We start from the raw sequence: 144,179 nt of genomic DNA on the forward strand, positions 1-144,179 counted from the left end.
TGGGTTTGCGTACCGTCTTCACATTACAATTTATCATAGGTAGGCCCCTCTCCTCATAAACGCGCAAGTCGCCTGTATGGTGTCAACTTGAAAGAACAACACTAGGCCTATTCGGAGGCCACACACCACTTACTTATCTCCCGAATGAAAGCTTGTGGCTAAACGGGTTGCACCGCGCAGCTAACTAGCTCGGTATACAATCGTACTAGAGTAGATATCATGTTTATTGGAAGGAAGTGGACCCGCCTCTAACGATATCATCACTGGTAAAGTAAGTTGCTGATCATTTTATTTCCAGCACAATCCACCATAAATTAGTCCTTAAATGTTACGAAATTCTTCTTTTCAAAAACGGTCTATTATTATTATTATTATTATTATTATTATTATTATTATTATTATTATTATTATTATTATTATTATTATTATTATGTCTCTCTTGTTATTATTAAACGGTCTCCTTGAAGATGGCACTTGTATTCTATTGCAAGAAACAGATACATTACGTAAGTCAGCTGCAGGCCTTCAGACTCAATGACACGAATATGCCGACAATGTGAGCAGGAACGTCATAAAGAATGAAGAAACAAAAGACTGTAAAAACATAAAATACTACGGTGAGTGGCTAAGAATGCTGAGAAAAATGCAGCATCTCGCTTCATGACTTCGAGACTGAATCACCTGCATTAAGAATATCGTCAAAATTTTGTATGTGCAATCTAGCTCTCTATACTAGCAAGAGAAATCTCACTATTATTTGATTATATCTGAGAACGTAAAAATATCTTCCAGAATGCCACTGTCAATTTTGAATGTAAACTAAAAGAAGGCGGGGCTGACATCAGAATACCGGTATCATTAAACGCACAGGTACATATTGGTTCTGTCCAATTTTCTTTCACACCACAGCGACAAGTTCAGAATGCATAAATACATAATTGTAAGGAGGTAGTCAAATTGTTACACTGAAGGTATTTTTAATGCGTTTATTTTAATTTCTTACATATCACCACAGAACCCTTCAAACCTCACCACGTGATATTCTTTGAGGATGTGTTTACTTCAATTTCCTCAATATTTCTGGATATTTTCCAGGAACCTTTGAAAGTACATTACAAAACACCTAGTATCTTTTAGGATGCGTTTACCCTGTTGTATTTGTTCACTTGAGTCGACAACAATAGCCTCTAAAATGTTGAAATTCTTAAGGAAGAAATGTGTCTGTAATTCACAGATCGCCGTGAAGAGTTTTCTTTTTTCTAATAGAAACAAAATTAGTGTCCTCAGAAATGATACTGGCATTGTAAAAGCCCTTGCATGATGGAAGAAGTACTCAGAGGAATACATCAAAGAGATTCAATATTGCCGGGCTGAGTGACTCAGACGGTTGAGGCGCTGGCCTTCTGGCCCCAACTTGGCAGGTTCGATCCTGGCTCAGTCCGGTGGTATTTGAAGGTGCTCAAATACGTTCAGCCTCGTGTCGGTAGATTTACTGGCACGTAAAAGAACTCCTGCGGGACAAAATTCCGGCACCTCGGCGTCTCCGAAAACCGTAAAAGTAGTTAGTGGGACGTAAAGCAAATAGCATTATTATTAGATTCAACATTTATCAGAAATAGGAAATATGATGTGCGCGTGGTTTCCGAGCCAGACCAAATATAGGCCCTATAATCACGGTATACATTATCAGTCCAGATCAGTCTATAGGTCCGGTGGTCGGGGGAATGGTTTGAGAATGCGTAGGCATGTCACCAGATCAATTTCTTCTGGTCGGTAGAATCTTTCTACCGCCAGACTGCCAGACCCTTCTCCAGCCAGGTCGTTTAATGCGTATAGATGTCGTTCTCAGTCTCCAGGCTACGTGGCTACAGTGGCGTTCAGAAGTTACCAAGTGTTTCGTGCCTCAACCTGTTAATGAATAAGATGTGGTCGAAATGTTGGAACACTATCAAGAGTTTTTATGTTTGTGGGATATGAAAAGTGAGCCCTACTCCAATAGAGAAACTTGAAATGAAGCTTAAAATTCTTCGTTTTCATAACTAAAGAGGCATAATATGGTGCAAACGACCCTTGGCAGGATATGAACACAACTAACTGCAATGAATTCAGAGTCCACTAACCCCGTTTGGTCTGAAGCTGTGTAGCTTTTAACGAACTACAGACGATCTGCTGGTTTGTCGGTTTTGTCTAGTCTGGTGATCTGGTCTGATAGTGTGTACCGTGCTTACACGGTAAGCCTTAAATATTGTAGCTATTCAGTGGAAATGGATTACCTGGTACTACACACACTGAGCTAAATTTTAATGTGATCTGAGGATATCCACTGTTGTAGCGTGGATCAGAAAACACCTTTCAACAGAACACAACTGAAACCTGTTAAGAAGTAATGCTACCTTAAAAATGAGTCAGCCGTCAGTGGTCAATTCGCATTCCTCAAAACCTGTGAACTTTAACTGAAAGGTTTCCTGACATGAAAATTGCCATAAAGGGAGCAATGTTGATATTGCATAACAGTACAGATACGATATTCTTTGATGGTCTGTCAATTATTACATTTGATTCCAAAAACAAGTAAAACAATATGCTATTTGAAAGAAGATTACCTGGCTCCTAACTTTTAGAACCAGCACCTCCATACGAATATTTTTTTAACTGACACTGAATTAGGTTATTGATTGATTTTTTTATTTAGCTTATGGAAAAATATACAGAAATTTCCAAATTACATAACATACATAGGCCTACAAAGGAAAATGATGCAATAAATTTGGTACCATGCATTTTATTACGTAATGCAAGTAGAGTGGGATTCGAACCATGACCACCACAGTGAGCTAGTGATGATTTCACTCGACTATCCCTTTCTAGACTAACTTCACACCTGCGGTAAATCAACGAGGCTGTTGTCCGCGATTCTTCCGTCACTTGGTGAATGTACGACAGATATGAACTAAATATGAAAAACCTCATTCAACCGGGTCATGAATGGAATGAATGAAGCCCCTATCTAGCGGCGAGGGTAGGAATCGTGCCGGCTGTCGAAGCCTGTCGCACTCCTCTGGGGCAATGATTAATGAATGACAGATGAAATGAAATTATATTGGAGAGTGTTGCTGGAATGAAATATGACAGGGAAAACCGGAGTACCCGGAGAAAAACGTGTCTCGCATGGAGTGACAGGGATTTGAACCAGGGAACCCAGCGGTGAAAGGCCGGCGCGCTGCCGCCTGAGCCACAGAGGCTTCTTAACATAATCACCTCCATAACGTTGTAAAATTTATGGTGGCATACTTTTCCCTAACAGTAAAGTTTAACGTTGCAATAACTCATATAGGTTTTCATCGACTATGAAATGTTAAAGAAGTGGCCGTGGCCTTAGTTAACATAAAGCCTCAGTATTTGCGTGATGAGAAAAAGAATCCACTATTTCCCGAATGTAAGCATAGAGGTACAACAATGTGTAACACTTATGCAACTCGATCGGTAGCAGTAAATTCGTGTAACATCAAATATAATGTAGGTCACAAGATGGGATAAAATAATAATAATAATAATAATAATAATAATAATAATAATAATAATAATAATAATAATAATCGTATGGCCTCAGCTACCGTGTGCAGACATTTCGATTTGACGCCATCTGGCTGTCTGCTCGTCAATTTCGACGTTCCGTTTTACTCTAGGTCCGCTAGATGGCAGAGTAAACTCGATCTCTCTTAGGCGTCTATGGCTGAGATTTAATTAATTTTGTCAGGTAAATACCAAATGTATCACCAGAGATCTTTTACATGCCGACATCGTACGACATGGAGTGTCGAATGGACTTTTTTCCGCCCTTCAGAAATCCGACTACCTCTGCCGGGTTTGAACCCGCTATCTTGGGATTCGGAGGCCGACACTCTACCACGGATCCACAGAGGCAGCTAATAATAATAATAATAATAATAATAATAATAATAATAATAATAATAATAATAATAATGGCACATGGTCCCCTAGAGGAGCCTGGTGCAGGTCTTTTCCTCGTAGGCAGCCCATAGGCGACTTGCATGTCTGTGAGGATGGTACCCTACCTAAGATGACTTCTAATGTTGAAGGCATCACAAACACCTATCCTTCGAGGCAGACGAATTAACCAATTAATGTTATAATCCCCGACGCATCCTGGCATCGAACCTCGGATCTTTTGGATCCCGGAATGGTAACCAATTAGCCATGGAACTGGACACAAGTTGGGACAAATAACAAATTACAAATATTCTACACTAAGACTAATAACCAAGGAAAATCACGATATTAATGTGAAGAAATGATATGAGTAAAACAGATTACGATAGACAAATGCACTCATCAAGCCCTGATTCAGCAAGTATTACTGAAAAGAATTGCTAAATATTAATGTTTTGTATCATTTCCTCTTCAAAAGTGAACGTATACGGATCTGTAAATTAGTCTAATTCAAGGTTAAGTTTGTTGTAAGTCACTCATTTGAACTCTACACTTATAATGTCTCTTATTAAGCGTGATTTCCTACTTATCCGAGGGTGACGTGCGAACGTCAAGGCAATGCCCTTGTTCTTCACTCGGTGAGTAATATGAGCGGGCCTTTCTCTCTGGTCTGTAATTTAGGAAATAATTTATCACTCCTTAATCATTTAGAGAGAGTTACACACATTTCAATAATATTTCTCAGAGCGAAAATCTGCTGCAGCTGCGGCGCTTGTTGTGAAATCTCCCTCGTGTTACCTTGTATTCGATTCGTCGCGTGAGCGCTATTTCTGAAGTCAATTAGATTATTAAGTGAGGCAGGCATTTATAATAAGGTTACATTTTGCTCAAGTGCTGCATAAGAACGTTGAATGTAGGTAACAGAATTTGACATGGACTTAATAACATCGATTCCAGGCATAAAATGCAAAGCCAAAAGCTATCTCCATGTAATTCACGAAAGCCCTCGGTGGGGGGCGGGGGGGGGCCTGGGGGGGCGGGAGGGGGCTGCCGGATCCGTGACATCGGCGCTAAGTTGGATATCATCATCATCATCATCATCATCATCATCATCTGTTTACCCTCCAGATTCGGCTTTTCCCTCGGACTCAGCGAGGGATCCCACCTCTACCGCCTCAAGGGCAGTATCCTGGAGCTTCAGACTCTTGGTCGGGGGATACAACTGGGGAGTATGACCAGTACCTCGCCCAAGCGGCCTCACCTGCTATGCTGAACACGGGCCTTGTGGAGGAATGGGAAGATTGGAAGGGATAGGCAAGGAAGAGGGAAGGAAGCGGCCGTGGCCTTAAGTTAGGTACCATCCCGGCATTCGCCTGGAGGAGAAGTGGGGAAACCACGGAAAACCACTTCCTGGATGGCTGAGGTGGGAATCGAACCCACCTCTACTCAGTTGACTTCCCGAGGCTGAGTGAACCCCGTTCCAGCCCTCGTACCACTTTTCAAATTTCGTTGCAGAGCCGGGAATCGAACCCGGGCCTCCGGGGGTGGCAGCTAATCACGCTAACCACTACACCACAGAGGCGGACTAAGTTGGATATAATGGTTAGATATATACCTAGCCGCCTCAGCACCCAGGAATTAACCTGGTATTCTTCGACAAAAATACGTCTATGCTTTCGGTCGAAAGTGTGTGTGGCAGTATGAAAACGACACCCTAACAATTCTCGACACGCCGCAGTCAATCTTGATATCCTAGAAACCATACAACCTGTAGGTAAGTGGCATAAACCATCGTGAAAACGAGATAGCATAGCAATCACATTCGCTGATGAGAAGCGAAGGAAAACAAAATCGCCTATTGCAGCGCCGTTTTGCTTTGGTAGCTTTGGACTGAGTGGACGTATTTCGATGATCAAAGTGTTATTGGATATGGAATGAAGAATATAACTGCAGTTCAGTGACATATGAAACAAGTGAGTGGTGCGCGAGTACAATGAAATTTGGCGACAGAATTTCAAATAGTCGGAGATGGCCACACAAAAAGCCAAGATGGAATTGGTGACAGGGGATCACGATGATAGAACTCATTGAGACGAATAGATTTGTATGCCAGAGTAAATGTTTAACATTCTAGAGAGTACGGAATACGTCTTAAAGCCGGACATCAGAATGGTCGACGGCATGAGCGAGTGTAGGGTTTTTGCGTCTTTTGTGCCCGGTATCGACATTACGAGGTGTTCTGAGTACAAAAGCAAACTTACCTTATGATTCGAGTGCCTAATACACAATTCACAGCTTAAGTGTAAGAGAATTTAGGTGACTTATTTCATAATCACCGAGGATTTACTCTATCTTAAACAGTAGAATGGTAGTACCCATAATTGTTTTGAGTGACACTAGTGTGCTAGAATTTTGTTGCACGGGACACTTGGACGTGGGCGGAGATGATTATGCAGAACAACTCCGATACGGAAACGCAAAATAGGAAAAAGTGCTCTATGGTGGTCCCAAATATTCTGTAAGGGGACAGCATAAGAAGAAGAGGAAGAAGTTAATTAACGTGACGGAGGTTAACACCCTCACACGCTTCAGAGCAGAAGAAGAGTGACTAACAGACTGCGGCAGAATCAAAGGTCGGCGGTTGCAAAGTCGTCTTCAGCCTACAGGTGGCCACGGCTAGTCCATGGTTCGATAGCTCTGCACTCCGACCGCGCAGAGGAGGGGTGGGCGCGGCTCCGCCGTGACTCTACACCTCTGCATTCGGGAGACGGAGAGGGGAGGTTCCCTACCGTCGGCTGACCTGTAAATGGTTTTCCATGGTTGTCCTTTCTCCTGCACAAAGGCGAATACTGAGGCGGTTCCTAGTGTAGGCTACGGCCGTCAACCATCTCCGGGCGAGATGGCCGTGCGGTTAGGGCCGGGTAGCTGTGAGCTGCATCCGGTAGATGGTGGTTTGATCCCCACTATCAGTAGCCCTGAAGGGTTTTCCGTGGTTTCCCTTAATTAAGGCTACGTCCGCTTCCTTCCTACTCCTAGGCCTTTACTATCCCATCGTCGCCATAAGACCTATCCGTGCTGTGCGACGTAAAGCAAATTGTAAAAAATAATAGTAGAATCATAAAGGGCAGTCAGAAAGAGATACTCGCAAGTTTTAATAATTACTATTGAATGCTCACGTTTTTACTGAAAAGTTTACGTTGAAGGAGGTGGTTTACGTGTTCACCGTCTTACCAAGAAGACATTATTAACAACCGTTAACTGGGAGACATGAATCAACATGCAAAGTAGCACCATTATTATACTAGGAACAAGGTGTGAAGGGTGAGTGACGTAAACGAGTCCAATCATCAGTCTAATGATGGTATATTCGCCGCACTAAAGTAGTTCAGTTCTGTTTATGCATCCAAGTTTCTATCATGAAACATGTGGGATAAGTCACAGTGTGATGATAGTTCTTCCTCAGAATTGTGGCTTATCTAGTCCATGTAAAGGAAGTCAAGGATCAGTTTGAATATACATACTGAACAATCATAATGACGTACTATTTTATGAGGCAGTTTGCGGTATATAGTGAAAAAATTCAGCATCTATATGTATGTATGTATGTATGTATGTATGTATGTATGTAAGTGGGTCAAATTATATTTCGAGAACCATAGGACATGTTTTTATACAGTGTAGAGAATCTCCCGATGAAGGATTTTATGTATTAAATAACGAACTGTTACGAAAGGAAATCGAGCAGTAATGATTTCAGTTCAACAACTCAAAGAAAATAACGATAGGAGACAAATTGTTTGGCTTAAACTGCCTAAACTCTTAAAGGTACCCATAAAATGTATGGGTACGAATTACAGAGCACAAAAAGTTAGACAAAATTTAGTGAGACTATCTTTAATGCTCGATCGTAATAAGTCTTTTAACTATAGAAATTCTGCGCTAGGTATGCGAATAGATTCCATAGCAAGAGAACTGCTGGACAGATTTTTATGCGGGTTCCGCTTTGGCTAGAGGAATTCTTGAGAAAATTTCCATGCATTAAATATTGAACAGTGATTAAAAGCAAACAAGCAGAATTTATGTCTGCGAAACAATGGGAAGGAAATACCACACGCGAACAGTTTCTTCGTTTACACTCCCTAAATGATTAAAGGATCCACAATATATTTGCATTAGATTAATTATACAGTACAGAAAGCTTTAGGACTAGTCCCTGGGACTACTAACATTAGAAACCATCAGAAGGTACGGGAGGAGCATTCCTGAGGCTCAGCTTAACGCTGCCTAAACCGTTATATGTTTATACAGATTTCATTATTATCTAGAGTATCTCCCGAGATCTTTTTCTTTCTATTAAATATTGAACTATGAAATGGTGCAGGGCTTTTAGTGCCGCGACGGTCCGAGGACAAGTTCGGTTCGCCGGATGCAGGTCTTTCGATTTGACGCCCGTAGGCGATCTGCGCATCGTGATTAGGATGAAATGATGATGACGACAAATAAACCCAGCCCCTGTGTCAGCGAAATTAACCAATTACGGTTAAAATTCCTGACCTTGCCGGGAATCGAACCCGGGACCCCTGTGACCAAAGGCCAGCACGCTAACAATTTAGCCGTGGAATATTGAACTATGTTGAAGGTACATTCTTCAGTTCCACTTAGTGACTTTTGTTCTCACGTAACTCTATGGACATACCTATCTGGATTCATGAAATCTGGTTAAAGAGTAAAAGCCATTATAATTAGAGAATTCTACCATGGTGATAATCAAATGAATGAATCCTACTTTGAGTGGGTTATCTTTCAATTAATTTCTCAAATCATTTAAAACAATCTGTACACAATAAATGTTGCATTTACTTCATCCAGAAATATTTAGAATAATAAAACTTGAGAGGTTGAGTATGTCGATCACATAATACCGTATTAACATGTAATAATAATAATAATAATAATAATAATAATAATAATAATAATAATAATAATAATAATAATAATAATAATAATAATAATAATGGGAAAAAAATGAAATGTCGTATGGCTTTTAGTGCCGGGATATCCCAGGACGGGTTCGGCTCGCCATGTGCAGATATTTCTACTTGACACCCGTAGGTGACCTGCGCGTCGTGGTGACGATGAAATGATGATGAAGACAACACATACACCCAGCCCCCGTGCCATTGGAATTAACCAATTAAGGTTAAAATCCCCGACCCGGCCGGGAATCGAACCCGGGACCCTCTGAACCGAAGGCCAGTACGCTGACCGTTCAGCCAACGAGTCGGACATAATAATAATAATAATAATAATAATAATAATAATAATAATAATAATAATAATTCACCATTATAGAACGTCATGCCTTTCAACGTTCAGTCTGCAAGCCTCTGTGAATTTACTAAACGTCGAAAAATTCCTCTATTTGCAACTAGTGCTGTGGCCTCATTTAGTTTTATAACCCTTATCTTTAAATCGTTGGAAACTGAGTCTAACCATCGTCTTCTTGGTCTCCCTCTACTTCTCTTACCCACCATAACAGAGTCTATTATTCTCCTAGGGAACCTGTCTTCCTCAATTCGTCTCACATGACCCCACCACCGCAGCCGCATACAGCTTCATCTATCGAGTTCGTTCCTAAATTAGCCTTTATCCCTTCATTCCGGGTAGCCTCCTGTCATTGTTCCCACCTGTTTGTTCCAGAAAATGTTCTCGCTACTTTAATGTCTGTTACTTCTAACTTATGAACAAGATATCCTGAGTCCACCCAGCTTTCGCTCCCGTAAGGTAAAGTTGGTCTGAAAACAGATCGATGTAAATATAGTTTCGTCCGGTAGCTGACTTCCTTCTTACAGAATACTGTTGATCACAACTGCGAGCTCACTGCATTAGCTTTACTGCACCTTGATTCAATCTTATTTACTTTATTACCATCCCGGAAGAACATACATCCTGAATACATGAAATCATCTACCTGTTCCAGCTTTGTATCACCAATCTGACATTCAGTTCTGTTGAATTGCTTACCTATTGACATCAATTTAGTATTCGAAAGGATCATTTTCATACCATACTCATTGCACTTATTTTCAAGTTCCAAGATATTAGACTCCAGGCGTTCGGAACAATCTGCCATTAAGACAAAGTCGTTAGCATAGGCCAGACTGCTTACTACATTTCCACCTAACTGAATACCTCCCTGCCATTTTATAACTTTCAGCAGATGATCCATGTAAACTACGAACAACAAAGGTGAAAGATTACAGCCTTATCTAAACCCTGTAAGTACCCTGAACCAAAAACTCATTATACCATAAATTCTCACTGAATCCCAATTGTCAACATAAATAATACCCTTACTTCCATATTCTCCCAGTATAGTGAACATCTTTTCCCTCGGTACCCTGTTATAGGCTTTCTCTAGATCTACGAAACATAAACACAACTGTTTATTCCTCTCGTAGCTTTTTTCAATTACCTGGCGCATACTGAAAATCTGATCCTGACAGCCCCTCTGTGGTCTGAAACCACACTGGCTTTCAACCAACTTCCTCTCAACGACTGATCGCACCCTTCCTGTCAAGATGCCAGTGAATACTTTGCTTGGTATGCTAATCAATGTGATACCCCGATAGTTGTTGCAATTCTCTCTGTTCCGTTGCTTATAGATAGTTGCAGTTACTGCCTTTGTCCAATCTGAAGGTACCTTACCAACACTCCATGCTAGTCTTACTATTGTATGAAACCATCCCTGCCTTTCCACTGTACCGGGCGAGTTGGCCGTGCGGTCAGGGGCGCACAGATTTGAGCTCGCTTCAGGGAGATAGTGGGTTCGAACCCCACTGTCGGCAGCCCTGAAGATGGTTTTCCGTGGTTTCCCACTTTCACACCAGGCGAATGCTGGGGCTGTACCTTAATTAAGGCCACGGCCCTTTCCTTCCCATTCCTAGGCCTATCCCATCATCGCCATAAGACCTATCTGTGTCGGTGCGACGTAAAGCAATATAGCAACAAAATCTTACCACTATATTTCACCATTTCAGGTCTAATTTCATCTGTTGCTGCTGCATAATGACAATGGAGTTTATTTATAATTCTTTCCACTTCGTCAAGCGTAATTTCACCAACATCACTTTTCTCCTGCCCGTGAGTTCGGTTATCCGCGACACCACCATGAAGATTCCCGTCTACGTTGAGAAGACTTTCAAAATATTCCCTCCACCTGTCCAGCGATTCCCTGGGATCTATTATGAGTTGACCTGAATCACCCAAAACACGGTTCATTTCGTTTTTCCCTCCCTTCCTAAGGTTCTTTATTACTGTCCAGAAAGGTTTCCCTGCTGCTTGACCTAGCCTTTCCAGGTTATTACCAAAATCTCCCCACGACTCCTTTTTGAATTCAGTAACTATTTGTTTCGCTCTGTTTCTTTCACCTTTCATCATTCCTTTCTAGTCACACAATGCTTCATAAAACTTGTCAATTTCATTCTCATCAGCACCCTCACATGGTGAAATACACTGAGACAATTCTTACCCTAATTCCTCCAACTGCCAAATCTACCCACATCATTCGCTCATTTACGTGCCTGACAGAAACTATGTTGCGTGCAATAGTATTCCTGATGAACAGCCCTACCCCAGACTCTGCCCTTCCGTTTTTAACACCCGTCAAGTACTTCTGCCTGCTGTCATTTCTTGATGGATACAGTACTTTTGCATCCATCTCTTGGCACAGGCCAGAGTAAAGTGTAGCTTCCACCGAAGTCCCAGTCAACATCCATAGCTGTGACAATATGGAAGTTGCTGGGGTATGGGTAGTGCTGAGTAATGACATTCACAGAATGACTAGTGCATCTGAATGTTATGAAAGGTGCTGCTCATAGGGTCAGTCGTGCTGCAGTAGTACTTTTTGACCCAGTGAGGAAAGCAATGGCAAACTACCTCACTCCTCATCTTGCCCAGTACGCCTCATTTTGGTGCTGCCATTGGTTTTTGGGGTTTCCTTATAACCGCATAACCTTTGGTGGTGCTATTTGAGGATCCAACCAGCCTCTGGGCTGATGACCTAACAGACAAGTACACTTGATAATCTCCCCTTACCCGAATATAATTTATTCCTAGCACATACATATGCATCCTCTTTACTGACTCAGCCAGTTCTACTTTCTTTCTCCCATAAGCCCCATTATTATTGATAGCTCCCCATCGAATTCCATTTCGTTCGCCAATTTGTTTCCAAATAGTCCCTCGCCTGTCAAAAGGGAGTGGGACTCCGAGGCTTGCTTAAAATGTTTTGAGTTCGGTAAATTCATTAAGCAGTATGCTACCCTACTTACAGATAGTCCAAGAGTGGATCTCTCCTCTAACTGGTTAGGGACCATCGATGAATTGTCTAATCCTAGCCACCTGAGCTCAAAGAGGACCATGGTTCAGAATATGTCCGAGCTGCCCACTCCCATTCCATAGCAACTGGTATCCCGACTCTTAGGACCAATTTCTAGGCCACTCAGCCGTTGTCTATGGTTCACAAACTAGGACGTGACTACAGTAATCCACGCCATGAACAGTATAATAATAATAATAATAATAATAATAATAATAATGGGACCGAAAAATCACAACTGATGTCACGCTCAGCAACTATAGCAAAGCAAAGCAAAGCAAAGCAAAGTCACCTCCGTACAGGGCATGAAGGCCCCTGGAGGAGTGGAAGGTAAAGGCTTCCACCATTGTTAACCGCGGCACGTGATGGGGTAGAGTGGTTAGTTCTACGCCCGGCCGCCTTTGCCCCCAGGAATTAACATGGTACTCATTTTTGGTGTAGGCTGAGTGAACCTCAGGGCCATATGCACCTCCGGTAGTGAAAATCTCGTTTCTTAAATTCCACGACTTCCTGACGGTGACTCGAACCCACGTCCTTCCGGGCGAACCGAGCACGCTTTTACCGCCTCGGCCAGGCAGCCCCTTCAGCAACTACATGCCAGATATTATTCTAATCAACAAATCAAACAGAGACATTGTAGACATTGCTTGTCCAAACACCTCCAATCTGCAAAGAACAATAGCTACAAAGATATCAAAATACACAGAACTGGCAATAGAAATACAGCGCCTTTGGAAACTAGAATCAGTCATCACAGGTTTTTTTTTTTTTTTTTTTTAATTTTGCTATTGGCTTTACGTCACACCGACACAGATAGGTCTTATGGCGACGATCGAATAGGGAAAGTCTAAAGAGTGGGAAGGAAGCGACCGTGGCCTTCATTAAGGTACAGACCCAGCATTTGCCCGGTATGAAAATGGGAAACCACGGGAAACCATCTTCAGGGCTGCCGACAGTGGGGTTCGAACCCACTATCTCCCGGATTCAAGTTCACAGCTGCGCGCCCCTAACCGCACGGCCAACTCGCCCGGTCATCAGAGTTTCAATGGCAATATCATGTACTGGTGTTATTCCCAAAAGCTTGACAGCTCTTTGGCCGCATTAAACTGCATCGTCACACCTACGTTGAACTGCAGAATGCCACCCTCCTGAGCAGCTGCTACATTGTGATAAAGTTTCCAAGAACGACTATTTCTCTGAGTTACACCAAACAGCGTGATGTTCCAGGTCGCAGTTCCGGTGACACTGAATGATACAGTCGATTCCAAAAATGGGAAGATATAAAGTTTTTAGGGACATCATCTGTGCAATTTTTCTATGTGTTTTGTATGTTGTAATTATTTCTGTTGTAGATATTTGGTGATATCTGTATAGTTTCATATTTAAAAGGGTGACTCTTGTCCGCCTCTGTGGTGTAGTGGTTACCGTGATTAGCTGCCACCCCCGGAGGTCCGGGTTCGATTCCCGGCTATGCCACGAAATTTGAAAAGTGGTACGAGGGCTGGAACGGGGTCCACTCAGCCTCAGGAGGTCAACTGAGTAGAGGTGGGTTCGATTCCCACCTCAGCCATCCTGGAAGTGGTTTTCCGTGATTTCCCACTTCTCCTCCAGGCAAATGCCGGGATGGTACCTAACTTAAGGCCACGGCCGCTTCCTTCACTCTTCCTTGCCTGTCCCATCCAATCGCCCCATCCCTCCACAAGGCCCCTGTTCAGCATAGCAGGTGAGGCCGCCTGGGCGAGGTACTGGTCATTCTCCCCAGTTGTATCCCCCGACCCAAAGTCTGAAACTCCAGGACACTGCCCTTGAGGCGGTAGAGGTGGGATCCCTCGCTTAGTCCGAGGGAAAAACCGACCCTGGAGGATAAACAGATTAAGAAGGAGAAGAAGAAGAAGAAGACTTGCCTAGGGCAAGTTAGCACATTATGTTACCGGCACAAGCCGAGTCTTACTAAATGGATGTACAAGTAGTAATAATAATAATAATAATAATAATAATAATAATAATAATAATAATAATAATAATAATAATAATTGTTACGGAGTTACCGTGGTAGTTAGAGGTGAAAGAAGTTGCGGGCGGGAATAGGTCTCAACTACAAAATTAAAGTTAATTTAAAACTTTAACAAAGGTTATATTTTCTTTTCAAAATCAACAGATTATAACAGGTACCAAGTAGCAGATCAACAATTAACAAATTACAGCTCATTACAAAATTTGGGCTTCGAGCCCCAAGTTTACTTTCTGAGCTCTCAGCTCGCAATCACAATTGCTAAAGGGCAGAAAACCCCTAAGTACAAGGAGCACTTGCGCCTAATTACAATGTTAAGGAAAAGAGCAGACCCGCTCTCAATTTGACAAGTCTCTCAAAGGCCACAACTTTCACTTCAGACTGCCCTCAAAGCACACCAAGAAACAGGGGTATTAGATACCCAACCTACAGGGCCTTTACATGAGGAAAACAAACATCAAGTTAAGTTACTGGCCCATAGTGCAAAATAGAATGGAGGCGATAACTTGCACTCCAACACAACGTTCGTGTCAAAACCTATGTGGCGCTAGGCCGATAATACAGGGGCTAATCCCAATCTAGGGAGGTGACACGTATGAGAAAACTTACTATATTAAAGAAGAGAAGAACGGTTATGAAAACGTAGTCACCTCCTTTTTCAAAAATGAAGGGGAGTTCGAGAGGGTGAAGCACTCTCTATCCCCGCTTCACAGATTTGTAATTTATAGATAGACGGAAAAGAATTTACATTTTTAAAAGGTAGGTTACATACTAAAGGTTTCGAACCCTCCCAGAGAGTTAAACTGCTGAGCTAGCAAGAAATAAAGATGTTAACAGGCCATTACCTTGTAGATGAACTGCTACTTGAAGAAAGAGGCGCAACCCGCCCCCTGCTACATATTCACACACTAAGAGAGATGTTACTGAAGTGGCCCCGAGACAAGAAAATCAGCAGTTTATATACCCTCGTGGAACATTCGAGACCTTTCATGAATGATAACAACCCGCCCACCAACTTTTATTGGCCAACAGCAAAAACTAATACACAAGACGAGGAAGAAACACCTTATTGGTGGAAAATTAATTACGTAAATTCATGATTGGTTACATTCAAAACGGGCGGAAAGAAAGGATTAATATTGCCAACCCACAAACCACAGAACAAAATTTAGTAAAAATAAAACTTAGGAATACAATATTTCTTCAAGAAAGTTCATTCCATTGCACCAGAGTGTGTTACCATAGTTTTGGGTAGCGACATCTGTTAGAGAATGTTCAAACTTCTTGATACGGAGCAAACAAACACAAATCAAAATAGACACAGTTCAGAACACTTCAAAATTACCAAATTTACAGTGGTGATATCTTCCGAGAAAACGTTGAGTAAATACAGTTTGTTAAAGTTCAGGCTTTCTCCTGTAGAGAAGTTTCAACTGGCGCAATATTTGAATTAGCAGCGTGGAGGTGTACCACCCGGCACAATAATAATAATAATAATAATAATAATAATAATAATAATAATAATAATAATAATAATAATAATAATAATAATAATAATCGTTAAACCTATTTCGGAGACTATTTCTTCATTGTATTCACGGTTACGAACGTATGCATTCTCAAATTCTTACTTCATTCTGAAAAAAGCGGCATAATGAGGATCGAATTCGATGCTTCTGTATGGCAGACTCGTAACACCGACTATTCGATCAATGAGATAGTCCATTGATCATAGTTGAAAGTCAGACCTGTGGAAGTAGTGGTTGTGGTGGAAAACAGGAGTGGGGTATACAAATAAATTATCACATATCTTACCGTTAACTGAAAGGGAAAGAACAAGAATTCTAACTTCTCGAAGAATGAGAATCGAGTAAAGTACAATAACCAAAAGGGTGCAAAGGCTTAACATTTCCTAAGTCTCACAAGACTAATACTAAGACTAGTAAAGAAACAATATCCGGAAATGCAAATGCTGATAAGAAGAATTTCGTACAATTAAAATGAAGCACTTTCAGAGTTACCCGAGGCTACGTGATCATCATATACTCAAACATTAGCAACTCCTGAGAGGACTTAGAGCAATCACGTAATGAAATATCCATGATTTACAAAGTACACCATGACAGATGTTTCTGTGAACCCTGTGATAATCAGGTATATCATGTTTACTTAATACACTGGAGGAAAAAGTACTCAATAACCATGAAGTAAGGAATGTATAAAACGGAATTTTGGCAGTATATTTGTCGAGGTAACGTACATCATTAATTTAAGATACAAGACTATAGGTTAATACCCGAGGTGTGGGAAGCAGGGCCGATATCTCGTACAACAATATGCAGTAAGAGGGTGTGGACCGCAGGGCCGACGACTCGTACAACAATATGCTGTAGCAGGGTAAGGACAGTAGGGCCCCAGCTCGTGCAACAGTATGTAGTAAGATGTAAGGACAGTGGGGCCCACAGTTCGTACAACAATATGCAGTAGCAGGTTAAGGACAGTAGGGACCACAACTCGTACAACAATATTCAGTAGCAGGGTAAGGACAGTAGGGCCCACAGCTCGTACAACAATATTCAGTAGCAGGGTAAGGACAGTAGGGCCCACAGTTCGTACAACAATATGTAGTAAGAGGTTAAGGTCATTATGGCCCATAGCTCGTGCAAAAATATGTAGTAAGAGGGTGTGGACCGCAGAGCCGACGTCTCGTACAACAATATGCAGTAGCAGGGTAATGACAGTAGGGCCCACAGCTCGTGCAACAATATGTGGTAAGAGGTAAGGACAGTAGGGCCCACAGTTCGTACAGCAATATGCAGTAGCAAAGTAAGGACAGTAGGGCCCACAGTTCGTACAGCAATATGCAGTAGCAGGGTAAGGACAGTAGGGCCCACAGCTCGTACAACAATATGTAGTAAGAGGTAAGGACAGTAGGGCCCACAGCTCGTGCAACAATATGTGGTAAGAGGTAAGGACAGTAGGGCCCACAGTTCGTACAGCAATATGCAGTAGCAGGGTAAGGACAGTAGGGCCCACAGCTCGTACAACAATATGTAGTAAGAGGTATGGACAGTAGGGCCCACAGCTCGTACAACAATATTTAGTAAGAGGTATGGACAGTAGGGCGCACAGCTCGTACAACAATATGTTAGTAAGAGGTATGGACAGTAGGGCCCACAGTTCGTACAGCAATATGTAGTAAGAGGTATGGACAGTAGGGCCCACAGCTCGTACAACAATATTTAGTAAGAGGTATGGACAGTAGGGCGCACAGCTCGTACAACAATATGTTAGTAAGAGGTATGGACAGTAGGGCCCACAGTTCGTACAGCAATATGTAGTAAGAGGTATGGACAGTAGGGCCCACAGTTCGTACAGCAATATGCAGTAGCAGGGTAAGGACAGTAGGGCCCACAGCTCGTACAACAATATGTAGTAAGAGGTATGGACAGTAGGGCGCACAGCTCGTACAACAATATGTAGTAAGAGGTATGGACAGTAGGGCCCACAGTTCGTACAGCAATATGTAGTAAGAGGTATGGACAGTAGGGCCCACAGCTCGTACAACAATATTTAGTAAGAGGTATGGACAGTAGGGCGCACAGCTCGTACAACAATATTTAGTAAGAGGTATGGACAGTAGGGCGCACAGCTCGTACAACAATATGTTAGTAAGAGGTATGGACAGTAGGGCCCACAGTTCGTACAGCAATATGTAGTAAGAGGTATGGACAGTAGGGCCCACAGTTCGTACAGCAATATGCAGTAGCAGGGTAAGGACAGTAGGGCCCACAGCTCGTACAACAATATTTAGTAAGAGGTATGGACAGTAGGGCGCACAGCTCGTACAACAATATGTAGTAAGAGGTATGGACAGTAGGGCCCACAGTTCGTACAGCAATATGCAGTAGCAGGGTAAGGACAGTGGGGCCCACAGCTCGTACAACAATATGTAGTAAGAGGTATGGACAGTAGGGCCCACAGCTCGTACAACAGTATGTAGTAAGAGGTTAAGGACATCATGGCCCATAGCTCGTGCAACAATGTGTAATACGAGGTAAGGATAGTAGGGCCCGCAGCTCATACAACAATGTGTAATACGAGGTAAGGATAGTAGGGCCCACAGCTCATACAACAATGTGTAATACGAGGAAAGGATAGTAGGGCCCACAGCTCGTACAACAATGTGTAATACGAGGTAAGGATAGTAGGGCCCATAGCTCGTGAAACAATATCAAGTAAGAGGTTAAGGGCAACAGGACTCATAGCTCGTACAACAATATGTAGTAGCAGGGTAAAGACAGTAGGGCCCATAGCTCGTACAACAATATGTAGTAGGAGGGTAAGGGCAACAGGGCCCACAGGTCGCAAACAATATGCAGTAAGAGGTTAAGGGCAGCAGGACCTAGTGCTCGTACAACAATCTGTAGTAGGAGTGTAAGGACACTAGGGCCCACAGCGTTACAACAGTGGGTAGTAAGAGGATAAGGGCATCAGAGCCTGCAGTTTGTACAACATTATGTAGTAAGAGATGCAGGGCACCAGGGCCACAGGTTTGCAACAGTCTGAGTAATTGATAAATGCAGCATGGACCACAGTAGGAGAGTAAGGGTTGTAGGGTTCACAGTCCGTCCCAAGAGGCTCCCTTCCCCCGCCCCTTCTCTCCCGGTGTACTCTCACCTGTGCGCGGTTATAAAGCTTGCCCGGCCGCCACGGCCTCTGATTCTCCTACGGACGTGCAACACAGTCTCTGTTCAGTGAAGTTAGAAAGTGCGACTGGTTCTCATCGGTCATCATGAGGCAGCTCAACAAGGTACGTTCTGTGAGTGTTTATGCGTTGTGCCATCTGCTGTTCGCTTTACCTTTAAACAGTTTGGCTATTCTTTCTGCGACATAGCCTACCTTACTCCAACGGGATGAGATAGAATATTTTACAGGCTTGAATCTATCGTCTCTTACACGCTGCTTACATGAGAAAACGATTGAAGAACAGTTAGACCAACTTATACTATTTTTCAAATCACGTGTTTTCGTTGGTAGATTGAGACGGAATTCGTGATTACGTTGTGTTATTATTATTATTATTATTATTATTATTATTATTATTATTATTATTATTATTATTATTATTATGTTCGAAAAACATAATATTTGCAATAAATATACAATTACACTAAATGGCTTATTGAATGGCGGGTGCTATAGCTGAAAAAATATCTGATATTCACTCAGCTAGGTTCATGAATGTCACCCAGTGTGTTTTTGAGTACAGAACGGTTGATTAAAATTTGTTGGTTTATAGAAACGAATAGGGTTGAAAAGTTGATTTGGCATATGTATACTTGGTTAACCCGAACTTACCTGAGTATGTGTCCCCGTCAGGAAGTTGAGGAATTCATAAACGAGGTTTGTTCTGGCGAAGCAATTGGCCCTGTGGTTCACTAAGCCTAGACCAAAAATTAGCACCAAATTAATTCCTGGTGTGGAAAGCAGGCGGGAGCAGAAGTAACAATAATTATATCCCAATTTGTGCTGAGGTTACGAATAGTGGAAGTTTTTACCTTACACTCTTCTGAGCCTTCTGTTATAAAACTGAAGAGTTAAGAGTGATACTCCAAGTATAATGTGGGTATTAATGGATGTATACTCGTTTAAAAAAGAGGAATATGCGCATGGTATTGTACGTTACTAGCACTTAAAATTTTATTCGACTTACTTGTTATCAGAGGGGCTGCCTGGCCGAGGCGGTAAAGGTGTGCTCGGTGCCCGGAAGGACGTGGGTTCGAATCCCCGTCAGGAAATCGTAAAATTTTAAAAACGAGATTTCCAGTTCCAGAGGTGCATATGGCCCTGAGGTTCAATCAGCCTACAGCCAAAATGAGTACCAGGTCAATTCCTGGGGGCAATGGCGGCCGGGAGTAGAGCTACGAGGTTGGACGTACAGCCGAGGTTACGAATGGTGGAAACCTTTACCTTCCACTCCTCCGAAGGGCCTTGATGGCCTGTACGGAGATGACTTTGCTTTGCTTTACTTGTTATTACAATATAATTTACCTTCCATATGGATACAAACCCTGTGGATATCCACAACAAACATTATACCTGAAGGTTCAATTGTTTCTATGTAACGTGAATGTGCGAGAAACTTATTGAAAACTGTAAGTTATTCACATCTCTTTCACTTTCTTACGGGCTAAATGACGCATTAGAAGCTAATTTTCTTTTCTTGATTTGCAGAAAGTCCGCCTCTGTGGTGTAGTGGTTAGCGTGATTAGCTGCCACCCCCGGAGGCCCGGGTTCGATTCCCGGCTCTGCCACGAAATTTGAAAAGTGGTATGAGGGCTGGATCGGGGTCCACTCAGCCTCGGGAGGTCAACTGAGTAGAGGTGGGTTCGATTCCCACCTCAGCCATCCTGGAAGTGGTTTTCCGTGGTTTCCCACTTCTCCTCCAGGCGAATGCCGGGATGGTACCTACCATAAGGCCACGGCCGCTTCCTTCCCTCTTCCTTGCCTATCCCTTCCAATCTTCTCATCCCTCCACAAGGCCCCTGTTCAGCATAGCAGGTGAGGCCGCCTGGGCGAGGTACTGGTCATTCTCCCCAGTTGTATCCCCGACCAAGAGTCTGAAGCTCCAGGACACTGCCCTTGAGGCTGTAGAGGTGGGATCCCTCGCTGTGTCCGAGGGAAAAGCCGACCCTGGAGGGTAAACAGATGATGATGATGATGATGATGATGATTTGCAGAAATTTCTGACAAATTATTTAATTTCCAAACACTACAATTTTATACAGTGGCATACTTACCTATATATTTGTATGTTCGAAGCACATATGGGACCTACAGCGTAATTGGATTGTTTTTATTATTTAAGAAAAACTGATAACGTAGACAAAATGTGTTGGCGATGTTCTCACATGCAACACAATCTGCTTACTGTGTATTTATTTATCAGTTAAATCGTGATTAATTTGTTGAAAACTTAAAAGCATCACCTGATATTACCTGTTACACAGAGCGAGAGTAACCTTGCAGGGTTTTCATCATACCCCGAAGCTCCTGTGTATAGCGAGAATGGGTTTTTTTAAGCCTCTCCAATAGCTGTTGTTCATTCGTTGTCTGTAATACTATGTATCAGCATAGAGTAGGAGACAGCAAACTAAACATGAGTTAAGTTACTTTTCGAACATAAGTCTGCTGTGAGAGAGTAGGAAAGTGAACGAGCACTCAGGATATCCGTTGGAAGTCGGAAGTCTCCCTGCACCGGAATTGATCTCTCAACTTTGGCTTCCTACTACTCTCACGTTACACAGTGTTCAGAGATTTATTTGCAGGACTTACCATATGGAGTGACAATAAGGATGAAACTGTTAACAAAATGATTTCCAGTCATCTCTTTGTGCCTCGCAGTCTCCTTAGACAGAGCGACCATAACATGTCATAAACATTCGGACAACAAAACGCATTAATAATAACAACAATATAATAAAACACTTAGTTTTCCAAGATGACCAGTCCAACCAGACAACTTGCAGATGAAGGAATGACCCGTGGTCAACGTGACGGTATGTTCAGCCATATGGCCATATTTCATGACCAGATACACCTCTCTTATCAGACAACTCCTCAGCATATCTCATGAGGCTAAGTGGATCTCATGCCAGCCCTCAGTCCAGGATTGAAATACTAGGAATGACAGGGAATCGAACCCAGGGCCTTCGGGTAAGAGGCAGCCACACTAACCCCACGCTACTGGTATAATATTATTAATAATAATAATAATAATAATAATAATAATAATAATAATAATAATAATAATAAAAAGAATATTTGTATGGTTGTATGCCAAGTTGGGCTCAGAATGTCAGCGCTTTTCGTCTGAGGTTCTCAGCCCGGAGAGTGCCAGAAGTTCTTTCAATACTACTTTAACATCGCAATAATTCAGATAGATATTCGGCGATTGTGGGGTAGGAACGGACTAGGACTACGAAGTGGATGGCCGTAGACTTAATTAAGGTACAACATTCAAAAACCTAGTGTGCAAATGTGAAACCACGGAAGGAACTTTCGGACCGCCAATGATAGGGTTCGAACCTACCATTTCCTGAATGCAAACATACAGATAAATTGCTAATAACTCATTGTCAACTTGTCTGGTGACGTAATGTTTCCGTAAAAATGGTTCTTTATCGTGCCAGTAAATCTCCTGACAGGAATTTTCAAAAGACGAGTGTTTAAACTACGTTACACGGTTGCTATAATAAAATTAATGAAGAAATGCGATAAAGGTAGTTTTGAAGAAAATTAATAATATTAACTGGAGTAAACCCATACTCGAATAGAAGTTGAAGGCACATGAAGGAGTTGAAGTTCCCATAATACACAGAGTAATTATTTCCAAGCCCTTCCACTTTAGCCTGTATAGTGTAACTGAATGAGCCGTAAGGTTATGCGCATCTCTAAAAATGGTTGGAGGTTTAATTATACACAGTTCGTAAACTCTGTTCTGGTTGAGTTAGAGTAGGTATTTCTAACTCCAGCCGATTACTCCTCTATGGTGTAGGCTGAAATGAACAGCAAGGTAATTTGGTTCTCTAAAATGGACGTCTCCTTGAATTTCTCGACTTGCTAAAGGGAAGTCGAAACCACATCATTTCTGGTGCAAAGAACTCTCTATATGGAGGTGAGCTGCGTGTACCATTTTAACCTGAAAAAGAGTCCGGCTCAGTGGCTAAATGGTTAGCGTGCTGGCCTTTGGTCAGAGGGGTCCCGGGTTTGATTCTCGGCAGGTTCGGGAATTTTGACCACCATTGGTTAATTTCTCTGGCACGGGGGCGGGGTATATCTTTCGTCTTCATCATCATTTCATCCCCATCACGACGCGCAGCTCGCCTATGGGGGTCAAATCAAAAGACCTGCAGCTGGCGAGGCTAACATGTCCTCGGACACTCCCGGCACTAAAATCCATACGCCATTTCATTTTTTTTACCTGAAAAAGAGCTGCGCCACCTCTGAACAAGGACAGGAGTTTACTTTTACCATCGCTTTTAGGCAGCCCCCTGAAAATAATTACCAGAATGGCGTAAACTATTGAGATAGCTTGGAATCAAGTTTTAATAGGTCACGTATATTTACAACGTTTGTTACGCTAGTGCGTACAGCGTGAGAAGTACTGTTCCCGCGTTATGCTACTAAATTTTCTAGGGTGTAATTTTGCCTCTAACATTCGTACCTTCAGTTCTGTCGAGGGTTCACATCCTATTAACTTAATGAACGAATGATTTTGTCCCCCGTGTACCTTATCATGTTTGATTAATTGAAGATGTTTGTACATCTTGGACTGTTGCCATGTTGAACTACTAAATGTTCTGGAAGGCAGTTTTGTTTCCAATACTTTATGCACGAGTTTTTAAATACCCAGTATACATTATCACGTCCGTATAATTGAGTCTGAATGAAATGTAATCTGATTTTAAAATGTTCTATTTCAGCTACTAATCTCGATAATAATAATAATAATAATAATAATAATAATAATAATAATAATAATAATAATAATAATAATAATAATAATAATAATAATAATTGATATGGTTACATTTTAATTACCTTATCAATATGTCATCTGTAACTGGGATCACTATTGACTCTTAGCTGATAAATAAACAAATCAAGTCAAGTAAAAATAGTTTCCCAATCTAAAGTTTTCCCTTTTCAACTTATACTAAAGAAATGACGCCTGTGCATCCCTGTTAGTTTGCCTCTCAAGAGAGTATTCATCAGCGTAATAATCAGTTTCAGCAAGAATGATGAGGATAGCGTTATTAAGTGTGTTACGACATGCTTCTTGTCACTGTCGTATGGCTGCTAATGTCGGGAGTGTCTGAGGACCTGTTCGGCTCGCCTAGTGCACGTCTTTCCATTTGACACCAATGGGAAACCTTCGTATCTGAATGTAGAATGATGATGATGATGATGATGATGATGATGATGATGATGATGGTGATGATGATGATGATGTAGGGAGAGGGTGAAACCTGGTGTCGAAACGTAGCCTACTCATGTCGAATAACACCGAAGGATCTGCGCAAGACTTAATATCTCCATCCGACTGACGAATCACCATCAACAGCATCATATGTCCTCACCCCATTTGAACACTGGAAGTGGTTCGGAAATGAATCCAGGCTTTTGGCTTGCAATGTAGTTATTATAAATTGTTTACCACAATCTCTCCTCCTAGAGTAGTTATTTCTAAGTCCAACTAATTCTGACAGGGAAAATTGTTCCATTAACGGGAATCGAACAGACTAATCACAACGTCAGACCATATAGACTTGACGTTATAACGATCATGATCACAAGGTGAGATTGTAATAGAGTTTTAATTCACAAGGATGACCTTGCCAAAACTTAGATTCCTGTTTAGAAAACCAATGCATTATATTAGATTCAGTACGATTGTTATTAACTGCAAAAACATTTACCATATTGTGTCCAAAAGTGTGGCCACTGATAACAGTTATATCAGTCCATTTATCAGGAACTTCATTAAAGTTTCATAAGTATAAATATTCAACCATCAAACCTTAATCTCCAAGTGTATATTGAGCTATGTGCATGCCCCAACTAAGTCATTGACCGCACAAAATTAAATGTATTTTCAAACTTTAAGGGAGGTGGTTGTGGCTCTGATTCTTGTATTAAGTAGTAAACACCACTATGTATTAGGAGTGAGCACATCGCGCGCGCGCGAACACACACACATACACTTATAAACAGATTACTGCCAGGATTACACTCACAGTTGGTACACAATGGTGTTCTAATTACAAAATACAAGTACAATGACCAGAAGAACAATAATGATTTCCATCATAATATTCGTTCGTTGTGTGTAATCTTCTCTGTTGTAAGTTGCTACTTGCGGTTAGGATTTTATCGGAATAATTCACAGATGCCTCACTATTCCGCAGCCGAAGGTAAGCTTCAAAAGAAACCGAAATGTAATCTGATTTTAAAATGTTCTATTTCGGCTACTAATCTCGATAATAATAATAATAATAATAATAATAATAGTAATAATAATTGATATAGTTACATTTTAATTACCTTATCATTATGTCATCTGTAACTGGGACCACTATTGACTCTTAGCTGATAAATAAACAAATCAAATCAAGTAAAAATAGTTTCCCAATCTAAAGGTTTTCCTTTTCAACTTATACTAAAGAAATGACGCCTGTGCCTCCCCGTTAGTTTGACAGGCAATTACATCTTTCACTAAAACTGCACTTATCTTTTTTGTATTTATTTCAAACCAGTCCCAGGGTAGCCTGTCTCCTGGGGTCATCTGGATCAATTCCTGGCCAGTCGAAGTATTTTAACTCTGGACTGAATCATGGAACACGGGTCACTCAAACTCATGAGATTATAATGAGCTGCCGAAATTCGGTGGACACTCTTGCGAAAGCCAACAATATGACTGACGATTTATCACCTTTACCATCCAGGTCATCTGGTTGCGCAGCAGTCGCCTTGGCAGAACTAGACCGTCAATTGGCTCCTGAACCACAGGCGGTTTGTTTCTGATTGCGTTTCTGTCAAACTGGACGATTTCATGAAAAGGTTACTTTCCCTGATCTGAAGAAATCATCATGAGGTCTGCAAGTCATATTAATTGAAAGCAGGTTACATGCATACATTGTCCTTCACACGATTCCCTTTTTATGACGTCTGGATTGTCTTAACAATGCTTGGAAGGTATTCAGGAAACTTATAATAATAGTACTTCCTATTCTTTGTCTAAAACAATTATTTTAAAACGTGACCACCGAACAAGAATCACGTGACATGAAAAATGTGAGTAAAATTAAGAAGAAATATTTTTTTTATGAAGCTATCCAGTTCTTACAGTCTTTTCCTCTCCATGTTAGCTGCTTAACGTGCCATGGAGACTAGTGAGATTTTGATGATGCTGGGTTTGGGAAGGGTTAGGACAGATAAGATAGAAATCACGGCTTTAATTAAGTTTTAGCCACATAATTTTCCTGGCGTGAGAGTGGGAAACCTCAGAATGCAATTCAGAGGACTATGGAAAGACTTGACTCCGAACTCGCTTACTGCGTACCTTGTAACCAACTCGCTTTATCTTTTACAATGTACAAATGTATACTGAAAGTTTTATTAAAATAAACACTAGACTGGAAAGGTAACCTCGTCAGGTCGTCCGCTTGAATATAAAATAATACTTTCATTTTTTTCTGGTACTAGTTGTTACTCCAGGCTGTAGAGAAAAAACATACTTTTGCTGGAAGAAAGTGACTTTCCATCAACTTTCGAAATACTGAATAATGAAGAGATGTGATCTACCACCAGGCTGTATCTTCCCGACCGGTTTTCCAGAGTTCGATTCCTCCCTACGCCATTAATTTCAGATTTTATTTACGTACTAGAACGTCGTGTACATAGTTTCATAAATCGTAACTTAGTGTATAGACGAAGACCAGAATAGTAATTAGATACAGGCAATGATTTCTTCTTTCCGGATCCAAAGTTCCATTAATTACAGATAAACGCACACGTACAAGCACGACAGTGACAGAGTTCGTCAGACAGGATTGTACAGAGTACGAACATTGAGTCATAACTACAGTAAGATGTCCTAAGCACTGTACATGAAGCATCAACATAAAGTAGATGTGGCAGCATTTTCGTAAAAACAGATGGCGAATTACTGGTTCTTCATAGGATATTCCTACATAGGCTTCTTCTTCTTCTCTTCTTTCAGCTATATTCCTAATTATTTCGTGTGAGCACTAAATGTTGAATTGTCCCAGTTTTACGTCCGGAAGCCCTTCCCGATCCAGTCCTATTTGAAGCAATATTTTCACTTTTGCATGTTTATGTGGTGATTTTTAGTGTGATGTATAATACGTAAATAGAGGTATCTATTGAGGCAATCACAAACACACAACCCCCGAGTTAGACGAATAACCAACGTGGCTAAAATCCACAACCCGGCGGGAATTGAACCCGTGCTCCTCCGAAAAGAAAACCACTATGTTGACTATTAGGCCAAGGATTCTGGCATCCATATACTGTATAGGAAAATAATAATAATAATAATAATAATAATAATAATAATAATAATATAAAAAACTATTTTAAGCAACGTGATGAAAATTTGATCATCCTAGATCTTATAGTAATAATAATAATAATAATAATAATAATAATAATAATTTTAATACGTCCAACTAACAACTATTTCATGGTTTTTGAGGACACCGGGGTGCAATTTTCCCCACAAGAGTTCTCTCATATGGCTTTGAATCTACCATCACAAGGCTGGCGCATCTGAGCACCTTAAAATACCATCAGAATGAGCCGGAATCGATCCCGCCAAGATGAGCTCTGGAGGCCAGTGCTCTACCGTCCGAGATACTCAGCCTTGCGTTTATAATTATCAGTAAGAGTACTAGTAATAATATTATTTGTTTAGTCCGGCTACTTGGATGAATGGTCAGTTTCGTGGCCTTCGGTTCACTGGACCCCAAGTTCGATTCCCGAGCGCGTCGGGAATTTTGGCTGCATCTGGTTGAATCCCTTAGTTGGAGGGCTGGGGATTATGATCGTCTTAGTACAGATCTTAATTTACATACAATACACCACACTAGCAACCAACACAAACATATGCAGTAGTGAATTGTATCCCTTCTCTTCAGGTTGGAATGAGAAAAGCCAACTGGCCTCAAAACTGGGCATAATTCTCATTAGAGATGCCACTAGATAATATGAAAGGTCTATAACGATATTATTGGTTCCACCAACTATTTTTACGAGAATCTTTGTCGTCGAGTTTTCAAAATTTCGTTTCACGTGCTTGTAAATCTACCGATTCGAATCTGGTGTATTTGATCACCTCCAAATACATATTCCTAAACTGAACTTGTGCTCAAAAGAACAGCACTGGGCAATCTGGAGCGCAACAGCCCGGAATTTTGTTTAATTCTTTAGCCACATTGCCTTTCTTTTAAAATTCCAGCATAACGTTTCATCTTATCAACGCCGACGACAGTGTAAAGATATTTGAGTTCATAAGCTGGTAGTTGAATAACAGGTGATCGTGTGAAAGTTGCCAAATCATAATTTTCTCGGTCCAGGCAGTGAAAGTTAATGAATTTTGCGATGTGCAGACACCAGTGCAACATGCCCATTTCCCTATACTAAGAGAAGGGGACAAGTGTAAGTGTAAGGCAGAGTTTGTTCCTTCGGAGAAAAATGACTAGCTCATTCAATTATATTTAACATATTGTTCATTTATAGCCGTGGTCTAGTGCCTTCCCTCCTAATTGGCACCAAACCAAACCAAACCCCTTGACACTACAGCCCTTGAAGGGCCTTGGCCTACCAAGCGACCGCTGCTCAACCCGAAGGCCTGCAGATTACGAGGTGTCCTGTGGTCAGCACGACGAATCCTCTCGGCCGTTATGCTTGTCTTTCGAGACCGGGGTCGCTATCTCACCGTCAGATAGCTCCTAAATTCTAAATCACGTAGGCTGAGTGGACCTCAAATCAGCCCTCAGGTCCAGGTAAAAATCCCTGACCTGGCCGGGAATCGAACCCGGGGTCTCCGGGTGAGAGGCAGGCACTCTACCCCTACACCACGGGGCCGGCTCCTAATTGGCACAGGTTCGATTATTGTCTCTCTCACGACTTTACGACTGCTTTCTTGCGGACTAAAGAGGAGATTACTAAGCTCAGGTACATGTCATTCTGCACAGTACATTTCAGAAATGTGTGACCACGTTTAAATACCACGAATTGTCAACTTAGGACCTAAACGTATGGCCTAGAAATTCAGAGAATTTATTCTTAAAACACTTGCATATAATTGCGTACATACCGCAGGATTTCATTGAGTTTGGTCATGTTTTATCGGAGTTATGAATTTCTAAATATCACAGAACTCAGGAATATCTTCCCATCACACTCAGCACCGTTCAGACTTTTCAGACCAGCGCATAAATTGAGAGAAGTTCTGTTTACACAATAATTCATACCATCATTTCTGAACAACCTATATATATAAATAAATAAATAAATAAATAAATAAATAAATAAATTAATTAATTAAATAAACAGCTCTCGATCTCGGTAAGAAATCATAACAATTTTCAGTCTTGGCCTGGAACTGCAGGTCTCGGGAGACCTGCGTGGTCTTCTTAATATTAGCATTTTATTAATTCTTGTGTTTCGAACAGAATTTATTCACACTTCACCACTGTGTCGGCAGACCTGAAGATGGTTTTCCGTGGTTTCCCAGTTTCACACCAGGCAAATGCTGGTGCTGTACCTTAATTAAGGCCATGGCGCTTCCTTCCAACTCCTAGGCTTTTCCTATCCCATCGTCGCCATAAGACCTATCTGTGTCGCTGCGACGTAAAGCCTCTAGCAAGAAAAGACCACTGTGTTGCCCCTGCCTACGACTATTCAACTTCTTGGACCTTGTAATGAACTGAATCTTGATTATGACACACATTTTTCTGAAACGAACTAATGGGTTGTCGTTCTCTGTTGACAGCCGACTAAACCCAAGGCTAAGTCAAATTCTACAAAAGTTACTTTTATGTACAGTACTGTCTCAGGAGTAGAAATGTTAAGTACTCATGGAAAAAAAAAGAAGCCTCGAATAGTTCACTCAGTGACCTCATAGTCGATATGAAAAGTACGAGATAAGGCAGAACATTTCAGCCAAGTTTCAAAGCATATAAAAGCACAAAGGAAAACCGCTATAGAATTTAGTATTTTAATCACAGAGAGAGGATAATCTAACTCGGACTCCTTGGCTGAACGGTCAGCGTTAAGGCCTTCGGTTCAGAGGGCCCCGGGTTCGATTCTTGGCCAGGTCAGGGATTTTAAACACGTGTGATTGATTCTTATGGTCGGGGACTGGTTGTTTGCGTTTGACAAAACACTCCCCTATTCACATTCAGACAACACCCCACACTACCAACCACCACAGAAACACGCAATAATGATTACATTCCTCTACATAGGGTTGACGTGAGGAAGGACATCCGGCCGTAAAACAGGGCCAAATCCACATTTGTGACACAGTTCGCACCCGTGATCCCACAAGATGTGAGAAAAGCGGTAGAATAATAAGAAGAGAGACTAATCTAATTCCACATCTGACAAAAAATCTTCGTGGCTATACCTGCTGCGACTTGCAGCTCAAAATACATTATCATCTTCTAGGCCTTTTCTCAGTTACCGGTACCAATTAATGATGAGGATTTAGTACAGTCTAATGACCGAATGCCTTTCCTTTATGGATGGATGTTACTCACTACTCTAGTCTTCTGTGGTGTTTTCTTTTGCCATATTTTCAATGCAAATGAAGATGTGTATTAAGAGGAAAAGAAACACCCAGTCCCAGAGCTAGATAAATTAACGAGGCCAAATTAAAATCCACGATTCGCCCAGGAATCGCATCCCCCAGCCCAGTGAACCGAAGGTCACTACGATGAACATTTATCCAAGGAGCCGGGAACAGCTCATATTTTGGAGTGGTTTTCAAATAATTAGAAATGCATAACTTCTACATTACCTGGCCAAACTCAATGAAATCTGGCGAAATGTACGGAATTAGATGCAAGTGTTCAGAGAGAGAATTCACTGAGTTTCTTGGGAAGAAATTAGGTTCTACTCTCAGACGACCTTTCACGATATTCGACTACACCGGTGCTGCATGAGGTTGTGCATTGTCATGCAATAAGGAAATCTGTCCAGATGATATATCACACATTGGCTTACGTCAGTAATACCTGTAAAATATTCTCTAAATTCTGATGAGGTAAGGAGAGGAAGGTAGCCCTTTTCACCCAGATTCTGAAGTATATAAAAGCACAAAGAAAAAACGGTATAGAATTGTATTTCATTTTAATATCGGAGACAGACTCATCTAAATCCACATCTGACAAACATCCTTGGTGGCAATACGTGCAACGATTTACGGCGCAAAATTCATTCTTCTTCCTCCTGACATTTTTTCCCAGGGCATGGCTGAAAATATTCTATAGGCAGGAAAATGGCGTAACTCATTTTGAAATACAGTCAATAAACACAATCCTGGAACTATTATGGCAAGGAATTACAATAGAGTACCAGTAAATTAAATAATTAAATGTATTAAGTAAATAAATATATTAACAAGGTATAGCAGTTTGCCACTAGCATTGAGAGGATAGAAAGCTCTCCAGATACAGCAGTTAACATGAACATGATTTGTGGTCTGTTACTTTCACTCTCGTTTAGTTCTGCTGTTACCCTAACAGGTGTTCATGACACGTCTTTGACGCCTAATTTACTCAGTAACCGCGCCAGAAGCAGAGCACGTTTGGTCATGCATCGGACAGGCTTTGCCTACGCACTGGAACGAGTGTGAGTGCGTAGTAAGAGGCCCTCAACGATCCAGTTTCTACCTTTTGTGTGGCCTTCAGAACACCATCAGCAGCTAGCTGATAGGTACAAAGCAGACATACTCTTGACCCTACCTGTATAATAATGATCACAAAAATCTAGTTATTAATTTAATTTAATTTAATTGAAGGTACTCCAAGCAGTTGAGGTTTGGTTGGAATTTTTACATCTGCTATACTTTTCTATAAAACCTCTTCTTCTGGTGATGATGATGATGCTTGTTATTTGAAGGGGCCTAACATCTAAGGTCATCGGCTCATAAAACCTCTTCTTGTAACGAAACAAATTTGGAGCATATTGAAGAATATAACACTGACAATGAGAAGAAAATTGTGAATCAGAGAGAACACTATGGTCAACAGAGATACGCAATTATTATGCTAGTGTCTTTACGTCGCACCAACACAGATAGGTCTTATGGCGACGATGGGATAGGAAAGGCCTAGGAGTTGGAAGGAAGCGGCCGTGGCCTTAATTAAGGTACAGCCCCAGCATTTGCCTGATGTGAAAATGGGAAAACCATCTTCACGGCTGCCGACAGTGGGATTCGAACCTACTATCTCCCGGATGCAAGCTTACAGCCGCGCGCTCCTAACCGCACGGCCAACTCGCCCGGTCGCAATTATTATGAACGTCACTCTGAAGTCATCGATCTGAACGTGGCGTGTATGTGCTTAGCTATGTTCTTCTTTGTTATTAAATGGGACGTGGACTGGAAAGGTAGCTCTCTTGGCCAGTGGGCTTGGTATCAGACATAGGTCTGAAGTTAGAGTCGGTAACTTGTCGAGAAGCCAAGAGTAGGTTTCTGATCCACACCCCCATTTCAAAAGTTTTAACCATCCTATAAGAAAATTTCAAATTCGTGGAAAATTCAATATCGTAGTCGAAACAGACTTTCAACGTATTAGGTCGTGTTACGTACATGTAGTACGTGTTGAAGAGATGTCAAGTACAGAACAAAAATGGCCAGCCGGACACCAGTGGGATCCGAACCCTCAACCTCCCGATTTCGCGTCGGTTGCTCTACCAATAGAGGTATGGTGGCCTAGGCCATCTTCGTTCTGTTTGAAAGGATCTGAGCTACAGGTCTGGCGCTGCTGCTAGCACACTGTAGAGTGCGTTTAAGTCGCCCGTTGTGGGGCATGTCAATGAATATTGAAAATCGTGAAAATTCAATATTCATGAATATCGTAGACCCGCAATTGAACTGTATTAACCTATAGAATACGGTGGTGGACATATGATAGACCAAGAAGATAATAAAGTGAAACAATAATATCTATGAATTCGGTTTGAAATTTCAAGAGGAGAGTGAGGGCCATATAACATAACAAATTCAATGGTTTCACACCAAAGTATATGCAACTCAAAACTGAAATTATGTACTACTGTATACTATATATACTACATGGCATTTTAAACATTAAATGTCGTGTCCAAGTGGTCCCATTGCCTACCAACGGTCACAAAAATAAAAGTTTGTTTGAATGCTTGCTATTCTTGTTTAAAATTATCAATCAAGACATCACATGTCACAGGCGAAACTGTGCGTATGTTCCCTCATTCAGACCAGGTCACTCACCTCTCCTCAGCAGCATAGTGTTCGCGCTGGGTTTAAAAATTTGTTTTGGTATGAACCTTCGTTCCGGTATGATTAGTCTTCTCTTACAACTGATCTACTGATGAGTGATAGCCCTTTGTAAGTGGTGATCGTGGTTATTATTGTTTTAAGAGGAAGTACAACTGGTCAACCGTCCTCTATATAACACTAATCAGAAAGAAAACATAGAAGGGATCCGATATTTCAAAAAATTAAGGTATCGGACAAAGAAAGACAAGGGCCACGAAAGGCGTGAAAATAAAAGTCTCCCTAGCCCTCGCAAACCTAATAGTATCGAGGTCGGAAAAAGAACAAGAGTTGACCAAGGGAGGTTCGATATGATAGTTGAAAGTGAGCAGCTTGACACGAGTATGTGGAAGCAACGTCAGGACTCAGCTGAGGGCCCCGTGGTCGCCAATCAACGATCCCACGTTGAGAGCACCTGAGCCCCTTTTATCGCCTCTTACGACAAGCAGTAGCTTTTGTAAAATTCGTCGTTAATATCGACATGGAATAGGCTACTGTATATTTATCTACAGTAGTCACAATTCTGCTGACCCCCATTCTACGTTTGGTATGCAACCGGCGGGACATTCGAGAGCGTGGCGGGAAGTCAAGCAAAAGGAGCATGGCATGCGAGGCAATTTGCATTCTCATACTGTGGTTTTCGGCTTTGCTTCGAGCAAAGAGTTTGGAGCATCTTGATCATCAACACCATACACTTATCACAGTGAGAAGTTCTGACACACAGCAGCCGAACTGGAACAATGAGCTCTCACTGTGATTATCAATAACAGCACATCGAAAGAAGACTGATAATTACAGAGTTCCTTACGTTAAAAACCGAGCGAGTGGCCGCGTGGTTTCGAAGTAAACTAGGCCCTTTGTACCGTAATGCTGTCAGCTTGCATTCGGGAGATAATGGAATCGAATCCCACTGTCGGCAGCCCTGAAGATGGTTTTCCGTGGTTTCTCATTTTCACACCAATGCAAATGCTGGGCCTGTACCTTAATTAAGGCCATGGACGCTTCCTTGTAAATCCTAGCTCTTTCATATCCCAGCGTCGCCATAAGACCTCTAAACAAATTCCCTATATTCAATGAAACATTAATAGCAGTGTAGTACAATTGCGGTGGTGTTCAGTTCTCTATGCTCAAGGTAAAGTTGGGAAATGCCATATCAAAGCTTGCACAACAACACTCTGATTTAATTTTACCGTGAGTTATATGACTTCATGTAAGAATTACTGGTGCGAGTGAAAGTATGGCGCAGCCGAAATCACGCGAGTAGGACTGAGTTGAACTCTTGACCTCGCTTCGTACGAACCTTAATTACATGCACTACTAGAGAAAGTAAAGCTATGTATGCCTCAGGCAAGGTACGAATCAGGAACATGAAGTAGGCCAAGTTCATGCGCAACCTGGTTACTACTGACCTTGGCTGCCTTCCATCAAACTGGTTTCGTAAGGTGAATGTATACAGGATTGATTTTTTGTATTGATTCTCACATTAAATAATCCACGCAAGTCAACTAGGCCCGTTAACGTCAATCATGCGTTCATTAGAAGGACTTACTTTTAATCCAGCAAACCAGCTTATGTCTTAAGAACCCACCTCTTTCTTTTATAGGAATTTCAGTCTGCAGTATTTGGAGAACCGGAGTTAAAAGCAGCTACCCAAAGTGTCCGCACTTCTTATTCCTCCGTCGTGATATATGATGGGGTTTCTTGTTCTCTACTACGACATCTATCCAAATTCTACAGGCAGTTATCGTTGATTACACTAGCACAGATGCAAAAATGGCAGGCCCTTTAGGCAGTTATTACTAATTAATTCTCTTGGTCTCGCTGCAAGAAATATACTAACGCAAGAAACGATAGTCTGGTGTGAAAATGAGAAACGACGAGAAACATTTTCAAGGCTGCCGACGATGGAATTCGAACTCTCCAGATACCTGGCACGTACCAGCAAGAAACTCGGTAGGAAGAGAGAAAAGTGATCGGCTGAATTTTCTGTAAAGTCCTTCAGTACCAGCACGACCGATTGGAAAGGGAGCAATATCAATATATATTTTTGAATAGATAATATACGGAGTTTTCTCTACACATGTCCAATAAATGAGTACACTTCTATGTTTTTACAAGGAATTAAAATAAATGTCTCTAGAAATTGCCCCAAATGATGCTCTAAAAGTTCCTAACACAATTCAACTAGGCCTATGCATGTTTATTGGCAAAATATGTATTGGACGAATAAAATGTCACCGAGCTCGATAGCTGCAGTCGCTTAAGTGCGACCAGTATTCGGTAGATAGTGGGTTGGAATCCCACTGTCGGTAGCCCTGAAGATGGTTTCCGTGGTTTGCCATTTTCACACCAGGTAAAAGCTGGGACTGTACCTTAATTAAGGCCACGGCCGCTTCCTTCCCACTCCTAGCCATTTCCTGTCCCATCGTCGCCGTAAGACCTATCTGTGACGGTGCGACGTAATACAAGTTGTAAGAATTTTTTTTTTTTTTTTTTTTTTTTTTTTTTTGCTAGTTGCTTTACGTTGCACCGACACAGACAGGTCTTATGGCGACGATGGGACAAGGAATGGCTAGGAGTGGGAAGGAAGCGGCCGTGGCCTTAATTAAGGTACAGCCCCAGCATTTTCCTGGTGTGAAAATGGGAAACCACGGAAAACCATCTTCAGGGCTGCCGACAGTGGGGTTCGAACCTACTATCTCCCGAATACTTGATACTGGCCGCACTTAAGCGACTGCAGCTATCGAGCTCGGTAAGAAAAGTTTTAAAACGCCAAGGATAAGATCAGAAATATTGTAGTACGAAGGACCACAGCAGGGACGAGGTATATCAAGTTCGAAGCTGAATATTTCGTACCGACTGCTCCGTTTATGTGTCACGAGGTGTTTATAACACAGACGATGCGGAGAAATATATTACGCGGTACTAACCCCATAAGTGGAAATATCCATTGTAATTTCGGGGCCTTTTTTCACTCTACATGTTTTGGTATACAAATGTATTTCTAATTAAAACCTACAAATATGCTAACGTGTTTTTATGCCTAGTATTTTAGCAACTTTATAAATAGTCTGCCTATGATCAATCGACTGAGTTTAACCAAACCTTTTTGTCTTCCTATCATAATGATATAATGTTTGCGAAAAGGGTTGCTTTTATATTTTCAGTTTTCATGACCATTCCGAATTAAATAATACCTTAATTGTTTGATGAGTCGAATTTTTCTTATTTTCAAATTACGACCAATGTACGTGAGATTTTCTTTTTATGTTAGTTGCTTCACGTCGCACCGACACAAATAGGTTTTATGGCGACGATGGGACAGGGAAGGGCTAGGAGTGGGAAGGAAACGGCCGTGGCCTTAATTAAGGTACAGCCCCAGCATTTGCCTGGTGTGAAAACGGGAAACCACGGAAAACAATCCTCAGGGCTGCCGACAGTGGGGTTCGAACCTACTATCTCCCGAATACTGGATACTGGCCGCACTTAATCGACTGCAGCTATCGAGCTCGGTAGAATGTGAGATTTTTGAGAATGTCTATTTATATCTTGAATCAGTGACCAGTCCAGGAATTTCAACCAGTCACAGCCACAGATTTATCGGTTGCATTCACTTCCATTGTCATTAGTCATTTAATTTTGTAGTTATTCGTTAAATATTCAAATGAAATACAACTCGATCTACATATTCTCTGCACTGTATAGATAAATTCTGTATCTTCTCTTACATTACTACGAAAAATTTACGACTCTGTATTTCGGATTTTACGTACAACTCGATGTCCCGTGGCTACGATCCCGATATCACAATGACATATAACTGCAACTTGCTTCCTTGCTGCTTGGAAGTCTTCCTCTTTCAATAAGTGTTACGAATGTATGAAAATCTCATCTATTTTCACCTCAAACCATCAACACACCATTTATATATTAAACCATTCTACAAATTATACATAAAACATGATAAATAATAATTGCTGGAGTCCTAGTGATTTTTCATTGTCGAACTCAAAAACATGTGCAGTATCAATTAGGTTGTCGACCTTCAGGCATAGTTCAGGAGAGAAAAAGTCAAGTAAATTCGGTCACAGAAGAGTGACGTTGAACTCAGCGTGACCGTGTAAGGACAAGTGAAATTTCGCTGGTATCACGCCTGAGGTTACGCATGCTTGCGACCGCATTACCTCAGCAATATGAATTAGTATTCATGTTCCTGGTCAGCCCCTTTGTACTTTCGCTTTCCAATGAAAGTTAGTCATCGTAGTTCCACTCGATGCCTTCAATTGTCAGCTCTATCTAACTTGTGATCAAATCCACGACTCACCCACTCAAGCTGGGAATCAGTTTCAAAACACATTTGTGAAATATCGTCGGGTAATATAACGTAACATGTAACTGTATACTCATCCGTTCAAAAGAAGTATAAGGAAGGCCAGAAGGTGGTGCCTATTTTCGAAACAAGAGGGAGGTAAGGGTTATTCTGCCCGAAGGCAGGTCCGAACCTCCACAGAGGTGTTCCTGAGCCGGAGTTTACGTGCGGTAGGGTGGCCAGTTCCTTTCCGCTCCTCCATTCCCTTACCCCCCACCAACAGCGCGTGGCAACCCATCCAACTCCTGACCACGCCCAATTTTGCTTAACTTCGGAGGTCTCACGGGATCCGGTGTTTCAACACTGCTACGGCCGTTAAACAAGAGGGAAAACTAGTAAAATTATAGCCTTACTTTGCTGTTGATATCGCGATAATTACCGCTGGCCTTTCAGTTTTATAGGGCAATAAAATACAGATAAATAATGTCTCCGAGGCAAATCGCACGTATATACGAGAAAGAAGTCACCTAGTGGCCAAAGTTCTGATGGTGAAAATGTTTTCAACCATCGGGACTCGAACCTGCTAACCACGATGTCGGAGCATATAGACTTGACACCTTCCCGATTATGGCCACCAGGAATATGTCGATGATAGTTCTGTCTTATAAATCACGAATATTTTCGCAAACATATTTTTCAAATTGCTAATCTACTTCACCGAAACTTCGTCAGTGAGGAAGTGAAGTTGTTGGTGTTTAAGTCATCAGTCCACAGCCTGATTTAAGTTATCTCTCTCCACTATCCTGTGCTTTCCATTTCATCTCTGTGTAACTATTGCAGAACCTATCTGCTTTAATAATGTTTTCATATTTATGTCTTCGCCTGACCTCACTCTCATTACCCCAACATTGCCTTCTGAACCTAAACGAACCTTTCGATGTATCTAGGTGTGTCCTATATACCTCTTGATCAATTTCTCCTTCCTCTCACCAATTTGATTCGATGCACCAGCACCTTATTTTAACGTTCTTCTGTTACTCAACGTTCCAAAAGACGTCCTGTTCCCTCCCTTATTGAATGAATTCTTTATCATTTTTCACTTTCATGCATAGCATGTTGCATATACATTATTTCGAAAAAAATAGGCCTACCGTTTCAGATGAGGGGCTGCCTGGCCGAGGTGGTAAAGGCGTGCTCGGTTCGCCCGGAAGGACGTGGGTTCGAATCCCCGTCAGGAAGTCGTAAAATTTACGAAACGAGATTTCCACTTCCGGAGGTGCATATGGTCCTGAGGTTCACTCAGCCTACACCAAAAATAAGTACCAGGTTAATTCTTGGGAGCAAAGGCGGCCGGGCGTAGAGCTAACCACTCTACCCCATCACGTGCCGAGGTTAACAATGGTGGAAGCCTTTACCTTCCACTCCTCCAAGGGCCTTCATGGCCTGTACGGAGGTGACTTTGCTTGCTTTGCTTTGTTTCACATGACTGTCGATATCGTGAAGATAGTCATGGACCTCAGGGTCATAATTTCTCATTTCAAAAATCTGACGCGCGTTGACTAGGAATCACTTTGTGAGAATTTATTGATAATGCCCCGGATACCCGGTGCTGCGCAAAAAATCTGGTGTATAATTCTAAAGTAAAGTCTGGTTAAACACCTTGTATCTTTCTATACGTGATTGTATTCTAAAACTTTGCTTTCATTAACAAGGAAATGGTACTGTTACAAGCTCGGTATACTATTAAATCATTAAGTGGTTCTTACTTACAGTAAACAAAACAAATAACCTGTTCTAGATATTAAATAGTATGTGAAAGTTAGAACTTCGCCTAATGAAACTCTCTGTTTTAGAAACGACGCACCAGGCACTTCCGGAGTATACAAAATGGATGGTGATACACCTGTTGTGCGACAACATGAAAGTGAGAAAACAACACATCTACCCACGTGTGATTGATGACCTCTATTGGATGCCGCATTTTTATGCGTGGTGGCGATTATGGTTATAAGGGGAATTGCAATTAGACAAACGTCCCGATTAACACGAGACAAAAGAAAAAAATGGTAGAGATCCTTTCGAAGAATGAAGGTATCGGAATTAGGAAGGGAAGAGTTATGAAGGGCGTGAAAATGAAAGACTCTGTTTCGCAAACCTAAAACTGTAGGTTCAGATGTGTACGTGAAGTTTTCTTTCCTTCTGGTTTGGTTTTAAAAATTTCTTTACGTCGCACCGACACAGATAGGTCTTATGGCGACAGGGGGATAGGAAGGGGCTAGGAATGGGAAGGAAAGGACCGTGGCCTTAAGTAAGGTAGAGCCCCAGAAATTTCCTGGTGTGAAAATGGGAAACCACTGAAAAACATATTCAGGTCTACCGACAGTAGGGTTCGAATTCACTATATCCCGAATGTAAGCTGACAGCTGACGCAAACCGCACAGCCACTCGCTCGGTGAGAATAGGGTTTGATCAAGGAAGGTTCAAAGCGAGAATTTGAGTACAAGTATTTTTCATTTTTCTTATTCATCCTGGCCTTCTTTTCACTTTACTGGAGTCACCGCTTACAACATTTTCACTCCACTTCACTCCCAACCATTTTATATACTTAAGCAAATGATTCATGCACTGTATACTATGAACGACAAAGGTGAAATATTTCAGCCTTATTTAACCCCTCTAACTACGCTAAACCGTCCGCCTCTGTGGTGTAGTGGTTAGTGTGATTAGCTGCCACCCCCAGAGGCCCGGGTTCGATTCCCGGCTCTGCCACGAAATTTGAAAAGTGGTACGACGGCTGGAACGGGGTCCACTCAGCCTCGGGAGGTCAAGTGAGTAGAGGGGGTTCGATTCCCTCCTCAGCCATCTTTCAAGTGGTTTTCCGTGGTTTCCCACTTCTTCTCCAGGCAAATGCCGGGATGGTACCTAACTTAAGGCCACGGCCGCTTCCTGCCCTCTTACTTGTCTATCCCTTCCATCCCCCACCAAGGCCCCTGTTCAGCATAAGAGGTGCGGCTGCCTGGGTGAGACACTGGTCATCCTCCCCAGTTGTATCCCCCGACCCAGAGTCTGAAGCTCCAGGACACTGCCCTTGAGGCGGTAGAGGTGAGATCCCTCGCTGTCTCCGAGGCAAAAACCGACCCTAGAGGGTAAACAGATTACGAACGAACTACGTTAAACCAAGAACTTATTTTACCACCAGTTTTCACTGCGGCCAGATTTAAACGTAAATGCCATTCATTGCATGTAATAGCCTACCCCAAAACCAATAATTAATTTATGCAATGTGATATTCAGTTAAGAGGCTCCGAAGTTCTGGGCTCTGCGGCCATGGGGTTACCCTTTTAGTCGTCTTTTAGCACAGGCAGGGAATAAAGTGGATGTATTTTACATCTCGCATGGTACAGTGTCATGAGTAATCCTCATTATTTCAATGTACTTAACTGACAGATTGTCTGAAATTACTTCTTTATACTAGACGAGCAGAAGTACCCGTTCTTCGTACGGGTTATCAGAAACTGGCTTTAGTTACTCATACTATCGGTGTGACTGACTTCATTAGATATTTATATCACTGGTGTATTTACTTAAGTGGAAGAAATTATTTGTCATGTTTGGAATTATAGGGTATCTGCTTCTTCTTTTCTTCATGGGGACCTCTAAATATTAGTTCCTATCTAGCGTCGACCTCTAAGATCTTTTGTTACCATGTTTTTCCTTCATTCCCACCTAGATATACCTGATCCCCTCACAAACCTGCAGCTTTAGTGTAAGTATACTTCCGCTAGATAGGACTACAAATATAAATATTATTGAATGTATTTGTTTGATCCGACATTTCGTAACTGTTACAAATGATCAAGGAAATACGCGATGCATAAAAGAAACTACTATTATTATCAAGAATTATGATTCCCAGGGCTTGTCACTTATGTCGTACATCATATAATGAATTTGAGTATAAATGTTAAGAAATGTTTTCAAGTCATCAATCTACAATTGTGTACAGTATATAGGTTGTTTTCATGGTTACAGTGATCGTAAAAGTCGACCAAAATACCGGCACTAATAACTTCAGTGATCCTACTACTCAATGATTTGATAGAAAATAGTTTAAACTGTTGGTAACAGACTCCGCAAAATGCTGAAACCTAAGCCAGTACGTAAAAACGGAGGCCCGTCGACAACCGTTGGTCGCTGTACTACGGAGATCTCCGGGGCTATTATTTTTATACTTCACTCCCTTTCCATCCCCGCCCAAAGGAGTGCTATGAGCGTCTTACATAGCAGTTTATTTTTTCCAGATAGTAAGTCATAATGTGTATCAGTTCTGGTTGGCAGCTATGCCCAAACGTACATGCATAACCTAGCTGCTGTAGAATCCTGGAGCTGACGTTGTCATGGTTACGGCCGTTCGTTTCTTTATCCGATTCCTAGAGCAGGGGTAGTGTGGTTCCAATATCTCCGTAACGGTTGGTTTTAGGGCTTTAAAACATGGTTTTCGGGCCCGTAGGGCTTACCGAGTTTTGTTCTTTTCGTCAAGGGGCTTAAAATGAGCTTTCTCTCGTCGTTATACGATAAATTCGATATTTTGCCTATATTAGCCTATTATTTTTATATCTCCCCCCGTGCCTCCCCCCTCGAATTGTTTTGAAAATAAAATAAAGCCCATGTTATTCAGTGGCAATGTAGCTTTCTATAGGTGAAGTAATTTTTTTAATCGGCTCAGTAGTTTTTGAGTCTATTCGTTACAAACAAACAATTTTTTCCTCTTCATAATATTAGTATAGATGAATCATGTCATCATCATTTCATTTCAAATATTCCAAATGAATTGATCGGGATATTAATCGCAGTAACCTCGCTGAAGTAGAAGAAGAAAAAAAAGGAATCTCTCGCCAATTACATTCTTTCCCTGTATCTATATACAGGCTGAAACGAAATTCGCGCACTCGGGCGTCGCAGCGCGACTCCTCACATGCCAGCAATAACAAAATCTCTCTCACAAAAGTTCGTCCTGCGAGTATATCCGGCAGAAAAAGAACGTTGAAGAGTGGCAATTTAGCAACACTGTAACCACATGTAGGGTAACTACCTCTGTCAGCACGCGTTAGTCGTGCTGTATAGTTGGTGCAGTGGATAGAGTTCTGGTTTAACATGCAGCAGGTCGAGGGGTCGAACCTGGGTTGAGGCATGTGTTTCTTATTTCGTAAATGTAGTCCAGGTGGTATGGTATCTGACATCTTAATCGTCAACAGCGATTGCAACGGGTCCTCTAGAAACCATTTGCACTTACATACTACGATCCTAGAAATGGACGAACATTCGTTTTCATTGGTCAGCTTTGAAAGACGCCCTTTCCACGTCGTAGGCGTGAATTTACTCGCACCACTTCATCTACTAGATGCGTTACAACGTGTTCAGCGTTACTAAATTTTGTAAATGTGAGGAGTCGCGCTGCGACGCCCGAGTGCGCGAATTTCGCTTCACCCTGTATACATCCTTAGATATTCACATACTGCATAAAGTTAAGGTATAAAAATAAATTTAGTTTAACGGTTGGATTTGCTTATTATTAGCTGAACTAACCTTATCCTCTTGGTGGACCTTGGTGGTTGAATTTATAACTCAATACGGTGAACAAATTAGAGTAAAGCTGCGCTCAACTCAACAGCTTCGTTTTACAATCTTGTTCTCGGAATTGAAAGGTAACATTCCTAAAGAATGTCACCTTGGACATGCCATGGCTATTCAAGCATTTCTGTCAATGAATCAGCTGCCAGTGAATTTAATTGGAGCACTTCTCATTGAAAAAGACCGATTCAGCAATGGAATACCTCTATGCATGTGTCCATGAATCCATGAATTCCCTATCGCGCTTCAATCAATCAGTCACTACTGACCTACATTTAGGGCTGTCGTCTTGGTGGCAGATTCCCTATTTCTTGTTTTCCTAGCCTTTTCTTAAATGATTGCAAAGAAATTGGAAAATTTATTGAACATCTCCCTTGGTAAGTTATCCCAATCACGAATATTTGCCCTAATTTGTCATCTTGAATTCCAACCTTACCTTCATATTGTGATCTTTCCTACTTTTAAAGATGACACTCAAAATTATTCGTCTACTAATGTCATTCCACGCCATCTCTCCACTCACAGCTTGGAACATACCACTTAGTCGAGCAGCTCGTCACCTTTCTCCCAAGTCTTCCCAGCCCAAACTTTGCAACATTTTTGTAACGCTACTTTCAGGTCGAAAATCACCTAGAACAAATTGAGCTGCTTTTCTTTGGACTTTTTCCAGTTCTTGAATCAAGTAATCTTGCTGAGGGTCTCAGACACTGAAACCGTACTCTAGTTGGGATCTTACCAGAGACGTATATGCCCTCCCCTCTACACCATTAAATATAACCCCTAAATACTCTCATAACCATGTGCAGAAATCTGTACCTTTTAATTACAATCCTATTTATGTGATTACCCCAATGAAGATCTTTCTTTATGAATATTGAATTTTCACGACCGCATTGTAATCGAAACTGACTTTCAACCTATTAGGTCGTGTTACGTACATTTAGTATGTGTTGAAGAGATGTTAAGTACAGAACAAAAATGGCCAACCAGACACCAGTGGGAGGTTGTGGTGTCTGGTTGGCCATTTTTGTTCTGTACTTAACATCTCTTCAACACATACTAAATGTACGTAACACGACCTAATAGGTTGAAAGTCGGTTTCGATCTTTATTTATCTTAACACCTAGACACTTACAATGATCCCCATAAGGAACTTTTAACCCATCAACGCAGTAATTAAAACTGAGAGGATCGTCGCCATAAGACCTATCTGTGTCGGCGCGACGTAAAGCCCCTAGCAAAAAAAAAAACAAAAAAAAACTGAGAGGCCTCTTCCTATTTGTGAACTCACAACCTGACTTTTAACCCCATTTATCAACATACCATTGCCTACTGTCCATCTCACATCATTATCGAGGTCATTTTGCAGTTGCTCACAATCTTTTAACTTATTTATTAATCTATACAGAATAACGTCATCCGCAAAAAGCCTTAAATATGATTCCATTTCTTTACTCATATCATTGTTATATATAAGAAAGCATTAGGTGCAGTAATACTGCTTTGTGGAATTACCCTCTTAATTATTACAGGGTCAGATAAAGCTTCGCCTACTTTAATTCACTGAATTCTATTTTCTAGAAATATAGCGACCCATTCAGTCACTCTTTTGTCCAGTAGTCTCCCATGATCGACCCTGTCACCCTTCGGTTGTTCAGAAGGGAAAAATAAATAATTGCTACGCCAGGCGAAACTATTCTCTTCTTTGTAGACCACAGAGATTGAAAGTCGATGATTTCATGTACCTTAGCCACTCATATAATGAAGATTTCAATGCCAATTAACAGAAATTTTATGAGTTGTGTTGATTTCTTCCTATAAGTTGAGAACTAAAAGAATAATTGTAGTATGCTTCTTTCCTAACAAACTACATAATATCGTCCTCCCAAACATCATCAGTTTGGAGAAGGTGATTACTGTAGAGATGGGTTCAACTCTCTGTATGATATTATTTTCTTCTGAGGGTAGCTGAGAAGGTACCAGTATATGATATTTAAGGTAGTAACACATGTGTACTTTTATAGTGGTTCACTTCGTAATCTGCACATCTAATATACATTCGTTATAGAAAACTGGAAACAGTAGAAATAGTAGATATAGGTCCCAAAATGAGGTATGGTTCAACAGGCCACAGCCGCTGCTTTCGCATTCCTAGGCCTTTCCTGTCTCATCATCGCCATAAGACCTATCTGTGTCGGTGCTACATTAAGCAAATAGAAAGACAAAACAATGACATAATTAAAAACCTTCAAGCCATTTAGGCCTCTTCAATAGTGAAAAATTTCTCCCCAGAGTGGCAGCGGGCTAATCAGGTGGATTGCCACACCTATCCGAGATGCCGGCGGCTAGTGCGCCGTTGAGACACCACTGCAAGCCTCCTACGTAGGACAATGCAGTGATGGTGCACTAGGGGATGTATGTACCTCCACTTGTATAAATGCCTGCCTTTGGTTTTTATATAAAAATTTAAATGAATTAAATGAAATTATTTTTATATTCATATTAGGGATTGAGACCGCTGGGTTCCGTGGTTCAAATCTCGGTCACTCCATGAGAGATTTGTGCTGGACAAATCGGAGGTGGGACAGGTTTTTCTCCTGCTACTCCGGTTTTCCCTGTCATAATTCATGCCAGAAATACTCTCCAATATCAGTTCATTTTATTTGTCATTCATTAATTATTGCCCCGGAGGAGTGCGACAGGCTTCGGCAGCCGGCACAATTCCTATCAACGCCGTTCCATTCCTGACCCGATAGAATGAATGGAAAAAGGCTATGGATTTTCATTAGGGGTTGAGAAATAACCGGTTACTTTGATAAAAGTTCAGCTGCACGGCCATCGGTCCAGAGTGTCACAGTTTCTATTCCCAGCTGGGTCCGATTCATTTATATAGCTCTGTGACTAGGTGCTCCTGTTTTTCTCACTACACACCATATCATCCGCCAAAGAAACAGGCGATTGTGAATACATCTCTCCAGGTAGAGTTCGTGCCAAGAAGGCCATCCGGCTTTAAAACATGGCCATACCCTGTGACAGCTCACGCCCGCGCTCCCACCAGGTTGTGAATAAAGCGATAGCAGATACAGAAGTAGAAGACGATTACAAGCTTAAGTAGGTTTCATTTTCTAAATTGTTCAAAAACTAATGGCCTATGGTACTGTACGAGTCAAACATACCCCTCTATATATTTTATTTGGATACTAGCAAATGTAAGTAAACTACATGTAGAATTTAACCACTAAAAAGTATATATTTGTATTGAAAAGGTGGACACAATAATTTTAATCTTGAAAGAGTTTACTTATTGTATCTTCAATACGGAACAAAACGAGATTAGTTACTTGTACTAGCAAATGTACCCGTGCTTCGCAACGGTATTTTACATTATATCCGGATATCGAAGTAAATTACTGTACATGCAGTGAATAAGATTTTTAAATTGCATGTCTCTTAGCGTTATCCCCAAACGTTGTCTCCAATGTAAAGTTTTAATTGCGGAGTTGTGATGATAACGGCAGGCTCACTTGCCTACTACCATTCACAATGGATTTGGGAAGTTTACATTATAACGGCAGGCCCCATTGCCTAATGCTGAGTCACAACCGAATTCGAAGGTTTTCTTTACAATCGCAGGCCCCCTTTCATATTTACAGACAGATTACAGTTGAGGTGCTTATATTATAACGGTACGTCATATCGACAAACGGATTGTACCATAAGACGCCGTATTTAGCGGTATAAATGGCTGGTCCTGTGATATTGTCTCGTATCTCATCTATTCACGGGTCAGATTGAGTTAGAAACGGTGAATAGGGTGAAATTTTGATAAGATTGTCTCACAGTGCATTAATTTTCGGATAATTATGTGACAGCTACAAACACAGCATTTGGCTCACATATGGCTAAAACTGCACGTAAAACTTACTTACTTACTTACAATTTATAAATACAGCCAAATCTAACGTTTAAGGGATAGAGATACGACAGAAAGTCAGAGGACCAAAGTTGTAGATCACTCTAATTTGAACGGAGATTGTGATAAGACTTACCGTTTAGCCACGAAGTATCTCGAAACTAAGGTCTGCACCGTCATTAGAATTGCCTCGATGTTTCGATATTCTTCGAGGTTAAAAGTGGAAAATTTAAAGATCTTGGAAGTTTTCCGTCGGTTACAGACTAAAACGTATAATTTTGCTAAATTTCGATTTTCTACCTAGTCTGGCATATTGTGCCGCAGTCCTGATTTTGGAGGAAAGGGTAAAAATTACAACTTTCAGGAAACTAAATCTATAAAATATGCAGATGGTCATGATTACCCTTTAAACGGGTATCTGTACGAAAATTTCGCCAAAATAGTCAATGTACAGACACACGGTCGTTACGATTTTATTTATATAGGTAGATAAGTAATCTGTTCCACGTACGACACATTTGGGCTATGACAGCTGGACTTAGCCTGAAAAACCGACCGTTTATGAAATCTCCCTCATTAATCCTCCTATCGAATTGATGCACATGAGAATAAAGTTTTAGAAATGTATTTCCATTAAGGATGGTAGGTTTCCTTCATTTTGGATGTGCATATTTTGTGGGAGTGCAAAATCATGGTTTCGGTTTCGGATAAACCCCCAGCAAATGTAGTTATTCAGAAATAATATTGGCCCTGAAACCTACCCAAGGACAGGTGGATTCTAAATATCAAGTTTGTTAGAAATATATCCAGTAGTCTTCAAGTTATAAGAACTCAGACAGACAAACAAACAAACAAACAAACAAACAAACAAACAAACAAACAAACAAACAAACAAACAAACAAACAAACAAACAAACAAACAAACATGCAAACAGACACCAAAGCTAAAAAATATGCAGATGGTCATTAATACGCCTGAAACGGATAACTGGGGAAAATTCTCCAAAATAGTAAATGTACAGACACAAGGTCGTTACGATTCTATTTATATAAATAATAATATATGACTTTATAGATGAAGTGAAGAAAACGTCAGCATAACTGTTGCCCGCACTGGGGTTTGGGCCCCGGGGCGCTGAACTTCCTGGATTCTGAATTTATCTTATTTTTATCTGCACATCAGAACCTAAAGCATTTTAAAGTTGAGATATCTCGTATTTCAGTTAGTGCTGAAGAGTTGCATCCTTGTCTCGGCGAAAATGGTGACCTCTAGGTGAGGATGTGATCGGTGGTCTTGCTCTCTTCAAACTCGGCGATAACACTGGCCGAGGTTCCATCTGCGGATATTGTTCCTTGTTCCAAGATTTTTATTTCCGGTCTCCCTCTAGAAACTCATTATTGAAGTGATATCCGGAAAGTACGCACTACCAATATTTAATTTGTCGAGAGCCGGTGAAAGCTGTCTTCGGAGTCAAGTCGGTCCAAACCACGTATACCTACGGCGATCAGATACAACAAATCGTTGAACCATAGGTACCATATTAAATAATCTCGAACATTGCTTTTGTATTAAACATTCAGGAGAAATTATTTGACACAGGATGAGTATGAGGAAGCCATGGTGGCAGCAAACTGCATACTAAGTAAGAGAAAAGAACAACACATTGACGGGATTGCATTTCTTATTATGCTGATATTGTAGTCGTTGTGGTTGTCGTGGTAATGGTTGTTGCTTTTCTACTTTTCTTACAGAAGAATTCTAGTCTCCTAAAACATACTTTAATGCTCCTTACATTAAGTCATGACTTATATTTACTATACTTACTAAGGAAATAATTTAAATTAGAATACAGAGTTGACGTCCGCCTCTGTGGTGTAGTGGTTAGTGTGATTAACTGCCACCCCCGTAGGTCCGGGCATGATTCCCGGCTCTGCCACGAAATTTGAAAAGTGGTACGACGGCTGGAACGGGGTCCACTCAGCCTCGGGAGGTCAACTGAGTAGAAGTGGGTTCGATTCCGACCTCGGCCATCCTGGAAGTGGTTTTCCGTGGTTTCCCACTTCTCCTCCAGGCAAATGCTGGGATGGCACCTAACTTAAGGCCACGGCTGCTTCCTTCCGTCTTCCTTGTCTATCCCTTGCAATCTTCCCATTCCCCCGCAAGGCCCTGTTCAGCATAGCAGGTGAGGCCGCCTGGGCAAGGTACTGGTGATTCTCCCCAATTGTATCCCCCGACCCAAAGTCTGAAGCTCCAGGACACTGCCCTTGAGGTGGTAGAGGTGGGATCCCTCGCTGAGTCCGAGGGAAAAACCAACCCTGGAGGATAAACAGATTAAGAAAGAAAGAATACAGAGTTAACGTTACTGAAATGTCGAAATGGGACATCGATAAAAGGGTCCGTTAATAGAGGAACAGCGGTGCCTTCTGACCTCAAGTTGGTGGGTTCGATCCCGGCTCAGACCGGTGGTATTTGTGCCACGAGATTTACTGACAGCGAAAAGACTCCTGCGGGACTGATATTATCAGCCTCAATTATTCCACATCTCGCTGACATACTGATTCTATGAAAACTATACCTCATCAGAAACCTAGATCATGTGCTAAGAATGGAATCAAGTGTATGCATGCACCCGGATATAAAGTGATAGTTAGCCTTAGGCCGTAACAAGTGAAATCTGCCACCCTATATTATCATAACGTTACGAATTGCATGTATTTACGAATGGGTATTGCTAAACTTCTCCTTACCAGTGCCAGCAATAAGCAGGTACTAATCGTACAACCCACTCGCGTAGTTCCGCTGCAGGCAATGGTCCGTTGTAGTTTCTTCACATAAGGTCTTGGTATATCGTCGGCGATACCTTAACCTTAAACACAGTACACTCACTGTACGAGTGCGTAAGTACGTCATGCAAATATACATTCCTGCAGTGCGGTACGGCAAGATTAATGTTCCTTTACAAACATGCCTAGGAAAATGAACACAACGAAAATTGCTCTGATGGACTGCATATCCATATGTGGCGTGGAGGCGAGATCAGTCTTAATGGAAATAATCGATAAGAAGAGCATTGTGACATACGAGATTTTGTTTCTTCAACGATGATATATTATCTGCCCGATAAAATGTTTAACTCTGGTGCTGTCTTTGTCACAGCAAGCAAGTTTGTAGAGGTACGTGACTCGCGATATCGTGATCATATCGACGCGTCCTCCAGATTTACATGGAAAATTAACCACAGGGACGTGACTTTTCGTTTCAAAAAGTCCCACATGCATTGGCCGGAATTCGAACCACAACCGCCCTGGTAAGAAGCCAGTAACTATGCTACTCCGCTATCATTACTCTTGCTATATTTTGTCTGTAACTGGAAGTAGTATTTTAAATTATGCGATGCCAGTTAGTAAGTTAGATACCTCAGTATAAACCTGAAGTAAACGTGTGAGTTAGGTAACAATCATCTCATTTGTCCCTCCAGACTCCGAAGATTAGTGAAGTAGCTTAGCTACTAATTTTCCATCCAGATAGCTGTAATTTAATCCCGATGCTTCCCAGATTTCAATTTTCATCTGAAGAACTACATGACATCTAGCCCAAAATACTTGACAAAAGTAAAAATGAGTCAGTTTTGCTTCAGTGACCTCAAATATAATAGCGATATAATAAATAATTCTATTTGCCTGGATTTTTCAATATTACTAAATGATTGACATGATCATATAGCCTAAAACAACACAAGTATACGATAATTGAAACATTAGAAGTAATTTTTGAGTAACATGACTACGAGTACATTCTGCCCAAGAAGTATATAGCATTATTTCTTAGATAAAGTACATTAACTTATTAAAATGCACAAAACTGCTCCCAAGTTCGATCATCAGCATAGTGCAAGAATAAATCTGCCCCCTATAGACAAAATGAAGACACAAAACAACTCATTTAATGACTTCTAAAGGGCATTCTAAATGCCACTAACAACATGAGTTTGAAGAATTTCAGTTTCTAAACCTACAGAATGCAATGTTTTATATGACTATTTGAAATACCTATAGAGAAATAAATAGACATTTTTTTACACATCAGACAAATGTTGGGGCTGTTTCTTTATTAAGGCTACCGCCACCACCTTCCCATTTCTAGCCCTTTCTCATCCTTGCGTCGCCGAAACACTCCTGTGTTAGAGCGACGTTAAACCACTAGCAAAAATAATGTTTAGGCAATTTTAAAACGCACTTAATCAGCGATAACTTTATTTATAATGCAAAACTTTTCTCCTTTCTGGTAAAATTCAGTGGAATGCACATGGGAAATGTTAACATTTGTAGGCGCGGTATATTGTATAGAACTTATATTCAAATATTTCGGTTAGTTGCAGTCTTAGTAACGTCTATAAAGAAGGATATCAATATTTGTACATATCTATAACAGGTGACCAAGCCAAAGAAATTTGTAGAATAAATAACCACACAGCAATGACAATAATACAACATGGGTTAACTAAAAATTAGTAATGTACAGTTAATTCTTCTTCCACCACTTTTCCCACACGTCTTGAAGTAGTCCTGTTATTGTGGTGGTTGGTAATGTAGTCATTTGTATGTATATGAAGAGATGTGTATTGTGACAAGCACTAACCCCACTCTCCGAGACATAAACATTAATCAGAAAGGGGTAAATTCCCTGATTCGGCCCGTAACTGAACCTACGACCGTGTGAATTCAAGGTAGTGACGCTGACTATTCATCTGTGCAGTATAGCATTAATATACTGTTTATAAAATACAATTAATGTAAATATGAATTTATGATCACAAAATTGTGGAAATATTGCCCAAAATTATTGAAAAATGACTAAAATACTTATTTGAAAAATAGTGCTCAGATTTTAGACAAGAGTAAAATATTTATAATTTATAATTCGTTCAACTTTAGAGTGAATTACATTGCTCAAAAATGAAATTTGGTCCCGTATTTAGATGTTCTGAGTTACATTATACCAGTACACAGTGGGTTTCGGATTGTTCTATTACGGCAATAAAATGTCATGTTTACACAGCAGACGGCTTCATTGCCAGCTGGATGTTTGAGAAGTGTGAGTGTCAGCTGAATGGCGAGTGCCTCAATTCGAAATGTGTGCGAAGGTTAGTCTACGTGGAATGTAGTGTTCACAAGTCGTGGCTCATCTTACTGGGAGAGGTAGCCAACGCGGGAGGCAGTTGTCGAATGAAGCCACTTCTGCTTCAAGAAGGTTACTTGGAGAGGTACTTTGCCAGAATGCTAGAGGTAATTCATAATACGAGTCGGTATTTCTGCAAACGTTTCCAGGAGGCTTAGAAGTGTTGCTAGGCGCCTTGGCACGGGCCACCAAATGAAAACAATTCCATAGAAGGATCGTTTTGTGCCTTTACAAGCTCTCCGAAACCTCTAAGTTACAGCATGAGCACTGGAAGTGGACTTGCAGTAAGCTTCTGGAGTACGAGTTAGTGACAAAACGGAAATAGGATTCTAGAGTCCAATTTGAGATCGTGACGACCCAATCGAGTACCTGCACTGGGCAGACGACATCCTGGCATGAGACTGTATTTTGCTAGAGATCATATGCTAAGACACTGGCACCATGTGCTATTCTCGGATGAATCCCGTTTCAAGTTATATCATTCAGATGTTCGTCTGCGAGTCTGGAGAAGATGCGGGGAGCTTGCTTATGGAGGTGGATTTGTTATGGTGTGGCAAGCATAATTCTTGCTGCAAAAATCGATCCTCAGAAGATAACTTGCAATTGACCCTTAACTGCTAAACGATATGTAGATCTTAGTGCTTCATGTGATTCCTCACTTGAAGAAACGCAGTATTCGTATTTGATAATGTTTGGAGTGCAAGAAGCCAACATCGCATCATTCAGAGATTCCTGCAAGAGCACCACGTGCAACGAATGGGGTGGCCATACAGAAATACAGATTTGAATCCGATCAGAGAAGTCTGGGACCAACTGAAGCAAAGCATCTGAGGAAGAAATCCACTATGTCAAACACTACAAGCCCTTGAAGACGCCCTTTTGAAAGAATGGGGACGTCTGCCTCTCTGAACGTGAGACGGCTTGTCAGAAGCATGAGGAGGCATTTTAAACCTATTATCCATGCGAGAGGTGGCTGTACACCTTATTAAGACCTTTCATTACCATGTATCCATTTGGGTGTATAACCTGGGACCATTTAATTTATGACACTCTGTGCAATGATGTCGTGTTTTCAGTGTCCAAAGAATGCTTTTAATTGTTGCAAAGCAGAAGGTTTGTTTTCATTGCGTGCATTTTCTTCATTTCAATATGTATGTGTATCATAAAAGTATGACAATACTAAAATGTGACCAAATATTTCTTTTTGAGCGGTGTATAATAATACATAGAATATATTTTTGGTGATTGGCCATTCAGATTTTTCTTTCTCTGCATCTCTTTAATATTAAGCCATTGGATTAAACGAGCGATTGACCATTTCTTATCAAGAGAGTCGTGAAATCAGTTCGTGTGTTTATATTCCAATCGCTTAGTTCCTGTTGAAAGTAAGAATTGATTCCTCACGCACGGTCCAGGTACAGGATCACGCGAAGCTGGCACAAAGTATTTGAAAGTGGAACAATCAGTCGGCCGGTTCCGCCCTTGGAGGCGGGGCGGGCGGATCAAGGTGACTGAGGCATGCTTGGTCAGTTACATCACTGAGCCTCTCCCTGCGAATAACGATCGCGATGGCGTGGAACTCTGAAGCTAAACACAAACATTAAGCCGACCAGTCCAAACAAGGATAAGAGATTGTGACACAACACTCTGGCAAGGCCGTATTTTGTATCACCTTGGCTAGAGAGATCTAGAACAGAACGTGTTGTCAACAAATTATTTATGAGAATACGGAACTATTTTGTTGGCTGTCCGAAAACTGGCAACCGGACGAGTTGGCCGTGCCGTTAGGAACGCGCAGCTGTGAGCTTGCACCCGGGAGATAGTGGGTTCGAATTCCACTGTCGGCAGCCCTGAAGATGTGGTTTCCCATTTTCACACCAGGCAAATGCTGGGGCTGTACCTTAATTAAGGCCACAGCCGTTTCCTTCCCATTCCTAGTTCTTTCATATTCCATCGTCGCCGTAAGATCTATCTGTGTCGGTGCGACGTAAAGCAATTAGCAAGAAAACTGGCAACAGGTGAACTTGATACACTGTATACAGCCGGGATAAGGGAGGAAATATGAAAATATCACAGGTTTAAAATGTAAATCATGAACCATACTTACCAATAATGAATACAATAATATTTGAAACGTACACATATATATACATAAAATTTTGTGTACATAATTTTAAGGATATACAATCTCTAACAAATTTCTTAAACCACACTGTATACCTTGATGGTTATTTTCCCTCTTAAAGACTCAGAAACGGTTTTCCCTTTATCTTTTACCTCTTCCGTTATCTCCCGATTTGCACATTGTTAACCTGACTGTTACTTAGTCCTATTTGAAATGGTACGATCCCACGTAATTGCCCTTTATGTGCACTATCACCCCATAAACATTTGGCTACGCTGCCTCGTCTAATTAGAGAATTAGTTGTTTCTTGAGATGGGCATATTTTCCTCATAATTTATGCCATTCGTGAAAAGTACAAAATAATTTTAAAAACATAAGACGCGTGTTTCTCAAATGATTTACCTAGTCTATAATAATGACGTAACCTTCACTATTCTTTAAACAATGGCATAAGGCTCGTAGTATTGTTCTCACAGGTTCAACAAGTGACAAACAAATAAAAATATTTAAGTAACATTTTATAAAACTGTGTAACTATAAATCAGATATCCACATCTCAGTGCTGTTTAAATGGAGTTACCAAGCAGACTCTGAACCACTTGCAGAAAATGCATGTTCATGATACCAACAAAATGTGAGACTAGGATATCTCGCTTTGAAATAGTACAGTGGTCTTGAAATTTGTTAGAGACTGTTTAATTCAGCATCGATTGAACCTAACATACTCCAATAGTAACTCTACTAGTTAACAAGATACACCTGAATTTGGAGGGTCCTGAAAACGATGTTTCTAATTACGATAATCGGGAGCTCCCATACTTCGATTATTACTTGTGGAGTCACATGAAAAGTGTCGTCAATTTGACCAACGTATGGAGTGAAGGGGAATTATTGAGACAAATAGCCCGCCTGGTGGTGATAATCGTTAGGGAGTCAAGTCTGTATCCGTGGTTAGACGGTTCAGGCCCAAAAATGTTAGCTGGCAGGGAAGGAGAGGTGGTGGTATACAATTTCTAATCACTAGATTGCATGCCAAAAGACTGAATTCAGTTCCAAGAATCTCCGCGCTGTCCATATGAGTGAGGGCATATGACGCTGTTGATGGTAATTCGTCCGTCGGATGGTGCCGTAAAGATTTGAGCAGATCCCTTGGTATTATTTGACTGGAGTAGGCTACGTGCTGACACCGGGTTTCGTTCTCTTCCTACCTCATCATCATCCCACATCCAGATGCACATGTCTGTCCTCGGACACTCCCGGAGCTGAAAGCCATACGATAAATAAATAATTGGGACAAATTACCGCTACTGCAGAGTACGTAAGGCGTCATCCCATAACTATTGCTTTCGCAAACACATTCACTGCTGCATCGAGCTCAGATGTGTCTGGAAGCTTTAAGGATATTTCGATCCAAACCTGCACTAACTACAGCAAAATTACGCTAATAACAGCGAATTTGTTTTTTACCTTTATTTAAATTGTTCTACGGAATTAACTCAAACTTATTAACATCTAAACTTTACAAGTTGCACTTTTGCAGACCGTTGTTAATATATATATCCGGTTCTATTTACTAATTTGTTTTTCCTCAACCCAGGGGATGGTAATTAAAACGTTTAGCGAAGGTTAATTTTCATATTCTGATTACTGTATATCTGTTTTGCAGTGGATGGTAATAAATTTAAAATGTCTCACATTCCTTACACCTTTTATTATGACTCACAATAAATACCATAAGCGTACCTGTAGAGGTCCATTAAGGCTGCCCAGTGATTATCATGATAAGCTCACATCATCATATGTTTAAGGCGTATAGTACAGTGGTGGCATTTTCTATACGATAAAACTTTCTTCAGCTTTCTGGGACCGCTAGAGCCATCCTGTTTCATTTTGATTTTGGCCGAGTATCCAAGACCGAATGCCCTTCCTGCCGCCATATAATTATTGAGATGAAGATCTCAACCCAGCATCGACCAGAATTCGAACCACAGCCCTTGGTTGCAACAACCACTGTCACTTCATTGATTCATCAGCTGAGAATGTAGAGCATTTTGCTAAATGAATAAAATAATCACGGAATTCTCCAGACGAAGCGTTTAGTCCCAGACTGCTTAATCTTCCTACTCGAATATGTACCTCTATCCCTATATGGACTACCGCAGTTTCTGCGCAACATTTCTAATCACCTAGTAATTCCCTGCAACCTCTAGCCGACATTTTCTTATGAAGTTAATATTCAATCGAAATCATATAAGGCATGATGCTTTTTTTCCTCCGTAATTTCATTGTTCTGAAGAGAAGTTGCATGTTGAAATGTTAAAGAATTATCTGACATAGCTGTGTAGCCTACATTTTCTTTGTCGTGATGTTTATCCCCACACACTCAACAACCATACTATGTAACCGGTGCCGCATAATTACTGTAATTATTTTGGTAACTGTTTGATGTTAATACGCCGTAGCCAAGTAATGCAGTAGCGTATTGAGGTATGAAAATTACGCCATGTTACTAATGATTGTAATAAATTATGCTGTTCGAGGACACAACTCAGATCTTGTGCTATATAACAAACCTTACTCATTCTCCCTTATGCGCATCTTCTTCTTTTATAATTAAATATGGCTGGTTCCACTTGATTTCAAGTCGGAGGAAGGTCATCTGCAGTAGATACTCATACTATTGATACAGGACAGACATGCCGGAATGAGTCCAATATCTAAGTCAGCGTAGATAATCCTTGATAATAAGCCTCGTAGCGAGACTTGACTTGGCTGTGAGCAAGAAATTAGTCGTTCACCTCGCAATGGAGTTAGCTAATGCAGGAGAAGTAAAACTAGCTATGATACCCCGCATTGACTGGTTAGAATTTGTAGAAATGTATTACTAATGTCATCTAGCTGGGATAAATATCACAAGGAGAGATGAAATACAAGGCTTCCACGGATATTCTTCGATATTGAGAGATTGAACGGTAATGACATTCTTGATAGTCGCTTGTGTAGGCAATGCACACCCACTAATTGTGCAACAAAATGCCAAATCACGAAACACAGGCTCGCCTGCAACTGTCTGTGCAGCGACTTCATTCTTTGCAAAATGTACGGCTAGCACTTGCTGAAGATTCAAACTTTTATCTTCACTTTTTCTCCTTTTGTAACTCTTTATTCTCATCGAAGATGTTCAAGGCGAACAATTCCTCTAGGAAAATGCTGGGAACACTCGTTTAATTTGGGGAATATCATGACCGTTTATTTTTCCTTCAGTGAAATCTTCCTCTTATTCTTCTTTCCTTCCTGGGATTTTCCTATATTTATTGTGATCAATACTTGGTGTGGATATGGCGTAGTTTCACGGCCGTATGCCCTTCATGTCACTAACCCTACGTGGAGGGATGTATTCACTATTCTGCGTGTCTGTGGTAACTGGCAGTTTTGTGTATTGTATATAGATGGGGAGAAGTGTATTAAGACGAAGGTTAAATTACTTAACATATTATTGCTTTTATTTCCCACTAACTACTTTTTCGGTTTTCGGAGACGCCAAGAAAATTTAAAATAAATACAATATAGATATTTTATTTGCTTACAGTAACTAGTCTTCAATACTAATCAATGTTCAGAGGCTCACAAACTGAACGTTGAAATATGTAACATTCATTAATAAAGATTTATGAAAGTACTAGCATGGTACCCGTGCTTCGCTACGGTATTATACTGAAATTTATAATTGAATACTTATTGTTTTATATATATAATCCACCGAAATTCGCGATCTGACACGTCTTCAGCGAGAATCCACCAAAATTCCCGATCTGACTCGTTTTCTATTAGATTACGGCACGTTTCCTCCCATTTTTCAATCTTCCTTTCCAGAAATCGATCTCGTACTTCCCGGGCTAGGCTCAGGTATTCTTCCCGGTCAGTTGGGTCCGTAAATCTTTGACATACCGTATATTCCTATAATCATTTTTAATCTGGATAAAATCCTTCAGGAGATCTGGCGTGGTGTCTTATTGGGAGCCTTGGCTGCACTGAACCCGCGGCCGGCTGCATTCTTAGTCATTACCCGTTCAGGAGCCGTTTCCAGCGCGGTCCGCACATTTGACGACGGTCCGGAACATTATTATTATTATTATTATTATTATTATTATTAATGTTATTCTTATTCTTATTCTTCTTCTTCTTATTATTACTATTATGTGTTGCTGGGATGAATGATGACAGGGAAAACCGGAGTAGCCGGAGAAAAACCTGTTCCGCCTCCGTTTTGTCCAGCACGAATGTCACATGGAGTGACCGGGATTTGAACCACGGAACCCAGCTGTGAGAGGCCGGCGCGCTGCCGCCTGAGCAACGGAGGATCCTTATAAGTACATTAAGAACAGTAAAATCAATTGGCCTCACCTCCTTTTACACCCCACCGCCGTTAGTTTTTACTGCCACCCCCCCCCCAAAAAAAAAAAATTAAAAGAAGGCGTGTTTCTTTATGTTTAAGGGAGATTACAAACACCAATGTTCACGTCTATTACCTTCAGTTTTGAGATATAAGTATCCCCATAAATATAATTTACTTTTGTCACTTCATTTCAAACTACTCCCCCACCCCCCTAAGTGAATTTTCCCGCAAAAAATACTTGTTTCTTTAATAGTGAAGGATCTTCTAAATACCAATTATCACGACTCTAACTTCTTCAGTTTTTGATTTATGTGTCCTCATGAAAGGAGTTCAACTCCTTTACACTCCCGCCCCCCAAGATGCCTTCCGCCCCAAAACGCGTTTTTCTTTGTTTTTAAAGGAGATCCAAATACGAATTTTCACGTCTGTAACAACTTTAGTTTTTATTAGATGTATATATTCTCATACAATTAAAGTCAATTAATTTTTCAATTCTTTCACCCCCCTCCCCCCGCTTCATTGAATTTTCCGAGAATACGTGTTTCTTTACTTTTAAAGCAGATTGCAAATATCAAATTCACGTCTGTAACATCTTCATTTTTAAGATATCAGTAGCCTAATTAAAAGAATTCAACACCATTTTCAGTCACTTTCACCCCCCCCCTCCACTCAAGTGGTATTTCCGAAAATTAAAAATACACGTTTCTTTATGTTTAATAGAGATAAAAATACCATTTTTCACTTCTGTAACATGTTAAGTTTTTTAGATATACTGTAAAAATTCTCATTTTAAAATTTCACCCCTTTTGGGTTCCCCTTAAGTGGAGTTTCCAAAAACAAATCACCTATGTTTCTTTACATTTACAGGAGATTCCAAACACCCACTTTTTACGTCTGTAACATTTTACGTTCCCAAGATAATCTTTCAAAAAATTCACCCCAATTTGTCACTTCTGTTTAACCGCCATTAATAGGATTTTCCAAAAACTAAAAAAATACGTGTTTCTTTATTTTTAAAGGTGATCCCATATACAAATTTTCAGTTCTGTAATATCTTCCGTTTCTGAGATATATGTATCCTCATTAAAGGAATTCAACCCATTTTTTACCCTTTTACACCCCTCCTATTGGGATTTACAGGAAACAAAAAAATGCGTGTTCCTTTATTTTTAGAGGAGATTCTAACTACCAATTTTTACATCTGTAAATTTTAAAGTTGTAAGATGTAGACGCACTCATTTAAAAATTCACCCCCCTTTTCACCCCCCCCCCAGTATTTGGATTTTCCAAAAACGAAAAAAATACGTGTTTCTTTACATTTAAAGTAGATCCCAAATACCAATTTTCAGGTCTGTAATATCTTCGGGTTCTGAAATATAAGTAGCCTCATTAAAGGCATTCAACCCATTATTCACCCTTTTACACCCTTCCTATTGGGATTTTCCGAAAACAAAAGAATACATGTTTCTTTATTTTTAAAGGAGATTCTAAATACCAATTTTTACATCTATAAACTGTAACAGTTTTGAGATATAGATACACTCATTTTAAAAAATCACCCCCTTTTCACCCACCCATTAATTGGATTTTCCAAAAACAAAAAAATACGTGTTTCTTTATTTTAAAGGAAATCCCAAACACCAATTTTCAGGTCTGTAATATCTTCAGTTTCTGAAATATATGTAGCCTGATCAAAGGCTTTCGACCCCTTTTTCACCCCTTTTCACCCCTCCTATTGCGATTTTCCGAAAACAAAAAATACGTGTTTCTTTATGTTTAATGAAGATTCTAAATACCAATTTTTACATCTGCAAACTTTAAAAGTTTGGAGATATAGATTCACTCATTTTAAAAATTCACCCCATTTTCACCCTCCCATTAATTGGATTTTTCAAAAACAAAAAAATACGCGTTTCTTTATTTTTAAAAGAGATCAAAAGTACCAATTTTCAGGTCTGTAATATCTTCAGTTTCTGAGATATAAGTACTGGTATACTGATTAAGGGCATTCAACCCATTTTCCCCATTTTCACCCCTTTTCACCCCTCCTATTGCGATTTTCTGAAAACAAAAAAATACGTGTTTCCTTATTTTTAAAGAAGATTCTAAATACCAATTTTTACATCTGTAAACTTTTAAACTTTCGAGATATAGACACACTCATTTTAAAATTTCACCCCTCTTTTCACCCCCTTAGCGAAGGAATATCCAAAAATCCTCTCTTAGCGAGCACCTACATCTTAATATGAATATATCCCCAAAATTTCATTTCGTTACGTCCAGTAGTTTTGGCTCTGCGATGATGAATCAGTCAGTCAGTCAGGACAAGTTATTTTATATATATAGATTAGTAGCGGTAGTAGTAGTAGACCAATTTGACAAGTATGCGGAGTAAATTCCTCATACAGTTCGTGGAAAGTTTTGGTGAAAAATTACCAGCCAAATAAATCCCTATCATAAATTTACGCTTTTTTCTACCTTCTAGAAATGTAGTGCCTGAGCTAAATAAAGTCACCTTGAATTTGTACATTTATTTATTGGTCCAAGATCAAGTGAACGATTTTCATCTTAAACTAGATAAGCGCGATCGTTTCGATATCATATTAAATCGCAGAGTCAGAAATGGGAATTCGCTGTGGACCACAATTTCTACAGAGCTCAAATGATTTTCATACCTAACTTGCAATGCCGGTGCTACATTTCTGCAATTAAGAGAAATATTTATCGTATTATGCTATAAACCAACTCAATAAGATCATTTCACTCGTTATATCACCCCTATTTGCTGCATGGAAGAAAGATTTGCTGTTGATATAACCCCAACTTTATGATCATAAATTAGCTTCAAGGGACATTTTATTGAGTTTCCTTTCACCGAGCCACGGCTGAGTGATTATATTGTACGACGATATCCAACTCTTACGCCGTACACCTTAAAGGCAATAATAATATGCACTGAACCGAAAAAAATATACAATGGATCAACATAGATATTGAGCGGCCTGGAGAAATAACTGAGAGAGTTCATTGCTCTACTTTCTCTCGCGAAGTCACTGAGCGGTGACTCTTATTTTAGATCTGCATAATAGAGAAAATATAGGACCGTTCATATTTCTTGTTGGTATATCAGGACTTGGACCACTTCAAATTCTGAAATATCTCGCAGCGAAAATAGCCCGATGACACTGATTACAGTGGCGTAGTTGATAAATCTGTTCTCAGCATAGTGAATTCGAGCGTGGTATATGCCAGTGACATTCAGGGTATTTAAATGATACAACTCCATATCTTCCATATTTCCTCATATGTAGAAGTGATTTTATATCGTAGTTACTTGGACACTAATAACTTCCTTTCATTTAAAACTTGCTGAATGTGGAGGTTGGCATCAAGGTTCGCCTGCAAATTTACAGTCTCATTCCCGGCCATCACCTAAGGCGTAGAGGGCTAAGTGTTGGCCTACAACTATATCTTCCATGTTTCCTCATATGTAGAATTGATTTTATATCGTAGTTACTTGGACACTAATATCTTCCTTTCATTTACAACTGAATGTGGAGGTTGGCATCAAGGTTCGTCTGCAAAATTACAATCTCATTCCCGGCCATCAGCTAAGGCGAAGAGGGCTAGGTGTTTGCCTTCTATACTCGAGACAGAAAAGTTCAATCTCAGCGCGGCTAGTGGGCATTTCAGGAGAGTGTAAATGCAAACGATACGCGTTAGTGTTGTAAATTAATCAGCACGTTAAATAAATCTAAACCGGGCGAGTTGGCCGTGCGCGTAGAGGGGCGCGGCTGTGAGCTTGCATCTGGAAGATCGTGGGTTCGAGCCCCACTGTCGGCTGCCCTGAAGATGGTTTTCCGTGGTTTCCCATTTTCACACCAGGCAAATGCTGGGGTTGTCCCTTAATTAAGGCCACGGCCGCTTCCTTCCCACTCCTAGCCCTTCCCTGTCCCATCGTCGCCATAAGACCTATCTGTGACGGTGCGACGTAAAGCAGCTAGCAAAAAAAAAAATCTAATAATGATGTTATTGGCTTTACAACTACTTTTACCTTTTTCGGAGACACCTAGGTGCCGTAATTTTAGTCCCGCAGGAGTTCTTTTACGTGCCAGTAAATCTACCGACACGAGGCTGACGTATCTGAGCACCTTCAAATACCACCGGACTGAGCCAGGATCGAAACTGCCAAGTTGGGGTCAGAATACCAGCGCCTGAACCGTCTGTGCCACTCAGCCAAGCGTTTAAATAAATCTTTCCTGAGGCCAATTAATTTAGTTTTCCCTATGACTCTCAAAATATACAGGATGAATCGCGTAATACGTGCACCCCAAATATTGTGAAATGGAAGGTGCTACTGATGTGCTGTTTTCACAGAAATGAATTGCAACCAAGGGCTCATAATTGTAGCGCATACACATATTTTAATAATTATTAGAAAGAGTGCTTATGTTAGAAATGTACAATTTTCAAGTGGATCAATACCCGCTTGACATTAATCAACGCTAGAATAAATTACTATGTCAATGGTATTTTTACAGGATTCTAGTACGAACAGTTTACGAACTATCGTAGTTTGAAAACTGTAAATACCTGCAGTTGTCTGCCCTGTGTGTCAGTACTAACTTAAGAAAAAATACAAGATGAAGAAGAAAGAGATGGCCTTCAAAGGTTGTATTCAAAAGGACAGCCCCCAGCTTCGATACAAGTTTCCAGTTTGCCATGTAAAGATTGATGGACACGTTCTAGTATTTCATCAGAATTTCCAGCGCAGGCAGCAGTAACACGTCGTCTCGTATCATCTGGTGTTGTCGGTATGTCCTTGTAAACAATGTCTCTTAGCTTTCCTCAGCGAAAATAATTAAACGGATCAAATCTGGTGACCGGGATGGCCAAGGTACAGATTCCCTTCGTCCAATCCAACGATGTGGAAACAATCGGCGAAGACAAGCTGAAGTACGCTATGTCCTGGACAGCCATGATACTGATACCACATGCTCCTCCTAGCCTGCAGTGGAACGTCTTCTAACAGTTGTGGAATAAGGGAAGTAGATCTGTTAATAGGTTGAGACACATTTTAGAATGTAGTATTCTGATGGTTCACGGTTCCACACAACACTTTTTTCTTCTTTTTTTCTTTTTTTTACAATTTGCTTTACGTCGCACCGACACAAATAGGTATTATGGCGACGATGGAGTAGGTCTAGGAGTGGGAATGAAGCGGCCGTGGACATAATTAAGGTACAGCTCCAGCATTTGACTGGAGTAAAAATGGGAAACCACTGAAAACCATCTTCAGGGCTGCCGACAGCGGGGTTCGAACACCACACAGTTTAACTGGCGTTCCACCTGACGAAACCAATGAGGATTGTGTACGACCAATGATGCATGTTTCGGAGATTTACTTGGCCATGATTTGTAAATGTTTCTTTATCATTAAACAAGATGCATGTTAAATCTTGTGTATCCTGTCTTCATGCCCAAGTACAGAAGTTAACAAGATTCTCAAAATCGTTTCCATGCAGTTCTTGATGGAGACAGACATGATATTGATGGAACTTACGACGGCGGAGAACGCGTAGCAGATTTGCCTGACTCATGCCAATTCCTCGGGTGATTGCACGGCACCTAACGAGCGAATTTATAGCATCAACAGTTATAACATGAATTTTATCTTCTACTTCTTCAGTCACTCGTTTGTTTCTGTTACGTTTTATCGGTCTCACACTTCCTGTTCTACTTAAATAGTTGAGGAGTTTCATAAGTAATTGTCAACGTCTATTGGGATATCGACCCGCGTACAGAATTCAAGAACTAACAACATTCTTCCTACGTTCTCCATACATTATAAACAGGTCGACTTATTCAGTATTGATAAATATCATCTTCCACAACGCCCTACTTATTTAACTATCACGCCAGGGGAGGTGGCCATGCGTTTAGGGGAGCGCCGCTGTGAGCTTGCACCCGGCAGATTGTGGCTTCGAACCCCAACGTCGGCAGCCCTGAAGATGGTTTTCCTTGGTTTCCCACTTTAACACCAGGTCAATGCTGGAGCTGTATCTTAATTATTTTTTTTGCTAGGGCTTTACGTCGCACCGACACAGATAGGTCTTATGGCGACGATGGGACAGGAAAGGGCTAGGAGTGGGAAGGAAGCGACCGTGGCCCTAATTAAGGTACAGCCCCAGCATTTGCCTGGTGTGAAAATTGGAATCTACGGAAAACCATTTTCAGGGCTGCTGACAGTGGGATTCGAACATACTCTCTCCCGAATACTGGATACAGGCCGCACTTAAGTGACTGCAGCTATCGAGCTCGATCTCTCTGACATTCATTACACGAGACTACTGTTCTCGAAGAAAAGCTTGCCGTCTCAAACTGCAACAGGAACGACAACAATAACAACAACAACATATATGGAAACGCTTTCTCTTGAAATTACATGTTCACCATGGGGATACATCCGTTTGTACAGTTCTTTACATACGAAGTTACCTCCGAAGCATACATAGTATAAGAAACTTGTCTTCCTTGGCACGATTCAACGAACTGACCTGATCATTCTCCTCTACTTGCGTCACTCACTCATTGTAGTAAAGTATGAGTCAACACAACGGTAGCACTGCTACGGTACATCGTCTCTACCACGTGCACCCACTGAGCAGTTCATGACACTTCTACTTGAGACGTAAGGTAACGTAACACCTTCACCTTGTGGTTAGCATTCCTAACTTCTGCCCGGGTCAGAGCAAAGATTGAAGATTATCACATGGTCTTTTTTTTTTTTTTTTTTTTTGCTAGTTGCTTTACGTCGCACCGACACAGATAGGTCTTATGGCGACGAAGGGATAGGAAATGGCTAGGAGTGGGAAGGAAGCGGCCGTAGCCTTAATTAAGATACATCCCCAGCATTTGCCTGGTGTGAAAATGGGAAACCACGGAAAACCATCTTCAGGGCTGCCGACAGTGGGGTTCGAACCTACTATCTCCCGAATACTGGATACTGGCCGCACTTAAGCGACTGCAGCTGTCGAGCTCGGTATCACATGGTCTGAAACTGAAACTGTAAGACTAAGTCTAACCAATAAAACTGCGAAGCAGCTTGACGTGAGAAGTACTTCATTGGTCGCTGCAGTTAACGACTGAGATTGTTTGCTGACTATTCCTTTCACTGGCGTACCGAAGGGGAAAATGTGTCAGTAAAAATTATATTATCCTGGAATACTTATATAAGAGCTGGATACCGTGGTTCAAATCCCGGTGACTCCATGTGAGATTTGTGCTGGACAAAGCGGAGGCGGGACAGGTTTTTCTCCGGGTACTCCGGTTTTCCCTGTCATCTTTCATTCCAGCAACACTCTCCATTATCATTTCATAGCATTTATCACTCATTAATAAATCACCTTGGGAGTGGCGACCGCATTGTAATAACAGCCTATAGGCCTATATGTTTCATTCATTACATCCCTGACCCGGTCAGTGACTGGAAAACAGGTTGTAGGTTTTCATTTTTCACTTATATAAGAGACTTAAAATATCTGGAAATATTCCCGAATACATAATTATACTAGTCTTACAGAAAATGCAGGACAACCGAACAAATATCAGTATCTTGAAATAAACGAATATTAGGACCGTGATTACCAAACATCAACTTTAATGGGCCAGCAATGTTATCCACATGCCTAACACATGTTTTCCAAAGCGACTAATGGTGGGTATGATCTCGACAGTATTGCTTTTGAATAGTTCATAGTTCCCATTCCCACATCAGGCATTGTATTGTATCTTAATGAAGGTCAAACATGGACAATGTAATCAGAAAGGACAGTAAGCATGATGCAATAACGCTCTAATATGAAGGAATGCCAAATTAACATCGGCAGCTCAGAGGATATAATGATTTCGTGTGGCTATTACTAGCCGATTGCAGGGTGGGCGTCATCTGTACTGCGTGTTATTGTGGTGGAGGTGTTATGTGTAGTATGTGAGTTGCAGGGATGTTGGGGACAGCAAAAACACCCAGCCACGAGCCATTGGAATTAACCAATGAAGGTCAAAATCCCGACCCGGCCAGGAATCCAACCCGGGACCCTCTGAACCGAAGTTCAGTACACTGACCATTCAGCCAACGAGTCGGACAGCTGAGAGGATGTAGTACCTGTAGTAACGTATTGTCCGGAGGGGTCTACAACATGTTGTACAATGGCGGCACAGACATAGGTCCAATAAAAGAGAGCGTAGAAATAGAACGAGAACATTAATGACCACCAAGTAGCTCTGGTAGTACCAGCGTTAGGACAGAGCTTTTTCTTGAATTGGTCTCTTAAGAAATCTGAAAAGAAATTATCGACAACACCGAGTTATGATGAGACGGTCACAAAGATAATAATGTACATCGTTGTTGCGCCATACAAAATCGTTATGTAATAATATTGTGGGAGAAATACTGGCCCGCACCACTGTATCATCAAGAGCGAGAATTCTTTGACGTTACTCACACAATATTGAACCTTATTTGACAGAACCTCACCGGGCAAAGTCCAAAGCTGAAATATTTTCACATAGGTTTCCGCAGCCACAACGACGTTATAATATAGTTTGGCATCAAAATTCGTAACGCATATGTAGTTGACAGTCACATGCCACAAACTAGACCGGGTCCTAGAACTATGAGCTTGCATTTAGGAGACGGTGGGTTCGATCTCAACTGTGGTAGACCTTAAGATTACTTTTCAGTGGTTTCCATTTCCAAGAATCTGTACTGTACCTTAATCAAGATTGTAGCCACGCCCTTCGCAGTCTTAGCCGTTTCCTATTTCCACTTTCAAACAAACCTATTATACTAGAGCGACGTTAACTCGTTCAGAAAGAGTGTTCATTATAATGTAAACAGAATATATTTTTTCTATTGCATTATCCTTGTTTACAGCTCTTAAATGTTCTCATACGTTGCTTCTTAACAACTTGGCGGAAGTAAAAATATTAATGAACTGGAGCTTGTAACAGTGGCTAAACATGCATCAGGTGAAATAATTCCAATGTTATTGGTTTTATGAGGAAATAGTGTTATTCAAAGTTATGAAATGAATATCTGCTATTTGCTTTACGTCGCACCGACACAGATAGGTATTATGGTGACGATGGGATAGGAAAGGGCTAGGAGTGGGAAGGAAGCGGCCGTGGCCTTAATTAAGGTACAGCCCCAGCATTTGCCTGGTGTGAAATGGGAAACCAAAAAAACCATTTTCAGGGCTGCCGACAGTAGAGTTCAAACCCACTTTCTCCCGGATGCAAACTCACAGCTGCGCGCCCCTAACAGCACGGCCAACTCGCCTGGTGAAATGGATATCTACCTTGGAGATAATTTATGTTTTACCTTAAAGAGTCAAAAGAGGTTAAAATAGACAAAGACATGAAGTATTGCATTTTGTACGTAAATGTGGATGTTTAAAGTGTGTGTCGATAACAAGTGAGAACATCAAAAATTGAATTCCCAGAAGGAAACCATATTTTAATTTCATCGATTGCAAGTGTTGAAAACATTATAGCGCTTTAGGATTTTTCAATTGTGAAATTACCAGCGTTTCGCCCCATTGTAGAAGTGGGCTCATGTGCCCAACTATGAAGCACTTCTTATTTCCACCAAGCTCAACCAAGCACTCCCATACCTCCCACCTACAGTCCGCAGTCAACTACCTGCTACAACCTACCGTCCTCACCTCGTACAGTTGCCATGGACACCTCGTCCTAGTATTGTTTATGCCAGTCCATCCAGTACTGTCGCCAGGCCAACCCCAACAGCCTCCTTATACTGTAGCACGTCTACTGAAAATGTAGACTTCGATGAGGAACTGAGGAAGTTCCAGCTGGAGAACAACGTGCTGACAACACCAAGTCCCGTAAGAGCAGTGACTCCGCTTAAATGTTTTCAATTGAGAACATTTTTCTTTAAGTATGGTACTCCTTTTATACAACTGCAGAAGGTTTTGTTTAACAATGAACGATTTATTTACATGTGGGGGAAAAATCAGGTCGGAAAGATTTTAAAACTAACAAAAAATTAAAATTAAAATCTTCTTCTTCTCCTTCTTCTTTTTCTTCATCTTTACCTGGTTACCCTCCAGGGTCGGTTTTTCCCTCGGACTCAGAGGGAGATCCCACCTATACCGCCTCCTGGAGCTTCAGACTCTGGGTCGGGGATACAACTGGGGACACTGGCCAGTACCTCGCCCAGGTGGCACACCTGCTATGCTGAACCGGGACCTTGCGGGGATGGGAAGATTGGAAGGGATAGACAAGGAAGAGGGAAGGAAACGGCCGTGGCCTGAAGTTAGGTACCATCCCGGCATTTGTCTGGAGGAGAAGTGGGAGATCACGGCAAACCACTTCCAGGATGGCTGAGGTGGGAATCGAACCCACCTCTACTCAGTTGACCTCCCGTTCTAACCCTCGTACCACTTTTTCAAATTTCGTGGCAGAGCCGGAAATCGAACCCGGGCCTCCGGGGGTGGCAACTAATCACACTAACCACTACACCACAGAGGCGGACAAAATAAAAATCACCCGATTTATTAAGAACATTTCCTGACAGCAGTATTTATCTTTCAGAGCAAACTCACGAATTAAACAGGAAGGAAAGAACACTCCAGAAGTACCAGAAGGCCTAGTAGTAATACAATAATCAGCTGTGTCGCTGGACATCCGCCAGCTCCTGGTAGGAATAAACTTCCGCAATACGTGATATGTGTGGGCAACAAGCAGTTTCTTTGTTCGGTGGTGAATAGAACGTGCCAATAATTTTAACATTTGCCTTATGATACTGTGAATTGTGAGGGAAACAAGAAAAATAAAATATTAATTATTGTTTTTAGTTTAAATATTTTAATAATATTTTAAGAATAGATCCTTGGCTAAAGTGTTTTGCTTGCAATCCCACAACATTCATGTCCCTATCTCAAAGATATTCTCAGCTTTAATTTTTAAATGTTTAGATCTATTGTTCATATCTACTATAAATTCACTGAACCAGAATGGAACTATCGTCTATATATATAAAAGCAAGTCGGGCTGGAGCGATGTATATATAAATATTTAAAAATGAAAAAAGACGTGAATTAATGAGGCACTTCCAGAAATCTCAGAAATTTGAAACTTGGTACGGGGGAAACTGATGACCCCAGGATCCCTAGAAAAATGAAATTCTCAAAATTCCCTGAAGGGGGCACGCTGGGGGGCTCAAATTTTGGGCTCAGCATAAGAACACAGTCGTATAGTATATCCAAAACGATAACCTATAGGTTTCGTGGGCTTAAAAATTTTCGGGAATTTCCTCATTTTTATCCCCTATCCCCCCAAATCAAGATGGCGGCACAACCTGCCAGACGAGGTAGACAATTGAAATTTGGTGAAATTATAGCTTTTGGTCCCTAACCGACGGGAAAATTCCAAGATGTTCAAATTTTTCACTTTTTACCCCTAAAGATATCGAAATATGGAGGCAATTTTAATGACTGTGCAGACATTCCTTTTGAGCTATTTTTTGGCTAAACGGTAAGTCGTATCACAAAACGGATGGCACAATGTCACTTCAATTCGGAGTGATCTACAACTTTGGTCCTGTGACATTTTGTCGTATCTCTCTCCCTTATACGTTAAATTTGGCCGTATTTCTGGATTGTTCGTAAATTTGGTGATTTTTACAAGTATATTTCATTGTTTGACACACTTATAAGAATGATAGGATCATCACGTTAGGTGCGCACATTGGCACGATTAAGGGACATATGTGTACCAAATTTCATGATTCTAGCTTATACATAAGTAGGCAAAATGTAATGTAAAATGTTAATAATGCACCCAAATTTCACCCTATTTAAATTTTGAACTCAATTTACCCCCTTAATATGGGACATACGAGGATATGGTTTAGCAACAAACATTTAGAGCAATAAATGACGCGTCTGATGGCGCAAACCGTTTCTTAATATCATAAACCGTTTAGGAGATATGAATCTCGAAGTGGAAGTCTGCACTTTTCAACGTGCTCATGCTTATCCGTCATCTATATATATAAAAGCAAGTCGGGCTGGAGCGATGTATATATAAATATTTAAAAATGAAAAAAGACGTGAATTAATGAGGCACTTCCAGAAATCTCAGAAATTTGAAACTTGGTACGGGGGAAACTGATGACCCCAGGATCCCTAGAAAAATCGGAAATTCTCAAAATTCCCTGAAGGGGGCACGCTGGGGGGGCTCAAATTTTGGGCTCAGCATAAGAACACAGTCGTATAGTATATCCAAAACGATAACCTATAGGTTTCGTGGGCTTAAAAATTTTCGGGAATTTCCTCATTTTTATCCCCTATCCCCCCAAATCAAGATGGCGGCACAACCTGCCAGACGAGGTAGACAATTGAAATTTGGTGAAATTATAGCTTTTGGTCCCTAACCGACGGGAAAATTCCAAGATGTTCAAATTTTTCACTTTTTACCCCTAAAGATATCGAAATATGGAGGCAATTTTAATGACTGTGCAGACATTCCTTTTGAGCTATTTTTTGGCTAAACGGTAAGTCGTATCACAAAACGGATGGCACAATGTCGCTTCAATTCGGAGTGATCTACAACTTTGGTCCTGTGACATTTTGTCGTATCTCTCTCCCTTATACGTTAAATTTGGCCGTATTTCTGGATTGTTCGTAAATTTGGTGATTTTTACAAGTATATTTCATTGTTTGACACACTTATAAGAATGATAGGATCATCACGTTAGGTGCGCACATTGGCACGATTAAGGGACATATGTGTACCAAATTTCATGATTCTAGCTTATACATAAGTAGGCAAAATGTAATGTAAAATGTTAATAATGCACCCAAATTTCACCCTATTTAAAATTTGAACTCAATTTACCCCCTTAATATGGGACATACGAGGATATGGTTTAGCAACAAACATTTAGAGCAATAAATGAGGCGTCTGATGGCGCAAACCGTTTCTTAATATCATAAACCGTTTAGGAGATATGAATCTCGAAGTGGAAGTCTGCACTTTTCAACGTGCTCATGCTTATCCGTCATCTATATAAATAAAATTGTTTCTGTTTGTCTGTTTGTCTGTCTGTTTGTCTGTTCCACCATCACGTCGAAACGGCTGGATAGATCTCAACCAAACTTCATATTTAGAGTATACTGACCCCGGGGAAGGTTTCGATATGCATATCATTTTAAAATCTTTGAAAAGACGGGGGTTTTATAGGAAAAACGGATTTCCTCCATTTTCTCTTATACTATTATAGGCAAAATATCGAATTTGTCGTATAAGGACGAGACAAAGCTCAATTTAATCCTCTTGACGCAAAGAACAAAACTCGGTAAGCCCTACGGGCCCGAAAACCATGTTTTAAGGCCCTAAAACCAACCGTTACGGAGATATTGGCACCACACTACCCCTGCTCTAGGAATCGGATAAAGAAATGAACTGCCGTAACCATGGCAACGTCAGCTCCAGGATTCTAGAGCAGTGAGATTATGCATGTACGTTTGGGCATAGCTGTCAACCAAAATAGGTACAAATAAGACTTAATATCTGGGAAAAAAATATACTGTTGTGTAAGGCACTCATAGGACTCCTTTGGGCGGGGATGGAAAGGGGGTGAAGAACGAGTGTAAAAATCTATATAAATAAAATTGTTTCTGTTTGTCTGTCTGTTTGTCTGTTCCACCATCACGTCGAAACGGCTGGATAGATCTCAACCAAACTTCATATTTAGGGTATACTCATCCCGGAGAAGGTTTTGATATGCATATCATTTTAAAATCCTTGAATAGACAGGGGGTTTATAGGAAAACCAGAATGGTTTTTCCACCATCACGTCGAAACGGCTGGATAGATCTCAACCAAACTTCATATTTAGAGGATACTCATCGCGGGGAAGTTTTCCATATGCATATCATTTTAAAATATTTGAATATATGGGGGGTTTATAGGAAAATCAGAATGGTTTTTCCACCATCACGTCGAAACGGCTGGATGGATCTCAACCAAACATTGTATTTAGAGTATACTAATCCCGGGGAAGGTTTAGATATGCATATCATTTTAAAATCCTTGAATAGACGGGGGGTTTATAGGAAAACCAGAGTGGTTTTCCCACCATCACGTCGAAACGGCTGGATAGATCTCAACCAAACTTCATATTTAGAGGATACTCATCGCGGGGAAGTTTTCCATATGCATATCATTTTAAAATATTTGAATATATGGGGGGTTTATAGGAAAATCAGAATGGTTTTTCCACCATCACGTCGAAACGGCTGGATGGATCTCAACCAAACATTGTATTTAGAGTATACTAATCCCGGGGAAGGTTTAGATATGCATATCATTTTAAAATCCTTGAATAGACGGGGGGTTTATAGGAAAACCAGAGTGGTTTTCCCACCATCACGTCGAAACGGCTGGATAGATCTCAGCCAAACTTCATATTTAGAGTATACTCATCCCAGGAAAGGTTCCGATATGCATATAATTTTAAAATCTTTGAATAGACGGGGTGTTTATAGGAAAACCACAGTGGTTTTCCTCTATTTTCTCTTATACTATTGATTTTCTGTAAACTTCGTTTACCGTACGTGAAACGTCTCTTCATTATAAACAACTTTCGTTATGTTCATAATTTACCTTACTCTTCACATGACGGAGAAATTTACAATTTTCTGCTGGTATCATGCTCTGCATTTAGTGACCGACAGACCGACAACGAACCTACAGGTTACCATGGCAACGTCTCTGACTGCATGCCAGTAGGGAAGTAACGTATTGCCATTTTCCTCATCATGCTTTTAAATTCGTGGTTGTTCCTTGGGTAGATGGCAAGAGAGGCATCAATCGGCTCATCTGCGGGATATTGGCGGAATATCGTTGGAGGTTATAACCGCCCTCGAATAGATTAAGTAATAACACCATTAGTCATCTTCATATTTGTTTACCTAAGAATCACTGAACCTAAATTTCTCCTCTGTTAGCGCTTTATTATATCCATAACTCACGGCATTTATTTATTTGTCGTTATCCGACTGTCCTCATTTATAATCCATTTTCTATTAGTTTCAACATTCTTAACTGTATTATTTTTCCTTAATTACGCCGTATGTACGTGAATGCTAGAAACTACTGGATGCATTTCCACCAAGATTCGTATTTAGAATACACCTGTCCTTGATAGGTTTCAGGGCAAATATTGTTTCTAAATCCCTGAACTAACTGGGGGTTTATACGAAACCGAAACAGTGATTTTGCACTTCCAAAAAATATACACAACAAAAGTTTATGGAAGTCTACCTACCTTGGTAGAAATTAATGTCTAAACCTTTTTTTCTCATGTGCATCATTTCGATACGAGGATCAATAAGGGAGATATCATTAAAGGACCGTTTTTCTGTACAAGTCCCATCGGACTTAACTCACGAGCGGGTGCGTGTAAAGCGTATTCCTTACAACTTGAAAACTACTGAAGACATTCGAAACAAAATTTATATTTAGCATCCACCTGTCCAAAGGTAGGTTTTAAACGTAAATAACATTTCATGTTCCGGAATGGACTGGCGGTTTATAAGGAACCGAAATGGTGATTTTACTCTTCCACAATATATACAGAACAAGACCAACCTGACTGGAAATCGACCAAACCTGATGGAATTCCACCTCTAAACCTTTTTTTTTCATGTGCATTTTTTCGTCAGGAGGATTAATAAGGGAGATATCATGAATGGTCACTTTTGCAGGTTAAGTCCAGCGGACATAGCCCAAAAGGTGTTTTACATGGAGCAGATTCCTTATCTATATAAATCAAATCGTAACGACTGTGTACCTCTACACTGACTATTTTGGCGAAATTTTCGTACAGCTTTCCGTTTAAGGGGTAATAATAACAATCTCCATAATTTTTGATTTCCTGAAAGTCCTAATTTTTACCCGCCTCGCCCAAAATCCACATTGTGGCATAATCTGCCAGAAGAATAAGAAGATAATTGAAATTTGACAAAATTATACGTTTTAGCCTGTAACGAATGAAAAATCCTATATCATTAAATTTTTCATTTTTTATCCCCGAAGAATATCGAAATATGCAGGCAATTTTAATGATGGTGCAGACCTTCGGAAATTCCTATCACGTAACGGATTGCACAATCTCCGTTCAATTTGGAATGATCTACAACCTTGGTCTTATGACTTTATGCCGTATCTGTATCCCTTTTACGTTTGATTTTTCTCTATTAATCGATGTTAAGTCAATTTGGAATTTTCACATGCATTATTCATACTTTCAATTACTTATATGAAATACAGAATCATCAAACTCTTCACGAAAATTGGCCCACTCAGTAGCCATTTGTGAGCCAAATGCTACGTATGTAGCTGTCACATTATTATCCGAAAAGTAATGTAATGTGAGATGATCTTACAAAACCTTTACCCTGTTCCACGTTTCTAAATATGACCCAAGAATAGATGACATATCATTGGACCAGCCATTTAGGCCACTAAATCCGGCGTGTCTTATGGTATAATCCTTTGTCGATATGACGTACGTTTAGTAGCAGTTAATCTGTAAATGAAGGTCTTCAATATTGTAAACACGCATATACTTTCGTATGTCGATCTATATATATTCACTGATGTCGATTTAGCGATCGAGAAAGGGTCGGTCTGCTATTGTAATCAGTACTCCCCACACCGACTTTGACTGGCAGTAGGAAAGGGTTCCTTCTCCAACTCCTGTGTAACTGTCATTAGTAAGGAAGGCCTACAATTGTAATGAATAGTTCCCTTCTCGATTTGACTTGCAGAAGGTAAGTGAGCATGCAGTTTTGTTTAAAACTCCCCTACCCGATTGTGTTTGGCAGTAGGCAAGGGTGCCCGCCATTATAAAGAAATGTACTCATCTAAAATGTGACTGGCATTAGGCATAGTGGCCTGCTATTTTGATGGAAACTCACCAACTTGGTGTGACTGGCAGTACGCTGGCTGGCAGTAGGAAAAGGGGCCTGTCATTATAATGATAACTGCACAACTCAATTTCGAGTGATAGTAGGGTAATTGCCTGCCATTATAATAAAAACTGTAATCTGTCTGGAGGTAGGAAAGGGGGCTGCCATTTTAACGAAAACTCCCCAAATCGATTCTGTCCGCATAGTAGGCAATGGGGCCTGCAATTATAATGTAAACTTCCCAACCTGATTGTGAATGCCAGTAGGCAAGTGAGCCTGCCGTTATATCACAAATCCATAACAAACACTTTACATTGGAAACAACGTACGGGGACCTCCCCACGCTGTTTATCGGATAACGCTAAGAGACATGCAATTTTAAAACTATCTTATTTACTGCATGTACACTATTTACTTCGATATTCGAATACAATGTAGAATACCGTAGCGAAGCACGGGTACATTCGCTAGTTGTAATATAAATACGATTAATTTTTAAAGAGAGGAACGTTTGTATCTTTGAGTACAACTGTACGACACGGTTCATTCACCTCAGTTTGACGAAAATGTTAAATAATTTCAAGGAATACCAACAAGCGCTAAAGATTCATTGACTCATCCATAAAACACATTCGTGTTTCTTGTACAACGTGCTTATTCCATCTAAGTTTCCTACCAGGATTGGCGTGTGAGAATAGCTCAAAAGATACTATGAAACTGATTACGTGCAGGGAATCGATGGTCGATAACTAAGATACATGAGAATTACTGGCGGAGGAGTCGGTTAACTATATGGGTATCCAACAGGTTTCTAATACTTCCATAGGAAGATCATTTAGCTGTTTACAAAATGCCCAGGAATTCAAATGTCCATTGTGATCACTGTGAACACCTATTGCTAAAGTGCTTGTTCTGCATTGTTCTAGACCTACAGGGTTGGGTGATCCAGATGGTAGAGTGTTTGGCCTTCTGAGCCTCAGGTGACGGATTTTTCAGTTCATAACGGTGGTGTTTGAAGGTACTCAATACGCCAACCTCGTGTCAGTAGATTTAGTGGCACTCGTGTGGGACACAATTCCGGCACTTCGATGACTCCTAAAATCTTAAAAGTAGTTAGTAGGACGTAAAACTAACAATGTTATTACTGGCCGTTCCAGAGAAGCCCGATAGCCGAGGAACATTCTCACTGGTTTCTCACAATGGTGACCGTGGCTCGAATTCCGCTCAATGTATTGGTCATTTCTAAGAGGAAGAATCATATTCATGTGGTTCGTTTCTTCACAAAATCAAGACCTTTGGGTAGGAACATGCTATCAACAGTGTCATGAAACTAGAAACTTGCTTGATTTTAATCTTTAATGGTTGTAGCAAAGATGTAGTATTTACTCGTAATGATAGGTTTTCTTTAGAATTACAATAAAGCCATTGATCTGTTTAGAGCACATCTACTTCAAAACATTAGAGTCGAAAGAAGTTAAGATAATACATCTCGTCTTTGTCCTTCTGATGAGCATTGTTGCATCAAAACTGACCATACGCCTCTTTATTGCGCTTTCAGTTCTGTTACTCATTTTAATTCATCATACCTACGCGTGATTGGTCTCTCTCTGCCTCTGCTTTTCCCGACATAACCAATTTATAATTTTCTTGTTCCATCCAAACAATGTATTTATGACTACGTGGCCAACATATCCCCACTATAAATGTTTAGATATATTATCAATGTGTCTGCAACGTGTTGTTTTTTCATTTCAGACGCTGCCCCTTCTGATAGGGGTTCTTGCAATCCTGCTCGCAATGAGTGAAGCCCGTCGGGTAAGCGTAAGAACTCGCCCATTAGAGGAGGAAGATCAAGAGGGAGGAAGTCAGCAGGTTCAATACTACACGACACAGGCACAGCGAGGATCCGTACGCGATCCCCAGGCTGCAGGTGTCGTGTTGGTCTCCAGTGATGCCTACAACGGACTTTATGGCCGCCCGGCTGTGCGGACACAGACAGATGTCTCCGAACAACAGTACCGAACAGCTCAAAGTTACTCCACTCCAAGAACCAAGGTAAAAGAAACTGCAAAGCAGCCTCCTGTGCAGACCATCCGCAACTACAGCAAAGTAAATGACGATGGATCTTTCACATTTGGTTACGAAGCAGCTGACGGGAGTTTTAAGGAAGAAACTCGCGGAACAGACTGTGTTGTGAGGGGAAAGTACGGATACGTTGATCCTGATGGAAACAAAAGAGAATTTACCTACGTGTCAGGAAATCCATGCGACCCGAATGCTGTGGGACAGGAGGAGGAGGAAAAAGATCAGCCTCTTGATAGCGGTGAAGAAAACATTCCCAAAGGTCCATTGAGACCTCTGCGGCCACTGCGTCCCACTGCTGCACCTGTGACAGTAGCTCCACGACCGACAACTACAGTGTTCCAACAATCCTACAACCGAGATGAAGATGAGATTGATGATGAACCTCAGCAACTGTACACCCCAGCTCCTCCTAGAACTCATTACATTCAGTCTACGCCAAGCACTTCTTACTTCCACCAAGCTCAACCAAGCACTCCCATACGTATCACTCCCAGACCTCCCACTGCTGCCTCTACAGTCCGTAGTCAACTACCTGCTACAACCTACCGTCCTCAGCTCGTACAGTTGTCAGGGACACCTCGTCCTAGCATTGTTTATGCCAGTCCATCCAGTACTGTCACCAGACCAACCCCAACAGCCTCCATATACTCAAGCACGTCTACTGAAAATGTAGACTTCAATGAGGAACTGAGGAAGTTCCAGCTGGAGAACAACGTGCTGACAACACCAAGTCCCGTAAGACCGGTGACTCCACGTTATCAACCACAAACACAACCTCCTCAGGTAGTAAGACAACCTGTTCAGGCCCAGCCACCTCAACAAGCTCGCAAAGTGCCATCCAGCGACCCGATATATTCCAGTGAGTTGGTGTTTGACCCATCTACTGGCCAGTACAATACAGTACTGTATCAGCAGATAGCACAGACCAATAGTGATTTGAACCTGCAACATCGTCTCCAGCCCTTCGTGCAGCCCAGCCAGTCGACCTACTACCCGCAGCAGTATTTTCAACAGCAACATGCTGCACTTCTTGCACAGTCCCAGCAGTTGTACGCCCAGCAGCAACAGCAGCAGCGAACGATAGCACAACAGCAGCAGCGCTATCAACCTCAGTTAGTCACAACGACGTCCAAGGCGCCGCAGCGTTTCCCATCTCAGCAAACTCAGTCACCGCCTCAAGCGCACTTCTTCTTCGTAGCGCCGTCTTCCGACACCAACCAGAAAGACAACTTAGCGCACGGTCAGATTGACTCCTTCCTCAGGGTGCATAATATTGCGTTCTAGACTCAAACCCAGCGTTTCGGGTTCAACCGTCTGTGGAAAGCCGAGTTGGAATCAGCACGCTTCAAGGCAAGTTCGGTTTATTTTTATTATTTATTTAGCTAATAGTGCATGTTAAACAAAGATGATGTTGAGTAAGAAAGAACATGATAAAACACAAAGAATAGAGGACAAACATGAAAATAAAATAAATAAATAAATAAATAAATAAATAAATAAATAAATAAATAAATAAAAGGTAATGCATAAATAAGTGAGAAAAAGATATACACAATACAGGAAAGGGAGAGAAAACAATATAATATATAATATAAATGCAGATGAAGACTAGAAGTAAACTGTAATGTCTAACTGTATTTAGTATTTTAAACGTCTCTAGGGATGAAGCTAGGCGTGGTCGCAAATACTGTATATATATATTTGCTCTAGCTTTCCTAATTAAAATCTTAAATATTTTAAAAATAAAAACATACCGAATAATGGATATATTACACACAGCATAATGGAATCAAAAATAAAAACATTTATACAAAAATAGATATTATTTTAATGTATACCGGGGATTGTTCTACAGAACGGTGAGAAATAGGGGGAGAGCAAGGCGAGGATGGTTGGACTCGGTTTTTAATGATTTAATGATAAGGAATATGGAACTAGGCTAAATGAGACCACAGAAATAGAAATAGAAGATTGTGGAGGCATTTAGTTAGGTCGCAGAGGTTTTGCAAACTGAACGCTAAAGGTATAACATTCTATAATGAATGTACATATATACAGGTATGTGTGTGCGTGTCATCATCACTAATCGATATTCTCATTTCTGAGTGTTCTGACCCCACCGGTGTTGTCTTAGCTTCTGTAGCGTCACCTTCCCGGGCGAACCTCGGTTTCTTTTTTTTTTTTTTTCTATTTGCTTGACGTCGCACCGACACAGATAGGTCTTATGGCGACGATGGGACAGGGAAGGCCTAGGAATGGGAAGGAAGCGGCCGTGGCCTTAATTAAGGTACAGCCCCAGCACCGCCAACTCACCCGGTAGTTTCAGGACTGTAAGGGACCTAGGAAATGTTGCGAAATGGACAGCGGATAATGATATGATGGTGAACGGAATGAGCAGTCAGGTTATAAGTTTCACCAAGGGAAAAACCTCTCAGTTTTCATTATTTTTAATGGAGTGATAGTACCTCATGGGAATCATCTGGGTGTTAATACAAGGAATGATCTGAATTGCGGTAATCATATTACAGAGGTTGTTAAGACTTCATATGGTTATGAGGGTATGTAGCATGGATGTAAAGGAGGGGGCGTGACACCCCAATTAGAGTATGGTTCCAGTGTACGGCACCCACACTAGGACTACTTTATACGAGAACTGGAAAAGATTCAGAGCAAAGCAGCACTGGGTGATTTCAGACAAAGAAGTAGTTTTAAAAATTGTTTCAAATTTTGGGCTGTGAAGACTTGCGATTAAGCAGACGAGATACTCGAGTATGTGGTATGCTCCGACCTGTCAGTGGAGAGATGGCCTGGAATGATATTACCAGTCGAAAAAGCTTTAACGGAACTTTTAAAAGTACGAAAGATCATATAATATGAAGATAAAGTTGGAATTCAAGAGTACAAATTGGGGCAAATATTCATATATTCATTTATAGGACGACGAGTAAGGGATAGGAATAATTAATTAATCAGGGAAGTGTTCGATAAAAAAGGAACTTAGAAATTCTTTGAAAGCGTTTATGAAAACATAGGTAAACAATTGATAGGGAATCTACCACCTGGGCACCAACCCTAAATGCAGATCATTGATGACTGATTAATTGATCATTCCAGTATTCAAACCGGAATTGCTGAAGGAGAATTTAAGCATTTCAGAGAGAATATATTTTGGTTCAAAGGAATATTTCAACATTTCCTGTGTATTATTTTACGGTATCTGTTATTTTCAGGAGAAAAATGGTTTCTTAGAGTTTGATTCTGTCCTCCAAGGCTATTTGATATATTTATTTCTGTTACTACAGAAGGTAAATTGCATTTTTCTTCCAAGAGTCAAGGTAAGGGCTATCCTTCCTATATTTTCTGACTGGTGTTCATGGCCAAAGGATTTAACAAATAACTTTGTTTCCAGGAAATTGTGAACCTTGTTCTTGACTGTAAATTTGGTTTGATAAGATTAATCCTTAATTGTATGTATTTGTCCATGAAGTGCACATCGCCAGTCTCCTTCCTTTTACAACTACATAAGTAGTTCGTTATGCATTGCATCGCAGGATTGGTCAGAGGAACGCCTAATGTATGTTTGTCAGTAATATAACATTCAAAAGTTATAAAGCAATTTCTGTAGTTCCTACTTCATTATTATGTGTGTAAATGAAGTATATTCTTGTGCATTAATATAAATACTCCTGTTAATCTTCTAAAATTTTCAGAATATCCTTCGATCTTCGCTTCGGTATTGAAGCCATTCTCTTCAATTTCGGTCGTTTATCTTCTTAAGACTATATGTTCTGTGTCTATATCAATAGTTACGTGAAACTACACTTGAGCTTACTTTTAGAGAAAAAGGGTTCATTTACAAAAGTATTATCCGTTTCAAACCGTAAATTAAGCTCTCTCGGAAGGAGAAATCTCCATCATTTCTATTTTCTTTCAAAGATATCCGGGAGTATTTATATTTTCTAACGACATAATTGATGCCATCTTCTTAACGAGGCAACTGTAAACACGAAATGTACTTGACATCGTCTATCTTTCGAAAGTGTTTCGTGAGGAAGAATTGTTCACGACATTAGCTCAGTCCGAAGCAAGACGAGTGGCATTTATCGGAACACGTACTTAGTTCTCCCATCTGTCACAGCTTTCTAACTATCGCATCACCTGAGCTGTGTTACGTAACTACAGCATCGGCTGCTGATCATCTCGCAGCATCTCAGTATGTTAACAAATTGGATGCATCATTTAGAGCTCTGTTTCCGACCAAAATGCCATTACCTCTTCTCTAAATTATTCTTCTTTCACCAATTTTAGCACACCCTGATGAAGTTGCGGGTGTGAAGAGGGCTTGGATTAGTTTTACGGCCGAATTTACTTCCAGACTCTAGCGCTACGTGGAGGGATGTATTCACCGTCAGCTGTTACTATGGTCTCCACAAGCCAGAGGACCCGGCTAGGAATCGAACAACCCAGTACCTTCCCGAAGGAAGGCCTCAACACTGACCATTCAGATAAGGAGTCGAGCCCCAAGTTTCACTAACTAAATATGTGTTTCTCAAACAATTAAACCATTCAGCCTACGTGTTCAAGGGGAGAAGCACATTTTCTACTAGCTTAAATGTAGTAAAATTCAAATGTTTATAGCTTATCAATATTCACTACAATCAGTTTCAATCTACAAGTTATGGTCAAGATTCTCTTTGGCATTATTATATAACTATGTACAACTCACTCCCAAAAACTATCTAAAAATTCCTGACTTAATCTATTTTCAAGAGCAATGTAACTAAATACGTAAAGGAATATGGTAATTACGTTTATGAAGCTTTGTCCTATCACATCTATTTCATCATACATGGTATACTTACTCTATTATATTTTGTAATTACATTGTGAAGATAGCCGTCACTGTAAGTCATCTGTATTGTACCTATAAGACCCTTCGCCCAGGTACCAATATTGAAATGAAATTTTAAAACACTTTTGCACGGTATTTGTTTTAATACATAATGTACACTTATTACTACTTATGACATGTTCAAAACTTTATGAAGCTTGGTAGTCCTATACATTCTTCCTGGCCTTTCTTTTACACTTTATTGGAGTTGTCACTTGATTTGCATTAGTCCCAGCTTTACGACAGGATGCCCTTCCTGACGCCAAATTGGTAAGCCATGATATTTTATCCAATTTGTACAATAATTTTTGCAGTACTGAGCTCGATAGCTGCAGTAGCTTAAGTGCGGCCAGTATCCAGTAATCGGGAGATAGTGGGTTCGAGCCCCACTGTCGGCAGCCCTGAAGATGGTTTTCTGTTTGCGTCACACCAAGCAAATGACGGGGCTGTACCTTAATTAAGGCCACGGCCGCTTCCTTCCAATTCGTAGGCCTTTCCTCTCCCATCGTCGCAGTAAGACATATCTGTGTCGGTGCGACGTAAAGCAAATAGCAACACAAAAAAAAAATTGCAGTCAACTGGGGGTTAGCACTACAAATATCCATTCACTGATTACATGATTGTTTTGATAATATTATTTAATAACTAATGTCAACACACTAGCATTTAGAAATGTATTTTCTTAATCGTTGTCTGTAATATCAGGGGATGTTTCTCTAATTTTGTTTTAAAAGTAAAATTACTAGTGTCAAAGTAAACAGTGTAGAGAATTTTGTTTGTAAATCAAATATCTCAGTTTTCGAATTATCATGACCGTACGTAAAACTGAAAGCTACAGAATGTGAGAAACAAACATATGGCCATGCAGGGCGTAGCGAATGACATATGTGGATATTTACGAGTATAGTAGTGGAAACACTTATTTGTCTCGTCAGATGATGGAGAAAAGTAAATTTTATATAGAGAACTGAAATTGAAATATGTCGAGAAGGGAAATGAAAAATCGCCAGCTAACGTCGAGGGATGCGTCGCTTAGAAATCCTCTAGCACACCTCTGGAGTAACGTAGACCAGTTGTTAAAGAGCACTCACAAAAATATTACTTCACTTCCTATTGATGTTCTGGATGCCATGATTTACTCAGAAACAATATACAAAGGTTTAGCGTTAGTTAAGGCCCAGTGGAAAGCATTTATTCAACATCCTAACGTGCTAAACATTCTGGAAAACTCCTGCAACATATATGCACTCTACGGAAGAAATACGGAGAAATAAAAAGCCAACTTCTTTCGTAATTTGAATATTGCTGCGAGAAAGCAACAACAAACACAAATAGCAAAGCTATCAGGGAAAGGCTAAGAAATGAGGAGTTCAAAAATAGTGCTTCCTTCCCAAAAAATGGTAAAGAGATTGCCCTCTTCGTTCAGCACCCTCAAGGAAAATGAGTGGTCAACACTAGAGTGGACTGAAAGCAACAAAATGATGGCAGACATGGCTCCAGAAAGTAGCTTGTATGGTAGAAGCCTAGAGAACAACTACTGCAGGCGTGCCTGTGGTGAGATTGAAACTTTGGGACATGTTCTCGGCTACTGTTCATTCGGCTGATTGCTTAGGAATACTCGCCATCACACAGTTCGCGGCCTTATTGCAAACGCCTTTCGCGATAACGGGTGAGAAGTATATGAAGAAGCGGGGATGATGGCCGAGTAGCGGAAGAATTTTGCCCTCAAGGAAAGTTACCTAGCCGTGTTTGCCGAGGCGTCTCTGCGTGCATCCGTGCTTCTTTTAAGGAACCATTTATATTCAAAAACATAAAAATTATACAATACTGTGTCTTAAGGCAAACCCGTTGAGGGTCAGTTTCCTAAGTAGAGGATGAAGTACCATATTTTTTCCCTATTTTTTACAATTTGCTTTACGTCTCACCGACACAGATAGGTCTTACGGCGACGATGGGATAGGAAAGGCCTAGGAGTAGGAAGGAAGCGGCCGTGGCCTTAATTAAGGTGTGAAAATGGGAAACAGCGGGAAACCATCTTCAGGGCTGCCGACAGTAGGGTTCGAACCCAATATATCCCGGATGCAAGCTCACAGCTGCGCGCCCCTAACCGCACGGCCAGCTCGCCGGTACAGCACATATTACACATGTTGACACGAGCATTGTAGATCAGGAGAGGCTAATGTATAGCTTGAGGAGGCAAGAAGGGTCCAATTTTTGTTCATTGAAAAGGTTCTTGAAATATCACTATTAGTTGACCTTGAGATTTATGACATGATAGCGCTTCGTTAATAACTGAATGCATTTACATTATTTATGTTTTGTGAGAATAAACCATATGGCTATTTCATATAATGGTCAGTAAACACAAAATATTCTCATGACAAAGAACTACTCACACTAGTGGTACCCATGCGCTAGTATCAACTACTATGTTCGTAAATATCCGTATATGTCACTCGCTACTCCTTGCATGTTTGTTTCTCGTATTCCGTAGCTTTCAGTTTTAAGCGCGCTCATAATCGTGGGCTTTAAGAAATAAGTTCAGAGAAAACTGAGCATTACCAATCAATCAAGAACTGTATGTAGGGCTGTCGCTCAGGTGACAGATTCCACATCAAATTTTTATTAAGCCATTTCTTAAACGCTTTCAAACAACTTGGAAATTTATCGAAAATTGTCCTTGATAAATTATTCCAATCCAACGAGCTAGAATAACATAGAGGGGCCGTATGCCTGTCATCAGCGCCCCCTGCTTGAAGCAAGTTGATAAGGGGCAGCCATGTTAACGGTTGTCAAAACAAAGTGAATTGGCGCGAGAGCATATGTTGAGGTGACAGGGAGATCGTGCATGCCAATTTAATTCCCTAAGTTTTAAGAAGTGAAAACATAGATTCTCGCTTTCAAGAATGCCAGCCGTAAGCTCAGCGTATGGTTGTACTAATCGGAGTAATAGAACCAAGGATATATCGTACTTTAAGTAAGTATTATTGAATTATAGCCGAGATTCCTTTTTGTAATTTCTGTTTGTAATTAAATCCATTTTATTGTTTACTTAGCGAAAGTACGGATAGCCACGGTAATTGTTTATCGAATTTTGTTTCAGATTTCGTTTACAGAACAAGGAATTAACGGAACAATGCGTTGTGAGGGCGAAAAGAGATAAATGGTATCCCACTCAATTCAGTTGCTTATGCTCTGTACATTTCCAGCCCTATTTAATTTTCATTCACATTTACAAATGAAGGAAATGGAGCGCCCACCACCAAGAAAACGTAACCACAAAAAAAAAAAACCAACTTACTTCGTTCAAACGTACACCAAGTATGGTAAATACAGTATTTTACTGCTGTTTTTGAAATATATACAGCCTTTATTGTAGATGTATGTTGCCTTGGTTTTTAAAACTATGCCACACTTCATAATGGACAACTTTCAAGCTTACCTTTCAGCTAGTAATCCCAGTATGATATGGTAATGGGAAAAACATGATATCCCCCCTATATTATAATAAATAATTACACTAAACGATTATTGTGGTAAGGTATTCATGGGCCGCCTCTGTGGTGTACTGGTTAGCGTGAGCAGCTGCCACCCCTGAAAGCCCGGGTTCGATTCCCGGCTCCGCCACGAAATTTGAAAAGGGGCACGAGGGCTGGAACGGGATTCTATCAGCCTGAGGAGGTCAACTGAGTAGAAGTGGGTTCGACTCCCACCTCAGCCATCCTCGAAGTGATTTTCCGTGGTTTCCCACTTCTCCTCCAGGCAAATGCCGGGATGGTACCTAACTTAAGGCCACGGCCGCTTCCTTCTCCCCCCACAAGGCCCCTGTTCAGCATAGCAGGTGTAGCCCTCCCTCACAGTTGTATCCCCCGACCCAATGTCTCACGCTCCAGAACACTGTCCTTGAGGTGGTAGAGGTGGGATCCGTCGCTGAGTCCGTAGGAAAAACCAAGGATAAACAGGGTAAACAGATTAAGAAAGGAACACAGTACTCATGAGGATGCAATAATTTTAAAAATATGAACAGAATGAGGTTGTAACCTATTGTAGGTCCCTATGATTTTAAGGCTTCCTGTCATAAATATTTATGTCCATCGTTTTTATTCTAATTTACGCTTAACCACAACAGCCAAGCAGGGTAACGCTCTTGTTCGGATTTCGAGGCCTATTCGTATGTCACTGTGCGATGATTTCGAACTACCCTACAATCAACTGATCGTGCTGTTGGCGTCGTGCCGCAATATGATGAAGTGGCGGTATTCGCTTTAATGCTTCAAGCTTTCGGCAACGGTCTTTAATTCTCCCCCAGTGATTCTAAAATGCGTATTTTCTACACTTTTCGTCATTTAAAGGCCATGCCCCCTTGCTTGTGTGACAACAGGAAACATGGCGGACGTTCGTTCTATTAGCTTCACCCAGGCAGCGCTTCCGCCTCTCTATGTTATTCTAGCTCGTTGTTCCAATCCCTTACTCCTTGTTCTATAAATGAAAATTTACCCCAGTTTGTCTTCTTAAATTACAACTTTATCTTCCTATCACGATCTTTGCTACTTTTATGGAATGGGGTATGTTATATAATGATGTTAATAAATAGTTGAACCATGTATAAAGTTTTCTTCAAATTAAAAGGTAAAATACATTCACAATGTGAAGTTTCTTTCCTATAGGGTTGTTTAACATCTGTATTATAGTTTAGGTCAATACCCGTCTTTTGTTCCTAAGCATATGCACTTAGTTTCTTTGAGAAGAAAGTTCCTACTGCAAGGAAAAAGCTTTCTTTTGTGTATTAATGTTATTTTGCTATTTTGCTTCGGCTCCCTTCTTGGCCCTCATACACTGCAATCACTTTTCGTAGAAATAATTATGCAAGGGATACAGCAAGAAAGAAAGAAAGAAAGAATTCTATGCAGGTAATGCATATAAAAGAAACCATCGTACCGATTTTAACTTAGTATGAATATCACAGAGCTCGATAGCTGCAGTCGCTTAAGTGCGGCCAGTATCCAGTATTCGGGAGATAGTACTGTAGGTTCGAACCCCACTGTCGGCAGCCCTGAAAATGGTTTTCCGTGGTTTCCCATTTTCACACCAGGCAAATGCTGGGGCTGTACCTTAATTAAGGCCACGGCCGCTTCCTTCCCACTCCTAGCCCTTTCCTGTCCCATCGTCGCCGTAAGACCTATCTGTGTCGGAGCGACGTAAAACAACTAGCAAAGAAAAAAAGTATGAATATCACGTGTTCACTTTCCACCAATAATCTTAATCGTGGTTAAAATTATGTCACTTTTGAAGAGTTTAAAGTCGTTGAAGATCTAATACTAATGTGAGAAACGGAAATAAATACAAGGAGAATTATCTCAATTCCATAGGCACTGCTAATTTACCGGATTTAAAAAAATGAATGTTTGCACATTGGCGCTGGCATATTCTGAGAGTGTCTTAGGTCATATTATGAGCAGTAACAGCACAAAGGAGAGAATTTTTGCTTTCTCAATGTGGTGTTTCGAACAATAGTCAGGGGCAATGCGTGAGTGTGTGAAAAGCAGCCCGCCAGGGTGTGACTATACCTTCAATTGTTTTAAAAGCAAACATGGAGAGAATGAGAAAGTGGCTCAACAGTGTTTCTGTATAGACCTTATTTACTTGTGAATGTGTTAGGCAATTTCAGAGACAACCTTCAAGGAGCAATTGTTATATTGACAAAGAGCTAGTCATTTATACGTGGGCTTGCAGGGACTGCTGAAGTGTGATTTGAATACATTGGGAACAGGAGAACGGAGAAGGTTCTCCCACGGTAGATAGGCAGAAACAATCCCTAATAAACAATAACAATTAAACACCGGTCTGACGTTCACCTTGAAAATGTTGAGAAGGTATGGCGATCTCACTGCCCTTGAACGACCGCCCGTTCGCTTCAGCTGTCAGTAAATTACTTAATAAATCTAACTCGGGGTCCATTTACAGGGAGACTGTTCTGAGGAAGGATAACTACCATCGTTCAAAACTTGTGAAGTTGATAGCGAATTAACGATACCGGAGTAGCTTCCTACCTGGTTATCTCGGATCAAATCCCACGTTGCCTGAAATGTAATACTGGTTTTAAGATCTGAAATGGAGTACACTTAGCCTCGGAAAATTGCTCCAAGTATTGCTCCTGACCATCTAGTCAAGTAGAAGTCGACGTCAAGCGTCTGAGGTCAACGATGGAACAATTGAAGAAAGCAGCCCAAAATATACTGAATTAGAACAAGACCACCAAGCTCGTCCTTGCCACGGCTGCCACAGAAATAGTGGAGGTGTCCTACCAGCTTAGGTCACGATTTCCTGCTGGTTCTGGAGCAGCTGACTGACTGACTGACTGACTGCGGTTACTCGTTTCAGCCGCAAGTCAAACACAGGAATACAATGTGTTTTATTGCCCATGACGGCTTCGTTCCCTGTCCTGATAAAACAAGCAAACCTACTCTGTATTACAATCGACAAATACAGAATAAATTCCTTACACCAGCCGCGAATGTAAATTAGCACCTTCGGATGAGTGGTAGAAGCACTATTTCTGCACCAAGCTCCCCAATCTAAGACCCCCCAACAATTTTACATTCAATGATGTATGTACAATACCCACTCAGTATAGATACCGTTTACTGCTATACCCACCGAGGGAGATGGCAGCGCTGTTAGCTTGTATTTCATCCTCATCACGACGCGCAGGTCGCCTACGGGCATCAAATTAAAAGACCTGCATCTGGCGATTTACCGGGTGAGTTGGCCGTGCGCAGCTGTTAGTTTGCATCCGGGAAATAGTAGGTTTGAACCCCTCTATCGGCAGCCCTAAACATTGCTTTACGTCGTTTCACACTTTCTCACTAGGGAAATGCTGGGGTTGTACCTTAATCAAGGCCACGGACGCTTCTTTCCCACTCCTAGGTCTTTCCTATCCCATCATCGCCATAAGACCTATCTGTGTCGCTGCGATGTAAAGCAAATTATTTACATATATATATAAAACTGTTAGGTTCTTCAGTTTGCCGAAACAAGTTTTGAGTTAATAAATGTATAAACTACGTGGAAAAGAAAGCAATGGTAACAGAATTACATATGGAAAAGGAACATATTGTTTAAAATAGAATGACATGTATCGTTCTTGGAAGAACATCACCAGATTCTATCAAATTACACTCTAAATATTTAGAAATGTATGAAGATTTATGTGTATTTCTGTTCAAATTCTTAGAAACTTGAAATGTTGAACTTATCATAATGAAGTCCTCACTTCCCTCCATCCTAGCATAGGAGGAGAGGTGAGTGCTAAAGAACTGAAGAGGATTGATGTAGTGAATATAGTTTGATAGGGGCAGTAAGGTAGTCTTGAAACTTAAAAAGACCTTGTGCATTAGAAGGAAGGAATGAAAGTAAGCACATAACCTTGGCCTTTATAATTACGTTCACGTCTTTTGCCAGGAATATATGTGGTTCCATTAACAACAATATTTATATCACCGTCCAGGTCCGCATGGTAACAAAAGTCATCCCGTGTGTGGGCTTTCTTTCATAGCAGGCTAAGTTACTGTATTAAACACATGTCATGTCCGTTCTACATTACGTGGGGTACAATGTTGGCACATTTGATGTTAACCTGTAAAAATTAAAGGCTAGCCATTAAGACCCAAAACAGAGCCGCTTTACTTCCCCATCTTGTAGAGTTCGGTCACTAGAACATAACATTGAATCACCATTCACTACGTTAATATGAAAGGAAATGACTTCCACAATAATAGATTATAGTGTTCATTTACTGATCAAATATAGTGAAATGTTCAGTCAACGTAATACCATTTATGAATTGATTTGCAAGACTAATCTTAATACGTGCATTGTAAAAGATCTATTCTAAACCACGAATGATGATCACCGATCATTACAACATAACATTGAATTATCGATCACTTCAGAGGTTAACCGTATGTTCTTATTGCGGTGGGTGGCGTCTGCGTCCCAGTCAAGTAGATAGGACTTGTGCAGTTGGTACTTATTGGAAGTGTAGGCAGTAAGATCGGTAGGATTATGCCTGTTGCTCACGGTAAAATTTTCTGTCAAATTTATTGTACAATAATTTAATTTTATAAAATCTCTGTTGCTCACGGTCAAATTCAAGTTTTATAAAACCTTTTATAAAACTTTTCGTAAAATAGGACATGTTCTATTCCGTAAAATTAATTTTATGAAACGAACCAATCAGCGAAGCTGACATCACGATTATGCTGGCGCTACGTCGTGAGAAGATTGTGAAGCTTGATTGTAAACAAACACTTCTTTCTAAAATGGCAGGATCCGGGTGGACTATGGAAGCTGTTAGTGTTTTACTGGACGAATACCAGAAATATCCTTGTTTGTACGAAGTTAAAACGCCACTTTACCACAACAGAAATGCAAGAAGAGGGGCAGAAAACACAATCGTCGAATTCTTAAATGAATCCTGGTCTTCTAACCTCAACAAATTTTCGACCAAGGACAGCAATCCTCTACCTTCTTCTCTTCTTTTGATCCAACCCGAGTCCAGCATTTCCTGGCATTTCTTTTATTTCTTTTTACCACTGTACAACATATAATTGCAGCTAAAGCAGCAAGTTTTGCTTTGTTTGTTGGAGCAATACTCTCAAACACACTGTAAGTTGAACAGCTGATTCTTCGTTTATAATTTTATCGATAGAATGCAGCACATGCACATCCTAGTTCAGGAGCGAGGTCATCCTGATGCTTCAACGCATTTTACAAAATAATTTTACCGTGAGCAACACAACTTGTTTTCACCAAATTTTTATAAAATTAATTGTACAACAAATTTTACGAAACATTTTACCGTGAGCAATAGGCATTAGACAGTTTAGATGTAGTAGTTACGTAGAAATGAAAAGATTATTACGGGACAGAGCCAAATCAAACTATCTATGTACTGATGCCCCATACAATAACAATAACACCAACATATATCGCTAGAATGGTTTTATTTTCAATTTTCTTTACATCCACCAACACAGATAGGCTTAATGGAGACGATGGGACAGGAAAGGGCTAGGAGCGGGAAGCAAGCTACTGTAGCCTTAATTAAGGTACAGCCTTATGTGAAAATGTGAAAATACTGAAACCCGTCTTCAGGGCTGCCGACAGTGTGGTTCGGACCCACTATCTCCCGAATACAACCTGACAGCTACGTGACTCAAACCGCGTAGTCACTCGCCAGGTAGGTAGTATTCATTCCCTGATCAAACATAATGAAGTGTTCATCCAACGTATTAATAAGAATGAATGATATGGTCATAATACTTTATTCACAGTAGTAATTGTTTTTCGGTATCCATAGACGAGGTTATCTTAATAAAACTTCATATTCACTTATTTTAGAATTAGTATTCACGAAATTTCCGATAGATATTCTTTGTGCTTCTGTTTTCGTGTCACAGGTTCCAGTTTCTTAAAGCTAGTGGGCTTGATTATGATTCCTACTTAAACTGAAAAAGACTTAAATATTTCGATTCGCTACTCGGTTATTTCTATTTTTTGGCAAGTTGCTTTACGTCGCACCGTCACAGATAGGTTTCATGGTGACGATAAGACAGGAAGGAAGCGGCCATGGCCTTAATTACGGTACAGCCCCAGTTTTCCTGGTGTGAAAATGGAAACCACGGAAAACCATCTTCAGGGCTGCCGACAGTGGGGTTCAAACCCACTATCTCCCGAATACTTAAGCGACTGCAGCTATCGAGCTCGGTGATTATTTCTATATGTCCTTTATCAAGCACCAGCAGTCATCCATTCAACTTCTCAATCATCTATTTTATTCCATAATTGCACGGATTTCAGTACTTCGTCCCTTGAATGTCATAGATTGTTGTTTCATATATGTAGAGTTAAATAATTTATTTTCAACTTGAATACTTATCTTTGCATTTAAAGGCGTGCCATCAAGATAATTACGCTTGAGTTTACAAGGCTATGTTTAGTGAAGTATCCGTATCGAGCTTTTACAGTCCCATGTAGTAATAAAATGTTAAAATCTTGGTGGAGATATTATTGTGTCTGGAGAATTGTTCCATATTTAGTAAATATGAGTCCAAAAGCATGTTAGTCAAGGAACCAAATTCGGTTACAGACATGGTCACTCATGTTACCACGTATTTCTCTTATCATGATCTCTCTCGGAGTATAGATTTTCGAATCTCACAGGTCATCTACATTAGTTATTCCACATAGATCACGAGATTATCTCCTTTTAAGACGACGTCTCCGTGGGATACATTTGGCTGTTCTTGTTCATGTTTTCTCTCTATAGATCGATGGAAAAATGCCAATATCCGGGTGTCGACATCATACTTCAAACCCAGCAGAGGTGGTTACGTTTTCGAAGGACGGAATAAAGCCCATTCGGAACATCATGTCACGATTTATGGTAATACCCGAATAATTAAAACTCAACAACCGGTTGCCCATTGCAGAACTGTTTTTTCTTCCTTCTGGTAGAGTAAATTGGATCGTCGAAAATGATTCGCAAGCAGTTTCAATAGCGTCAAATTATAATGCGTGCACATGCCACAGATTATTATTTGTAGTAGCGGTAGTAGTATTTTAATGCTTGGAGGATGTAATAGCCCAGTCGCTCCGCCATTGATTTGACATCAATGTGGCCGCGGTTCAAATTCTGCCTGAAATGAAAGGTCTCATCCCTGGGGTTCTGATTCTTCTTTAGACTGAAAGTCATGTGACCATGATTACGATATCAACAGTCACGCAAACCTAAAAGCTTCGTGCATTGATCTCGGGACATCTCCGTCAAACTCTACAGACTGATAAATTTGCTGAATGAACGGGTTTTCGAAGTCCGTTGTCAGAGAGATTGAGCAGTTTTATATTATTTCTGGCTCTTATTTAGTCGTCGTTGATGTAGACAGGAAAGCCTCCAGTGTGAACTGTGCTGAACGTAAGTGGTTAGTCTCTGGTTGACACTGATTGCAACTCGATCGAATCTGTTTAGAGAGCTTCAACGAATATTTTAGCATTGGAGAGCAGAGTAGATGGAGGTGAATTATAATAAATCGGTGACGAGGATTGGGAACAAAGCCGGTGTAGTTAGTTACCTGCCCACTGACTCAGCTACACAAATGTTACTTGTAGTCAGATAACAATACCCACTGCCTGCTGTCATATCTTGATGGATACAGTACTTTTGCATCCATAGTTTGGCACAGGCCAGAGCAAAGTGTAGCTTCCACTGAAGTCTCAGTCTCATTCATGGCTGTGACAATATGGAAGCTGCTGGGGTATGGGTGGTGCTGAGTAATGACATTCATAGCACAACCAGTGTGTCTGGGTGTCGTGAAAGGTGTCGCTCATAGGGTTAGTTGTGCTACAATAGCACTGTCTGGCCCAGTGAGGAAAGCAATGGCAAACTACCTCACTTCTCGTCTTGCCTAGTACGCCTCATTTTGGTACTGCCATTGGTTTTTGTGGTTTCCCTATAACTGCATAGCCTTTGGTGGTGCTATTTGAGGATCCAACCAGCCTCTGGGCTGATGACCTAACAGACAGACAGACAGACAACAATACCCAAACGCTCGTAAGGAGGACGGACACTTGCACTATAGAAAGCTACAGGAATAACTCCATGACGAAAGGAAAAGTGCTCGGTGCTCGTTGTTTCCGTGTTATGACATGGTCATTTCTGGAATGTTCTCTATACCGTGGCACAGTAATGTGATTTCTGGTCATTAGAATGAGGGCTGCGTCATCTCTCGAAACAGCACTACAGTTCCTAATGGAGTAGTCTAGAACAGAGGTATTCGACCTTTTTCGTTCACATGTTCCAAAAAGTAACTCCTTTCTTAATTTTTATCCAGAAGATATTAGAGCAAAATTGAAAATCGATACAATCGATCTAATATCTAACGAAAACTAAGATTAAACTCTCGGACACAATGTTGCCAGATGGTCGTTATCAAGATGATGATGGTGATGGTGATGATGATGATGATGATGATGATGATGATTATGATGCTTGTTGAAAGGGTCCTAACATGTACGTCATCGGCCCCACTACAGAAAGAGAATTTCCCTTTTTCTTAAGAAAACTCCCTACGCAAAAATTTACAACGTCTAGTATTATGACTATTGCTTCTGTTGAAATAATATTATATAATAATACAGAATTAATTAATGAATATCCACAGCCTGTTTCCAGTCATTCGACCGGGTCATTAATGGAATGAATGAAGCCCCCATCTAGCGGCGAGGATAGGAAATGTGCCGGCTGTCGAAGCCTGTCGCACTCAATGATAAAGGACCGACAGATGAAATGAAATGTTAATGGAGAGTGTTGCTGGAATGAAAGATGACAGGGAAAACCGGAGTACCCGGAAATAAAACCTGTCCGCATCCGCTTTGTCCAGCACAAATATCACATGGAGTGACCGGGATTTGAACCACGGTTTCCAGCTGTGAGAAGCCGGCTCTCTGCCACCTGAGACACGGAGACTCCAAAATTAATTAATTAATTAATTATTAATGAATGTTAATGGCCTGCTCTAAAATCACCGCACATGCGAAGAATGACGGAAATGAGCTCCTTGCAAGAATTAAAATTTTAAAAAATCACTCTGTATGTCTACCTCTTCGTCCCGATTCTTGATAAGGGGTTTGGAATGAGGAGAGATGAAAGTGATTGTATGTTTTTACGGTCGGAAGCCGTTCCTGGCATCAATGCTAATGAAAATTAAATGAATGAGGAAGAATGAAATTCAGATGAAACGAGTCGGCATTGGCTTCTGAATAAGAACTGCCCCAGCATGTGCCTGGAAGAGAAAGTGGGAAAGTACAGAAAACCATTCTCAGGGCATCCGACGGTGGGGTTCGAACCCACTCGTCTCCTGAATGCATAGCTTAGCTTCATAGCCATAGCACATTCACACGCGTGGGCTATAAATTCCAATATTATCGCATTGAGGAGAAAAAATGGATTTATTGAATTTTGTAGAACTGTGTAGTTTACTGCAGACAAGTTCGTGAACCATCGGCAACGACTGAATGACCTAGTAAGTGGACCTGAGAGTCGGGATACCAGTTTCTATGGAATGGGAATGGGCATTTCGGACATATTCTGAGTCATGGCCCACTTTGTGCTCAGGCGGCTAGGACTATACAGTCCATCAGTGGTCCCCAACCCGTTAGAGGAGAGATCCTCACTTGGACTATGCGTAAGTAGGGTGGCATCCGGCTTCATGAATTTACCGAGCTCAGAACATTTTAAGCAAGCCTCGGACCTATGGGAGTAACGGAGTCCCACTCCCATTTCACAGGCGAGGGACTCCTTGGAAATAACTTGCGAACGGAACGGAATTCGATGGGGAGCTATCAATATTAATGGGGCTGATGGGAGAAAGAAGGTAGAACTGGCTGAGTCAGCAAATAGGATGCATCTGGATGTGCTAGGAGTATATAATATTCGGATAAGGGGAGATAACGAGGAAGAGATCCGAGATCATAATTTGTACTTGACGGGTGTTAAAAAGGGAAGGGCAGAGTGTGGGGTAGGACTGTTCATCCGGAATACTATTACATGCAACATAGTTTCTGTTAGGCACGTAAATGAGCGAATAGTGTGGGTAGGTTTGACAGTTGGAGGTATTAGGACGAGAAATGTCTCATTGTATTCACCGTATGAGGGTGCAGATGAGGATGAAGTTGACAAGTTTTATGAAGCATTGAGTTCCATCGTGGTCAGGGTCAACAGCAAGGATAAGATAGTGCTAATGGGCGATTACAATCCTAGAGTTGGAACTAGAACTGAAGGATACGAAAGGATTATTGGTAAATGTGGGGAAGATATGGGAAATGAACAGTATTTTGGGTAACTCAGGTGAACTCATAATAGAACCCAGGGAAACACTGGACAAGTGGAGGGAATATTTTGAAAATCTTTTCAACGTAAAAAGAAATCTTTCTGGTGGTGTCGAGAGCAACCAAGTTCATGGGAAGGAGTAAAATGATGTTGATAAAATTACGCTTGAGGAAATGGAAAGGATGGTAAATAAACTCCTTTGCCATAAAGCAGCAGGAATAGATGAAATTAGACCTGAAATGGTGAAGTATAGTGGGAAGGCAGGAATGAAATGGCTTCATAGAGTAGTAATATCAGCATGGAGTGTTGGTAAGGTACCTTCAGATTGGACAAAAAATAGTAATTGCACCTATCTGTAAGCAAGGGAACAGGAAGCATTGCAACAACTATCGAAGTATCTCATTGAGTAGCATACCAGGCAAAGTATTCACCGGCATCTGGGAAGGGAGGGTGCGGTCAGTGGTTGAGAAGAAGTTGGATGAAAACCAATGTGTTTTCAGACCACACAGGGGCTGTCAGGATCAGATTTTCAGTATGCGCCAGGTAATTGAAAAATGTTACGAGAGGAATAGACAGTTGTGTTTATGTTTCGTAGATCTACAGAAAGCATATGACAGGGTACAAGGGAAGAAATGCTCACCACGCTGGGGGACTATTGAATTAAGGGTATATTAATAAAATCATTGAAAGGCATTTATGTTGACAATTGGGCTGCAGTGATATTTGATAGTAGAATGAGTTTTTGGTTCAGAGTACTTACAGGGGTTAGACAAGGCTGTAATCTTTCACCTTTGCTGTTCGTAGTTTACATGGAACATCTGCTGAATGATATAAAGTGGCAGGGAGGGATTCAGTTAGGTGAAAATGTAGTAAGCAGTCTAGGCTATGGTGATGACTTGGTCTTAACGGCAGATTGTGCCGAAAGCCTGCAATCTAATATGTTGGAACTTGAAACTAGGTGCAAGAGTATGGTATGCAAATTAGCCTTTCGTAAACTAAATTGATGTCGTCAGTACGTAAGAAATCCAAAGGGATTTAATGCCAGATTGGTGATACAAAGCTTTAAAAGGTAGATAATTTTAAGTATTGAGGTTGTGTGCTCTCCCAGTATGGTAATATAGTAAGTGAGATTGTATCGAGGTGTAGTAAAGCTAATGCAGTGAACTCGCAGTTGCGGTCAACAGTGTTCTGTAAGAGGAAGTCGGCTCCCGGACGAAACTATCTTTACATCGGTCTGTTTTCAGACCAACTTTGCTTTACGGGAGCTAACGCTGGGTGGACTCGGGATATCTTATTCATAAGTTAAAAGTAACAGCATGAAAGTAGCAAAAATGATTGCTGGTAAGAACAGGTGGAAACAATTGCAGGAGGGTACTCTGAACGAGGTTATAAAAGCTAAGTTAGTAATGAGCTCGATATATGAAGCTGTACGCATAAACGGGCTACGGTGGTGGGGTCATGTGAGGCGAATTGAGGAGGATAGTTTACCTAGAAGAATAATGGACTCTGTTATGGAGGGTAAGAGAAGTAAGAGGGAGACTAAGACGACGATAGTTAGACTCAGCTTTTAACGATTTATAAGAGGTATGGAAGTAAATGCTGCCACAACACTAGTTGCAAATAAAGGACTGTGGCGACGTTTAGTAAATTCGCAGAGGCTTGCAGATTGAACGCTGAAAAGCGTAACGGTCTATAATGATAATGCATGTATGTATGATAGTTATGTTGTATATTATTTATCTCGTGTAAAACATTAAGTCATAACTGGTTAAAAGCAGATAACACTGTATTTAAGTACAGTTTGTAAAAGAAGATAGCATAATCGTTATTAACGGAACTCCCATGGAAATTTTTTTACGTCACTTCAGTGGCTGTTGAGTACAATATTGTATTTCATACCATGGTGAATATACTAATTTTAAATTAAATGAATTTCATTTTAAATAATTTTGATTCGTCTCGACGCATGGTTTGTCGTTCGTATCTTGCTATGGAAGATAATACAAGATGTGTATACATGCGGTTATGTTGTAATAAACCATTAACATTAATTAATTTTATTTGAAGCTGCGAACAGTCCACTACAGTAAGTTACCAGAGTCGTAAACATGGTCCTCTGATCTTGTAGTAATTAAGGTAAACGAACTTTATGATATGTTGTTACATATGCGATATTTATCTTTCCGTTTACATCTGGGAGATAGTGGGTTCGAACCCCACTGTCGGCAGCCCTGAAGATGGTTTTCCGTGTTTTCTCATTTCCACACCAGGTAAATGCTGGGGCTGTACGTTAATTAAGGCCACGGCCGCTTCCTTCCCATCCCCAGCACTTTCCTCTCCTATCGTCGCCATAAGACCTATCTGTGTCGGTGCAACGTAAAACAAATAGCAAAAAAATACACCTTTTCGAATTGGATTACCCTATACAATAGTCAGTGTTTCGATGAAGACAGATTACTTGAGCCGGAAATGCAGAGACGCCATTTTTATGCGGGTGGTTGCGGAACCACGGTGCTGCAATTAGGGGGAGAAACAATTCAACGAGGCTAAGTTCGGCGTTCCTTGATTCACGACCTCTCTGACCGTAAGTGTTTACGTTACTGTGAAGTGGAGTTTAACCACTCGGGGACGATTTCCAGTGAGACAGTGCGGAATGTAATCACAATAACCTACACTCTCGAGTATGGGTCATAGCTGAAATAAAATACTGTATTTGTTAATCTGCAAACTTCTTGTCATTACAATATTGGCATTTTATTTATGTGTCAGAAATAATTCAAGTTAAATATGAAATATAGGATAAAGGGTGACATCGTCGTTAGTTTCGCATCGAGGCGACTACGGTTCGAATTCCGACCAATGCACGTAGGATTTTTGAAATGGACTCGTACTCCATGATTTGGAATCCACGTGAAACTGGAGGTTCCATGGTCATAATCATAATGTCTGTAGTCACCTAAATCTGTCCGTCTCCGTGGCTAAATGGTTAGCGTGCATGCGTTTGATCATAGGGATTCCGGGTTCGATTCCCGAGGGGGGTCGGGAATTTTAACTATAATTGGTTAATTTCGCTGGCACGGGAACTGGGTGTATGTGCCGTCTTCATCATCATTTCATCCTCATCCCGACGCGCAGGTCGCCTACGGGGGTCAATTCAAAAGACCTGCACCTGGCGAGCCGAACTTGTCCTCGGACACTCCCGGCACTAAAAGCCATACGCCATTTAATTTTTGTTTACCTAAATCTGAAAGCTTCCATGCTCAATTCAGGACATAGTAGATGAACGCTTCGTACAACGAGAGAAGGACATGACTTCGTTTACCTGTTGAAAGTTTAGAAATGAAACAAACGGTCACACGTTCACTCACAGGCCTTCAGATTTCCTTATCGTTCTTGTTCTTCTTCTTCTTCCTTGCCTTTTTCCAATTAGTTGCGGTCAGCCTTAAACCCAGTTTTACTACCCCATGCCCTTCCTGACGCCACACCTATGCCGATGGATGTATTTACTATCTAGTTTTTCTGCGGTTATCTGTAATGTGATGTGTTTTATACAAATGAACATGAACATTAAGGCGACACAAACACCCAGCCTCTGAACCCAAGGAACTATCCAGCGTGTCTAAAATTACCGGTCCTGCTGGGAATCGAACGTGAGTCCTCTGAACCGAATGCCACTGATCTGATCATTCATCCAAGGAGCCATACTATTTAAGACTTAAGGTCAACAGTCATGAAGAAGACGAAGCTTGCATTTGAGCTACTATGCAGACTATATCGTTTTTCAACAAGAATGAGTAAATACACTAAAAAAAGAGCTAATAACGCTGACCTTAATACCTGCATTCAGTGAAGATTGATGGCATCTCGTGAGAAGGTTAACCTTGAGGAGTATTATCGGCACAATCCAACTGTAAACAAAGGAAAGTACAAAGGAACATACATTTATTTCTAATTCGTTACTTCACCGTCGTTAAGTTCCTTTTCTATTCAATCAACGAAAGTCAGACTTCTTGTTAACTTTCAGTCCATTCTCAGTTTTAAAGTACTCGCGAGTTTGGTAACTGATACTTAGGACTTACTTATTACATGGCATGTCATAGCTTACATATGAAGCCTTTCTACAAAACAGAGATACAACCGAAAATCACTCATGAAAATATAGCTATTATCGATAAACCAAGAACTGTAACTAAATAGTATAGAATTAAAATAACACTAAAGTAGATGAGATAACTTAGTACTAGGTCATAGGAATAGCACCCTTCCTACTATTTCATAAAGTAAAATTGAACCTTTTCATGACTTCAAACAACAGGACCAGAAACCGTGAGAGTTTGATTATTAACGTGATTTGGACATCTTGATTAGATTACATGGTTTCGTTACTGAGTTCACACTGTTTGGTCCAAAACCAATAGATTGGAGAATTTACCCACCTTCGAACTCCAAGAGATCTAGAGTTTTAAGTGATTTCATACATCTTGGTCGAAATGTAACGTGACTAAGGTTTTATTGGATTCCAAGCATCTGAAGGGAAGCAAATAATATAAGAATTTACTTGGGATAAGGATCACCATTTCCATTTCACAGAAGGCCTTGACAAGAACAACGACATAGTTCAAGGCACCAGCTTAGTATTTCAACACTATATCTCTGCAGGAAGTCACTTGTTTGAATCCTGCTCCCGAGAACTGTGTGAGATTTATAAATACTACTCACTCGCTAGAACAAAGTCCTGCACATTAGATCTGAAAATGGGGCCGATGATCTCGATGTTAGGCCCCTTTAAACTACATGCATCATCATAATCATCATCATCATCATCAGATCTGAAAATATCTGGAACACATTATGCATTTACGCATACGAATTAACAATTATAATCTTGTAGACAAATTAAAACACGCACCTATGAACTTGAGTGGTGCGGATCTTAACTTCCAACAACAATCTTTAAAGTAACATTCTGGGATGCCCTAAAACTTCTGTCAAAAGAAATTGTTCTATCCATGGTGTTTCATGATTGAGTCGTGACTCTCATGGTGTAGCATGCTGATGCCCCATTTATGTGATGTGTCTCTATCCAAAGCCGTTAATGATTCCCTCGAAGGGAAGTTTGTGTTATGGGACTCTTCATCCCAGTTCACTCTGTACGCACCCACTTTGGCGCTCACCAAGGGTCAAATGAATTACCAGGGCAGTTTTATTTCCGTACAGATGTGTTTGTATGCACACTAAATGACACTTAAGGTATAATTAGGCTCAGACGGTTAAGGCGCTGGCCTTCTGACCCCAACTTGGCAGGTTCGATCCTGGCTCAGTCCGGTGGTATTTGAAGGTGTTCAGATACGTCAGCCTCGTGTCGGTAGATTTACTGGCCCGTAAAAGAACTCCTGCGGGACTAAATTCCGGCAATTTGACGTCTCCGAAAACCGTAAAAGAGTAATTAGTGGGACGTAAAACAAATAACATTATTATTATTATAATTAAAGAATAATTAGGTAGGAATTAAACTAGTGTTGATGAACGTATTTTCCCTAGCCTTTAAAGTACAGCAAATACAAAGAAAGAAGTGGATTCAATACCTTTCTTGAAGTACTGAAATTAGTAGTTCAACCTGATTGAGAAATAGTTCGAGATATTTCCGTCGTTCTCTAGTCATAATTTTAATAGTAGTCCCATATTTAATAAAACCAGATAAAAACACTTGACAGGCTTAACAAACATTAAGCTCTGGTCTCCGAAATTAATTAATCTGCAATAAGGTTCACAGTATCCAAACATTTTTGTCGTAGGAGTAAAGTTGCAACAGATGAATGTAGGTTGTTGTAAGTCACACTAGGATTGCTTGAAGAAAGTACTATGTGCAGTGAGAGTGTTCCCAGAACTCATACAACCTACTTTCCTCCTCACTCATTAAGTGAAACGCATGTGAAATAAGTTTACACACACATATGAATATAATGTTACCTGGCACAGAGTTCATGTCGGAGGAGTATTACACAAAGTATGCGACAATAGCCTCGTTTGTTCCAGTAATATCTTACGTCAGGAAGAGCGACTCCCTTTGTAATGGGACTCAGCTCGAAGTATCTGCGAACAAGTGCACGGAGCTTCTCTGCTTACCTAAGCGTATGCGTATCGTCTACTAACAATTCTTAAGTGATCTCAAATAATAATAATAATAATAATAATAATAATAATAATAATAATAATAATAATAATAATAAAGATCAAGTTCATCCCGAGAAACACACGGAAAAATAGACCTCAATGAATCCTTCGATCTGACACCGAGAAACTCAGAGTATTTCAAACCGAATGCTTAGAGCAAATCTCCTCTTTTATCACTAGGCCTAGAACAATTGGACACAGCTATTAAAATCGCACCTCAAACGAGGAAACCCAGACACCCTTGGTGGAATTCGCAATGCGATTTAGCTCTCAGTGACAGACAAAAAGCCTGGCTACTTTGAAAATCTCTTAAGACACGACGGACATAGCGGAAGTTCCTCGAAACCCGAATAAATACTACCGGAATCATTAGGAGCATCAAAAGAACTTTCTACAGGAACGTACTGGCCAACACTGAATCCAATTTACAGAAGAATAATTCGAGAAATTTATAACACACATTCAAACGGAACCTAGGCAGATACAACTCCCCACACCTATGTTTCCGTGACCCGACCACTAACCAGGTCGTCCACAATGACGGACAAACCTGTCAGATCTTAGCAAAATACTGCGAGTCCCTACTCAATTGTGTTCCATCACAATCGACTTTTATCCCTAAAATGAATCCTGTTCGAACCAATCCTGATTCTTCCCCACCAGACATTTCTCATTTTCGAGAATCATCACTTTTCTTAAGAATAATAATTACTGGATGACAATACGCCACAACCCCTCCAAACTATCCAACAGATTTGGCAGACCACTCAGATACCCTCCAAATGGGTCACAGCTCTTATTCATAATCTTCATAAAAAATGGTGATAAACTGGATGTCAATAATAACCGCGGCATTCTCTTCCTCCTGTTACATATAAAATCATCTCCAAAGCCTTAATCACTAGAGCCGTAGAACAACTTGGCTCGCAAATATATGAATACCAAGCCGGCTTCGGAAAATCCAGATCCTGACCAGAACAGATCCAGAATCTAAAAATTACTATCGCCTACCTGAAACTCAGAGCCAGACCATTTGTCATCACTTTTGTAGATTTATATTGACTCTATTGACTCTAATGACCGCTCAACCCTTTTTTTAAGTTTTCCAAGAATTTGGCCTAAATAACAATACCCGGTAGATCATCCAAAGTACACTCACTGGCACGTCTTACAAAGTGAAATTCATATCTGAGATTTCTGAAGCTTTTCAAATCTAAATGGGAGTTCGGCAAGGATATGGACTATCACCACTACTTTTCATTTGTGTTCTCTAAAGGATCAACCGGGACTTGAGACATGTACTCCAATCTAAAGGAATTCATAATATAGTTCAAATAGGACGAACTTGGAATGGTATCAATATTAATTGCCTTGATTTTTCAGATGACCTCGCTCTCCTTATTTCCTCTCGTGAAGTAGCCTCTCCACAAATCAATTACCTGCATGAATGCACAGCTAAGATTGGGCTCAAAATCACCTACACCAAAACCGACTTTATTTCTAACATAATACATGCTCCACCACATCTTCTGACTGCCCAAGGTAGAATTTTGAAAGTGGAAAGATTCAAATACCTTGGTGAATCCAACAATTCAGAGAATTTCGCCCACTTAACACGTGTCAACAAGTTTGAAACAGCCTTCCGACTCACTCAAAACATACATAACAAAAATTGTATCTCTCGAAATACAACAATTAGACTTTATCAAACTGTAATTAGAACTGAAACATTATGTGCAGCAGAATATTTAACACTTCGAACACACAGCCTGTTTGAAAACTGGAAATTAAGAAACGAGGATTATCCGAAAAATTCTTGGCCCCATTTCAAACATGGTATTTGCAGACCTCGGAGCAACTTAGAAATATACACCCATACCGAAAAGTTATCAAGCGTAATCCGGAAAAGAAGGATAAATTTTTACGCCCACCTCTTCAGATTGCTAGGGGCTGCCTGGCCAAGTAGGTAAAGGCGTGCTCGGTTCGCGCGGAAGGACGTGGGTTCGAATCCCCGTCAGGAAGTCGTAAAATTTAAGAAACGAGATTTCCACTTCCGGAGGTGATATGGCCCTGCGGTTCACTCAGCCTACACCAAAAATGAGTACCAGGTTAATTCCTGGGGGCAAAGGCGGCCAGGCGTAGAGCTAACCACCCTACGCCATCACGTGCTGCGGTTAACAATGGTGGAATCCTTTACCTTCGACTCCTCCAAGGGCCTTCATTGCCTGTACGGAGGTGTCTTTGTCTTTGTCTTCAGATTGCTAGCTGAAAGAATCCGTAAAAGTTTGTGATCTTACTTCATATGTCGCAAAACCATTCCTCTTTGGTTGGTGGTGGAGATCGATAAGGATCTTTTTAAGTATGGACTCCAAAAAACAGACATTCAACTCCGAGCACCATTTAAACACAAACTTAGACATGTTCATCAGAAAGAAGTCCCAATTCGAATGAACATGCCCATTCTGATGCATGGAAGAAAGAAAAGCACACTCCGAAAGGGTGAAAACCGGGTGGGCCCGCAAGAAGACGAAGAGTTGAGATCTCACGGTCCTTAGTGGCCCTAACGATGAAGATATTAATAATAATCATCATAATATGGTCTCACCCACCGAGCGCAGCCGCGTTAATTTGACGGCATTTAGGGGGCCTGAAGTTTGGGAATACCCTAATAATCTAATGCAGTGCTAATGCAAGAAACAAAGGAGAAATGAGAGCCAGTTCTCATTCTTCTCAATCTTGTGCAATATTAGTTTACTGTGCATTACACTGTGCCTTGTTCTTTCTCTCATTCGAGAGATTTATCAAGCAAGAACTCTGCCAGGTTACCTTATGCACCGTGGGAAAGCCACGAGAGGTGTTTATGACCACATATATCATTGAGCCACCACCTTACCGTACACATCGGGCATGCTGTCTAGGACGTGCGATATTGCAACAAGGGCCTGTCAACATTAACTCGGATGCACGGTAGCCAACAGGTTGTAATAATACATCATTTTTTTATTCAAGAATGTTACAAACACTAGATCTTGTTTAAATTCTCCGTGGTGAGAATCGCTCTTAATTAAAGCGGGGAAGTCGTCCCTGCTCGGAGTCGAACCGCTCCGACAAACAAGTTGCAAGATGGAGTACTGTCCGGATGAATTTGAAAGGCTCCTTTGTGGAGCTCAAGAGTGGAGAATAGCGGAGTAGCACTGCAGATCAAGCGCCCACCATCAACATCATCCGGCGGGCTAGAAACCCGGCTCTGGCAGGATTTAAGTGCCTGTAGTGAGGAATTCGTGTTAGTAGGTTTACACGCTCATGACACAACCCACTTACAGGGTGAAAATATCATTAATTGACTGCCTATTAACATCAATAGTAGTTGATAGGATGTAAAACTCACAGCGCAGTAGTCGAGTGTGATAAATAAATTCATTAAATAAATACAAAATTCAATTTTCACCTGCCCCACCTGATAATGCCGTTGTCTTTCCCCTTCAAACAACAATCACTACCACCACCCTTCTCTCTCCTATGACGTGAAATCTCTTTCTGTTAATAATGTTAGTGCCTTGAGAAATTGGTCGCCATCAGCTTTGTACACCTGTGTGAGTACAAACTGCCATTCCATATTCCTCAAAACTCAAATTTTATGAAGTGCGGCTACGGGCTACGGCAGTCTAGTACTGCTTTTACTTAGGTGTATTAAGAAACAAGCAACCATTGCGGAATTTTCCTGTCCAATGTTCGAGTGAAAATCTGAGAAATATAAACAGGGATTTGTGCAACTTCTCAGTTCTATCGTAAATCGTCATCAAACGTGTTCAGCTGTGAAATTGGGCTTCTTCTGTTGTTTGTACGTTTAGTCATGTGTGTATTATATTCATAGACTTTACTGCTGGAACAGTTTTATTTCTCCAATTTTGGTCCACCTTTCCTCCGGTACATCTCTTAGCTGCTTACGTTAATATAGATAAGCAATTTGACTTGCAAATTATTTCTTTAACCTTATTTGGACATAACTTTGTTCCAAAGCATTTAAAAACTCTGTGAATATAAACATACGCAGGTTATATCCTATTGCGGATACCCATGTCATACCTTGAATTCTTCATTACAGTGTTTAAGGCTTTACTTCACATTCACAACTTCTATGGTTTTCGGAGGCGCCGATGTGCTGGAATTTTTTCTTACAAGATTTATTTTATGTGCACGAGGGTGGAATATTTGAGAACATTCAAATACCACCCTAGTGAGTAGCAATGGAATCTTAGTTACTCAGTAATTCTTCATTAATTCACTTGAAAAGTATTCGAAACTCTCCACAACTTCAATATTCTTCTGCCCCCTGTAGTTCTGCCTCTTCCTTCATCTTTACCATCGTCCTATTCCAGACTGATGTCAATTCTCTATTTTTTCTAACTTCACATTTACTGCAACAGGTTGTTCGTGAATTTCATTTTTTCTTTTTTTTGCTATTGGCTTTACGTCGCACCGACACAGATATGTCTTATGGCGACGAAGGGACAGGAAAGGGCTAGGGCCTTAATTAAGATACAGCCCCAGCATTTGCCTGGTGTGAAAATGGGAAACCACGGAAAACCACCTTCAGGGCTGCCGACTGTGGGGTTCGAACCCACTATCTCCCGAATACTGGATACTGGCCGCACTTAAGCGACTGCGAAGTTAGAAAAAATAGAGAATTGACATCAGTCTGTAGTAAGACGATGGTAAAGATGATGGGAGAGGCAGAACTACAGGGGGAAGAAGAATATTGAAGTTGTGGAGAGTTTCAAATACTTTTCTGTCTCATCCTTTCCCCAGATCACAGTACCTCCAACAAAGCGATTTGTGCTCCTATTCCTACCTCCATGAACGGCTTTTGCTGCCCTATTTTACATCATAACTAATGTTATTGACTTTACGTCCCACTAACTACTTTTACGGTTTTCGGAGACGCCGAAGTGCCTGAGTTTAGCCACACAGGAGTTCTTTTACGTGTCAGTAAATCTACCGAGAGGAGGCTGACGTATTTGAGCACCTTCAAAGAGCCAGGATGGAAGCTGTCTTGTTGGGGTCAGAAGGCCAGAGCCTCAACCGTCTAAGCCAGTCAGCCCGGTTACATTACATCATCCAATGTAATTATAAACACTGCAGGCCGCAATATAGGCTATTTAACAACTTTAAGGAATTTTTAGATCTTAGAGTGTACGTATGTAGAGGTTAAATTATTTTATTGTGTGACTGGCATTGTCAACTGCAACTTTACATTGTTCAACGATAGTAAAATTACTATATTACAATTTACAAAATCAAATAACCATTTGTATTCACGTTAATTTGAGGTTAGATATTTACTGAGCAAATATTCAAACATTTTACAGCACTATGACGGGCTGAGTGGCTCAGACGGTTGAGGCGCTGGCCTTCTGACCCCAACTTGGTGGGTTCGATCCTGGCTCAGTTCGGTGGTATTTGAAGGTGCTCAAATACGTCAGCCTCGTGTCGGTAGATTTGCTGGCACATAAAAGAACTCCTGCGGGACTAAATTCCGGCACCTCGGCGTCTCTGAAGATAGAAAAAGTAGTTAGTGGGACGTTAAGCTAATAACATTAGTATTATTATTACAGCACTATGTTGAAATTACGAATATAGATACTAGTAGAAATATTGCAACAATAATATTCCCTTGTTTGGTGAGCATGCTAAGGCATAATAAATAAGCAATACGCAATTGACATAGATTTGTCTGTTAAACGTTTTCAAGCTGCCATGTAATAGTTTTGCCTCGGGCAATTAAACAAGCAGTGCTTGTGTCAGATGGTTGCCATCATTACGATGTATTCTGAGGACACGGTGACTACTCGAAAGTACACAGCAATTTCACTTACCTTTTCCATTCCAGAACAGATGGCTGGTATATTATCGTCTAGAGAAAGTTCCATTATGTTGCTTTAAAGCAAAGATACTTGAAGCGATCAGATGTAATACAGGAGTACCAACAATGTATGGATAACTTACTGTTTAGCTGCTCCTTAAACTTCGAATGGTGCACACTAGCGGATGCATGATAGAAGAAACAAATAGGAATACAAAATTGGTTAATGATATAATTTCTGGTTTTTACAGTCATGTTTTATTTCCAACACATTAAATAAACTGGCCATTGGCTGAGATCAAGAGGGTGAAGTGTGGATAAGGAGTGCAAGTGTAGGAACTGTGGGTGTGGCCAGGCATTAAGGAGTATGAGGGAGGAGTTGGAGAACTTGATGAAGATAATTAGGATTCTCTCGGAGGACAGGAAGGAAAGTAGGCCTCCCTCAAACAATATACAGGATACAGTAGGTGTAAAAGAGGGATGGGAGGGAAAGGAGGGATTTGTAGAAGACAGGTGGTCTAATGTTTTAAGGGGAAGGAGATTGCAGGCTAAGGGCTCCATTCAGGATCAGAATTCAGGACAGGTGTCTGTGAGAAATCGGTACGAGTCACTGCAGGTAGAACCACCCAGGGAAGATGAGGAACAGGCAACTGTTGCTGAGATGTGTGGAAGTAGGAGAAAGGGAAGAGGTAGGAAAGGGAAATGTGGAGTAGTGGGTAGGAAAAGACAGGTGGATCAGGGCCATGCCTGTTTTATCAGCCATATGGTACTGCCTAATAGTCCTGATTTTAATATCTTCCTTTCACATTTATTTTTAACTACCACAAAAACAGCTTAGTGATCACTAATACCATCTATACATCGGTTTCTCTAGAGAGCTCATCTGGTTTTACCAACACCACATCCAGAATATTCTTCCCTCTAGTTGGTTCCATCACTTTCTGAATCAGATGCCCTTCCCATATTAAGTTATTTGCCATTTGTTGGTCATGCTTCTGTCGTTCGCATTACTTTCCCAATTGACATTTGGCTAGGAAAAGAACAGGTAGGGAATCTGCCACCTGGGCGACTGCCCTAAATGCAGATCATTAGTGATTGATTGATTGAGATATACTAATCGCCAAGTGCCTCTCCAAAATATTTTACTATTCTAAACAGAAATAGTAAAAAAGGAAAATGGGCACCAAAATATATGATCATGAACAAAACATTTAACGAATTACTTGTTTACGTTATCCCAAACGTAGGAGTCATATTATCTAAATAGGGGAGACAAAAGTTACTTTTGTATTTTAACGTTGCTATTAAAAGGTAGTAAAGTCTAAAATGTAGATAATTTTGTTTTGGTTCACAGCAATCAAACTAGTAGAGGTATTTCCGTTTCTTCCTAAATGAAGAACTCAGTTTTAGATTTGATGCATTTGTACACGATTTAAGAATTCATTAGTTCTGATGAGAGAAGTGTAGAAGTCTCCAAGATTTCTTAGGGAAGAATAATGAAGTCTGGTTAATGCACTTATATTTTTAGCACGATGGCCAATACCAACTCAGCCAGTGTTAAAGAAAACATTCAACTCAGACCTACTCGAATACGACATGAAAAGGTTCAATGACGTCATCGAGTATTAAACATAACTTACACACATGTTCCTGGCCAGACTGGAGAGATGTACAGACGTAACATTCAGCTCTAGCACTAGTCCTGAGCTACGTCTACCAACAAGTTGCTCTGCACACGTGTTCTGTAGGCCTGTCCTTGGACATTCACATCTGAAGGATCTGGATTATGTGACTGAGATTTGCCGCTGATGAAAGGCTTGCATTAATTACAATTTTGTTAGAGAGCACAGGGTCAACTACTCTGCTTCAGGAGTCATAAACAACTAAAGCAAACAAGTATTCATTCCTAACATTCTGACCTCCACCGGTAAGAAATCGTAAAATTATTTGATATATATACTGGCACAACGTCCGACTCGTTGGCTGAACGGTCAGCGTACTGGCCTTCGGTTCAGAGGGTCCCGGGTTCGATTCCCGGCCGGGTCGGGGATTTTAACCTTAACTGGTTAATTCCAATGGCACGGGGGCTGGGTGTATGTGTTGTCATCATCCTTTCATCCTCATCACGACGCGCAGGTCGCCTACGGGAGTCAAATAGAAAGACCTGCACCTGGCGAGCCGAACCCATCCTGGGATATCCCGGCACTAAAAGCCATACGACATTTCATTTTTACTGGCACAACAAAGTTGAAATTTTTCAGTAATTACATCAGTGATTCGACTAGCTGCCGAAACACATTTTCAGTTTTCTCAAATGTTTACCTTACTATTTCTTCTCCAATGTTCCTAATGACATTCCTGGTATCCGGGTAGGCCTACATATTGAGTGTACTAGGTCTTCTGTGATTCCATTCACTTACGCCAATTCTGTTTCATTACTTTTTGAACCGTATTCATTCTAAAGGCGTCTCTGTTCTCCTGATTCCAAGGACTCCAATTCCGATATCTCGCTTTGTTATAGAGTAGCTCATGTACCCATGCTTCGCTACATTGTATACAGAATTCTAGGTGAAGTAGTGCACGCGTTTTGAGCATGATTTTATTAAATTATATATATCTTAGCGTTAACCCAGGAACACGACAGGAAGGTTTCTCCGATTAGGGAATCTTCTTTGTAATGGCAGGCACCCTTGCCTACTGCCAGTCACAATCGAGTTGGGCAATTTTATTACAATGGTAGACACTCGCTCTCCACCTGCCCTTCTCATTCTGAGAAAGACTGTCCCTGTAGTTTTCCGAAGGTCTTAAAGGATCTGCCAATGGACATAAAATCAACATGAAAGCAATTTTAACGCAAAAAGGTGCATTTTATTACGCTTCTACGTAAATAAAAATTGAAAGGAAGAATTATTAATGATTAATATTAATCTTTTATTATCGGACATATCGTCGCTGCGGGAGCAATACCGCGTAACTGACAATGCTCTTCTTATCCACTATTTTACTATTGACTGGTCACACCTCCAAGCCACATATGGATATGTAGTCAATCAGAAGAATTTTGCTTTTGTTTATTTTCCTATGGGTACGTGTATGTGTAAAGAAAAATGAACCTTGCCGTACCGCACTGTAGGAATGTATGTTTCATGACGTATTTACGCACTCCTGCAGTATAACGTATTTGATTCATTATCGTAACGACATGAACACAACGAAAATTGTTCCAGTGGACTGCATATCCATACGTAGCTGGAGGCGTGACCAGTTTTAAGAAAAAATGAAATGGCGTATGGCTTTTAGTGCCGGGAGATCCCAGGACGGGTTCGATTTGATTTGGTTTGATTTGACGCCCGTCGGCGACCTTCGCGTCGTGATAAGGATGAAATGATGATGAAGACAACACATACACCCAGCCCCCGTGCCAGGAAAATTAACCAATGGTGGTTAAAATTCCCGACCCTGCCGGGAATCAAACCCGGGACCCCTGTGACCAAAGGCCAGCACGATAACCATTTAGCCATGGAACCGGACACCAGTCTTAAGGAAAATAATAGATAGGAAGAACATTGCCAGAAACGTGCTATTGCTCGCGTAGCGACCATATGTGGGATAATATGCCTGCGTACAGATCTCGTGTAAGAGGGTTGCCTAAAGAACAGTATGTTTCCAAGTCATATCTCTAAAATTTGTCATAACAAATCTTTTTTTTTTGCTAGCTGCTTTACGTCGCTCCGACACAGATAGGTCTTATGGCGACGATGGGACAGGGAAGGGCTAGGAGTGGGAAGGAAGCGGCCGTGGCCTTAATTAAGGTATAGCCCCAGCATTTGCCTGGTGTGAAAATGGGAAACCACGGAAAACCATCTTCAGGGCTGCCGACAGTGGGGCTCGAACCCACGATCTCCCGGATGCAACCTCACAGCCGCGCGCCTCTACGCGCACGGCCAACTCGCCCGGTCTTAACAAATCTGGACATTGTTATGAATCAGGAAGACTGCGACTGAGCAAGAGTTAAAACGATCTCTGTTATATTAGAGCAGTATCTTGCACTGAACCTCCATGCCGTGGTAGCTGACCGAGTGTGTTTCTCTTTCGTCACTTTTGAATCTATTTATGTTCCTTGCCAATTTAAGCCATTCAGAATAAGACAGACTCACACGCCGCGCTAGTGTCAGTTGTATATGTGTGAGTGGGAGCCGTGAATCACACACGAATGTGTGTAACCTTCCTCGTCCTCGACTTAAATGGTACAGCGTCCATAATTGTGTGGCCTATTTTACTCGTTCAATGTAAGGACATTACACTCCAACCCTCAATAGTATGCCCCTAAAACACAGAAACATTCTTTTCTCGAAATTATTAGAGTTACGAGGAAAATGGATATGGTTTTTTTTTTCTAGGAATCGAATTTAAAATTCAGCAGCTCTGATCCAGTGTTTAATAGGACTAACCGTTCGGACAGCTTGTTCACTTTTAAGGGTCCCATACGTACGTTTTCCTCTGACTTGCTTCACATTTTCTTTCATTACATTGCCCACATAAGAGATGGTGTGATAATAAAACATAGAAAAGCACCTTTTACTGGAATACTGTTATTATCACGAAGGAAATGCTTACAAAACATTTCTAGGAAATAGAATTATGAATATACTCACTGATTCCATTATTTAATATGACTAACCGTTTAGGCAGGGTATTCACTTTTAAGGGTCCCAGCTGTATATATTCCAATGACTTGCTTCATATTTTATTCCTCTGTTGGTACCGCTTCAGATACACTGTAGTAAATATCTTAAAGGTTTCAGTTGTATGCTTGACAAAATTTAGCAGGGTCCGTCAAGTAGTGTTTACGTGAAGGAAATCAAGTCAAAGAGACCAAGGAGCATGCGCCAAAATACAGCAAAACATTATTTCCTCAAAAATAGTTAGAGACACGAAGAGCATTCATATAAACGTGTTTTTTCTCTGGGAAATAGCATTTCTGGTACACTTGAAGCGCTCCATTCTTCAATAGGTCTAACCGTTTAGGCAGCATATTCAGTCATTATCGTGACCGTATCTCGGCAGTTTAGTTCTGTCTATGAGTTTTAAAATATGTAAAGAGAATCTCTTCCAAATATCGAAACAACACGTTTGCGCTATTCAAAATCATTATGTTTATAAGAATTTGGAAATGTAGTTCCAGAAACAATAAGAATATCGCAGAGTAACGATAGCTGTGAGTTTAAAATGTTTAAACAGAATCTCTCCTTAGCCTTGCCTACACTCACGCACATGCCTACTTCGAACACCAAGCCTGTATTCTAGAAGCCTTGATCTGACGTCGCCATGGTTACGGACAGTAATGTCCTCATCCGATTCCTACAGCGGGGGAATATGTGCCTTTTATTGGAATTTTGTTCTTCGCGTCGCGAGGCTGAAAATGAGCTTTGTCTCATACTCGATATTTCGTCTATATTAGCCTATGCTAATATACCAAAGGGCCCAAATCACGGTTCTTATGGGATTCCTTTGATATCCCGGGATGATACATAACCTATGTTACCCGGAATACCTTTCAAATAGTGAAAGAAATGTCAAAGTCGGTTGAGTAGTTTCTGAGATTGCCCGTTACATAGCCACAAACTCACAGTCTCTCTTTACATATTAGTATAGATATAACACATGACGCGAAGGTGCACTCAACCACCTGAGAAGTAGAGATCATTATACTTATACTCTTCGGACGGCTTCGAAGTGGTTCAGCTCCATACACATGCCTGGATAGTACTTAACTCGAAACTATGGCTAAGTCTTTCCAAATTCTAATCTATTTCTTATTCTCAACCATACAACGCCCTTGTTCTATCCAATAGACGCCTGGATGAAGTTCTTTTCACTCTATACATTACACCATAAACGTGGTCTAAACACCTGTTCTTGGACACTTACATCCGAAGGATCTAAAATAAATCTCCCTCACGATCGACTGTAACCAGATTGAGTGTTTCTAAATTCATCGATCAGTCATTCAGAATCGGTAGAAGAATTTCTTAGACAGTAGATATATGTTCATGAACGCAGATTTTCGCGGCTTATTGTCATTTATTAAAATAAATAAATAAATAAATAAATTAATTAATTAATTAAATAAATATATGAAGATTACATATTAAAGCCACTTTATATTAACCAGTCTAACAAAAGAAGCCGATCTTTCTGCCAGGTTTCAAAGGCTTTCATCAGATCTGCTACTGACGGTGAGCATAGAAATTCTTCAAGAAACGTGGAAGGCACGAGCACATTATTCATGGCCCTCTACTGACTGGTTTAAGGGAGGGCGGTGAGTTAGTAACGTTTTGATTTTGATTTTCATTTAATACGCATTAATCGGGACTATACATAGTGAACACAACCAGGACCATCCTGGGGCAGGATTAATTTTTTTACTTAAAGCAGAATGGTCTTCCCTCAGCCTGATACAATAAATTTCTTCTTACTCTAGCCTCTCTCAGCAAAACGTAACAGAATTGTTCCTTGCCTTCTTTAACGAAATTATTTCGTTCCTGGCATCTTGTGAATGGCTCACCTCATTTCTGGTGTTGCGTATACACTACACCGTGGAGCGAGAACATTTGTTTCTCGTTAGTAGTTACTGCCGGAGATTGGAACAACGGCTAATGCAGAACACACCTTTCACCACTCTTCACATCATTCGTTAACGCTCTGTAGTTTATTGGAGCTACTATGAACCAATTAGTCGGAACGTCTATTTTGAGACCACATCTGATGGAATCTTCAATGCAGAAGGTTTGTTGAGTAATAATTATTAATAGTTAATTATTGAAGTGTTAAAATATATTTTATGTTTAAATTATTACTTCAACATTCTCATTCCTAGCTTCTTATTTACTGGTTCATTTGATTCTGTACTTCTAATGGCAAAATCAAACAATATTCTCCAAAGTCTGTCTCTTACCTGCTACTGAGTTCTTTAGAATCTTAAGTACTCCTCCTCAGACATTCGATTTACTTGGCTCATTTTCCAAGCAGCTTCAAATGTACAGTCTCATCCAGCTCAGAAATGTCTTGTTCTTTATCAGTTTACATGGATAACGTCGGCATATTATTATAACTGTTAATCAGTCCTTTTACTAGCTTAGTGATTAATATATACACATAACGACATCAAAATAACAATGTTTACATGTCTCAGTTGTACATTACGTCGTACTAACAACACAAGTATTCCATGATGCTAGAAGGTGAAATCAACAGGACTGGGATTACTGAACCCATGTCCTTAATGCAGCGACAACCTGATGTAAAATATTGTGAAATAACGGCTAATGACGGTGGGATTCGAACCCATAATCTTACAAATATAGCCTCTCTCAGTAAGTATAACAGAACTGAACGTTCAACTTACTCGACGGCCCAAGCAACTCGTCGTCGTTCTTTTTTTCTATATTTTTGAGCTACGCAGTTTTCTTAAACTGAAGAACAAATTTCACAGAACTGGTATACTGTTGCCCACTATAGTGTGACCTTCATTGCTCACAAAGATAACAAATGACCCACAGTTTGAAATTGCACGAATTGTTAATTTGTAGATTTCAGTGTTGCTCATAGGTATGAATTTTAATGTATTATTATTATTATTATTATTATTATTATTATTATTATTATTATTATTATTATTATTATTATTATTAGCCTGTTCCCCTGATAAGCGGTATAAAAATGTATTCCATAGGGTTGGTTGGTGTAGATATCTGAGTCGTCTTGGTAAACTGATATAGCCTACAACAAAGTAGACAAAATGGGGCAAATATTCCTTTGCAGGAAGAAAGGAACTGGAAGAAATTACCACGGGAGGTGTTCGATAATCTAAAACTTCTTTGAAATCATTCGAGGAAAGACTAGGTAGACAATCGATAAGGGATCTGCCACCAGGGGTGACAGCCCTAAATGCAGATCAGTGGTGATTGATTGATTGATTGATTGATTGATTGATCGATTGATTGATTGATTGATTGATTGATTGATTGATTGATCGATTGATTGATTGATTGATTGATTGATTGATTGATTGATTGATTGATTGATTGATTGATTGATTGATTGATTGATTGATTGATTGATTGATTGATTGATTGATTGATTGATTGATTGATTGATTGATTGATTGATTGATTGATTGATTGATTGATTGATTGATTGAACAGAAAATATAAGGTAATTCATTTTGTCTTAATAATACGAAGGGCGCACTATCTTGTTTTACACTTTATTTTTTTCTTCCCAAATGAAGTACATTACACGTCAGTTGTTACGTCAAGCTCTTCAACATAATCTCCTTGTAACTGTACGCACTTTTGCCATCGATGTGTCAGTCTCTCCAGACCTTCCTGAAACCAGCTATGTCCAGTTCTGCAAAATCCGCAAAACGGCGACCATGCAGATGTTTCATGTTCCCGAACAGGTGACAATCACTCGGTGCTAAGTCGGGAGAGTATGGACTGCCCCTATGCTTTCATTGCATTGATTGTTGTTTCGTTTGTGGCTCATGGTAATGGAGCCATGTCTCATCACCAGTCACAAGCCTAGCCATGAACTCGACTGGATCTTGATCCTGGCGTTGCAAAAGTTCTCTGCACACGTCCACGCGCCTCTACTTTTCGTCTGCAGACAAGAGTCTAGGCACCCACGTGGATGACAACTTCCCCAACTGTAAGTGGCCGTGCACGATCCGCTGTAGAGTGTCTCGGCTAATTCCCGTGGCTGCCTCTATTTCCGTAAATGTGATGCATTTGTTTCCTTGGATAGCCTGTTCGATCCGCGCAATGTTGGCTGGTGTTGAGACTGTCACATTCCTTCCAGAACTGGTTCCCTTGTCCACCGACGTTCGCCCTGTTTTCCAACCTTCCACCCAGTGTTAAACTGTTTTCCGTGACGGCGCATGTTCTCCACAGACTGCCACCAAGCGCCGAGGAATTTCTGCAGTGGTCACGCCTTCTTTCCATAGACACCAAGTCGTAGAGCGCCGTCCCTGACGGTTGCTTTCCATGTTGCCTGCTCCTACGCTGACAGTGTTGTTAGGAAATGGCTATGACGAGTGTATTCCTTGGCACCTGTGCGTGTGCTGCTACCAAACGGTGGAAAAAGACACTAGTTACGCGTCATCACCTTCAAAAGTGAAATGTGAACCCTACCCGGACGTACAAAAAATAAAGTGTAAAACAATATAGTACGCCCCTCGTATATTTAAAATTACATTATTAACTAGTATATATGTGTATGGACATTTCACATATAGGGACGGTACTTTTTTATTTTCCTCTGTACGAATGTATCGTAATTGTGTTATAATAACATGCAATATTTGATTGTACTTTACCCTACGTTAACTAAAAATTTAATCCCATACAACCTATGTCCCTTACCAGCATTGTCATGTAAATCTAACAGTACGTTTGTGTTTCTGTGCAGGTCGTGAATATGTAGCCAGTGCCTGAGTGTTGAAGTCCGTGCCGGTGCATATTGAGCTCATGTCGACAGACAGAAAAGACTCTCAATCATGGGCATTATAATGCCAAATTAATGTATGTGCCCAGTAACTGTGTGTAAATAACAAGCCTATCCCAGTGTATTGTACCTTAAAAGTGTGTCTTATATTAATGTTATTAGTTACTTATTTTTTATTTCTAAGTGTGAGTGTTTTTTTTTTTGTGTTTTCATAATAAAATGACGGACTGCTATTAATTCTGCTAAGTATTTGACTCAGATGTTCCATACTTATTATGTAGATGCTTTTCCCCTCCCGGTCCTTTTCCAAGTACTTGTGATCGGCACTTCATGTGGATCTGGCCCAGGTTTACGGCCGGATGAACTTCCTGACGCCAATTCATTCTGGAGGGATTTATGTCTATTTCGTGTTCCCATGATGGTTGCTAGTGTTGTGTGTAGGTGAAGCCCCCAGTCCCCGAGCAGTTGAATTCTCCGACCCTTGTGGGAATAGAACACAGGGCCATCTAAACCTCTGAAGGATTCAACGCTGACCATTGAGGCAAGGAGCCAGTTACTTCTGGGGTCGCTGGAGTCACTCAGGCTCATTTAGGTTTTGGTCTAGGAATTAAGGCCGGATGTCCTTCTTGACGCCAAGTGATCCTTGAGATCACTCAGGATCGACCTGGATTCGAACCTCAGTCTTTTGCGTGGGAAGCCAGCAGCTAAGCCACTGAGCTAATCACCCCCCCCCCCCTCCGCGTAGATGCCCATTCGGATCTCCGGGTGGGGACTACACGAGAGGGGGCGATCGTCAGGAAGATGGATACTGACATTCTGCGAGTCGGAGCGTGGAATGTTAGAAGTTTGAATCGTTGTGGTAGGTTAGAGAATCTGAAAAGGGAGATGGATAGGCTAAAGTTAGATGTAGTTGGTATAAGTGAAGTATGTTGGCAGGAAGAACAAGATTTTTGGTCAGGCGACTACCGAATTAACAACACAAAATCAAACAGGGGATATGCAGGACTACAATATTTAAAAATTAAGAGGGTTCCTCCTATTCAATACAAAGATGTTTATTAATGTGAAAGAATGTGAACGATATGTGATGTGAAAGAATCACATATCGTTCACATGTGATGTGAAAGAATCACATATCGTTCACATTCTTTCACATTAATAAACATCTTTCCATTGAATAGGAGGAACCCTCTTAATTTTTAAATATTGTAATCCCACTTCAATACGGATCATGGAATTTCTAAATATTAATAAGGAAATGCTGCTGATGATGATGATGATGCTTGTTGTTTAAAGGGGCCTAACATCGAAGGTCATCGGCCCCAATAAGGAAATGCAGGAGTTGGTTTGATAATGAATAAGAAAATAGGGCAGCGGGTAAGCTACTACGACCAGCATAGTGAAAGAATTATTTTTGTCAAGATAGACACCAAACCAATGCTCACCACAATAGTGCAGGTCTATATACCGACTAGTTCAGCGGATGATGAAGAAATCGAAAGAATATATGAGGAGATAGAAGATTTAATACAATATGTAAAAGGTGAAGGGTCTAATTGTGATGGGAGACTGGAATGCAGTGGTAGGCCAAGGAAGAGAAGGTAGTACAGTAGGAGAATTTGGATTGGGACAAAGGAACGAAAGAGGCTATATACGTGGACGAGACCTGGAGACACTGGAAGGTATCAAATAGACTTCATTATGATTAGGCAGAGATTCAGAAACTAGGTGTTAGATTGCAAAACTTTCCCAGGAGCAGACGTGGACTCTGACCCCAACTTGTTGGTCATGAAATGCCATCTGAAGTTGAAGAAAGGGAAGAATGCAAAAAGATGGGATCTAGACAAGTTGAAAGAAAAGAGTGTGAGGGATTGTTTCAAGGAACATGTTGCACAAGGACTAAATGAAAAGGCTGAAGAAAACACTATAGAGGAAGAGTGGAGAGTCATGAAAAATGAAGTCAGTAGGGCTGCTAAAGAAATGTTAGGAAGGAAGAAAAGATCAACTAAGAATCAGTGGATAACTCAGGAGATACTAGATCTGATTGATGAATGACGAAAATACAAGAATACTAGAAATGAAGAGGGCAGAAAAGAATACAGGCGACTAAAGAATCAAGTGGATAGAAAGTGCAAGGTAGCTAAGGAAAAATGGCTGAAGGAGAAGTGCAAGGATGTCGAAGGCTGTATGGTCCTGGGAAAGTTAGATGCTGCATACAGGAAAGTCAAGGAAACCTTTGGAGAAAGGTAATCTAGGTGTATGAATATTAAGAGCTCAGATGGAAAGCCACTTCTAGGGAAAGAAGACAAAGCAGAAAGATGGCAGGAGCATATCCAACAGTTGTATCAAGGTAAAGATGTAAATAATTTGGTTCTAGAACATGAAGAGGCTGTTGATGCTGATGAAATGGGAGATCCAGTTTTGAGGTCAGAGTTTGACAGAGCTGTGAGTGACCTAAATAGGAACAAGGCACCTGGAATTGATGACATCCCCTCTGAATTACTGACTGCCTTAGGAGAAACCAGCATGGCAAGGTTATTTCATTTAGTGTGCAAGATGTATGAGTCAGGAGAAGTCCAATCTGATTTTCGGCAGAATATGGTTATACCTATTCCCAAGAAAGCCGGTGCTGACAGGTGTGAAAACTACCGCACCATTAGTTTAGTATCTCATGCCTGCAAAATTTTAACACGTATTATTTACAGAAGAATGGAAAAACAAGTTGAAACTGAGTTGGGAGAAGATCAATTTGGCTTCAGAAGAAATGTAGGAACGCGTGAAGCAATCCTGACTTTACGACTGATCTTAGAGGATCGAATCAAGAAGGACAAGCCCACGCACATTGCATTCGTAGATCTAGAAAAGGCATTCGATAATGTTGATTGGACCAAGCTATTTATGATTCTGAAGGTGATTGGGATCAGATACCGAGAACGAAGAATTATCTACAATCTATATAAAAATCAGTCTACAGTGATGAGAATCGAAGGCTTTGAAAAAGAAGCAGCAATCCAGAAAGGAGTGAGGCAAGGCTGCAGTCTGTCCCCTCTCCTTTTCAGTGTTTACATAGAACAGGCAGTAAAGGAAATCAAAGAGAAATTTGGAAAGGGAATCACAGTCCAAGGAGAGGAAGTCAAAACCTTGAGATTTGCCGATGATATTGTTATTTTATCTGAGACTGCAGAAGATCTCGAGAAGTTGCTGAATGGTATGGATGAAGTCTTGGGTAAGGAGTACAAGATGAAAATAAATAAGTCCAAAACAAAAGTAATGGAGTACAGTCGAACGAAGGCAGGTGTCGTAGGAAATATTAGATTAGGAAAGGAAGTCTTAAAGGAAGTAGATGAATATTGTTTCCTGGGTAGTAAAATAACTAACGATGGCAGAAGTAAGGAGGACATAAAATGCAGACTAGAACAAGCAAGGAAGAGCTTTCGTAAGAAAAGAAATTTGCTCACTTCAAACATTGATATCGGAATTAGAAAGATGTTTTTGAAGACTTTCGTGTGGATCGTGGCATTGTATGGAAGTGAAACATGGACGATAACTAGCTCAGAAAGAAAGAGAATAGAAGCTTTTGAAATGTGGTGTTACAGAAGAATGCTGAAGGTGAGATGGATAGATCGAATCACGAATGAAGAGATACTGAATCGAATTGGTGAGAGGAGATCGATTTGGCTAAATTTGATGAGAAGAAGAGATAGAATGATAGGACACATTTTAAGACACCCAGGACTAGTTCAGTTGGTTTTTGAAGGAAGTGTAGGTGGTAAGAACGGTAGGGGTAGACCAAGGTATGAATATGACAAGCAGATTAGAGCAGATGTAGGATGCAATAGTTACGTAGAAATGAAAAGGTTAGCACAGGATAGGGTGGCATGGAGAGCTGCTTCAAACCAGTCTATGGACTGATGACTCAACAACAACACATCCAATGATAGATTTTAGTCTATGAAGCAGGAATACATAAAATTTTATTTGATTTCTTGATATATAGTACATTATTCTCTCAGTCAGATATAATGCAATGAATGAGTCATGTGTTAAATTCTAAAGCTTTATTGGCTAATTCATTGAATTATTATCGAGTTTAAAGAGCTGTCTAAGCTTTTAGTATTTAGTACATAATGAAGAAGAACAACGAGGAATGAGGTTGGTTGGGCCACAGACAGCGAGAATGGGTTCCTTTAGGATGGAAACCGAAGTGACCGAGCTCGATAGCTGCAGTCGCTTAAGTGCGGCCAGTATCCAGTAATCGGGAGATAGTGGGTTCGAGCCCCACTGTCGGCAGCCCTGAAGATGGTTTTCCGTGGTTTCCCATTTTGACACCAGGCAAATGCTGGGGATGTACCTTAATTAAGGCCACGGCCGCTTCCTTCCAGTTCCTAGGCCTTTCCTATCCCATCGTCGCCATAAGACATATCTGTGTCGGTGCGGCGTAAAGCAAATAGCAAAACAAAAAAAATCAACCTAAGTGTCGGTGTTGGCAGAAAATAACAAGCCTCGAAAGGGTAAACAGGTAAGTGATGTTGCTCTATGGTTACATTCTTAATGACATGAGTCCATATTGTCCATTGTTATAAAAGTTGGGAATACAATGTGTTATGTTACACAGCCTGTAGTACATTAAGGCTTCTCTTCTTTTCTATTAGTTTAACGTTCCATTAACTACATGTGCAGGTTTCCGAGAAGCAGTGGCGTCGGGATTTTGTCCTCCGGGATTCTTTTACGTGCTGGTAATTCTATCGATACGAGGCATACGCATTTCAGTACCTACTACCGGTCTGAGCCGGTATCGAACCCGCCACCTTGGTCTCAGAAAGCCAGCGCTCGATCGTCTCAGCTATTCAGTAAGTTCTACTTTCACGTTAGCCACCAATGTAGATACTCGTCGATAATTTGGTTGGGTTCAATTATTTTAAACATTACTCCGATTCTGCATTACCTGTGGGCTTCGAAATATTCATTTATTTTGCAACAGCTAGAGCCGCTTTTGTTAAACTACAGATGTACGAAAGTTCACAAAGAGTAGATATATTGTGCCTTGTACACCAATTAATTAATCATCAAAACACCTACCCGAAATAACGCGAGATGCCATACTTCATTGAAAATAGGGATTCGTCTGTGTAGACACCTAAGAAGCTTCAAATATAACCATAGGCTGTATTATTATTAACATCATTATCACTATCATCATTATCGGCTAGATGGTGAAACAAGACGACTGAGATGGAAACGCTGTCTCACTTAATTCCTCCTTTTTAAATACATTTTACTATTATTACACTAGCAGTTGTGTACTCGTCGTTAACGGATTAGATTTTGTAATTGCTTAAGGAATACCATCTAACGGACATGAGTGGTAACAGAAAATACAGATGGTACCTCAACTAACAACAAGAGTTGGGCACATTGTAGGTCGCTACATTTTATTCTCCTCCAGTTCAGCGATACTTTATTAAGGCATTTCGAGGCCTAGGCTTTCAACATTCTCCCTTCACTACCCCTCTCGTCTGTATGATCGATTACCTTTTCCCCCCTCATTCTTCGAGTATCCCTCGTTCATGTTATTATGTTTATTTATATTGCCATCTCCATTGCTTTCTGATCAAGAGGAGCTAAAGACCACGTCATTTTGCAACTTGTAGGAGATTATTTTCCAGTTGAATCTTCTTTAAAAACGGTAATCACCACCACCATAACCACAACCATTCGCACCTTATTAAAATATATCACAACCACCAGCCCCATCGACAGTTAGTTCGTGACCGTCGTGACTGAACAATATGTCCTCGTCAGTGGAGCTGTTCATTGGTGGATTTAGCTATAGCCTAATGAAATAAATTAGCAATTGTCTCTGTTATTTAACTCATACGGTAAACATGTTTGAGGCATACAAGACTGGACATGGCAGTTTCTGTTTGTTATGTACAGATATGGGAGAGAATAATAAAAAATAATATTATTTGATTTACGTCCCACTAACTACTTTTCGGGGTTTTCGGAGACGCCGATGTCCCAGAATTTAGTCCCGTAGGAGTTATTTACGTGTCAGTAAATCTACAGACACGAGATTGACGTATTTGACTAAGCCAGGATCGAACCTGCCAAGTTGAGGTTAGAAGGCCAGCGCCTCAACCATCTGAGCCACTCAGCCCGGCCGATTTTTGGAGAGAACCAAGATGTAGATAGATACCTGGAAGGTTGTAAAAGTAAAATAAGCATGAAATTCTCTGTTATTATTCCTTGTGCGGTAAAAACCTATGAATTCATATTTTGCACAATGTTTTCTATGGATAGCTTCTCGGTATAGCTACCATTAACGGAGCACTTCGACATGTCCTGTTCTCGCCCCTGCGACATTGTACACTAATCAAGTAATATATATAGCCTAGTACACAACCTGCCTGTCTCTGAACTAAAATACCGAGTTTCTAGAAATCCCGTTAAGACGTTTTCCCCGTGATACAGCAATCAATCAATCAAACAAACAAACAAACAAACAAACAAACAAACAAACAAACAAACAAACAACAATTGTATTGAAGCCACTTTCGACTTTTGCGTATTTAATCCATGATTAAAACTATGTATGAGACAAAAGGTTTGACATAATTATAATTTTATTTCTATAGATAAGTCGAACCCTTCGCTACGTCAGCGCCTCCTGAGACAATTGACCTCAGGTAATGTTACTGGAAGTGACCTTTGCTCTCGGCATTTTCACTTTCCTCATTCATGGTGTCTCGAAGACACTTACGTAATACTCCTGATTCCGTGAATAATTTGTCAAATTACATTTGTTAATACACCAAACTAAAAGTATATTTCTCTTGTGATTATAATTTGCCTTTTCTTATGGTAAAAAACTTGTGGCAATTAAATAACAGATCTACACAGGTGAAAATTGGAAGTTCGTTTGATGTGATCCTTATCGAGCTAAAATTGCCACTTAGTGAATATATGTTGTTCCGTTGTTCACGATTTATTCGTTTAGATATGAGAAGTGTCGGTCCAAAAGGCGCTATATTTACCCTGCGAGAGTTGTGAAAAAATGCAAGGAAACGTATAGTAAAAAGTACATGGAACGTACCCATGACCGGGTATGGTACTACGTTTACGGAATTACAACTTTCTGGTCTGGATTGCTCATAGCATTTGACAGTATTCAACTACTGCAATGCAAGTGGACGAAATACATTTTTGAAGCGGAAATATCACATTTTGAACAGACATTTCTCAGTGTATTATAATCGCTGTTTTAAGGCCAAAGCTCAATCTCTACCAAAGAGTGCTCGAGACTAGATGTTTGATTTTGTCTTGTTACACATGTCTTCATGTACACACAACACACCATGCCTACCATCATAGGAACACACGATAACGAATACTTAATTGCACAGACCGGGCGAGTTAGCCGAGCGTTTAGGGGTGTGCAGCTGTAAACTTGCATCTGGGAGATAGTGGGTTCGAACCCCACTGTCGGCAGCCCTGAAGATGGTTTTTCGTGGTTTCCCATTTTCACACCAGGCAAATGCTGGGGCTGTACCTTAATTAAGGCCACGGGCTGCTTCCTTCCAACTCCTAAGCCTTTACACGTACGGTTGGGGTCAGGAAAGACATCCGGTTGTAAAACTGGGCTTAGTCTGCTTGTTGTACTAAAGCCGAGTGATTAATGAAAGGCCAGAAAATAATACGTTTAATTTGTATTTATTATTATTATTATTATTATTATTATTATTATTATTATTATTATTATTATTATTATTATTACAAGAGAAGGACAGAATTTTGAAAAGACCATTTTGCAAGGCAAAGTTGAAGGCAGCAGACTACGAGGAAGAACAGCATGTAGATGGTTAGATCAGGAGAAGATGATCACTGATCTTCAGATTATACCAGCTGTTGTACCCGTGCTTTGGTATGAAATTCTACATTGTATACAGAATTCTAGATAAGGTCATGTACACTTTGTTAATAAGATTTTATTAAATTGTACAGTAAAAAAGGTATTTAAAAATTAAATTTCAGGTGCCTTCCCCTAAATTACTACTTCATTCAGCTAGAATGCAATCATTTATAGCCTATACTGTAGTGCTTTATTCCCCAACTTTACATACCGATTTTTATTACATTATGTTCACCCATTTTCTCGCGGCTTGGCATTGATATGGACGAAGCAAAAGAATCGAAATTCATGAATATCTCGATGATCGGAAATTGAATTCTTTATACTAGTGTTTATCGATAGGACCATTAATATAAAAAAATTGAGAACTGAATGTTAGACCTTCCCCTAACTACCATTTCACTCAAAGTGAATATAATTATTTATAGCCTAGACTGTAGAACTTTACATACCGATTTTCATTCAATTCTCTTCAGCCATTTTCTTTCTTGACATCCGTACATACGTACAGAGAGAGACAGAAATTACAGAAATTTAACAAGTGCATTTTCCTTGTTACTGTGGACATTAACGATACAGAATACCGTTCTTTTTAAATTCTGTACGATGTACAGACAAAACTCTTACTTTACATACATAGATAGATTATATATTTTAGGAAAGCTGAAGACCGCTGTGAATGGAGACGTCTCATCTAGACTGCAACACAGGAATTATAAATCAATGAGATCACGACATGCAACAATGATCAGAACGACTATTTATGATGATGATGATGATGATGATGATGATTATTATTATTATTATTATTATTATTATTATTATTATTATTATTATTATTATTATACAAACTGCAAGTAAATATATTCTGTGGAAGGGAATTCCGGCATTCCATAATTCAGCAATCCCGAACACGGAGAAGCCAACACATAAATAGACTTGAACCGGTTATAGCTGGTTGACTTGATAAAAGGTTGATGAAAATTCTGAAATCCAGGCTACTCTTCTAGTAGATGGTCGTATAACAATATTATTGCTTTTATATCCCACTAACTATCTTTGCGGTTTTTCGAGACATCGATATGTTGTAATTATGCCACGCAGGACTTCTCTAACGTTTCAGTAAATCTAGAAACACGAGACTGATGTATTTGAGCATCTGCAAATACCACCGGGGTGATCCGATATCGAGCTGCATGGTCCTGTGATAATTATCTAGCTACCGACTGACTAACGACGGAAATTATTCTTCGAGTTTGCCATAACTGAAGCACCACCTCACCAATCTCTTCTGCTGTGAGCAACATTTATATTATTTACCTGAAGGGAATTCTTAATGAGGCACTAAAACTCGTAATTTTGCTTATTACTGTCGACATGAACAGCATTAAAATAATTATATTTCACTTTCGAATCATGTGAATGAAACGTAAATTACTCGATGATCTCTTTTCTTCAGTTGTCCTCGCCAAAATGGTGATCAGACGAATTTGTATATGACCTTGTAGTTACCTGCACGCAATAGTCAGGTGGGTCTGGAAATGGCGGGGAGAAGTCTTTGTTATCTACATTTATGTGCAGTAAATTTTACGAACGTTTGTTGTGTAATGAGGTGTTGGGAACATCTATTACAGATCAGGTATTTCTCAAGTAGAGGGTGTCAAATCTCGGCACAATATTCATTCACTTATATGGTATATATTTTATATTGTATTTTCTGCTCAATTCACTCATTAATCTGACTGAATGAGTATTTTTCAGTTTTGAAGTAATATCTTCCTAAAATAAAAAAATGGTTGCAGATAATTATTCATTTGTGCAATATCTGCTTCCATTGTGCAAGTATATATAATATTAAGTGTTGAATATAGTGCATTTTCCGACAGTCAACTATTTCACAGAAATGTTATGAACAAAAGCGGCCGTGGCCCTAAGTTAGGTACCATCCCGGCATTTGCCTGGAGGAGAAGTGGGAAATCCGGAAAACCACTTCCAGGATGGCTGAGGTGAGAACGAACCCCACCTCTACTCAGTTGACCTCGTACCACTTTTCAAATTTTCGTGGCAGAGCCGGGAATCAAACCCGGGACTCTGGGGTGGCAGCTAATCACACTAACCACTACACCACAGAGGCGGACCAGTAACATGTCACGGACCGGGCGAGTTGGCCATGCGCGTAGAGGCGCGCGGCTGTGAGCTTGCATCCGGGAGATAGTAGGTTCGAATCCCACTATCGGCAGCCCTGAAAATGGTTTTCCGTGGTTTCCCATTTTCACACCAGGCAAATGCTGGGGCTGTACCTTAATTAAGGCCACGGCCGCTTCCTTCCATCTCCTAGGCCTTTCCCATCCCATTGTCGCGATAAGACCTATCTGTGTCGGTGCGACGTAAAGCCCCTAGCAAAAAAAAAAAAAAAAAAAAAAAAAAAAAACATGTCACGGAAACATATCTGTTAAATTATAGCTAATTCCCCAGGTTTAAAAATAGATTGAAAGTCATTACTGTTTCCTTTACAAAGCAGATAACGGACTGCATTTACAGAACATTGGGGGTCTTCCTGCAATTGTATAAATATGAACTTATTTGTTCATTTTTCGGAATTCGCGCCTAAATTTATACAACCCCGCATGACCGAAAATCCTACAGCAAATAGCAATCTGTGCAATGATCACGCGCTGCGTTGCTGCCTGTTTGCAATTAGCTACGTGCTTTGCAATCAAAATTCTTTATTCATTTTCATTCCTGTATTCACGGCCCCATAAATCAGGAAAGTCAGCAGTGGCAGTTCCTGACGCAAAAAGTGCAGGTAGCGTGGGCTCGTTCAATGGCCCTCAAAGAAATAAGGTCATATCAGGTGATCCCCCAAGATTCCACACCAAACATTCACTCAACATCGTACTTCATGGGCCGCCTGTCGCACCCAGTGAGGACTGTCCGGACTCCTATAGTGCATGTTGTGGCAATTGGTGTTCCCATCATTGTGGAAGCGCGATTCGTCCGAGAACAAGGTATGCGATACGAATGCTGCATCATTGTCCAGCCTACCTAATAACCACCAACAGAACTCTATTCGAGCTTCGAAATCCCGCCCATGGAGCTCTTGTTGTAGTTCAAAATGGTATGGGTGAAATTTATTTTCATGTAGTATTCGTCAGACGGACGGCTGGCTGGTGTTCATCTGCCATGCAGTCTCCTTTGTACTGATGTGTGGATTATTACGAGCTGCCTCCAGAACGGCCTCTTCTGTTTCACCCGATTTAATCGACCTATCGCGGACTGGTGGCTGGTTGGAAATCACGCCTATTTTCCTTGGGCGTCTTTCAACACGGCGGAATGCCGTAGCAGCCGGGTGTCGCCTGTCGGGATAACGTTCCTGGTACAGATGTAGTGTTTCGCACGCGTTTTGTCTTGCTTCCCCATAAATGAGAAGCATGTAAACGTATTCCTCTGTGGAAAACATGCCGAAAGATAGCAGAGATTACAGTACATTCATACCCTAACCAGCGGAGTATGCGCAGAGCACAAGATGAATTTCACCGTCATTCTACTGTTTGTGGCAAACGTGGGCCTGTGTTTACGTATTCAAACATCACACCGATGCAAAAATGCTTGAACGATGCAGGATTCGAACCGCTGCTGTTACATTCCGTCGATTGCTAGGCGAACGCCTAACCGCATACACTACGCTACACTGCTGGTACGTGATGGTAGTACGACGAGAGTAGAGGAGTAGAGTACTTACGCCATCCGGTTCGCTGTTTAAGACATTAATTACTGCACTGTTCCCTAGTTTTATGAATTGATTTCTCTCTTCGTTACACCCGGTCACGAGCCACGACACATTAACATAGTTACATGGTAAAGGACGTTTGTACACGATTTCAAGGCGTCATGTTTTGCGAACGGATGATAAAACATTTCGCTAGGGTTCAGAATCGTGTGCAAAATGTGCTCACTGAACGTTAGTAGCAAGCATACAGTACGCCTGCAGGGGAATAGCATCCCTATAACCATGCTCACGCTGGTTGGGCTGCAGCAAACGATATTGGAAGGGGCTGCTGAATCACACTGTATATATTTACAAGTTGTCTGCCTCTGTGGTGTAGTGGTTAGTGTGATTAGCTGCCACCCCCAGAGGTCCGGGTTCGATTCCCGGTTCTGCCACGAAATTTCAAAAATGGTACGAGAGCTGGAACGGGTCCACTCGGCCTCGGGAGGTCAATTGAGTAGAGGTGGGTTCGATTCACACCTCAGCCATCTAGAAGTGGTTTTCCGTAGTTTCACACTTATCCCCCAGGCAAATGCCGGGATGGTACCTAAGACTTAAGGCCACGGCCGCTTCCTTCCCTCTTCCTTGCCTGTCCCATCCAATCTTCCCATCCGTTCACAAGGCCCCTGTGCAGCATAGTAAGTGAGGCCGCATGGGTGAGGTACTGGTCATTCTCTCCAGTTGTATCCCCGACCCAAAGTATGAAACTCCAGGACATTGCCCTTGAGGCGGTAGAAGTGGGATCCCTCACTGAGTCCGAGGGAAAAACCGACTCTGGAGGGTAAACAGGTTAAGATGAAGAAGAAGATATATTTATAAGTTGCTTTACGTCGCAACGACACAGATAGGTCTTATGGCGACGATGGGATAGGAAAGGGATGGGAATCGAAGGAAGCGACCCTGGCCTTAATTAACGTACAGTCCAGGCATTTGCCTGGTGTGAAAATGGGAAGCCAAAGAAAACCTACTTCATGGCTACCGACAGTGGGGTTTGAACCTATTATCTCCCGAATGCAAGCTCACAGCTGTGCGCCGCACAAGTCCAACTCGCTATGTGGATGAATGAGTGAATAGATCAATAGCAAATCGGTTAGGGGATGGTTGAGTGGAGAAAGGAGACTTCAATAAATATGATGGGATAAATGGGTCTCAAATGACCCGGTTATTGAGACGAAATATGTAGGGGAGGAAATGGGACGAAGATTTATTGTACCGGGTGGTTTTACGGCTGTGGACTGCACAGGAATTTGTCTATTTAGCTGAAAATGAAAATGAGTGTTAAGACCGGCGTGTATGATATGGAAGAAAAGGATTAAAGACTGATTTGTTGAGGCTTGAAGATGCGTTAAAACAAGGGAGCGGTGGTATGGAAAGATGTTGATGAGTGATAATGTTGCAAACCGCAGGATTTTCTTCAATGGCAGGCTTGATTAGACCCAGTTTCTAATGATTTAAATATAGAAGTATGGAACTAAACGAGACATCAGTGCTAGTTACAAATGGAGGACTGTGGAGGCGTTTTATTAGTACATTCACAGAGCCTTGCAGAATGAACGCCGAAAGACGTAACAATCTACAACGAAGACATATGTATGTATGTATGTATGTATGTATGTATGTATGTATGTATGTATGTATGTATGTATGTATGTATATATGTATGTATTGGAACCACATGCCACAGATCAAAATGCCCCACAAGGTCATGACGTATGGGACCTTTTTCGTCAGGAGTCAGATGCTACCTCATCTGGAAAAAGACTCTTTATAAATTCCAAACTATGGGTGAACAAATTCCCCTCGGGCCACATTAACAGGGTATAACACCACTAGTGTCCGACTCGTTGGCTGAATGGTCAGCGTACTGGCCTTCGGTTCAGAGGGTCCCGGGTTCGATTCTCGGCCGGGTCGGGGATTTTAACCTTCATTGGTTAATTCCAATGGCCAGGGGGCTGGGTGTTCGTACTGTCCCCAACATCCCTGCAACTCACACACCACATATAACACTATCCTCCACCACAATTACACGCAGTTACCTACACATGGCAGATGCCGCCCACCCTCATCGGAGGGTCTGCCTTACAAGGGCTGCACTCGGCTAGAAATAGCCACACGAAATTATATTACACCTCTAGTGCAGTAACTTTGTTTTCATATCCAAAATTCCGTGAAAAATATTCCATAAATCACTTGAAAGAACAGTAAATAGATTGTGATCTATAAACTTTGCATTATCTTCCTTTATATTTTCGAATTCTTTGGTCATTCTTGCATCAATTAAATTAGTATGTTGATCACTACCAATACATGAATCACTGGTCAGCAAACTCATTGCACATGTTACTGCATTTATAGTGGTTGAAAATCCAAATTGCACGTTGACTTTCAGTAATTCCTCCTCCATGATGTATACCAGAACGACTTTTAGGCGCATTTCATGAGCGTTTGCTCAATTCACATACAGTAATGGTCCAAACACCAGGCCGGTTCCTGTCCTTCTTCCATTCAGTAAAATGGCCTTTATTTGACATTTTGTAGAGTTTTGGGATTGTTGTTTTTAGTTCCCCTATTTCTTGAAGGTATATTCTTGATCATTTAGCACAATTCCTATGACATGAGCTCGCAAATAAAGGTAACATATGCTCAACCGCCTGTAAGTGAATTTCAAAATTTCTCTAACGCTCAGGGTCATGTAGGTATTTTTTTCATCATTTTCTCCCTCCCCCCACCACCACCACCTACCTCATCATTGTAAACACTTTATTTTTAAGAAACAATACCATATTTTTCAGCATTAAATTTTCTTTAATTCTTTACCACATTATGTTTAATGATTTGGGCCGATTACCTTAGATATTAGGCCCCTTTAAACAACAAACATCTTTTATAACTTTTTTCTTAATTTTGATGTTTTTCAATATGGCGACGAAAATACGCATTGCCCGCGACAGTACGGATTTATATACTTCCTTATGTTGCTTTGGAGCGTGTTATTTACCATTTACAACAAGGATCATTTTTGTTTCAATTAGCTCCACCTCAAGGTGTTTTTTCGCTTATTTCTTACCGCGCTACGAGTCTGGATCACACTCTAACCTTCAAGAAGAACTGCTTCAACATCAAGCAAAATGTGTCAGCTCGGAATAATGTAGTGCACAAACTGACAGGCACCAAATGGGAAGCAGAGCCAAGTTTTCCGAGGACATCTTCACTTGCAATGTGCGATTCTCATGCTAAGTATGCGCGGCCGGTATGGTATAGATCTAGCAGAATAAAACAGGTGGAAATTGCATTTAATAAGACCTGACGCATCATCACAGGCTGCCTACGACTTAAGCCTATGATAAAATTTCACTGCCTTGCTCGAATTTCAACCTCTGGCATCCTCTGGGAGATAACGGAAAAGAACGAGAAGAAAAAGCTTGCACTTCTGTAGCTCACACTCTGCATGGCCCCCAGAGAGCATCCCCCCGTCTAGCTTCTAGAAAAATATTCCTCAGAGCAACAGAGTCTCTTCGAGGGACAACAAACCAAGTCCGGTATTATAAACGGCGAGGGAGTTTCAGTAGTCGTTGGGAATGGTTGGCACCACGCGAAGAACTTTGCCCTGGTCATATAAAAGGATGTTTCACATGGAGGGTGCTGAACAGGTGTTACGAGATGAAAATCTATGTGAATGTGGTTCACCACTGGCAACATCCCATCTTTTTCAATTCATACGGTGCCCAACAGCATGGGCAATGGAAGACATTAATGCAATACATAAGCAAATACATAAGTTTGTTCATCCTCATGTTTGTCGTCCTTGTTCGATTCCATCTGTTTGAAAGCGACACCTTTGAAGGCAAGTCTCATATTAAGAAGGCAACATCCCAACGCAGCATCTTCTTCTCCAATCGCTGTCTAGATAGGGGGGCCACTTACACTTCCCAGATCCACAACCTTCGGCGTTCTTTCTTTCTTTCTTTCTTTTCTTTCTTTCTTTCTATCTTATTCTACTTTTTCTTTTCTTATTTATTTCTTGCCTTTCATTTATGTTTTGTTGTTAATAATATGCACACAATGTTGTAAAATTCATCATCATCATCATCTGTTTACCCTCCAGGTTCGGCTTTTCCCTCGGACTCAGCGAGGGATCCCACCTCTACCGCCTCAAGGGCAGTGTCCTGGAGCTTCAGAGACTTGGTCGGGGGATATAACTGGGGAGTATGACCAGTACTTCGCCCAGGCGGCCTCACCTGCTATGGTGAACAGGGGCCTCGTAGGGGGATGGGAAGATTGGAAGGGATAGGCAAGGATGAGGGAAGGAAGCGGCCGTGGCCTTAAGTTAGGTACCATCCCGGCATTCGCCTGGAGGTGAAGTGGGAAACCACGGAAAACCACTTCGAGGATGGCTGAGGTGGGAATCGAACCCACCTCTACTCAGTTGACCTCCCGAGGCTGAGTGGACCCCGTTCCAGCCCTCGTACCACTTTTCAAATTTCGTGGCAGAGCCGGGAATCGAACCCGGACCTCCGGGGGTGGCAGCTAATCACGCTAACCACTACACCACAGAGGCGGCTGTTGTAAAATTAATATTTAATCTTACACCCTTCCTGGGCTTAAACATCATCTGCCTTTCTGTCCATTCTTTTGGTCGATCAACATCATATAATTTTAGAAGATGTCCCCTACGTAATACACTCTGTTCTCAGCACGTAATTATCCGATCCCTACGCTACGTAGTTAGCACATGAGAAAAATATTTACATTAAAGAAACATACAATAATGAACAAAACCCTGACACCAAGACAAACAACGATGAACATCGGTTCTGTTTGAACTCAAATGAAATAACACACTTAAAAAAATCACATGTACACTTTATGTACAAATGCGGCCATTCCTGTAAGAAAAATATTATATCACTTTCTTCTGCCCTCGGCGACAGCTTGATGAAAGCTTGCGCATGCCGTCTTATCCTGGCCGTCATCTGGGTTAGAACAGAGCTCCTTTTGACTGAGAGATACACATCTGAAAATCCCTAGCTGTCCGTTGCCTTGTACACCCATACGTGGGAGGATTTATATATATTAACTACCATATCATCGTATTACCATTTAACACAAGTGTTCTTAAACCGAACTATTCAAAGTAAACACAGCATGAAATCCAAGGGCCCATAGCTTTTAAATTAAATACACAGCAAGTCTGCGCGAAGGGGACCGGAACGAAAAAAAAAAATCTCACGTCGGGAGAATGGTCACCCTAATCCTCCCAATTCACGGACCAGGACAGACTGTAAACTTATAATTACAGCCGTTATTTCTCTTCCTAGGACACACTTACTATCCCCACCAATTCATTTATTTATTTCATTTATTTCATATCACCGAAGAGTTCCCAAAAGTTACTATTTATTTACTCTCTATTCTCTCATTCTTCACGTCAAATATCTTGGTGCATTATAACATTCGAATTCCTCATTTCATATATTATCGTAGACTCTTGTCGGATTTCGTCCTTCTCATTATTTCTCGTACCACGTATCCTAGTTCCTTAGGACTAAGCCTATCATTATTCCTTTCTCAAACCTCCATATTTATCTTCGCTCACCATGAACATTCTGAACACTCTCTCACGCACCCGGTACCAGAGCACTTCACACTTTTTTCACAAAAAAGGCACACTCCAGATATATTCTGATAAAAATAAAAAGTTAAGTGAAATTTGCATACTGTCCCTAACATTATCTATCTAAATAACACAACTTTGTATCTATCTCAGTCATAACACTTCACTCTTGATGTTCATGCCTTAATGCTATGCCAGCCTGGCCTGCATTGTCTAAATGGCCCGTGACTATTTCTCTACGACAATCATATTGAATATTAATAGCAACTTCTTGGGCATAGTGTCCCTTATTCATTACTCACTTCTGCTTCCAACCCGTCTATGGGTAACTCAAAATGCTATTCCGTCCTTGTTTCCCATACTCACTAGAATATTAGTACTAACTGACAACAAACTACTCCTCACGAAATCAGGAGATAGTGGGTTCGAACCCCACTGTCGGCAGCCCTGAAGATGGTTTTCCGTGGTTTCGCATTTTCACACCAGGCAAATGCCTGTACCTTTGTTAATGCCACAGCCGCTTCCTTCCAAATCCTAGGCCTTTCCTATCCCATCGTCGCCATAAGACATATCTGTGCCGGTGCGAAGTAAAGTAAATACAAAAAATCTCGTTACGAAGTACTTATCAGAAAGGAAAATGTGGTTCGCAGGGAAAGTGAAGCTCACTTAATTCTACGTTAAGATGACAAAGAAAACCTGAAATTCCATATTAGGACATGCATTATTTTAGCATTTATGTATTAAACAAAATAAAATCCTATATTATGTCATCCCGGTTATATTTTATCGTGCTAAGACATAAAATGGGATCACTTCATCTGTTTGGTTGTCGTTTTTCCGTCCACGGGAAACACACACAGTTGCAAATAGGTATTCCCATGTAGTTTCTATTACAGCAACCCTGCTTGGCAAACCATTCTTTCTATATCCTTGAACTTCTTTCTCACAGTTTTTTTTTTCGAATTTTTCAGTAATCATATCCATGCACTCTCAAAATAAATCAATTAGTCACTACTGAGCTGCATTTAGGGCAGTCGCCCAGGTGGCAGATTCCCTATCTGTTGTTCTCCTAGATTTTCTTAAAGGATTGCAAAGAAATTGGAAATTGAACATCTCCCTTGGTATGTCATTCCAATCCCTAATTACCCTTCCTATAAACGAATATTTGCCCCAATTTGTTCTCCTGAATTCCAATTTTATCTTCATATTGTGATCTTTCCTATTTTTAAAGACACCACTCAAACTTATTCGTCTACTAATGTCATTCCACGCCATCTCTCCGCTGACAGCTCGGAACATACCACTTAGTTGGGCAGCTCCTTTCCTTTATCCCAAGTGTTCCCAGCCCAAACTTTGCAACATTCTTGTAACGTTACCACTTCTTCACACATATCATAATATGTATAAGAAAACATAAGGTCGAATGATACTGCCTTGAGGAATTCCTCTCTTAATTATTACAAGGTCAGATAGAGCTTCGCCTACTCTAATTCTCTGAGATCTATTTTCTAGAAATATAGCGGCCCATTCAGTCACTCCTTTGTCAAGTCCAATTGCACTCATTTTTGCCAGTAATCTCCCATGATCTACCCTATCAAGTGCCTTAGAGAGGTCAATCGCAATACAGCCCAATTGACCCCCTGAATCAAGAATATCTGCTACATCTTGCTGGAGTCCTACAAGTTGAGCTTCAGTGGAATAACCATTCCTAAACCCAAACTACCTTCTATCAAATCAGTTACTAATTTCGCAAACATATATAATCAGAAGAATGCTTTTTCAATGCTTACATGCAATGCATGTCAAACTGACTGGCCTGTAATTTTCAGCTTTATGTCTATCACCCTTCCCTTTATACACACGAGCTACTATGGCAACTCTCCATTCATTTGGTACAGCTCCTTCATGAAAACAATAATCAAGTACTTCCGATATGGTACTATATCCCAACCCATGGTCTTTAGTATATCCCCCGAAACCTTAATCAACGCCAGCTGCTTTTCTAGTTTTCAACATTTGTATCTTACTGTAAATGTCATTGTTGTCATAGGTTAATTTTAATAGTTCTTTAGTATTAGTCACCCCCTCTGTTTGGACATTATCCTTGTAACCAACAATCTTTACATACTGCTGACTGAATAATTCGGCCTTTTGAAGATCCTCGCACACAAACTCCCCTTGTTCATGAATGATTCCTGGAATATCCTTCTTGGAACCTGTATCTGCCTGAAAGTACCTATACATACTCATCCATTTTCACTAAAAGTTGTATGGCTGCCAATTATGCTTGCCATCATGTTATCCTTAGCTGACTTCTTTGCTAGATTCAATTTCCTAGTAAGTTTCTTCAATTTCTCCTCATTTCCACAGCCATTTCTAACTCTATTTCTTTCCAACCTGCACCTCCTTCTAAGTTTCTTTACTTCTCTGTTATAATATGGTGGATCTTTATCATTCCTCACCACCTTCAAAGGTACAAACTTATTTTCACACTACTCAACAATTGCTTTAAACCCATCCCAGAGTCTGTTTACATTTTTATTTACCGTCTTCCACCGATCATAGTTACTTTCTTAAAACTCCCTCATGCCTGTTTTATCAGCCATATGATACTGCCTAATAGTCCTAATTTTAATATCTTCCTTTCTTTCACATTTATTTTTAACTACCACAAAAATAGCTTCATGGTCACTAATACCATCTATTACTTTGGTTTCTCTATAGAGCTCATCTGGTTTTACCAGCACCACATCCAGAATATTCTTTCCTCTAGTTGGTTCCATCACATTCTGAATCAGATGCCCTTCCCATATCAACTTATTTGCCATTTGTTGGTCATGCTTCCTGTCGTTCGCATTACCTTCCCAATTGACATTTGGTAAATTGAGATCACCCGCTACAATCACGTTCCTTTCCTTATCGTTTCCCACACAGCTGATTATCTTATCAAATCATTCTGAATCAGCGTCTGAGCTACCCTTTCCCGGTCTGTACACTCCAAAAACATCAAGTTACCTATTATCTTTAGAGGTGAGCCTTACAGCTAGAATTTCATGTTTGTCATCTTTAACTTTTTAGTAGCTTACAAATTCGTCTTTCACCAGAATGAATACTCCCCTTCCTACCATTCCTATCCTATCTATACGATATACCCTCCAGTTCCGTGAGAAAGTTCTGCATCCATTATATCATTTCTCAGCCATGATTCAACTCCTATTACAATATCTGGTAAGTATATATCTCTCTATCCTAGGCTTAGAGATACTTAGTTCGCTACAGATAAGGTGTGATATGTATCACAAAGTAATCCCCGGAATACCCAAACATTCCTAACAGATTTCCGAATTCAGAATCAGTTATGGCATAGTGTATTATTTATCTGGTTCCCCTACCCTCACATGTGTAGCGGTGAATAGCCTTATGCTTGAAGAATGTATTCGTAACTGCTAATCCCATACTATTACAGAAGTCCAGTGAACGCTTCCCATTCCTATTAGCTTCCATACCTTCCCCACATATACCCATTACCTTCTCATATCCCTTAATTCTATTTCCAACTCTCGCATTGAAATCGCTCATTAGGAGTTTTCAATCCGTTTTATTTTAGTGATGACTTAAATATGAAAATTCATTAAAAATAATTTCTCTCTCGTTATTTCTGATGTACCATCCCTGTAATAATAACAATAATAAAAAGAAACTGTTCTTGGTGACGCCGAAGTTTTGAATTCTACCGACACGAGGCGGACATATCTGAGCATCTTCAAATACCAGTGGACTGAGCTGGGACCAAACACGCCAAGTTAGCGTCAAAATGCTAGGGCTCGTCCGTGGTCAACGCGGCAGAAATGTCCCAAAAATACTCTGTTGTTTTCGAATCTGCATTGCTATTTTTCTAGAGGAAAAGATGGCATCAAATGTTTTAATACCGTTAAGTTCAATGAAGTACACATTGGACCAAACCTTTCTCTTTTACGTGGAGATTCTAACAGCTCTATTTGTCATTGTCTCCGGGATATGAAACAGAAACTGCTATCTCTCCGACAGGTAAAGCACCGAAAGGAAAGTTGGGGCTCAGGTGCACCTTCCAATTAATGACGGTGAAGTAGTAGATGGGAGAAGTGGAAGTGGGGTTTCGTGAAAGTCTTCCGGCCCTTGATCTCCGCATGGGCTGTGGAGCACATAAACGTCAAAGTAACGATGTTAATTACACATTCCAGACCTTCCGCTATCTTGTGTAATAGATAGGAATGGGTTCACTTTTTACTAACTTTATAATACTTTCCCTGGGAATATTGTTTCTTGTTCGAAGTTGTAATTCCTCAGTGCTATGGAGTCGTCGAAGTCATAGCTTTCATTTAACTATTTTGTTGATCACCTTTAAAGAATAATTGACGTGCCCTTCCTTCGCTACGGAATTTTACATTGCATACAGAACTGTATGTAAAGTAGTCTACGCGTTGTAAGATTTAACCAGATTGCATAGCACTTTGCCTTAACCGAGAAACACCCTTATATTTCGGGATGAAACACAACCTGTGTTAACGGAATGGCGAAAGAAATGTCAAAACCGGTCCGGTAAGTTCTGAGATTACCCGATACATATAAATAAACTCACAGCCTCTCTTTTTATATTAGTACAAACAGTTTACCGCGTTACCTCTGTAATCCCTATGAAGTTGGTCATGAAGCCAAGACCAGCTTCAATATAGAGTCTGTTCAGTCCTCAGCCCGAAGGCTGGCTGGGTCCTCAACAGTTCCACCATTAGCTGTAATAGATGGCCTAGACATCACTTAAGAGGAGTACCAGGAAATGAGTTGTGAGGTAGTATCCCATTGCTTTCCTCACTGAGGAGCCAGAGGTTGGTATTAGATATCAGTCTGCCAATTCCACTGAAAAGCATGCACCAACCGATCCTATAAGCAACATTTTCACACCATTCATACCAGGGACTGGCATTACTCACAAGCTCATACCTCAGTCACTTTCATACTGTCAAAGCCAAGAATAAGATTGAGGCAGATCAATGAAAGTGCTATAGCCCTTACGACAAGACATAGTGCAAGACATCACGAATACTATTCCTCGCAACATACTTTCTGTAAGGCACATATATGAGCGAATGACGTGGATAGATATGGCAATTGGAGGAATTAGGGCGAGAATTGTCTCAGTGTATTCACCATGCGAGGGTGCAGATGACAATGAAGTTGACAAGTTTTATGAAGCATTGAGTGACATCGTAGTCAGGATCAACAGCAAGGATAGGATAGTGCTAATGAGCGATCTCAATGCGAGAGATGGAGTTAGAACTCTCCGACTCGTTGGTTGAATGGTCAGCGTACTATGTAATTAAGGGTAGATTTTTTAAATCTATCAAAGGCATTTATGTTAATTGGGCTGTAGTGAGAATTGATGGTAGAATGAGTTCTTGTTTCAGGGTACTTACAGGGGTTAGACAAGGTTGTAATCATTCGTCTTTGCCGTTCATAGTTTACATGGATTATCTGCTGAAAGGTATAAAGTGGCAGGTAGGGATTCAGTTAGGTGGAAATGTAATAAACAGTCTAGCCTATGCTGACGACTTGGTCTTAATGGCAGATTGTGCCGAAAGCCTGCAGTGTAATATCTTGGAACTTGAAAATAGGTGCAATGAGTATGATATGAAATCTAGCCTTTCGAAGAATAAATTGATGTCAGTAGGTGAGAAATTCAACAGAACTGAATGTCAGATTGGTGATACAAAGCTGGAACCGGTAGATAATTTTAAGTATTTAGGTTGTGTGTTCTCCCAGGATGGTAATATAGTAAGTGATATTGAATCAAGGTGTAGTGAAGGTAATGGTGTGAGCTCGCAGTTGTGATCGACAGTGTTCTGTAAGAAGGAATTCAGCTCCCGAACGGAACTATCTTTACACCGGTCTGTTTTCAAACCAACTTTGCTTTACGGGGGGGAATGCTGTGTGGACTCAGGATGTCTTATTCATGTTAGAAGTAACAGACATGAAAGTAGCGAAAATGATTGCTTGTACATCAGGTTGGAACAATCACAGGACGGCACTCTGAATGAGGAGATAAATGCTAGGTTAGGAATGAACTCGATGGATGAAGCTGTACGCATAAACCGTCTTCGGTGGTGGATAGGTTACCTAGGAGAATAATTGACACTGTTATGGAGGGTACGAGAATTAGAGGGAGACAATGACGACGATGGTTAGACTCAGTTTCTAACGATTTAAAGATAAGACGCACAGAACTAAATGAGGCCACAGAATAGTTGCAAATAAAGGATTGTGGCAAGTTTAGTAAATTCAGAGGCTTGCAGACTGAACGCTGAAAGGCACAAAACGGTCTATAATGATAATGTATGTTATTATTATTATTATTATTATTATTATTATTATTATTATTATTATTATTATTATTATTATTAACAGTCTCCGTGGCTTAGACGGCAGAGCGTAGGCCCCTCACCGCTGGCTTCCGTGGTTCAAATCCCGGTCTCTCCATGTGAAATTTATGCTGGACAAACCCGAGGTGGCACAGGTTTTTCTCCGAGTACTGCGGTTTTCCCTGTCATCTTTCATTTCAGCAACACTCTCCACTAGCATTTCATTTCATCCGTCAGTCATTAATCATTGCCCCAGAGGAGTGCGACAGGCTTCGGCAGCCGGCACAGTTCCTATCCTCGCCGCCTGCAGTGTAATATCTTGGAACTTGAAAATAGGTGCAATGAGTATGATATGAAATCTAGCCATTCGAAGACTAAATTGATGTCAGTAGGTGAGAAATTCAACAGAACTGAATGTCAGATTGGTGATACAAAGCTGGAACCGGCAGATAATTTTAAGTATTTATTTTGTGTGTTCTCATTCATTCCATTCCTGACCCGGTCACTGACTGGAAAAACCATGTTGTAGGTTTGCATTTTTTCATTATTATTATTATTATTATTATTATTATTATTATTATTATTATTATTATTATTATTATTATTATTAAGGGCTGCTTGGCCGAGGCGGTAAAGGCGTGCTCGGTTCGCCCGGAAGGACGTGGGTTCGAATCCCCGTCAGGAAGTCGTAAAATTTAAGAAACGAGATTTTCACTTCTGGGGGTATATATGGCCCTGAGGTCCACTCAGCCTACACCAAAAATGAGTACCAGGTTAATTCCTGGGGGCAAAGGCGGCCGGGCGTAGAGCTAGCCACTCTACCCCATCACGTGCCGAGGTTAACAATGGTGGAAGCCTTTACCTTTCACACCTCCAAGGGTCTTCATGGTCTGTACGGAGGTGACTTTGCTTTGCTTTGCTATTATTATTATTATTATTATTATTATTATTATTATTATTATTATTATTATTATTATTATTATTATCTCCCTAAGTAAAACAATGAGTATAACACGGAACTAAGAGACTAAAACTTCGTATCCATTACATTTTATAGCGTTTATGACTTAAGGAGCCAAGGAAGTTCGGAGCGTCAAATTACTGACACAGAACGTGGGAGCCACGTTGCACCCACCAACTTTCTACACTCCAAGTTCTCATGCACAACACCACCTTGGTTATGTGTCCCACTTGTCACATGACTCAAGATGTAATTGTCTTCATCGTAGTGAGACAAAGTCCTGCTAACAAGAGCACAATGGTCATTTCTCCCACAGAACATAACAGTTAACTCTCTTATTTAAAGCCCGTGTTTGTGGCATTAGCACTTGCAAGCCAAATGGGCGAGAGACGTGCTTCTCATCTGCAACTAGCAAGGTGCTGCAACCCTCTTAATGTATGTCAGCGTTCTTTCTCCAGAGGAATGCACCAGCGTTTGGTATAACGAAGCTATTTAGTAGCTGATAAACCGAAAACCTTTCCTCTAATAATGACCTAATGCAGGTGCGTCCAACGCGTGACTCGTGCCCGAATTTATGTATTTTTATTTAATTGTTTTTGCTTTGCTATTTGCTTTACGTCGCACCGACACAGATAGGTCTTATGGCGACGATGGGACAGGGAGGGGCTAGGAGTGGGAAGGAAGCGGCCGTGGCCTTAATTAAGGTACACCGGGCGAGTTGGCCGTGCGCGTAGAGGCGTGCGGCTGTGAGCTTGCATCCGGGAGATAGTAGGTTCGAATCCCACTATCGGCAGCCCTGAAAATGGTTTTCCGTGGTTTCCCGTTTTCACACCAGGCAAATGCTGGGGCTGTACCTTAATTAAGGCCACGGCCGCTTCCTTCCAACTCCTAGGCCTTTCCTATCCCATCGTCGCCATAAGACCTATCTGTGTCGGTGCGACGTAAAGCCCCTAGCAAAAAAAATTAAGGTACAGCCCCAGCATTTGTCTGGTGTGAAAATGGGAAACCACGGAAAACCATCTTCAGGGCTGCCGACAGTGGGGTTCGAACCCACTATCTCCCGAATACTGGATACTGGCCGCACTTAAGCGACTGCAGCTATCGAGCTCGGTTATTT

General features: G+C 40.7%; 1 protein-coding gene across 1 annotated transcript; it reads left to right on the forward strand.

Annotated features, from left to right (window-relative positions):
* Window positions 1-19,073: 19,073 nt before the first annotated feature.
* LOC136879345 (daxx-like protein) lies at window positions 19,074-118,649 on the forward strand. Its single transcript, XM_068229106.1, has 3 exons — window positions 19,074-19,155; window positions 77,762-79,441; window positions 118,379-118,649. Exons 1-2 carry the CDS (start codon window positions 19,138-19,140, stop codon window positions 79,373-79,375), a joined length of 1,632 nt encoding a protein of 543 aa, XP_068085207.1. The 5' UTR covers window positions 19,074-19,137; the 3' UTR covers window positions 79,376-79,441; window positions 118,379-118,649.
* Window positions 118,650-144,179: the final 25,530 nt, after the last annotated feature.

This window comes from Anabrus simplex, chromosome 1 (assembly GCF_040414725.1).
Source record: "Anabrus simplex isolate iqAnaSimp1 chromosome 1, ASM4041472v1, whole genome shotgun sequence".
Taxonomy (NCBI): domain Eukaryota; kingdom Metazoa; phylum Arthropoda; class Insecta; order Orthoptera; family Tettigoniidae; genus Anabrus; species Anabrus simplex.